Raw genomic sequence first — 124,581 nt, 5'->3', positions numbered from 1 at the left:
TGCCTCACTTTATTTTTTCACGACTTATGTCTATTTTTTGGTTTCACTTGTGGGGTTTTTACTAAACTATTATAGATTTTCATCTCAACATCTGATTTCTAAATTAAAAACCTATAAAAAGTGAGTTATATAGATTTCCGAAACGATATCTTGCTCTTCCATGGATGAACCCAGAGGAAAGATTTCCGAAACTGAGTAGGAAAAAGACGTTTGCTCCGGCCGATAAACAGAACATGATTGATGAATCTGCTACAAACTTTATTACATGAACACCATTAATCGGAAGAACAGCAAACGTGTTTAGATCTATCCCCAATAAGTCTATCACAACGCTAGACTGTCTTTGCCAGCTCAAACAAATTCGTATTATTCTGGTAAGACTTTACAGCTGTCAAAAATGCCTACTAAATCTACCACAGACTAGAATTCTACCAATACACTACGAAAACTATTGAGAAAAACAAACAAAGTATACCAAAAATATCTGTAAAGGATGAGGTCTGTCGCATAAATCTGTCGCAACAGGCCATTAGTCTACCATAAATATCTTTTGGGTCATATTGACTGTTGAAGGTGTACGTCAGATATTTTTGGTACACTTAGTTTTTGATACACATATACGTCCACGATAAGTGTACCAACACTACAACTAAGTGTACCATCTACGTTGACCGATAAGTGTACCAAGACTAGAACTAAGTGTACCAAAAATATCTGACGTACACCTTTAATTAGTCCACCTGTATAAATCTACCATCAAAGGATCGGTAGACTTAGTCCCAGTTTCCAATGTTTTTTTTTTACTAATGACATTACCCGTAATTATGTTTTTTTCTCAACACTAGTTTCAAAGGTAGTATGGGTACAAAGTTTATTCTAGTAATTACCAACAATTGTGTGTTACTTTTGTAATAAGGAAGCTTTTATGTAATATTCTAGTAACTCACCCTATAAGTAATAGTACTTGATTGTCAAAAAAAAGAAGTAATAATACTATAATGAAAGATAGTAGTAATATTAAAAAAAAATGTCAGTGTATTAATTTGTAAATATAATTTACAAAATAAATATTGACAGATAAACCAAATAAAATTAATAGTACCATACATGTTTGGTTAGAATGTCAAATAAATCACATAACTTTTTACATATAACAAAAAAAATCAATTTAGATTTCAAAAATAAATTAATTCAACTGGCAAATACCCAAATATCTTTCCCGGGCGTAGCCTGGAATTTCTCCTAGTCATATCTTAATATATCAAATTATAGATTAGGCCCGGATAGATATGTGGGGATAAGAAATATATTCTAGATATTGATTTTTTATTTTATTTGATACTTTTTTATATAAAACCTGATTTAGAGCTACATACTCTATCTTGCAATATAAATTAATTGTATGTTACATCATAACATAATTGGATTCTAATTCTTTGCAACTCAGGACTTATATCGTTCATATCAAAATAATATGTGAATTATATCAAATTTTTTATCTTACTTAGTATTAAAAATAATTAAACATTAATAAAACATAATTAGCATAGACAAAAACTAATATTATCTCATATTCGCAAACATAACATTTTCTTAAATATATTTCTTTCATATACGGTAATATGATTCTAATATTTTTACTTCATGTACAACTAATTCTGAATAAAACTATATTAACATTATCATAAATTAACCAAAAATCATATGAGCTCCTTATTTGTTCTCAAGTTTTGTTTATGCTATCCAGATAATTAAAAGGCAAAAAATTGAAATTAGAGGTAAATCTATTAATCCCAAGAAGTTAAAAGAATAATATATGGATAATAGGTAGAGAATTTCTGAAAAATTGATTTTCAGTATGCCTCTTTTCATAAATACCCCATTTAGATATCAATTTTAAAAATATCATTCATTAAATCTGAAAAGTTTATAATATTTTATAAGATTTAGAAGGTACTCCTTAATAATAACTACTACTTGGATATTTGATCCAAGTTTTTGTAGTGTTTTATAAAGTTTTACAAGGTATTTTAAAAGGTTTTATAAAGTTTTTAAAATGTATTTTTGTATGGTATTTACATGATATTTATAAAATATATATATATATATATATATATATATTTTTTTTTTAAATTCATTTCATACCTTTGTCTTCCCAAACGGGATATCGGTTACAAGAGCGATGTAGGGAAAAGGCACCTACATTACAACAGAAAAAGAGAATAGAAAAAAGAAAAAAAGAAAAAGAGAAGAGTACAACCAACCCTTACACCAGATGACATTAGTTTTGAAACACTCCAAACCAGGTGACTAGTTCCGTATCTCCAGGAAGACGTGGTGCCTGCCCCGGTCTCTTACTATTTCATACCTTTGTCTTCCGTATTTATAAAATATTTTACATGTATACAGATATTGCTTTTGATGCTTCAGGTGTTTCTGTAAACAAAACAGCAGAAGATTTTAGCTTTTTAGGAACCCACACTGCTTTGATTGTGATTGTTTAGTAAACAGCTTACTGGTTAAATACATTTTGTCTTCTTGCAGAAAGGTTCAAGTCTCTCAGGATCTTCACTTGCAAGAGTGTTGCTGTGTGCCAAAATTTGTTTCACCAACTCACCGACATGAAGTCTTTTTGTTACAAACTGCTGAAGGTAAGGTTTCAGCTCTTTAAAGAGAGTCAGTTTGAGTTGATGAGATATGCGACTTTCATGGTGTAGTGATTGAACAAATATGTCAAGCTTGTGCATATAATCTTGTGTTTCAGTGTTTCAAACATCTCATTCTCTAAAATAGAATATTCTCTATGTTTAGATTCGTAGTCAGGTTTGATTAGGCATGTGGTTGAATTCAGATCAGGGTTACGGTTTGGAGGGTTTTCCAAAGATGATTTTGGAGCTTTTGGTATTGACCTGTAGTTGGGTGTGATCGGCTTTGATTCTCTTTGTTTGATTTTTGAAAAACGGGGATCTTTCCGCCGGTAGGTTTTCAAAAATAAAGAAGCATTTTAATTTTCAAAAATATGCATTGTTGATTTTTTTTTTCAAAAAAATAATTAGTTATGTGGATGTTATGATTTTATTTTAGTTTTGTAACTTAAACTTTAATGTTTAGAAAACAAATTTTGAAAAGAAATTACAATATATAGATAAATTCACGGGACATTCTCAAAAATAACATTTTTCATGTCCCTTTTTAAAAATATCCCTCCATGTTAATAATTTTCAAAATTACCCCACAAAATAATCAAATTATTCTTTTTTTCAGTGACAGCAATAATGTATAGTTATCAAAATCGAATAAATTTCCCGTCAAAAATAAAAAAAAGTTTGGCGGGAAATCAAAACAAGAATGTACAGCCATTAAAACTACCAGTCTATTGCAATATAATTAAATTGTATATTACATCATAACATAATTGGATTCTAAATGTATCCAACTCAAGACTTGTGTCATTCATATCAAAATAACATGTGAATTATATCATACGTTTATCTTACTTAGTATTAAAAATAATAAACATTAATAATACATAACTAGCATAGAAAAAAAAACCAATATTATCTCATATTTGTAAACGTAACATTATCTTATATATATATATTTCTTTCATATACGGTAGTATGATATGTAATATTTTTACTTCATGTCCAACTCATTTTGAATAAAACTATACTAATATTATCATAAATTAACCAAAAATAGTATGAGCTTCTTATTTGCTCTCAAGTTTTCTTTATGCTATCCAGAAAATTTAAAAGGCAAAAAACTGAAATTAGAGGTAAATCTACCCAAGAAGTTAAAAGAATAATATATGTTCTCAAGTTTTCATATATCTACATAGAGATTGCAAAAAAAAAAAAAAATGGTTTATCGAATTTTGTTAAATTTTATATCGACAATACTTGACTTGAAATGGTCATGGAAGAAGTTTTGTTGGTAACAAGTTTATACCTTGACTTTGTTTACGAGTAAGATAAGCCAATGGAGCAAAAAAAAATATTTGTTTATCATTAAATCCAATATGGCATTGGCAAATTGGCTATAGACTTCTCAAAACTGTTTTACTTTGTCGCTAGCTAGTTTTAAACTCATGCTCCATAAAGTAGACTTCTAAAAAAGGAAATAGCTAATGGAGACTTTCTTGATTTGCGTCTTGTCATGTTAAATTATACAAAACTTGCATCGAACCACTATATCACATTGATTCTGTACTTTTGCATTAGGATATCAAAATGGCTTTAATTAAGGATCTCGGATATAACAGAACAAAAGTTTTCAAAATGGCTTCAGCATGATGGTGATACTAAATACAAATTAATTAATGCTCGTTTCAATAGTGTGTGTGATTTTTATTGTAAAAAAATATTTGTGTACGTATATATGGTGAGCAATATACAGCAAATTCTTATGATGAATTAATTTGAGAAAAAAAAAAAACGATCTAGTATCGGTGACAGTCCAGTACACGGCTTACGAAGCTCAGATTGTGTAAGGCAAAAATTATTAATTCATCATAAGAATTTGCTGTATATTGCAAGGCAAAAATTACGATACTAGATGAATTAATAATTTTTTTATAGTATCGTAGTATCGTACTATAAAAATTATTAATTCATCATAAGAATTTACGATACAACAATCGATCTAGTATCGTACAAGGCAAAAATTATTTGTGTACGTATATATGGTGAGCAATATACAGCAAATTCTTATGATGAATTAATTTGAGAAAAAAAAAAAAACGATCTAGTATCGGTGACAGTCCAGTACACGGCTTACACAATATAAAACCAAACCAAAACGATGGATCTCTAAACAATCGATCGTGCTAAAACACAATATATGGAGATGATGACTAAATTAATTATGATGAAAACTTATTAAGAACCAATGTGCCAAACCAGCTATATATGCTTGAATAAGCTTCACGTTCTCTACGTGGTTTAGAAAGATGTGAAATCCTTCAACCATAAACGGTTTGATTCCTTTGATTTCCACTCTTACGATCCTCTTTCTCTTGATATTGTAGTACAAAACGTAAGGCACACCATATACGCCGGAAGGCAACAACACAATTTCGTCTGTACCTATCATTCCAACAAAATGCAACTCACCGTGAACTACATTCTTCCACAAAGGAGGCAATTCATATATGCGCTTCGACCATTCATGTTTTACGAAGTCTTCAAGAATCAACAACTCAAAACTTGTACTTCTCTCCGTAACAAAACCGCCATACTCGTCTATCATCTGCACACCTAATTTTCCATTATAGTTTACCAAGGCTGTTGTATGAGACAGAGTAAAACTTTCCATGAATTTAAGAACGTTGAATTTCTCAGACCTAAAATCAAAAGAAACAACAGACATGGTACCCCCGGAAGAGTCTTTAACCTCAGCTCGATAATACAAAACACCATTGATGCATATCTCACTACGTGCTTCAGGAGGAAAATGGGATATGCAAGATTCGACAACATTCCATGTTAGCTTTCCAGTTCCTAGACTTAGAACTTGAAACTCCACGCATTTCTCATATTTCTGATACTTCTTTTCATGTTATTTCTTATATGCCATGGACGAGACCTTGTGTTGTTTCTTAACCGGATCATACCCTAAATAGCTCCGCCACCTAAAAGACAGGTCCCTCGTCTTTGCCGTCTTGGTTTCAGGTGTTGGAATAAGTTTGAAGAAAGCTTAGAGAGGAAACTAGTCCTAGTTCTATTATGTTTGTGATGTTAAAGAGATAAGGATCAAGTGTCTAGAGAGTTATTTAGATATGTGAGGATTCCTATTAGGACTAGGATTAGTAAAGTAGTATATAAGGATGTGTTGGGATGTAACACAACTTATAAGGTTTGAGAGAGAAAGAGAGATTGAGAGCTTGAGTTTTTGAGAGAGTTTTCTTAAGCTAATATAAAGGAGATATACTTTATAAATCTTGTGTTCTTAAGAGCAAACCTTTTTCTATATTTGGTATCAGAGCCTGATTCAATCAGCGAAAGGAATCATGGCCGAACTCGCACTACCACCACCACTCAAGGAAGGAGGAAGTTCTTCCTCTATTGTTTGTCCGATGCTTAACGCAAACAACTACACTGTATGGGCGATGAAGATGAAACTTGCACTAAAGGTTCACAAAGTCTGGGATGCTATAGAAGCAGAAAACGAACAAGTCAACGAGGATCAGAATAACATAGCCATGGCTTTGCTGTTTCAATCAATACCTGAGAGCTTAACTTTGCAAGTTGGAGAACATGGAACAGCAAAGAAAATTTGGGAAGCAATCCGAGCGAGAAACGTTGGAGCAGAACGGGTTAGAGAAGTGAGACTACAGACTCTAATGTCTGAGTTTGAACGCTTGAAGATGCAGGAATCAGAGAGTATCGATGACTTTGTTGGAAAACTTGCTGTTATTGGATTGAAGTCAGCTGCACTAGGGAAAACCATAGAAGAACCAAAGATTGTTAAGAAATTTCTTAACAGTCTTCCTCGCAGAAAATTCATACACATGGTTGCTTCCTTAGAACAAGTTTTGGATTTAAATACAGTGAGCTTTGAAGATGTTGTTGGTCGGCTAAAAACTTATGAAGAACGAATCAGTGTCGAAGAAGAATCCCAGGAAGAACAGAGCAAATTAATGTACGCAAACACAAATCAACAACCGAATCAAAATCAACAGTATAAGGACTACAGTGGGGATTTTGGACGATACAGAGGAAGAGGTAGAGGTGGTAGGTTTGGAAGCAGAGGACGAGGAAGAGGACGTTTTGGAGGAAAAGATATGTCACATGTTGTTTGTTTTAGATGTGATCAAACTGGTCATATGGCGTTTAATTGTCCTAATAGACTACTTAAGCTGCAAGAGACACAAGAAACAGACAACAAAGACACAAAGGATGCAGACGAACTTCTAATGCACGAGGTAGTCTACTTAAATGAAAAACGAGTTATACCTAGTAAGTTCGAGACTAGTAAAGATGGGGATAGCATCTGGTACCTTGATAATGGTGCCAGTAACCACATGACCGGAGATAGGAGATACTTTGAGAAGCTTGATCTATCTATTACAGGGAAAGTCCGTTTTGGAGATGATTCTCGAGTCGACATAAAAGGAAAAGGGACAATTATTTTCATAGATCAGAATGGGAAGCAAAGAGAGATGACTGATGTTTATTTCATTCCCGATTTAAAAAGCAACATAATCAGTCAAGCTACAGAGTCCGGCTGTGACATACGGTTAAGAGGGAAATATCTGACAATAAGAGATCAAGAAGGAAAGCTCCTTGTCAAAACAGAGAAGTCTAGGAACAGGCTTTACAAGGTTCAAATGGGGTTGCGAGATAATGCCTGCCTTTATCTCACAGAGATAAGTGAATCAGGTAAATGGCATGCGAGGATGGGACATGTGAATTATGCAACCTTAGGAGCAATGCTAGGAAAGGAACTAGTTCTCGGAGCGCCAAAATTGTCAGTAAAAAAGGAGATTTGTAGCTCATGTTTACTTGGAAAACAAACCAGACATGAGTTCCCTCAAGAAACTGTTTTTCGAGCTACAAAGAAGTTAGAGCTTTTACATGGAGACCTTTGTGGACCAATAACACCAAGCACAACAGCAGGAAATAGGTATGTCTTTGTGATCATTGATGACCTCTCTAGGTACATGTGGACTATGTTATTGAAAGAGAAAGGAGAAGCATTTGAGAAGTTTCAGAAATTCAAGGCAGTAGTAGAGAAAGAAGCTGGGGAAGTTATACAAGTTTTCAGAACAGACAGAGGTGGAGAGTTTGTATCTCAAGAATTTAATGCTTTTTGTGAAACTTCTGGCATTAAAAGGCATCTGACAGCACCATATACACCACAACAGAATGGTGTTGTTGAGAGAAGAAATAGAACTTTGATGGAAACGGCTAGAAGCATCTTGAAGCATATGCACATGCCAAATTATATGTGGGGAGAGGCTATTAGGCATTCGACATATCTCATTAACAGAGTAGCAACTCGAGCTTTGAAGGAGAAGACTCCGTATGAATGTTTTCGGGATAAAAAACCATCAGTTCAGCATATTCGGATATTTGGCTGCATTGGTTACGCAAAGGTGGAGAAACCAATTCTGAGAAAACTTGATGATAGAACTCGCATTCTTGTTCACTTAGGAACAGAACCAGGGTCTAAGGAGTATCGATTGTTAGATCCACAGTCAAAGAAAATCGTTGTCAGTCGTGATGTTGTGTTTGATGAAACAAAAGGGTGGCATTGGTCTCGACAAATTTCTGCAGAAAATAGTGATGAGGGTTTTAAGATTAACTATGGTGTTTTTGGAAATCATGGTCTTCAAGGAAGTGATGAGATGGTTGAGAGGGAACATATTCAGAGTGAGATAGAACCGGGTGATAGTCTGGATTCACAAGAGCAAGCTGTGAAGGTCGAGACACAACAAAACGTGGACACAAGTACAAACATGCCTGCAACTGCAGGTCAACCTGCAGTTTCCACAGAACCAGAGTTACGGAGATCTGAACGGGTGAGGATTAAACCAAAATATCTTCAAGACTTTGTGTTACTTGCTGAAGAAGAAGGAGAGTACCTGCTTTCGTGCATTAACAATGAGCCTGCTAATTTTTATCAAGCCAGCGAGTCCAAAGAATGGATAAAAGCTTGTGAAGAAGAAATAGGATCAATTGAAAAGCTTAGAACTTGGGATCTTGTTGATTTACCCATTGGAGCAAAGCCAATTGGTTTAAAATGGGTGTTCAAGCTTAAAAGAAATTCTGATGGGAGTATTAACAAATATAAAGCCAGGCTAGTAGCAAAAGGATATGTGCAAAAAATATGGGGTTGATTTTGAAGAAGTTTTTGCACAAGTTGCCAGGATTGAGAGCATAAGACTCCTAATTGATCTAGCAGCTTCACATGGCTGGGAGATTCATCATCTAGATGTAAAGACTGCTTTTCTTCATGGAGAACTCAAGGAAACAGTTTATGTTAGTTAACCAGAGGGATTTGAGAAAGCAGGTTGTGAAGGAAAAGTCTACAAGCTTAACAAAGCTTTGTATGGTTTAAGGCAGGCACCTAGAGCTTGGAATAACAAACTAAATCAAATCTTGGAGGAATTGCAGTTTGTGAAATGTTCAAAGGAACCTTCTGTGTACCGTAAGGATGCTGGTAAGGAGCTGTTGATTATTGGAGTCTATGTAGATGATTTGTTTGTCACTGGAACAAGCTTAACAGTGATTAACAAATTTAAGGAGGAGATGGCTGATAAATTTGAAATGAGTAATCTTGGGAAGCTATCATACTATCTGGGAATGCAAGTATGTCAGCACCAAGATGGGATAACCTTAAATCAGGCTCGATATGCTCACAAGATCCTTGAGGAAGCAGGAATGTCTAACTGTAATTCAGTCCTTATTCCGATGGAGACTGAGTTAAAATTGTCGAAAGCTGAGGATGAAGAAGAGATTGATGCAACTCTGTATCGGAAAAATGTAGGGTGCTTACGCTATTTATTACATACTAGACCGGATTTATGTTACTGTGTGGGGATATTGAGTAGATATATGCAAAGTCCAAGGCATTCACATGGTGTTGCAATGAAGCATTGTCTTAGATATTTAAAGGGAACTACACATTTTGGATTATCTTATGGGCGAATGAAGGTACCAAGATTGGTTGGTTACAGCGATAGCAGCCATAACATTGATCCAAATGACGGAAGAAGTACTTCAGGGCACATATTTTATCTTGGTAAGAGTCCTATCACATGGTGTTCACAGAAACAAGATGTGGTGACTCTGTCTTCTTGTGAAGCTGAGTTCATGACAGGGACTGAGGCAGCAAAACAAGCGATATGGTTACAGGATCTGTTGGTCAAGATTACTGGAGCTGCAGAAGAGAAAGTGACTATTCTAATTGATAATCAATCAGCAATAGCACTTACTAAGAACCCAGTTTTTCATGGGAAGAGTAAGCATATCCACAGACGCTATCACTTCATAAGAGAGCGAGTAGAGAGTGGTCAAATTGAGGTTCTACATATTCCGGGAACAGAGCAGAGAGCGGACATTCTGACAAAGGCATTGGACAAGAACAAGTTCAAAGTAATGAGGGATCTTTTGGGAGTGCAGGATTTATCAAAACAGAGCTTCAAACTTAAGGAGGAGATTGTTGGAATAAGTTTGAAGAAAGCTTAGAGAGGAAACTAGTCCTAGTTCTATTATGTTTGTGATGTTAAAGAGATAAGGATCAAGTGTCTAGAGAGTTATCTAGATATGTGAGGATTCCTATTAGGACTAGGATTAGTAAAGTAGTATATAAGGATGTGTTGGGATGTAACACAACTTATAAGGTTTGAGAGAGAAAGAGAGATTGAGAGCTTGAGTTTTTGAGAGAGTTTTCTTAAGCTAATATAAAGGAGATATACTTTATAAATCTTGTGTTCTTAAGAGCAAACCTTTTTCTATATCAGGTAACGTTAGAAATTCTCCTGTGCTAGGGTTATATATAACCGACACATCCAGTGGTGTTGCCCTTCCCTTTACGATCCGCTCGCCTCTAAGACAGACCATGCCGTGTACAGGACGACTGATGTCACATGGTCGGGCCTCCGGGGACATGTGTAAGAGGATAAGCTGCTATAGGAGACGAGTTGCCATCAGGGTTTTGAGGCTGATGTGAGGAGAAGAAGAGGAACCCATTGTTTTTGTAGTCTCAGCAGCACGCTAGCAAGATCTGCGGGCGAGCAGAAGATTTGGACAAGAACAACTCTGTGAAATCCGGATGGCTAAGTACGTAGGCCCAGTACTTTGATACGTAACGACATGTGGTTATAGACTTCACTGGCAACTTGGAGAATATTTCGATAAGGAGATCCATCGGGATCGGCTCGCCGCCTTCTTCATTGACTGAGGTCTTCAATCGCTTATTGCGTTTAGAAATTCCTAGACGATCCGAGACGTTCCGTGATCTCATGGTGAAGTAGTAAACCCTAGAATCAGACTTAAAACTTCAAAAAGGAAAAAAGAACTCAATTATACAGAGGAGAGGGAAAGGAAAAGAGGAAATCTCAATTATAGAGAAAAAAAAAAAAAAGGAAAATATTCAATCTCCCAAGATAGAACCGGACCGGTTATTTCACTTGGCCAAAGTGTTGTTGTTTGGTGATCAAGAAACAAACGAAGTACAATTGCTCTCAGAATAAGTTGTAAACGAATCTCTAAGAACGATATCTTTGCCTTAACATTAAGGGGCTACATTATTTATAGATTAATTCTTAACATGGAGTATTCTTTATAACTTAATAAGGAAAAACTAACAATTTCCTTTAATTAAAAGTTAATAAGACTTTTTCTATTTCTTTGACTTCCTCACGTGCCAACTTTCAATACTTAGCTAACTTGCTCTGCTTTTTTTTTACCCTTTGGCATTAGAATTCTCAAAACACTCTTTTCATTTTAATTGGCTCAGTCTCTGCTATTATAAACAGACCGTCTTGGAATTTGGCTTTAACTTTTAATTGGAGTGATAAAACGTTTAAGTCAAACGTATTTAAGTGACTTATTTCAACGTATCAACAAAATTAAATCACAGTCTACTTATATCTTGTGAATCGATCACAGTCCAGTCCAACGGCCTACGAAGCTCCCTATACATAAACCATTACATTCCCCATAAAAGATGACTGTCATGACCAATGATGTTCGTGGACAAGTCATTAACACTTTCTTCATCTTTAATTTAAAGTCTCTAAACCCAATTTATTATCTTCAACTGTAATCTGTCTTTTCTCTTCTATATAACCCATGCATGCATGGCATTCAATTTAAAACAGAACATCTCAACTTCGATCTCTTTTATAATCTCTTAGCAATCGTTCGTTCGTTCGTAATAAAAGAAGAAATGGCAATGAGGTTCTCATCAGTTACTAATCTCGTGCTTCTCTCTGCAGCTACGTTTCTTTTGGTCCACGCAAGTGCTCGCAATTTGCAGCAAACTCAGACTCTGCCTCTCGGAGGAGTCGCTGCTCCTACCAAAGCTGAGTCTCCTACCGTTGATGCCCCTCTCGACGATCAGAAGAACTTCATCTACGGTGCCGGAATCGGCGGTGCTGCCGGAGTTGGCGGATTCTTTGGCATGCCTGGTGGTGGCACTGGCACTGGCATGACATTGCCACTCCCGTCTGGGACGCCGCTTCTTGGTGGGGCTGGTGGTGCGTTTGGTGGTTTGGGCGGTGCAATGGGATTCCCTGGTGGACTTGGTGGTGGATCTAGTGGTGGTGGTGTTCCGAGCTTAAGCGGTGGTTCTCCTTAAGAGATACTATCAAGATGATTGTTTCCGATGTACTAGTTCCAAGATGTTCTGAAAGTAGTGTTTTGTTTCGTTGTGTTTGAATTAGGATCGTTGATGGCGTTTCTCTGTTTCTTCTCTGTCTTTTGGTTGTCTTTTTCATCATCAGTTTATGTTTTAATGCTGTGTTTGTGTTTCCTGTTCGTGATTTCTTCAATAATATTTGGTTTTGTTTGAATGTTTGTGGTATGTTTTATAGAACTTTGGCATCATTTAGAAATTGCAACTAAAGTGAGATATTACGCAGAACTTTAGTCAACGGCATCGATCCTTAATCTCTTTATTTTGTTTAATTTTCTTTTCTTAGCTAGAGTGGTGATACTTGATCTGCAAATCTTCAGCTAAACTGCACTTTTATGCATCCATATATATGGATCCTTTGTGGAGAGTCTTCACATTTGGGATGCACTCATAAGTAACCCCAAAGGCCCTCAGGTAGCGTTTGGGTTATTATTATTCAGCAGTACTGATTAGATCTCTCTTGCAGACACCTTTGTAGTAGTTCTACTTTTGTGACTAGTTCAAAGGTGTCTGCTTGTTAGAGAGATTTCACATCAAACCTCACAAGTACTTCGGAACTATCATATGCTACAAGCACGTTACACACAATGCACCAGTCATACTTCATGCATGTATTCTAGTTAATTCATAAAACTCCTTAACTTTAGTACATGACTGTAATAACAGATATAGCCAAATAGAGATTTTGATTGAAAACTTTGACATGTTTGTGTCAGGATCTTCCTTTCCTGGACTTACAAAACCTTCTGGATCTATTAAGTTTTCATACAAATATAAAACCAAAACGAAAACATAACTGTTTGAATTTACATTCTAGAACCTGAATCAGAATCAGATTGTTGGTTTCTTCACTTCAGAGTTTTGTGCAATGGGATCTATTTGCTCTGGAAAAAGTCTTTTAATAGTTTGCGTCCACACACGTTTCAAGCTTTCTCGATCAGCCGTGATCGCACTCAGTTTCTGATTCAACCGTTTACAGATCACAGGTAAAGCTCTTTGGTGGTCTTCTCTCACTATTTCAACCATATCTCTGTAGGAGCTAGAAATTTGCCACACTACGTAAGAGATATTGAATAAGAGATAACAACACAAACGTTAAGGGAAGAATGGAGGCGAGACCGAAATCTCTTTCCTTAACTCTTTGAAACCCCCGCAGTGCGACGGAATTAATGGTTACAAGAGTCCCAGGATACAACCATACACAACCGGGTTTGCTAATCACTCAAACACCGGCTCTATACGAACTTCACTTCTACGATACTTTCAAAACTTACTTTGTGAGAGACTGCTGGATGTTTTGTGCTTTTGTTGTGTGTGAGAACAAGCGACTTTGATCTCGTCAATTCACTTTCTTACAAGAGAAGAACTCATGAGTATATATAGAGGACTTGGATGACTTGGGTTTGAAATTGTTTCTCCACAACTTTACCAAGTCCATCGCAAATCTAGGAGGTGGGCGACGTGAAGAAGCGACGATCTCTCAAAGAAATCCAACTCTCCACAACTCTCCACTTGATCACGAAAACAAAGAGACCAAGTCTCACAGATCGTGAAACAGAGTTTTGACTCTATCCAATCTGACCCACTCCTCTTGGAGCTCCATCTTAAGCAAAACCAAACCATTAAGGCCTAATTTCTCATTCACACAATCTAATTCTATTAAGCCCACTAAGCTTAAATAAATTGAGGTCCAATAATCCCCACATGAATAGGAATTACACACTAAACATAGGAAGACTAAAAAAAACGTTTACTAACTAGACTTGATTAGACTAGACACAACTTAGACTAGACTAGACAGACGTTCGAGAGTATGCGAAAATGTTATTGTATCTGAAAGGTAGCATTTTTCAGCTTTGAACCCATCATTTTTAATATCTATCGGATTTACTTGGCCGGGAGGTGAACATTATGTCTTGAACCACCCAGATTTTAATGTAAACCTAGAAAACAGGTATCGCGCAACAACATCTTCTCGTAGAGATTTAGTTCTCTATTGTGTCTATTTTGGCCTTGGACTTTTCTGGGTTCATGAGTGAACTTGGAGAATATAGCCTTTCTTTCATTCTCCTAGAAACGGTCCCATTTCACACTCACTAGGTGAACTCCCATCAGTTTTGTTTTTAGAAGCATCCTGTATTACTCCCCGAATATCTCAAAACTATGGTATATCATTAAAAGCTAACGCTTAACCTCAACTCATACAGGTAACACTGTTTATTTTTATCTTTAGGAACTGGGTATAGACATAGTCTTACAGTGTTCAACTCTAACTCAACTTGATTTAGTTGTCCCTTTTGAACCTAGATCTTGGGATCTCCAATCACATAGGTTGGATTTCCACCAAGCTGAATTTATATTTCTAGGCTACCCATTCCTCTTGATAATCCAATGATTTAATGATTTAATCATTTATTCAGTGTCCAAAAAATAGCTAATTGCTATAATAGTGTACACATAATATTGACACTGAGTTTTCCTACTTAAGGATATCTCATCCACAAAGTTCAAAAAATTTCATAGCTTCTTGAGCTTTATCCAAAATAATGAACTTTCTAATAACTCTATGTGGTATCCATGTTGAGAATATTTTTTGTGGTAAGCAAAGCTTCCCCCCACATTTTATAGACTAACCCTTCAACAATTCATATTCACCCTTTACCACATAAATAAAAAATATTTTGTACAATCATTAAAGAGAGTTACAAAATTAATTCACATCAATTCATGTGAATTAAATATATATCTATATTTTCCATCTTCTCATGTTGGTGATGGCATTTTTGAGTCATGCTTTAACGTAAGACTCATGCAAATTTCACTTTAACTTACTTTGCATTTTTGAGTTTTAAAACATTCATGCAAAAGCCAAAAAACTTCACCAAATGAAAACTAAACTTAAATTTCCATTATTAAGAAAGGAGATACCAACTACAACTTATTCTTCCCTATCGAGACTACACTTATTCTTCTTCGAGGTGGAAAGCCTTGGTTACATCATTGTTGTAGACACCTTAAATAACCCATCACAAACAAACCCATCATTATTCATGCTACACCACGTCCACATTTTTCTCGATGCGGATTAGTGATTCAACTCGCAGTTTGACAATCAAGTCTTCGAGGGAAATAACATTTTTCTTATGAAATATATAATTTTTGAAATCCAACCAACTTGGAGGGAGTTTTTCAATGAGATGAATCTCACCTTTTGATTATCAATAAAATACTGAATTTTCTTACTTTTCTCTTTAAGTGTTCTTAAGAGAGTAAGCTTGTTCTCTGTTTTGTGTGTGAGATTCCACAAGGCTGAGTTCGTGTACTGTATCAGAGACCAATCACATCTCTGTGGTGTACTTCAATCCGCCAGCACTTCCCCCTTTACCGATTCCACACGAGAGAAGCGACCGCCATCGTGTCAGATCTCCATCATCGACCATCTTTCCTTCACAAGAGAGAAGCGACCGCCAGCTTGTGAAGCCACCAACTCTACCCCGGTATAAGACTCACCACCGAGTCTTGTATCATCATCGGTGCTGTTGCCACTTCCTCCGGTCGTTCCAGTCTCACTTCCGTCTTCATCCTCACCACCTGTGTCTTTGTCTCCCTCGTCTCCAACACGTGATTCTCGTTTTACATATCAATGTCGACCTCGTCAAGTGGATCACATCACTAATGGGCCCTTACCACCTAATCCGGCCCAGAACCAACATCAGGCCCAACAACACCTCACAACCACAGCTCAGCTCGACAACAACATTGTTTCTCCGGCCTTGACCTCATCATCTCCAACTACGAGATTGGGATCTCTGGACTCGACCCTTCACCGCTCTAACACCTTCATCTCAGGTATTGCCTTCAATCTCTCCTTCTTCCTCTTCTACATCAACAACTGAGCCTACTGCTCGCAAAGAAAATGAGATGCGACCTACATCTCAGCTGTTACCCGTTCCACAAGAGCCCACTGCTCCACGTTAAAATGAGTTGCATCCCACAACTCAGCCACAACCAAACATTAATCCCCTACCAAACCGAGCCTATCCAGTTCAACCACTGAACCAAACACAAAATATTGAACCACCGCAAAATAACCACAAAATGACAACCCGTGCCAAAAACAGAATCACTAAACCCAACCTCAAAGTCTCGCTTAATGTCATCGCCTCTCCTACATCTCCGAAGGAACCTACCAACATTACTCAAGCCTTGAAAGATTCCAATTGGAGTCCTGCTTGTTCTCGTGAGTATGATGCCTTGAATATCAATCACACTTGGGATTTAGTTCCTCCTAATGCGCAACAAATCATTGTTGGATGTAAGTGGGTGTTCACAACTAAGTTTCACGCCAACGGTGTCCTCGATCGTTACAAAGCACGCATGGTTGCAAAGGGTTTTCATCAACAGTATGGTAAGGACTATGCAGAAACATTTAGCCCGGTTATCAAATCTACGACCATCCGCCTAGTCATGGACATTGCTGTTAAGAAGTCATGGCAACTCAAACAACTAGACGTCAATAATGCATTCCTACAAGGGAAACTCACAGAAGAGGTCTACATGTCTCAACCTCCTGGTTTTGTAGACAAGGATCGGCCTCACCATGTTTGTCGTCTACGCAAACCTATCTATGGCTTAAAACAAGCTCCTCGGGCTTGGTATATGGCTTTAAAGCAACATCTACTCGATACTGGCTTCGCCAACTCACTTGCTGATGCATCTCTATTTATTCAAGGTTCTGGTTCCAACATCACTTATGTCCTTGTCTATGTTGATGACATAATTGTCACATGTAATAACTCCTCTGTTATCGCGGCTGTCCTTGCTTCCTTCGCTCATCGCTTCTCCATCAAAGACCCAACAGACTTGCATTACTTCCTCGGCATTGAAGTTTCACGAACATCTGCTGGTCTCCATCTCATGCAACGACGGTACATCATGGATCTCCTTACCAAGAACAATATGCACAATGCAAAACCGGTGGCCACTCCTTTACCAGCTTCTCCGAAGCTCACTCTGTCCACTGGTACCCCTCTCGTCGATGCCTTGCAATATCGGTCTGTTGTCGGTAGCCTCCAATACTTGTCATTCACACGTCCAGACATATCCTATGCTGTCAACCGTCTCTCCCAATTCATGCATCGCCCAACAAATGATCACTAGCAAGGAGTGAAACGAGTTCTTCGCTATCTTGCTGGGACACCTACACATGGTATTTACCTTCATGCTCACTCTCCTATCCTTCTCCATGGTTACTCCGATGCAGATTGGGCAGGTGATATAGATGACTATGTGTCCACCAATGGATATCTTATCTACAATGGCCGCAATCCTATCTCCTGGTCTTCAAAGAAGCAGAAGGGTGTGGCTCGTTCCTCAACAGAAGCTGAGTATAGGGCGGTGGCAAACACTGCTGCTGAGGTTCGTTGGCTGTGCTCTCTTCTTACTGACTTGCGGATTAAACTTCCTACGGCCCCGGTGATCTACTGTGACAACATTGGCGCAACCTACCTCTGTGCTAATCCTGTTTTCCATTCCCGTATGAAACATATCGCCATTGACTATCATTTTGTTCGAAACCAGATTCAACACAACCAGCTCCTTGTTTCGCATGTCTCCACTCATGATCAACTCGCTGACACTCTCACCAAGCCACTATCAAGAACACAGTTCCAGCGAGCATGTCTCAAGATTGGCGTCAACAAGCTTCCTTCATCTTGAGGGGGCGTATAAGAGTAAATAGTAGACCTATATAAGTATAGGGATCTCTTTGTAAATACATTTACCCTAGTCTCCTTCTCTATGTGTATATATATGATGTAGCTACTCTGTTTTAATCAATATACAAGATACATTCCTTATATTTACCTCCCTCGAAATCATATTTCACCAAAGCACACGTGTTGTTCAGTACCGTGTTTGAGACTGGCTTCTGAGACTGGCTTCTGTTCTTCCTCGAAGATATGCCTATAGCTAGGTGCAGAGCCGGTCCCAAGCACAAGCTGATGAAGCATGTGCTTGTGGCCGTAAAATAATATCTAGTTTTTCGGCCCTCCATTGCATAAAAGTTTCATTAGTGAAGTGGTAAAAGTTAACTGAAAACTAAACAAGGTCTTGTGTTCGAGCCTCAACAACTTTTTTAACAATTTTTTTTTCCTTTCCTTTGGTCCACTAAATACTCAGCCTTAACATGATGTTGGGCTTGTGGCCTCAATATATTGTGCGACGGCTCTGGCTAGGTGTCACTTGTTCTAAACGCTTTGACGTTCTTGTTTTCTTCAGAGGTCTCTCAATCGGACCGTCCACAAGGTTCTCATCTACTTCAACCCTAACATCACGATCGGCTCCAATCATATGATCTTCTTCTTTTGGGTTATGATCTTGATCTACCTTAACCGTAACATCAAGATGATTCACCTCGGCTTGAATCTTGGGATCACCATCTCTTATTTCACCTTCTTCAAAATCGGAATCATCATTGTCTTCTTTAACGCTGAAGGTAACAACTTGTTTGAAGCGTTGATGAAGATACTCGTCTTTCTTGAAAAAAAGTAGTAAGAGAAGTAACGAGTTCGGCTTCTCCGATTCTATTGAGCGTAAATTCTTCAATTAAGGAAGTGAACGTTCTCATTTCCCATGGATTCAGTCTCTCAGTGATGACCTTGAATAACTCATCCACGTACGACATTGCTTCTTCTCAAATCTCCTTGATCAACCTTTGGCTCAATCTTTCTTTAATTTTGTTTCTTTTGTTTCGTACGGAGCAAGTCTCAAGTCTCAAGTCTCAGTTCTCAAGTCTTCACAGGATTTTTTTTTAAAGAGAAAAAATAAATAATGATCGTACTAATTCGAAATTTTATTTGAAATGTTTTTTTACAACTATTTAAACTTTAGTTTTTAGCAAGAAAGAGAAACATCCACAAAATTATCATTACTAATTAACTCGTATAATTAAGTTAGAAAAACAAATAGCAAGTACATTTGAAATAATCTTTAGCATAAATAATCTTTGAAATAATATCCACTGACCGACGTTAATAATATTACATTTGATACACTAAGAAAAAACATTGTTATTGACCGTCTAAAAAAGCAAGTAGCAACTACTACACTTAATTTTTCACAAAAAATATTACATTTAAAAGAAAAGGTGAGGTTTTTATAAAGGTTAACAAAGTTAATACATGTTAGAATTCGTTTTTACAAAGCTAGCTATATATATATATATACTAGTTAGTTGCCCACGCAATTGCGTGGGCTATGTGTTTAGTAGAATCTGATTCTTAATTTCTTTAACAGAATTTTAAATTAGTTTATCATTTTTTAATCTTTATTGAAACTGTTAAATTTTCTCAGAACATATAAATTTATTAAGCAGTTATTTTTATCATGTTTGTAATATTGATATATTGTTATCAAATAAAATATTGGTTCTCTTTTTGTCATTGACTTGCTTCATAATTTTACTTGATTTAATTTTATTTTTTTAGTTCAGCCTAAAGTTTTTTTTAGTTCATCCTAATTTTTCTTTATATGATTGAGTAAATATAATATATATGAAATGAGTTAAACATTTCTATTTGTAGTTGAATAAAAAGTCAAATGAAAAGTAAACATCTATGAAAGTGGAAGAGTAGCCTAAACAACAACACACTATTAAAAAAAATACAATAATCATTTTAAGGTGAAAGAGTATGAAGCATTATATTGTTTCCATTAATAGCTTGAAAAAAATAACCATATTAAAAATGACATAAGCTGCATATGATTATTTTAAAATAAATAAAGATATATAATGTTATTAAATCTTATGATTCTTTTTTATATAGATAATTAACATTATGATTTGATAACCCATTCACATTGTATATTTAAAACAAACAAAAAGACATATAAATAATATATATATATATATATATATATATATATATATTGGTAGTAGACATCTATATCATCCAAGAGAGACAATTCATAAATAGCACTCACTAAATCAAACTCACAAATATTCTCCTTCGATTCCTTAAGATAAAAGTTTTATAGAGCTTGATCGATCACACACTCAAAAACGATTATTTGACAATATGGCACATATCATTATAGTATATGTGCAATATTAGAACATCTGATATATACTAATTGCCTACATTAAAATGATATATATATATATATATCATACATCACTAAAAATAATATTTTCATAGTCATTTATTTTGAACAACAATGACAAGACAAAATAGAAAAATACAGTATAAGAAAATATGGTACATGTCGGTAAAAATTATAAAACCTACTTTCCAAACTTATAAAATAACATAACAAAATAAATAAATAAAAAAAATTATAATGGCCTCACACATAAAAGTTCAAACTTAGAGAAATTGAACATTCAAAATTTATAAAAAAAAATCAAAACTTCAAAAAAAAAATGACACCATATGTTTGTCATTACTAACAAAACGGATATATATAGATATTTGGAAAGAATAAACTTTAGATGATTTAAAAAATGAAATACGTTAAGACATTAGTAAAATTTAATACAAAAATTATGTGAGATTTGAGATATGAAGATTAATGAGATGTGTGCAAAATTGTAGTTAAGAGCATATTATAAATTCATTATTTAATTGGGTAGTTAATGCATTAATATTTATATCAATTTATATTTATAAGGTGAAGGTGATTCATATCTCATTGTCATAGGAGTTACATAAACTATATGAGAGTTACAAAAATGCAATAAATACATATAACTTTTTTTTTGTATATTATATCTCTAAATTTACTTAATCATTTATTGCATTACTATCAATACTATGTAAGTTACAAAAATGTGTCAACATAAACAAAAATAAATAAATTTCAACTAAATGAAATTTAATGCCTTGTCACATGGATATTGTTACTAATATGAGAGTTACTAAATATGTTAGAATATGAAAGTGAAAAAATGGCCAAGGTTTACAAAAGTACATTTATCTGAATAAATAACTGAAATTTATCTTCTTTTTTTTCAACCAAACATTAATAAATTAGAAGAGAACTCTGAGGTTGGTTGCCCAAACCGGAGGGAAAGAGTTTATAAAAGAAATTTCTGAATCTAAGGTCCTTGAAGACCGGGCTAAACAGTCTGCTCTCACGTTAGACTCAAGAGGAATCCTGTCCAGAGTGAAGGAAGGGAAGGATGATCTGAGAATAGAAAAGTCCTCCAGTTACTAAAAATAAATCTATGACAGGAAATTCAGACTAATCAAATTTTAAATAATAAATATATATTTAGTTCTCTCTTTATCGCTAAACATTTATTCAATTCTTATTTTTTGTTAGTATATAATTAATAATAATAATAATGTTAGATTTTTAATTCTGTATATTTAAATATACTTTAGTTTATATTAAATTGTAATAAAACTGAAAATAATCTAATAATCATATCATGTAAATTATTTCAGTTAAAGTGAAGAAATACAAAAGCAAATTATTACTGGATAATATGTTATAGAGACAAAATAAAGAAAAATTGAACATCTTATAATGTTTATCTTCTAATTATTTGATCATCAAATTATTTTATACTTATAATTTTGCTTTAAATTATGTGACAGTAAAAAAATAATATGTTAAAAAATGTATATTATGTAAAGCCAATTGTATTTAATTTTTTAGATTCAAATATTTAAATAAAATAATAACACATGTTGAAAGAAGAGAATGCCAAATGGAAAATTCTTAGAGTTTGTTAAAAAAAACCTTACTTTAATATATAAGATTTACGGTGATGCATTTTAATTATTTGACATTTCGGGTATAAAATAGAGGACGATATATGGTTTTAAATTACAATGAAAATGAAGATGTATGCATGTGGGCTTCATGTATGAGTATGACCCATTTGTGGAATCTGATTTTTGCCTATTTGTAAAAATTGGTTATTGCAATAATGCAGTAAGCCAAAAAATGAGGGTTACAGTTTTTTCATGGACATGTGTCAACTCTAGAAGTACCACGTGTTAAGTTCTGAAAGCAAGTTTTAGAAGGGAACTCCATATTATTTCGGGAAAGAAGTCGATAAATTTGCTCGACTTACTTTCATACACAAAGACTTAAGGTGGCCCAGTAACCACTTATTACAAACATAGCCCATAGCCTATTAATTTTGTTTAGTATGGGGAAAAAGGGGAAGAAAAAGTTTGAATGTGTCAAATATACAGGTGCCACATGTCAATCAGTTGAAGCTTCTTTAGAAGTGCAAGCCTACTTTATTATATTAGATTACTTTTAAAGTGTTAAGATTGGTTTGGTTATACCATGCAAATATTAATATTGCAAAAAGAGCACCTCCAATGGAGGGTCCAAGTTAGCTGTGGGTGTTCGGATATCGGATCGGGGTTTGGGTCGGACAATTCGGATATCGGATAATTTGGATATGAATTCTAATATCTATACGGATTATTAGGCATAGACTTTCGGATGTCGGATCGGGTTCGGATCAGACAAGTCAGATATCGAATAATTTGGATATGGATTCTAATATTCATACACATAATTTATTAGACGTCGGATCAGATTTCGGGTAGGATATTCTTAAATCGGGTACAGGTTTCAGATATTTCATACCCGATAATTCTTTGGAAATCTGAATAATCTGAGACTTAGAAAATAAAACAAGCCAATTACATCTTCAAATGTTTAAAACCATGTCAATAACAACCAAAAAATGTGAAAACCAAGCCAATAGCATCCTAAAAAAAGTAAAAAACTATGACAAAAACATCCTAAAATTTTAAACCAAAGTAAATCATAATCCAAAAGATAAGTAGAAAGATGTCCAGAGAATTGAAAGTAGTTCAAATAATGAAAGATCAACGACCTCCTCAAGCTTCTTCTTAGTCCCATACTAACATTGTTTCACGTCCCTAATACAACGAAGAAACAAATTCTTAGTTAAAAACCACTTTAAGTATCGGCTTTTGATTTAACTTCTTCATGTCCCAAACATAAATCAAACATCAAATTTTAAACATATACCTTACATCCGAGTTATGGGTTTAGCCTACATAAGTCTTCTAGTTTAAGTCTTGACATTCAAACTCTGAAAAGAAAGAGAAATAGTAAGTGATAAGTGTTATCCATTAAAACTACTAAGAATGAATTAAGTCGGTTTGGCCATACATTTTTCAAGTTAATCAAGCAGTTCAATGTCAGCAAGCAATTGTGTATTCGTAACAACTGCTTTCTCACCTAAGTGATTCTCATTCTTCATCCATTGTTGCGTGCATATCAAAACTTCCACCATGTAATGCGTTAAACAAAATCTGTGTGGCTCTATGACCCTCCCACTAGTACTAAATGCACTTTCAGATGCAACTGATGACACCTGCATTGCAATAACATCCCTAGCTATTTATGACAAAACAGGATACCTAGCACTATTGAGCCTCCACCAAGACAATACATCCCACTCTGATCCAACAATAGTTCTAGGATTTTCAACTTTTTCCTTCAAGTATAAATCCAACTCATCCCTACCATCATCAACCCCAATCTCATCAACTAACTCCTTATACGCAAAGTCCATCCTCTCATACCCCATACTATCAGACATTAAATCAGTGGACTCACTTTGGCTAAGAGAAGTTGATGTCTGAATAGAAGACAGTGATGATTGACCACTTGGTACTTTCTTGATGCAGCGTGTCTTTATCTTTCCTTTTTTCTTTCTTAATAGTTGGGCTTTTGTTTTACGGTTCTCTTTGCTTGGGCTTTTGTTTTCCTTTTCGTGTTTTAGTCGGTTTAACTTAGGGTTTCTTTCTTTGTATAAGTAGCCTCTCACATCTTTTATTGAATTATAATCAGAGCTTAAAGCTTCTAAAACCCTACTTGTTTATCGGCTATTCTCTTGAATCAACGATCCACAAGTTCTGTCTCTTGTTCGGCTATTCTTGAATCAACGAACAACTAGACAAACCCCTTTTGTTTTGGTCATTCCTTTTCCCGGAATCAACGAACCTAAGGTCCTATTTGTTACGCTGCGCCAGTTTGGTATCAGAGCCAAAACACGGTCCACATCGAGCTCTCGCTAGTTCAGACACGGCCCCTGCATGCAACGCAAAGAAAACAGAAGGACAGGAAGAAGAATCATTTAAGGAGTGGGCTGAGCTTCGTCAAACCCTCGTGACGATGCAAGAAAACATTCAAGCAACGATTTTTCAGTCCTTTCAAGCGTTGGCGGAAACGGTTTTGCATAACCAGTTCCCTCGACAAGGCAACGATGAAGAGAAATCAGAGGATACTTTTGGAAACCCTTTTGCTCATGATCGCAAACCAAAAGCGAGATATCATGACGGAACAGGGGATTGAGACAGAGAAGATAGTAGGTGGGAGTCGGATTTCAAACTCGAATTACCTGAGTTTCATGGGAGCATTCGAGGTGATGAGCTGTTAGATTGGCTCACCGCTGTGGATGAAGTCATGGAGTTCAAACATGTTCCCGACGACAAGAAGGTTGCTTTGGTGGCCACTAAGTTCCGGGGACGAGCAGCGTCGTGGTGGACGCAACTAAAGGCGACACGGTTGCGTACGGGAAAAGCAAAGATTGAGTCGTGGTCCAAGCTGCAGAAGCACCTCAAAGACACGTTTCTTCTGCAAAACTATGAGCGTATAATGTATACGCGGCTACAAAATTTGCGCCAAGGAGTATGTACGGTTGACGAGCACGCTGACGAATTTTATTTGTTGATCACGAGGAATGAGCTTTTTGACAGTGAGATCCAGCTGGTATCTAGGTTCATTGGGGGGGCTGAAGCCTTAAATCCAGAATTCGCTGGCTCAGTTTGATCCTACTACCCTTGCGGAAGCACATCGGAGAGCTGTCGCTTTTGAGCAGCAGTTTAAGGTTAACACAGCATGGAATACGGCTAACCGTTCATGCAGTTTTGGCGGGGTCAACTCGGAGACTAACAAACAACACACGTTGGTATAGGACGGAGAAGTCACACCGGCAACGGGGGGTACAACAATGCCGAAGGCTCAGCTTCCTCGTCGTTCTACTCGGCCCAATGCCTTGCGTTGTTTCACTTGTGGGGAGCAGGGTCATCTCATGACGGCTTGTCCTCAAAAGAATCGGTGTGGGTTGTTACTAGATGATGTGGTGTGGGATGAACACGGTGGAGAAGAGGGTGATGACAACTTGGATTTGCAAGAAGATCGTAATGAAGGGGATACTAGGCTGATGTTAGTGGCGTGTGTGTGTTTAGCACCTGTTGTTTGTGAGGAACCATGGCTTGGCACAAATATTTTTCAGTCTACCTGCACAATAAAAGGCAAAGTCTGCAAGTTTGTAATCGATTCAGGTAGCAGTCGTAATGTCCTGTCGGAGGAGGCAGTGAGGAAGTTGGGGTTGCAACGAGAAGCTCATCCGTTACCTTACAAGCTTACTTGGCTTAACAAGGGAACGAACATTCGCATTTCTCACCGTGCCCTTATCTTGCTATCAATTGGCAAATTTTACATGTGACAAATTGTTTTGTGACATCGCTCCTATGGATGTTGGACATGTGATTTTGGGGCATCCTTGGCAATATGATCGTGAAGTGTCGCACAATGGGAAGACTAACGTCTATAGTTTTGTCTTTGACAACAAACGCATTGTGTTGTTACCAAACCCGGAGTCACCGTTGTTACCTTCAAGTTCGATGGGAAAAGAGGGTGTTGGTAAGGAGGTAGTAGTTTCACAAGGGGATCAGGTGCTGTTTTGCTCTTCCACCGCTTTTGAGGAGGAATTCAAGGAGACAGGTTTTGCGGTCGTATTACTCTCAACTAGCAGTTTCCCGAGCATGGTGCAGCCGTTAGCACCGTGGGTTGACGATTTGTAGCAACAATTTTCTGATGTTTTTTCGTCTGAGCTTCCTAAGGGGCTTCCTCCCCTTCGCGATATACAACATCAGATTGATTTTTCTCCTAGAGCAGCTCTTCCTAACAGGCCTCATTACCGTATGAGTCCGCAAGAACATGAGGAGTTACGAAGACAGGTGGAAGATCTCATTGCTAAAGGACATGTCCGCGAGAGTTTAAGCCCTTGTGCGGTGCCCGTTCTCCTTATTCCGAAGAAGGACGGTTCTTGGCGGATGTGCGTTGACAATCATGCCATCAACAAGATAACTATTCGTTATCGTTTTCCTATTCTGTGACTGGATGATTTGATGGATCAAATCGGGACGGCTACAATTTTCTCGAAGCTTGACTTAAAGAGTGGATACCATCAGATTTGTATTCGTCCTGGAGATGAGTGGAAAACGGCTTTTAAGACGCGAGAAGGGTTATTTGAATGGTTGGTGATGCCTTTTGGTCTCTCTAATGCTCCTAGTACTTTTATGTGGGTGATGAACCAGGCTTTGCATCCTTTTATTGGTAATTTTGTGGTTGTCTATTTTGACGACATATTGATTTTTAGTTCATCTGTTACGGCCCATCAAGACCATCTTCGCCAAGTCCTGATGATACTTCGCCGGGAATTTTTTTTTGTGGCACGACAAAAGTGTGAGCTTGGCGTCCAGAGTGTGTTGTTCCTTGGTTATGTGGTTTCCTCGCAGGGTCTTTCTATGGACATGAGTAAGGTTGAGGCAATTAAGTCTTGGCCTGTACCAAAGTCCGTCACAGAGGTGCGTAGCTTCCATGGATTGGCGTCGTTCTATCAACGTTTTGTGCCCCATTTTAGTTCCATCATGGCTCCTTTGACAGATTGTATGCGAGATAGCAAGTTTTTGTGGCCGACTGAGGCTCAAGACGCTTTTGATCTTGTGAAGCACAAGTTAACCTCCGCACCGATTTTGGTCCTTCCGGACTTTGAGCTACCTTTTGAACTCCATTGTGACACCTCCAAGCTCGGTATTGGTGCAGTGCTTAGCCAGCAGACTCATCCAATGGATTATTTTAGTGAAAATTTATCAGGAGCTCGTAGTCGCTATAGTACTTATGACGTTGAGTTTAATGTCGTGATACAAGCAATTAAGCATTAGCGCCATTATCTTATGCATCGAGAGTTTGTTCTGCTCACAGACCATGATGCTCTCAAGCACCTTGAGAGTCAAGTTAAGGTCTCTGCTCGACATGCTTCGTGGATTGCTTATTTGCAACAGTTTACGTTCTCCATACGTCACAAGGTGGGGAAGCTGAATCGTGTTGCCGATGCTTTAAGTCGCCGTCACTCTTTGTTGACGACAATGCATGTGGCTGTTCCAGGGTTTCCTTCGTTTTCAGAACTTTATGCGACAGACCCTTTCTTTAGTTCCATCTTAGCAGAGGTTACAAGCGGTTCACGTACGGACTTTACTCTCACGGATGGGTTCCTTTTTCGCGGGATACAGCTTTGTGTTCCGGATTGCAGTTTACGACTTAAAAGGATTGAGGAGTAACATTCGGAGGGACATGTGGGCCGTGATCGGACGCTGCAGTTGGTATCTGCTTCTTATTACTGGCCGTCGTTGCGACAAGATGTGGAGAGATATGTAGAACGTTGTTGTGCGTGTCAATTGGCAAAAGGTACCGCTTCTAATACAGGCTTATATCTCCCGCTTCCTATTCCTACTCAACCTTGGACAGATGTGAGTATGGATTTCATCCTTGGGTTACCTCGTACTCAGAGGGGCAATGATTCTATCTTCGTCGTTGTTGATCGTTTTTCGAAGATGGCTCATTTTGTGCCTTGTAAGAAGACAACGGATGCGGTGCGGGTTGCACAACTTTTTTTTCATGAGGTATATCGTTTTTACAGGCTTCCTACGTCTATAATGTCTGATTGGGACACGCGATTCTTAAGCCATTTTTGGAGGTCGTTGTGGAAGATGTTACATACTAGCCTGGACATGAGTACCGCTTATCACCCACAAACGGATGATCAAACAGAGGTTACTAATCGTGCTTTGGGGAATATGTTATGGAGTCTCCTTGGTGATAATCTTCGAACGTGGGAATCTCGTTTGTGTCAGGCAGAATTTGCGCATAATCATGCGATTAACCGGAGTTCTGGTTTCAGTCCTTTTGAGGTTGTTTATAGTTTGCTGCCACAAGGTCCATTGAAGTTTTCTGCGGTGCCTGATCTGCGTCGCCTTCATGGCCGTGCTGTGGACTTTGTTGACGAGTTGAAAGAGACGCATCAACAATCTCGTGCTAAGCTTGAGCTGTCTGCTCAACAGTACAAAGACAAGGGGGATGCTAAACGTCGCGAGTTAGTCTTCCAGCCAGGAGATAAGGTATGGGTGGTTATGACTAGGGACCGGATGCCTGCTCATGAGTACAACAAGCTTCGTTCGCGGAAGGTTGGCCCTATTGAGGTTTTGGAGCGCATCAATGACAATGCTTATCGTTTACAGCTGCCATCGCATATGCAGACTTCCAACGTATTCAACGTTAAGTTCTTGTCCAAGTTTCAGGGTGATAATGAGGATCCAGATTCAGAGACGAATCTTTTCAAACCCGGAGGGACCTGATGCAGCGTGTCTTTATCATTCCATTTTCTTTCTTAATAGTTGGGCTTTTGTTTACGGTTCTCTTTGCTTGGGCTTTACGTTTGTTTTTCTTTTCGTGTTTTAGTCGGTTTAACTTAGGGTTTCTTGCTTTGTATAAGTAGCCTCTCAACCTTATTGAGGAGGACATCTTTTATTGAATTATAATCAGACCTTAAAGCTTCTATAACCCTACTTGTTTATCGGCTATTCTCTTGAATCAACGATCCACAAGTTCTGTCTCTTGTTCGGCTATTCTTGAATCAACGAACAACTAGACAAACCCCTTTTGTTTCGGTCATTCCTTTTCCCGGAATCAACGAACCTAAGGTCATATTTGTTATGCCGCACCATTTCTGGAGACGATTGTTATACTCTTTAAACAAAGATGTCAAAAAGGTTGTGACTGATTCACTCATCTCCTTAGAATCGGTTGTATCTTTCCCATAAAGCTTGTCAAAGCACATCTTAGCAAATTGCATTTTTTGTGTGGATCAAACACACTTGCAACAATCAGAAAAACATTGATGTTTCTCATTCCATCCCAGAACTTATCAAACTTCAGCAACATAGCATCGACTTTTGATTTCAAGTCACTATCAATACTATTGCTTAGTGACATCAAATTCCTCTCTGTAGTCACTATCTCTCCATAACACTTATAAGAAGCAACTGAAGTTGAAGCAGACATAACCAAAGTAGAATTGTAGAAAATGATTAGAAATCTAACTAACCTTTCTACGGCATTCCAAACAGCTCTTGTAGGCGGCCCAATCTTTTTTTTTTCCCATTCTCAACCTCATTAAAGTAGTCATTGTACATCTTGTCTTCTGCCTCCATTCTATCAAATGCCACTCTAAAATTAATAGCTCTTGACAACATTAAGTATGTAGAATTCCACCTTTTTTATGTCCAACGGTAAACTCCCTCTAGTCATCTTCCCTGACACAACTTTTTGTTCAAATGCATCACATCTTGAAGTAGAAGACCTCACATACTGAACTGCATTGCGTATGGCTGTCACATTTTCACTTAATTCATGCAACCCGTCTCTAACAATCAAATTGAGTATGTGCGCACAACACCTCATATGCATACACTCTCCATTTAAAACAAATGCTTCATTGTTCCTTAAGCTGAATGCCTCCTGAAATTTTTTCCAAGCAGAAGTATTTGCAGTTGCATTGTCAACTGTCACAGTTAAAATCTTCTCTATGCCCCACTCAGCCAAACAGTCAAGAAGAACCCATGATATTGTTGCTCTTTTGTGATCTGTAATATACTTGAACCCAATAATTAGCTTCCTCAGTCGCCAAGAAACATCAATAAAGTGTACAGTTATTACCATGTAACTAGCACATGTAGCTTTAGCAACCCATATGTCAGTTGTCAACGACACTCTTGGCTTACTAGCAACAATCCAAGTTTTCATAGATGCTTTCATCTCCACATACATTCTAACAATGTCCTTTGTAGTTATTCTTCTGGAATGTGGTTTGTAGAGGTTGACTTTGTTGCATAAATGTTTCCAACCGATGCTTTCAATGAAAGCAAGTGGCAACTCTGACAGCACAATCATCTCATTCGAAGCCTCCTTGAAAACTTCTTCTGTAACTTTTCCACTCTGAAGTTGTCCTTGATTGTTAATCACAGTTTGTGATTATTTCTGCTTCCATACTTGAAAATGCTTGCAACTCTCCATATGAGCCTTCAAGTGAGAAATCCCTAACTTTGAATCACAACTGTAAGACTTGTGGCAGTAATTGCACTTACATCGCTTAACATTGTCATCAAATCTCGTGAAATGTCCCCAAACAGTAGATCTTGTACTCAGTTTTCTCTTTGGTTAGTCCGGTTGTGAAGTAACTCCACCATCTGCTGGAGCATCTTTCCTTTTGTTTCCACTCTCAGGTATCAAATTTGGGTCATCTTTCTCCTTGTCAATGTTGTCTGGAAACGGTGAGAAATCCATCTAAAAAAAAAAGAATGCAAGTTAATACCCCAAATTTTGTTTCTATCTAAACTTGAAAAACAACCTTATACGGATCATAAGTTTTGTTTCTATCTAGAGAAGAGAACTATAATACTCAGAATCGGGATCAAGCAAACCATTAGCTAATCTAATTTCGGAGTAAAGAATCAAGCAAATCAAAACACAAAATCAAGCAACAAAAATACAGATTTCACTACAACTTGAATTCGTCTCAAGGAAGAATAAGAATTATAGAATAACTAAGGAAGAATATGAATCACAGACCTACCCGAGATCGATTTTTTGATGCCTCTGATGGAGGAGATTGGGGCGATGAGAATTGTATTAGGGATTCCAGATTGAAAAAAGGGTTTTGCCTTTATATGTAGAGAATCGCGAGAGATAAGGGAACAAGATCATGGATACCGCCATACCGGTGTATGGATCGCGAGAGATAAGGGAAGTGGAGGTTGATGTATTTTGGCGGATCGAGAGAGATAAGGCAAGTTCAGATGTGTTTTGGTGTTCGTCGAATATTGGTTATTATCCGATCCGGTCCGATGTCCGATGGGTTAATAAATCAATAACCATTCGGTTATTGTCTTCGGTTCGGTGCATATCCGTATCCAAATTTTTCAGATCGAATACGGTTCGGATATTCGGGTACGGATATAACGTCCAGACCTAGTCCAAATGGTGGGTCCAAAGTTAAATGGTTCAATATTTGGATTTTTTCAGAAATGTTTAAACACACATATGTGTCATCAATTGATTGGTGGAAATATTGTATTAGAAGGAAAAAAAATTGTCCGCGAAAGTTGTCTCTCTCTCTCTCTCTCTCTCTCACGAACGGCAGCGAGTTTGAAAGCAAGCGGAGCCACTGAGGAGAGAAAAAGAAACCCCTGTTGCTCTCGATCCGCCGTGGTCATCATCTCCACCGGCGCGGGTGACAATTGGGGACTCAGTTTCAGCAAATGGGTGACTCTGATTGAGCAAATCGGCAACAAATCGAAGAGTTTTCTTCAGCAAATCGGCGTTGTTTCTCATGGTACGACTTGCTACGAATTCTTGTTTATTTGGCTAAAGAAATTAGGTTTTTATGATTTATAGAAAATTAGGATGATGTAATTGACTCTTATGCATAAAATTAGTACTGTGATTAGAAACGATTAGAAAAGACACTGTGATTTGTGATTTGTGATATTGTCCCTTGTTGCAATATTCCCCTACTCGGTAAATAAAATCTGCTGAAGCTATTTCCTTTTTTAGTGTTTTCATGTTGGTTTTGTGGTTTCTCTGATTCACTTGAATAAGGAACAGAACATGAAGATGAGTATATGATCAGTGAAAAAGAGCTTCTCGTGAACAGGTATAGATTGCTCCAGCTCTATACATAAACAGATTATTCAATTGTTTTTGGTCAAGAGAATTGATAACAACTCTTGAAAATTGCATTCGGAAATCTACGTAGTCGTTTTTGTCACCAAGTTTAGCACAAACTCCACACTTAAACACAAGCCAAAACCAAACCACAAAAAAAAGCCAAAGCCAAAACCAAAACCAAATTAATCTATTTAAAAATTACATTGAAGAACTCTGAATCAGATTGCTGTCTCCTTCACTTGAGCTAGATTTGTGTGCAACAGAATCTATTTGCGTTGGAGAAAGTCTTTTAAAAGTTTCCTCCCAGCCACGTATCCAGCTTTCTCGAGCAACCGTGAGCGCACGCAGTTTCTGATTCAACCGTATCAAGATCACAGGTAAAGCTCTTTGGTGATCTTCTCTCACTATCTCAAACATGTCTCCATCATATAACACTTCAATGCATCTGTAAAACTTCACACCAAGATCGTCCACTCTCATCTCTCCCCTCATAACTCTCTTCGCACTGTCCACTGCACATCTCAAAGCACTCATCAACATATCCGCCTCGTACATCTGATCTTCGCATTTAATCATCTCTTCTTCGACTCCGGTTAGCACCTTACCTCCCTCGAAATCATATCTCTTCACAACATATGTGTTGTTCAGAACCGGGTCTGAGACCGGTGACCGTAGCTCCTCGGGGATAAGCCTATAGTTAGGTGTCACTCGTCGTTCAGGATTAGACCTTTTCCTTTTCTTCAGAGGGAGGTTCAAATCCTTTGGAGACAAGATTCTTTTCTTATTCTTTCTCTCCAAGTTGGTCTCATCCACCCCTCGTTCTTGCGGACCAATCTTTGGATCACCACCAAGATAGTCTTGTTCGTGTCGGGTCTCTCCAACTCCAACTTTTTGTTTTCCTTTGTCACCGTAGGCAAGTCGCATGAAGCGTTGGTAGAGACTCTTGTGTTGCTCTATCAACTGTAGAAGATACCTAACGAATTTGTCATACCCGAATCTTTGGGAGTGGAAGCCTTTACACAAGGAAGTGTAGAGTCTCATCTCCGACGAGCTTAGTCTCTCCTCGATGGCCTTCAACAAGTCATTCAACTTCTCTTTCACTTCTGAGTGGACTTCCATCTTCTCTTTAGGGTTAGTACTAAAGTTCCTTAAACACACGTAGTTCGATATCGTTTGTTACAACAAAGAATAACTCTCTTTATTGAATGTTTAGAAGATCTCTCAAAACTAAACAACTCACAAACTCTCTTTGTGTTTCGATATCGTTTGTTACAACCCAACAAACGTATTTATAGGGAGCTCAACTTAGCTTTCCTATTCCTATTTTGATAATGGAAAACTACTCTTTTCCTAATCCTATTTTGAGATGGACACTTTATTAGGCTCCAACTCCGAACATATATATTCCAAACCTAGATGGCATGTTTTTTGGTTTGCATGAATCTAGATAACTGTAACTGTATGTTGCTTCTTGTTCCTTTTAGTGACTAATAATGAAATTTACTTCCTCCCTCAGATGTTTCCAAGTGATGTATACATAGGAGAGACATCATCGAGGCTGCTGATTCTTTCAGGTTTGTGCACTAGCTTTTCTATGTTATCCTGAAATTTCTATTACTTGCCAACCTCGAATTGCATGGGTACTTACTTAACTTATCAGACTATTAAGGAATCAGAGATGATAAGATGATATCTTCCTATTCATTCTTGTTGGCAAGAGCATTCAATTTGAAAATATTTGTTTTGAAAAGATTACTCAGCCTCTGGTTTTAGTGTTCCCAGTTGTATGCACCTTTGCAGCCTACCTAGTTCATGCAACCGCATAGCAAGACAACCCTCAGATGACTGTTCCCTATCATCTAGGTTTTGTGATTCGGTATATCATTTTTGGCTCTGTAGCCCTTTGGCCGCATCTGAAACCGCTTTCTTCTGGCTAACATAGCTACCTAGGAAACCGTAAGATATGCATCTGCATCTGCATACAACCTCTGTAATTTCATTTTTCAATAAGTTGAGTTAATGTCTAAGCGAGAAAGGTATTCTCGTATACTGACACACATCAGCGTCAGAAAGTTGCTTGTTTTAATCTCAAGGAGTGTGCCATAACATATCTTAAAACTGCAGGCAGGAAAGGTTATACTCTGCAGCGCTAGACACAAGATCTTCAGTTCAGTGGCTTGTCGCCAAAGTGCAAGATAGAATTATTTCAACCATTTTGAGAAAATATATTGTGAAGAGTTCAAAAACAGTCAGGTGAGCCTTTCTTTTCAGTAGCTTAAGAGCTGAATCTTTTTCCTCGCATATCATTGAGTTGTTTGACCAAGCCAAATGACTACATGTTCTATGATTATATGGCAGGCATACGTTCGAATACTACGATAAATATGAAACAGTTGTGGCTCATATAGGTAGAGGTATTGATGCATTTATAAAGGTCTCTCATGGTTGGCCGCTGCTGAATACCCCCATTAAAGCTTGCATCTCGCAAGAATTCTGACAATCAGTCAAAAGGGAATTTCTCTGAGCCTTATCTGCAAACTTGAGGTAAGACTATGTTAATCCAAACTCAACAGTTTCTTCTTGATTTGGTAGAATTGAGGATAGGATTTTAGTTCCTTTTCTATGGTCATCGATGTAAGTCACATGTACTTTCCCAGATCGAAAATTGAAGATATAATAACATGATTAAGCAACTGGCCTAGACAAAATACAATTTGCAACATTGTAGATAAAGATAAGTGTTTTTGGTTTTGCTAAGCCCCTTTAGCTATGACCACTAGTATGTTTTGCAGATTATTGAAAAGAAGGTTTGGACTTTGGACGATAGAAATACTTGGTTTGGAGATAAAAGCAACAAAAAGACAAGCAGTTGAAAGAATTAGCAGCGGAAAGAAACTTCTGGTTACAATAGAATTTATATGACAACATAATCTTATTATCCGCCATTGTTTACATGAAACCAATAACATAGTGATTTTATGAATTCATGAAATCACAATAACATAGTGATTTTACTCCTTTTGGATAAAGACATATAATAATTATGGAAAAAATTACCAAAAAGATCCGCATATGCAATTTATCTATTCAATCAGCCAAAGAGGAAATTATTAACGAGACCAAATGCTTAAGCGAAACAGAGTTGCCAAATCGTTAGAGAAAATAAAAGTCTTACATAGGAATAACAAAAAAATCTAAAAGAAGACCGGAGGAAGAAACTAAAGGTTGAGGTTTAATTAAAAACAATAACCGAGGTAGTTTTCTTTCACTCTACTCGTCATCTTCGTCGTCTTGAATGTCATCAAACTCAGAATCATTCCCAGCTGCAGCACTCTCTGAATCACTCAACACATACGTCATTTTCACAAGTTTATAAACCAAAACCAAATGTCAGCGATTGAAATTGCATTCTGAAATCTACTTTACATAGTCGTTTTTGTCACCAAGTTTAGCACAAACTCCACACAGTTAAACACAAGCCAAAATCAAACCACAAAAAGCCAAAACCAAATTAATCTGTTTAAAAATTACATTGAAGAACCCTGAATCAGTTTCCTTCACTTCACTTGAGATTTGTGTGCAACGGAATCTATTTGCGTTGGAGAAAGTCTTTTAAAAGTTTTCTTCCAGCCACGTTTCCAGCGTTCTCGAGCAACCGTAAGCTCACGCAGTTTCTGATTCAACCGTATCAAGATCACAGGTAAAGCTCCTTGGTGATCTTCTCTCACTATCTCAAACATGTCTCCATCATATAACACTTCAATGCATCTGTAAAACTTCACACCAAGATCTTCCACTCTCATCTCTCCCCTCATAACTCTCTCCGCATTGTCCACTGCACTTCTCAAAGCACTCATCAACATATCCGCCTCGTACATCTCATCTTCGCATTTAATCATCTCTTCTTCGACTCCGGTTAGCACCTTACCTCCCTCGAAATCGTATCTCTTCACAACATACGTGTTGTTCAGAACCGGGTCTGAGACCGGTGACCGTAGCTCCTCGGGGATAAGCCTATAGTTAGGTGTCACTCGTCGTTCAGGATTAGACCTTTTCCTTTTCTTCAGAGGGAGGTTCAAATCCTTTGGAGACAAGATTCTTTTCTTATTCTTTCTCTCCAAGTTGGTCTCATCCACCCCTCGTTCTTCCGGGATCTCATCTACTTTAACCCTAAACTCAGGACATGTTCCAATCTTTGGATCACTAAGTGTGTCTTCACCGTGTCGGGTCTCTCCAACTTCATCTTCTTGTTCTTCTTTGTCAGTACCGTTGGCAAATCGTATGAAGCGATGATAAAGACTCTTCTTTTCCTTGATCAACACTAGAAGATACGTAACGAATTTGTCATAGCCGAATCTATGGGACTGAAAGCCTTTACACAAGGAAGTGTAGAGTCTCATCTCCGACGAACTTAGTCTCTCCTCGATGGCCTTCAATAACTCACTCAACTTCTCTTTCACTTCTGAGTGGACTTCCATCTTCCTCTCCTTATCGATCTTACCTAAGCCATGATTTGTAACATCTTCTTTAGGGTTATCATATGGTTTAACCCTAATCCGTGGACCGGTTCTTGGGTTTTCTTTCGGCTTCTCAACAATCTTTGCATCACGAAGATTGTCTTTTAGCCTAGAGACGAGACTATTAAATTCGGTCTTTCCGATTATACCGAACCTAAAGTCTTGAGTCGAGGATCTAAACTTTGTCTGTTCCCATGGATTCAGTGTCTCAGTCATCTTGAGCAGCGCATCAACTTCTTCCATCGTCTCAATGGCTTGCGTTCCGGAATTATCCATTGTACGCTTGTTTGTTTACAGAGAGAAAAAAAAAAAAAAAAAAAAGTAAAAGAAGAAGCTTTCGTTTTTGACAGAGAGAAAATTTAAAAAAAAAAAAACTCTTTGAGAATTAGGGTAAAACACAACACGGTTCAGGGTGATATTATATAGAATCTGATTTCCATATTTCCATAATTATAATTTCAATAGAATTAGATTATTTCCTTTTTGTTTTTGAAGTGTATCTTCTCTTCATTAAATGAATGATACACGTTCTCTTTATTAATCTAACCGTTGGGAATTTTCCACTAATTGTAGTTTTCCTTTTCCGTGTAGAAATTAACCAAGAAAACACCAAATTGCTCTCTCGATCGTTGTCTCACATTCATCAGCGACGCTACTGTCTTTGCAGGCTACATAGTACAATACTCTCTCTAGATTGTTTGTTTAAGCGTTTGGTTTCTCATCAAATCATTCTCCTTGGATTGGTTAATAAGTGGGATTGTTCTTGTATGATATGGCAAACTTAATTTTTGGTAATTTTTTTTGTTTTGATGAGCCAGACCAGAGGAACTTAGAAATAATAATGACCCCTTTAGCTTTAAAAGAAGGGAATTTGGAGATAATTTCTTTAGTTAATTATATATACAAGGGGGCGTAGAGGAAAAAGATAAAACATGCTGAGTTGCTGACATTCGAAGGAGACTTGGACCAGCAGAAGTTATAAAACAAATAAAAGGATTTTACTTTTTTTTTTTTAATGTAGAGTAATAAAAAAAAAAAAAATTGATCTTCCATATACATGAACCAGCAAGCTCCCTCTCATTAGATGTCATGCGATGGACCGTGGCAGAAAATGCCAAAGTACTACAACAAAGAGTTACTGACGACAAAACATTAAAGGAGATCGAAACGAAAGAAAAACCGCACAAACTCTCCAGGAAACGCTAAGTTGTTGTGAAGTCGAGGTTGGTTCTTGATTGGTACACTCTTTCTGGGAGGGATTCATTGGAATGGAGTTCACTGGTTTGCTGCAGCATCGAACCTGAAGGTAGTGAAAAACCTCAAATGAAGAAGACAGGGTAAGGATGTAAAAATCGGTAAGCACGTTGAAATTTACCTTTTACGTGAAGAATCCAGATCTTCTTATGACTCCAGAATCATCATTTTTCTCCTCAATCTGATTTTCAAGTTCAAACATGTGAAAAAAGGGTGGGTGTATAGAAGAAACTAAGCAGATATGTGCTAGAACTCTTCTAATCTTTTCCTATTAAAAACCTCTGCACAATATAAAAACAACATTTTGCATTAGCGTGCTTGGAGAAGTAGTTTAGAGCTTTCTACCACATTAGGTTCTAATTAATCAGGCCAAGCAAGATGGAAACATTTGTTGAGAGATATTTCTATGTTCACACAAACTTCTTCTCCTAGAAAACAAAACCGCACCTTAATCTTGTCATCATCATTCGCACCCCATATTTCCACTGAGCTGGCTAGATGGTGGATTCTCTGTTGACTTCTCCACATCCTGAAATAAGAATCACACAACTCCCAAAACAAAGCATCCATGTTACTCTCACTTTTGGGAGGATTCATTGGACTGGAGTTCTTCACAGGTTTGTTGCATAAGTATTTTCTCAATAGCATCCATGAAGCCTGACAAGTTTTGCCGGGTCTGTAAATCCAACGAATTCGCTAGTTCCTGACGAGTATAACAAGAGACAAACTGTTTAACCTTAGCAGAACCAAAAGCACTTACATCTACAATGTTGCAAACTGTATTCAGTCTTAGGCCAATGGCTTAATCATTTTCATGATACTACTATCTTAAATGTTTGATTATTGAGAGATTAAATAAGACTGACAACAATGACCAAATCAAGAAGAAATTGTTGAGTTTGGAGAAACATAGTCTTACCTCAACTTTGCATATAAGGCTCAGAGAAATTCCCTCTGACTGATTGTCTGAGTTCTTGAGAGATGCAAGCTTCAATGGGGTATTCAGCATTGGCCAACCATCAGAGACCTTTAAAAATGCATCAATACCTCCAGCTATATGAGCCACAATTGTTTCATCTTTGCCTACAATAGGATCATAGGACATGATCAGATAACTCAAATGACATGAGTTAACTACGAAAAAAAAAATTCAGCTCTTAAACTGCTGAACGGGAAGGCTAACCTGATTGTTTTCGAACTTGTCACAATATATTTTCTCAAAATGGTTGAAATAATTCAATCTTACACTTTGGCGACAACCCACTGGACTGAAGATCTTGTGTCTAGCAACCTTACCTGCCTGCAGTTTTAAGATATGTTATGACACACTCCTTAAGATTAAACAAAATGTAACTTTGGTAATTGAGATACAGTTTCAGATTGATAAGTAATACAAATTTCAGGACATAAAGAAGCTAGAGCACAGACCTGAAAGAATCAGCAGCCTTGATGATGTCTCTCCTATGTATATATCATTGGAAACATCTGAGAGAGAAAGTAGATTTCAATTTTATTCACAAAAAGGAACAGGAATCAACAAACAGATACATTTATCTAGATCCATGCAAAACTAAAACATAACTGTCAGCAGTGAAAGAATGGAGAGTCTTGTTACCTCCAATTAAAAACATGTGAAAAAGGGGAAACTATAATTGAAAGGACAGTATGCTCGGGAAAAGTAGTTTAATACACTCTGCCACATTGGCTCTAATCGATCAGGCAAATCAAGAGTTGAAAAAACTGAAAGATAATGAAATTTTGTTGAGAAATATATACATGTTTCACACACATTTGGAATATTGAAATCTTGAAACTAAGGCTACATTTGGAGATCTAATAATATACAGTGCCTATAATAATTGACCACAACACTATCTAATACTCATATAATCCGTGCCACATTGTTTGATGTCAAGTGTCAAAAAGAGTCTTCACAGTTTCAACGAATATGATTCCAATTAGAGAATGGCTTGGGAGCTACCTTTGGAACAGGTTTCTTGACGGTCCCTGGTACTCCAAAAACATTCCAAAACATGAGAGTCTCGTCTGGTGCTGGTGCTGCTGAAGCCACGGTACACCCATCCGGACTCTGTGCCATATAAAGAACTCTTGATGTATGACCAGTGAGTTGAGCCATTTTCACCAAGGATGGGTACTTCCAAAGTGTAAGCTGATTCTGTGTATACCCATGTGAGCTAAGCAGTTCTCTTTCGTTTTTGCTCCATAACAGTGAACAAACTTGAGAGCCGGTGTCAACTGAGTTCAAGCAAGCCCCAGTGAGTGTATTCCAGAACTTAATCGTCTGATCTCTGCCACCACCACCAGTTGCAAGCAAACTCGATTGGAAAGGGCACCACGCAAGAGCTTTCACAGAAGCTCTATGTTGCTGAAACCTATGCAGCCATTGCCTCCTAGTTGAGTTGGAGGAAAGATCCCATACGTGTACCACACTGTCGTTACCACCACTTGCTAGTTGGCGTCCTGATGCTGACCACTTGAGACCACAAACCTCTTCAGTGTGACCCACGTAAGTAGCCACAATGGGTGATCTGATCCGCACATCATTGTTGATGACCCGTCCGTCCATTCCTCCAGTTGTTAGAATGTGATTGTTCCATGCCAATGAACCCACTCTTGACTGGTGACCACGTTTCAAAGTTCTTATCAGTCTACCATCAGAAGAATCCCACAGCTGCACCTCAGAGTTGTGAAGACCAACTGCAAGAGATTTACCATCTTGCGTCCAGTTAACGCATGTGACAGGTCCCTCCTCTTCATCAACGGTCACAAGCTCATATGTAAGATCAGTGGATGCATTGCGCAAGTAAACAGTGTGTCCCAAAGCCACGGCTAGAACATTAGCACTGCTCCAGTCCAACAAGTTAAGGTAGAAGTCATCGGCAATGTCAGGTAGGTCCAAGGTTTTCTCACAAGTCTGAGGAATGTATCTACGAGGCTTTACGGGTTGGTGAGGATCAGAAGAAGAAACAGAGTGAATACTACTAGTAGAAAGCAGAGCTTGAGGTTGAGGTTTGTTTCTGAAAGCGAGGATCCGGGTTCGATTCATATTCAAGATCTGACCTAATCCTTGTATGTAGGCTTTTCTGGATGGTGAAGTTACCTCATCCTGAACTTTTCTTCCTCCTTCGGTAAGAGCGTAATGAGCGTAGTCAAAGTCCATGGCAGACCTATTCGGTATAAACCGATCATAATTGTCCTTGGATCGCTTCCTGGGAAGGAAGTGCTCTTTAGTTGGACACGAACCTTTCATCATCATTACCAAACAAACAAACACACTCAGAAAAGAAACGAAACGAAACGAAACGAAACGAATCTAATCAAATAAAGACAGAAGCGAGAGAAGAGTTTCGTGTTGGAGGGAGAGCGCAATTTGTTGACGATCGAGACTCGAGAGAGAGAGAGCTAATGATGGAGATCGCAATTTAGGGTTTTATTTCTTTTTTGTTAACTGTGTGATTAATTATATAGATACACTGATATATAATAATACTACTACACGGAAAAAGGAAAACGTGGAAAAAAATCCCAAACGGTTAGATTAATAAACTAAAATCCACCAAATCTTTTAAAATCCTTTGTCAAATAAATACTCCAAGTAAGCATCTGTGAGAAGATTCATATAAATTTTGTTTGTCTAACTATAACTAAATCATCACTCAAGTCTTAATCCCTCAAGAAACAACAACAGTTACCAAATTACTTGAAAAAGAAAGCTGTAAAAAAGGGGTTCAAAGCAAACCTGAATCTTCAACAATCTCATTCAACTTCGTCTACATAAAAAAAATTGTGAAATTTTAGCCATCTAATCGAGATACTTAATTAGACCATAAAAATCCCAAATTTTATCGCAATTACTTGAAAACTGAAGAACAAAATCTTGGACCAGAGTCACGAAATCGGATTCTCCAATTACGGTGAACGAACTCGAGCTCATTCATGCGGCTTAGAGAAAACAAACACACAAAATAGATGAACAAGCAAGCACAAGGACTCATGAGAGAGACGAGAGAGAGAAAAAAAATTCAAAAAAAAACCTGCGAAATCGCTTGCGGATCGAGAGATCCTTCGTGGGTATCTTCTCCCATTGAAGAAAGCTTCAGCCTTGGCCCTTGGGGATGAAATTTTTCGTGCTACTGTTTCCAACTTCCAAGTGAAGAGTGTGTAGCGGTGAAGAGACAGAGACAGAGACAGAAGAAGAAAGAGAAACATATAACTTTGTAAAACCACCCCTATATTTATACTTTTGCTCTACATTAAACCCCCTAAATTATTTTTTGAGTCAATTAGACCCTAAGCAAAATATGTATCTAAATTTATTAAAAAAATCATCTATATTAACATTTTTGAAGTACATTTTGTGTTATGCCCTTTTAGTTTTACTTATTTAAATTTTTATTTACAACATTAACTCCTCAAAAATTTCCAAAAATAGTACCACCACAGATTTTGTTTCCTAAATCTATATTAACATTTTTGAAGTATATTTGATGTTTCACCCTTGAAGTTATATGTATTTAAAAACTTATTTACAAATTTAATCCCTAAAAACTTTCCAAAAATAACATCATTTCAGATTTTGTTTCCTAAATATTTTACTTTTTATTCCAACTAAAAATAAAAAACAGCAATCAATATTATATAGAGACATAAACTATGATATATTTTCCATTTTATTTTCTAAACCTGTTAGTTTTGATTCTTAACGCAAGAAGAGAACTTCGATTCCTAATTATTTAAATATTATAATTAATATATATATAAATTTAATAAAATTTAAAATATTATGAATATGTAAATTTAAAATATTATGAATATGTAAAATTACTATATAATATGGTTGTAAAAAGTACGTGTTAGAATTAATAAAATATTATTAAATATGTGATAACACGGATTAAATCCTCATTTTATTATTTGCCAACACTATAAATATTATAATATCTGACATATAAAATCAATTTGTTTTATCTAAGATTGTGTAAAATAATTAATTCATTAGAAAAATGTGACTTAATCACAACATATAAATGACTTATTATGTATTTAATCACATCATATAAATGACTTATTATGTATTTAGATCCCTTATATATTTGTTATAATAATTAAAAATCGAAATAGAATCTCAAACACTAAACAAAACAAACTAAATATAATAAACAAATAGTCATATAGTATATTACAGGTTAAAAAATTAATATAAACATTTAGTCGCACAAGCGGCCAGAAATTATGTTATTTCTCTATTTATAAAACATCCAATATTTAACAAATAAATAGAATATAAAATATAAATAATAATAAAACTATATGCACGCGGTATACCGCGGGTTAAAATCTAGTAAACTTTTAAAACGAAAAACTTTGTGGATATTCAGAAGCAGGAGCGGCGATGATTCCCTTCCAAAAAGCCACCTAACCCTAGATGAATTCACAATGATCGGTTGGTTTAAAACCAAAATCAGAGACAGCGTCGAGGAGTTTAGAAGATTGAAACTTGAGGAAAATTCAACCATTTCCGATTCATCTCCTCTCTCAATTCAACGGATTCCGACTTGAGAAAAAAAACACCGATTTTGGAATCGGTTCGTGAAATGAAAGAGAGGGGAAGAGAGGAAAAAAAGCTTACGTCGATGTTTTTTTTTTTCTTTTGTTAAATTCACGAACCAATCAGAGACAGACGCATGTGAGATAAGAATCGATACTAAAAATGCTTAATTAAGAATCGATTTTAACTTTATTATGTATTATGATTTATTTTTATTTTTAAGCAATCCTAAAAAGCCATTAAATACCACTGTTGTACATGCTCTTAGACCGGAGGACTCTATACAATTTTAACTTTGTAATAACTAATAAGGTTGGTTTGTTCTGTTCTGTTTAAAGATGCTCACAAGAATATAGAAGATTTTTAGCTTTTGAACTAGTACTTGAATTTTATTTATTTATATATGGATGATCAGATTAATTTTTGGTTATAAATAATTAATCAGCTTCCTAAACTAATATTTATATATATATTTTAAGTCTTGATGTCTGTCTATGCAACAAAGAAAAAAAAAAGGAAAAATTAAAGATAAGAGAGGAAGGTACAGTAAAACCTCTATAAATTAATAATATTGGGACCAAGATATTTTATTAATTTATAGTGATATTAATTTATCTATAAATTATTAATTATTAATTTACATTATAAGATAATAATTATTAATTTATAGATATATTTTTAACTGTTTAAATTTTTTAAAATTATGAATTGAGACAATTTTAGCAAAATAAGAGATTTTTGAATGTTGTAAATTTTATGGTTTAGGAATTGAACTTTTAATATTTAGAAAACATTTTTGACAATTAATTACAAATACTATAGACAAATTGACTTTTATATACACATGACATACATAAATCCAAATTTATGAATAGTATCAATTTTCCTATTTTAATAGTCTGTCAAATTATCAAATTGTAAATGATGCATAAATAAAAATTGAAAACTTTAAAATTTAACTATTTTTATGACATGTTATAGAATATTTTAGAGATATATAGTTATAGGTTGAAAATACAACATTACAATTGTTCTATAGAATTGAGCTTTAGGAGAAACATACATTATTATATCACTATATATATATATATGTGTAAATTTACATGATTATTAATTTATGATATTATTGGGACCATATTTTATATGGGGATTTCAAAAAAATTATTATCTTATTATCTTATCGAATTTTGTTAATTTTTACAGTGACTCGACTTGGGACCTACAAAATTTATTAATTTATAGTGTTTATTAATTTATAGAGTATTAATTTATAGAGGTTTTACTGTATAAGGCAACTTAATTTTATTTTTGTATAATTTGGTGCGTCTTTAGGTTTAGTTCTCCTATTAACTCTATGACTTGCTGAGAGATATATATATTTGTTATATTTCTCAGCTTTTGCTTTCAAATAGGGCTAGGCATTCGGGTTACCCGTTTGGGTTTGGGTATTACCCGTTCGGGTTCGGGTTAATGGGTAATGGAAAATAGAACTCATTCGGGTATTTTACTATGTTTGGGTTCGGTTCGGTTCGGGTAATACTGGGTTCGGGTCGGTTTGGGTTACAATTTTCAGAACCCAATTAGTACCCGAACTACCGGGTACCCGAAAAAATATAATTAAAATTAATAAAATTTAAATAAATTTAGTTAAAGTTTGACTTATGTGACAATATATTTTAGATATTTTGATTATTTTTGATATTTAGGTATAAAACTAAATGAAATATTCAAAATTATAATCATAACTTTAGGGTAATTGCATTATATTAATGATAAATATTATAAATATGTTTATATGTTCAGGTTTATTGGGTACCCAAACGGGTATCGGATATTACCCGATCCTAACCCGAACCCACGGGTATTAGAAAATAGAACCCAATAGAGTTTTATAGGCAAACCCGAACCCAATCCGAACCCGGTTTTTATGCCCAGGCCTCCTTTCAAACCCAATCCTGATCTCTAGTTTCTCTCGTTTTTGAAAGCTTTTTTGTTAATCAGGAGGAGATTCTTCAGAATTCAACAAGATATGGCAGAGTTTAGAACCATGACTCAAAACTATACTCACGGTATAATTGGAAAGACCGAATTCAATAGTCTTCTTTTGCGTGGGCTAAGAGAAAAATATCTTCGTGATCGGATGATTGATGAGAAGAAGACGAAAGAAGAAAACCCTAATCATAATGATCCAAAGGTTAGTACTGCTGCCGGTCCACGGATTAGGGTTAAACTATATAGTACCAACCCTAAAGAGAAGATGGAAGTCCATTCAGAATCAGAAGTGAAAGAGAAGTTGAATGACTTATTGAAGGCCATCGAGGAGAGACTAAGTTCTTCGGAGATGAGACTCTACACTTCCTTGTGTAAAGGCTTCCACTCCCAAAGATTCGGGTATGACAAATTCGTTACGTATCTTCTACAGTTGATAGAGCAACACAAGACTCTCTACCAACGCTTCATGCGACTTGCCTACTGTGACAAAGGAAAACAAAAAGTTGGAGTTGAAGAGACCCGACACGATCAAGACTGTCTTGGTGGTGATCCAAAGATTGGCCCGCAAGAGCGAGGGTGGGATGAGACCAACTTGGAGAGAAAGAATGAGAAAAGAATCTTGTCTCCAAAGGATTTGAACCTCCCTCTGAAGAAAAGGAAAAGGTCTAATCCTCAACGACGAGTGACACCTAACTATAGCCTTATCCCCGAGGAGCTACGGTCACCGGTCTCAGACCCGGTTCTGAACAACACGTGTGTTGTGAAGAGATATGATTTCGAGGGAGGTAAGGTGTTAACCGGAGTCGAAGAAGAGATGATTAAATGCGAAGATCAGATGTACGAGGCGGATATGTTGATGAGTGCTTTGAGATGTGCAGTGGACAGTGCGGAGAGAGTTATGAGGGGAGAGATGAGAGTGGAAGATCTTGGTGTGAAGTTTTACAGATGCCTTGAAGTGTTATATGATGGAGACATGTTTGAGATAGTGAGAGAAGATCACCAAAGAGCTTTACCTGTGATCTTGAAACGGTTGAATCAGAAACTGCGAGAGCTCACGCTTGCTCGAGAAAGCTGGAAACGTGGCTGGAAGAAAACTTTTAAAAGACTTTCTCCAACGCAAATAGATTCTGATGCACCAAAATCTGAAGTGAAGGAAACAACAATCTGATCCAGGGTTCTTCAATGTAATTTTTAAACAGATTATTTTGGTTTTGGTTTTGATTTGGCTTGTGTTTAATTGTGGAATGTGGACTTTGTGCTAAACAGCCTAAACTTGGTAACAAAAACAACTATGTGAAAATAGATTTCAGAATGGAATTTCAATCGGTTACATTTGGTTTTGCTTTAGCTAGTTGCGTATAACAGTCCTTAATTAGGCTAAAGTACTTAGTGTGTATTTGTTGTGATTTTCCTAAGAGTGAGCAAAAACAACCTTCTCTAAAACAACAGAACCAAACCGAAATTAAGTGATTCGTTTTGGTGTGGTTAAAGTTAAATATCTTTTGCAATATTAATATTTGCATGATATAATAAATCTTAACACTTTACAAGTATATTTTGCTTTTGTTAAAACGAATTGCAACATGTACATATTAACTTTGTTAACCTTTAAAAAGACCTTACCTTTTCTTCTAAATGTGACATTTTAGTATATAACACACACTTAACTTGCTATTTGTTTTTAAAAAAAAACTTAATTACATGAGTTAAGTTAAGTAGTACAGTATTGATAATTTTGTGGATGTTTTTTTTTTTCCTAAATTTTCAATCTCCATGGGATATCTAACTAATTAGACCCTTGCTATAAAACTAAAGTTTAAATAGTTGTAAAAACCATTTCAAATAAAAAATCGAATTATTACGATCACTATTTATTATTCTCTTTAAAAAAATAAGAAACCCCGCTTGTCGAGAACGGATTCATGTTTAACCAAGTCTTCAAGAATCCACAACTCAAAACTTGTACTTGTTTCCGAAACAATTTATATTTCACATTATATATTACTATACTAAATAAAAAATAAAATAATTATTAAAAATTAGTTTTCAATTAATCCTCTTATAAGCTCCAAGCTCCCATTTCTCTCATATGCATTAGATCCACCTTTACCGTCCAACTAGCGGCTATGGAATTTTGAAATATGGATAGAGAGTAATATTTTGAAACCCCAAACCGGACCGGCCGGTTAAATCGGTTTAACTGCGAACTAGAAGGTATCATGGTCCGGATTATACTTAAAACCTGAACACTTAGATATTTTATTAATAAAAGAAGATTGACTAATAAGAAAAAGAGAAAAATGGATAAACATTTCTCAAACAGTTTCTAAAATACCTAAACAAGAAACATTTTTTTATTTCTCTTTCCTCAATAATGTAATTCTAATATTTTTTATTTTTAATTAAAAGAAATCTTTCCACAAATCACCACTGGAAATGCTCTTAGAAAGTCGGATAAAACCTTAAAAACCTGCCTAAAATCCGCTAAACCATGGTTGAACCGGCTGTCAAACCCAACATATAATTATCAAACTTGAACGAGTAAATAGAGTGAAATAATATGGGGACCAGCTATATAAAGAAGAGAGTGTGGGACTCAATTGAAATTGTGGTTTTCTCTTTCAGTCCTTTCTCATTTCGAAAATTGAAATTGTCTCTTCTCTTCACTGCGCTTTCAACTTCATTACTACACACACTCTCTTCACTTGGAACAACAATAGCGCCAAAATTCATCATCAAGAAATTTTTCTTAATTTTATTTCGAAAAGAAAAAAACGGATTCTCCAACAAATTTTGTTTAATTAAAAATAAAATAATTATTTATTAAACAATTAAACTAATTTAAGGCCAGCCCAGTAATATTAACGTAAGCCTTAGTCCCGTGAAGAATATCCAACCCGATTCTGAATCGTTTATAGAGCAATAATCAAATGGATAGTGATTCAAGTCAAAAATACTGTACTATAGTATAAATTAAAAGTAATGACATTCTTTTAAAGATGAGGATTTATTTTATAGATGTATTTCAAATATACTATTATAGATTCAAAGTAATGACATTCTTTTGAAAATGAGAATTTATTTCATAAATGTATTTCAAAAATACTAATATAAATTAAAAGTAAGGACTTTCTTTTGAAAATGAGTATTTATTTCATAAATGTATTTCAAAAATACTAGTATAGATTAAAAGTAAGGACTTTCTTTTGAAAATGAGTATTTATTTCATAAATGTATTTCAAAATACTAGTAAAGATTAAGTAACGACATTCTTTGTAATTCTTTTGAAAATGAATATTTATTTTATAAATGCCGTTCAAAAAATAATAATATAGATTAAAAGTAATGAAATTCTCTTGAAAATGATGATTCATTTCATAATGTACTTTAAAGATACTAGTATAGATTAAAAGTAATGACTCTCTTTTGAAAATGATTTATTTCATAAATGTATTTTAAAAGTACTAATAAAGATTAAGTAATAACATTCTTTGTAATTCCTTTGAAAATAAAAATTTATTTCATAAATATCCTTCAAAAAATAGTAAAATACTAATAGAGATTGAAAGTAATGAAATTCTTTTGAAAATGATTAATTATTTCATAGATGTATTTCAAAAATACTAGTACAGATTAAAATTAATGACATTGGTTTGAAAATGAGAATTTATTTCATAAATGTACTTCAAAATACTATTATTTATTGAAAGTAATGAAATTCTTTTGAAAATGAGGATTTATTCCATAAATGTACTTCAAAAATACTAGTATGGATTAAAATTAATGATATTCTTTTGAAAATGAGGATTTATTTCATAAGTGTACTTCAAAAATACTAGTATAAATTAAAAATAATGACATTCTTTTAAAAATGAGGATTTATTTCATATATGTGATTCAAAATACTAGTACAAATTAAAAGTAAAAGTAATGACATTCTTTTGAAAATGAGGATTTATTTAATAAATGTGATTCAAAATACTAGTATAGATAAAAAGTAATAACTTTCTTTTGAAAATGAGTATTTATTTCATACATGTACTTCAGAAATACTAGAATATATATTAAAAATAATGACATTCTTTTGAAAATGAGGATTTATTTCATAAATGTACTTCAAAAATACTAGTATAGATTAAAATTAATGACTTTCTTTTGAAAATGAGGATTTATTTCATAAATGTACTTCAGAAATACTAATATATATTTAAAACAATGACATTCTTTTGAAAATGAGGATTTATTACATAAATGTACTTCAAAAATACTAGTATAGAACTATAGATTAAAAGTAATGACTTTCTTTTGAAAATTAGAATTTATTTCATAAATGTACTTCAAAATTCTAGTATATATTAAAAGTAATGACATCTTTTGAAACTGAGGATTTATTTTATAAATGTACTTCAAAAATACTATTACATATTAAAATTAATGATATTCTTTTGAAAATGAGAAATTATTTCATTAATGTACTTCAAAAATACTAGTATAGATTAAAATTAATGACATTTTTTTTGGAAATGAAGATTTATTTCATAAATGTGATTCAAAATGTACTAGTGTAGATTAAAAGTAATGATATTTCTTTTGAAAATGAGTAATTATTTCATAAATGTACTTCATAGATTAAAAGTAATGACCTTGTTTTGAAAATGAGTATTTAATTCATTAATGAATCGCTTGCGCTGCGGAAGTATCGATAGCTCGAGAGAGTAATAAACGTTGAATTCAAAAATCAACGAAACTAGAGAATTTTAGGTTGTAAAAGCAAAAGCTAGAAAGAAGTAAGTATATATATAGTTTAAGCAAGACTTAACAGGACTACTAATTAGCAAATTGGATTAGAAAAAGGAAGCTATAAAACAAAACCTAAAAGATGTAACCAAAGTATACAAATAAAAGTAAATTATCGCCTTCTACCTTTCTCTCTTTCTTTATATATAAACTAGATTAGGAACGCCCAATGTGCGGGTTTAGAGTTTTTAAAATAAAATAAAATTTAACAAAAAATAGAAATTAAATATTTTTAGTAAGTAAAAAATATCTATAAAAGTAAAAAGATACACTGAGGTATCAAATGTGATATTTGGTGTAAAAGGTGTGACTTTGTAGTTGAGACTATTAATCACATTTTCTTTGAACAAACTGGTAGTGTTGCGTTGGTAAGGAGCAAACCTTGTTGTTGGGGGCCAAGTGTCTAAGACGGAGCCCTTCCCCCCTGCATTCAGAGCTAGAAGCGTTGTTGTAGGCCAACCTAAAATTTCCCAAAATTTCTCCTTTTTAACGATATGAAGAAAACCATAGCAGAGAATGCCAAGATCGTGAAAGATGTCGTCATTTGCGGCTCAGTTCCTGAGAAGACTGGAAAGACCTACCAGCATCACCTTGCCACGATCGCTGTCAATGCATCCAGAGGGAAGAGAAGAAGAAGAAGAAGGCGGATTGTCTTGCCCATGTTTCGTGTTCTCTTATCTCTGAAGTTTCTTTTGTAAATTCCTTCCCTCCGCCTTGGGCAACTAACCGAGGAATTTCCTTTTAATTTATTGTTTGGTTGAAAAAAAATGTAAATAGATACATTTTTAGTTAAAGAAATAGTTGTAGATGAGTTCAAAGTTATTAAAATTAACTTTAACAAATAATATATATTTATTTCTTTTCGTAAGTAAAAACAATGTATAAAAGTAAAGAGATAAACTTTTAGTTATAGAAAATAATTGTTTTTTTTTTTTGCTATAATACACTAATGTATATCTATTTACAAATTTACTATCTACATTACCATTAAAAGTGTATTTGTACACACAAATATATTTTACTGTTAAAATATACTTTTTAGTCTTTACTACTACCAACAAATTGTCTTTACAAACACATTAAATATAATCTATTACATATCTCTTCACTTTAACATTTTTTATAGTTACAAAATTGCATTCGTTAATCTTACATAATCCTAACTTATATATTACAATATAATAGCATTCTTCTTGAATAAATTATTTGATTGGTGAAAAAAATACGAGACGATCTATTTTTTTTTTAACTTCAACAATCTCTTTCTTTATGAAAAGGTGAGTATTTATATTTTTTTAGAAACAGTAATTAATTGTATAACTAATTAGATAAAATAATATAATTTCTTTATAGTTTTAGATAAAATTAGGTTTTTTTTTTCTATTTTACTTTTATATTTCTGGTAAGTTTTGAATTTTTACATTTTTATTTTTAAAAAATTTTAAATATTTGGAATTGACATGTGTCAACATCTGAATGATATAATTGACACGTGTCACGATTTTGTTAATAAGTAACTTTAACATCAAACTTTATATAATAAGATATGTTAATCAGCTAAGTATAAGTCGATTACTTGTTTTCAAAAATAATATATATATATATATATAATTGTGTAATAATTCAATTGGTTATAAGAAAAATTCAACTATTTAAACTGAAAAAATAAATTAAATTAAACGCAAATTGAATTTTGGGCACTAGTTGATCTGAGACACTTTATTATAAAAATTCGTAAGTCCAACCATGTTAGAAAAATTTGCTTATAACAAACAATAATTTGTTCTGGAGTATTGAAATCTTTCATATACAGTATGTATATAAATCAAATTAAAGTACTTGAAAAGCTAAATCTCTAAACAGAACATCTCTAAAGACTTAAACAGAACAAACCAACCGGTCCAATACTTGACCATCATAAATTGAACCGGAATTGTAGTTAGCTCCATTTCTGAGGGTCTAATTGACTAAAAATATAATTTTTGGGTTGAATGTCGAATAAAAGTATAAATCTAGGGGTGATTTTACAAGGTTATGTTTTCTCTTTAACCTTTCCCATTTGAAAATTGAAATCTGTCTTCTCTGCTTTTCAACTTCACCGCTACAACACTCTCTTCACTTGGAACAGTAAGCGCCAAAATTCATCATCAAGGTTGAAGCTTTCTTCAATGGAAGAAGATACCCACGACGGATCTCTCGATCTCCAAGCGATTCGCAGGTTTTTTTTTCTTCCTCGTCTCTCTCGAGTCCTTGGTTTTTGTGTTTGCTTGTTCATCTATTTTGTTTTGTTCTCTCTCAGCCGCGTGAAAGAGCTCGAGTTCATTCACCGGAACTGCAGAGGCGAACCTGGAGAATCCGATTCCGAGACTCTGGTCCAAGATTTTGTTCTTCAGTTTCAAGTAATTGCGATAAATTTAGGATTTTTGTGGTCTAATTAAATTTGGGATAGATGGCTAAATTTTTCACATGTTTATGGGATTTGTGTAGAAGAACGTGAATGAGATTGTTGAAGATTACAGCGATGTTGAAGATTCAGGTTTGCTATTTGCTTTGAACCCTTTCTTTGTGAGAATTTAGTAACTGGTGGTTTAATTTAGTAAATGTTAGAAAGATTTTATATGAATCTCACAGAGGCTTACTTGGAGTATTTGAGAAAGGAGCTTCATTCTGTGGAGGCTGAAAGTGCCAAAGTTTCTGAAGAGATTGAACGTCTTTCTAGGTCTCATGCTGAAGGTATTATGTTAGTTTTCTTCCACTTATTTCATGTTGAAGAAGCATGGTATCTATGTCCTACTTTATTTATTTTTACAATATGAGTTTTTCTTTTATGAGTTTGTTAGATTCTAGTAGGCTGGAAAGGGATCTTGAAGGTCTTTTATTGTCTCTGGATTCTATGTCATCACAGGTTACTGTCTTGAATACATTGTTCATTATAATTCCTCAGTGAGAGTTATGTTATTCTTATTTTTGAGGGTTATGTGATTCTCATTTTAGGATCCACCATCTAACAGCTCAATGGAAGTATGTGAAGTGAATGATGATGACAAGTTTAAGGTGCGGTATTTTATTGGTTTTTTTAGGAGAAGAAGCTTGTGTGTGTAGAACATGTATATATCTCAACAAAATTTCATCTTTTCACAATATTATCTTTCAGTTATTTCAACTCTTGATTTGCCTGATCGATTAGAGCTAATGTGGTAGAGTGTACTAAACTACTTTTCCCGAGCACGTTGAGGCAAAAAGATCCTATCTTCTTTGTTTATATACACTCACATGTTTTTTTCAGATCTTTGAACTCGAAAATCAGATGGAGGAGAAAAAAATGATTCTTAAATCATTGGAAGATCTGGATTCTATACGTAAAAGGTGATTTAAATGTTCTTTCAGATTTACACCCTTACCCTGTCTTCATTAGAGTTCTTCACTTCTTCTACCTTCAGGTTTGATGCTGCAGAACAAGTTGAAGACGCATTGACAGGCTTGAAGGTGCTCGAGTTTGATGGAAACTTTATTAGGCTCCAACTCCGAACATATATTCCAGAACTAGACGGCTTGCCTGGACAGCACAAATTTGAACACACTACTGAGCCATCTGAATTGATCCATGAATTGATAATATACCTGAAGGATAAAACTACAGAGATTTCAAAACTGGAGGTAACGACACTCTCCGTTCTTTCACTGCTGACTGTTATGTTTTAGTTTTGCATGGATCTAGATAAATGTATCTGTTTGTTGATTCCTGTGAATAAAATTGAAATCTACTTTCTCTCTCAGATGTTTCCAAATGATATATACATAGGAGACATCATCAAGGCTGCTGATTCTTTCAGGTCTGTGCTCTAGCTTCTTTATGTCCTGAAATTTGTATTACTTACCAATCTGAAACTGTATCTCAATTACCAAAGTTACATTTTGTTTAATCTTAAGGAGTGTGTCATAACATATCTTAAAACTGCAGGCAGGTAAGGTTACACTCTGCAGTGCTAGACACAAGATCTTCGGTCCAGTGGGTTGTCGCCAAAGTGCAAGATAGAATTATTTCAACCACTTTGAGAAAATATATTGTGACGAGTTCGAAAAGAATCAGGTGAGCCTTCCCTTTCAGCTTAAGAGCTGAATATTTCTTTCGTAGCTAAATCATGTCATTGAGTTGTCTGAGCAAGCCAATTGACTGCATGTTCTATGATCCTATGGCAGGCGCACCTTCGAATACTACGACAAAGATGAAACAATAGTGGCTCATATAGCTGGAGGTATTGATGCATTTTTAAAGGTCTCTGATGGTTGGCCAATGCTGAATACCCCATTGAAGCTTGCATCTCTCAAGAGCTCGGACAATCAGTCAAAGGGAATTTCTCTGAGCCTTATCTGCAAAGTTGAGGTAAGACAATGTTTCTCCAAACTCACAACACTTTCTTCTTCCATCATAAACAAAGGTCCTTTCTGTTGGTAAAAATAAGGATGGGGTGTTATTAGTTCCTTCTCCTGGTCGTTGCTGTCAGTCTGATTTAACCTCTCAAAATCGAACCTCTCAGATAGTAATAGCATGATTAAGCCCTTGGCCTAAGACCAAATACAGTTTGCAACATCGTAGATGTAAGTTCTTTTGGTTAGCTATACTTAACAATTTGTCTCTTGCTCTACTCATCAGGAACTAGCGAATTCGTTGGATTTACAGACTCGGCAAAACCTATCAGGCTTCATGGATGCTATTGAGAAAATACTTGTGCAACAAACCCGTGAAGAACTCCAGTCCAATGAATCCTCCCAAAAGTGAAAGTACCAAGAAGAGCAACCTACCTTATTGTTGTCTTGCTTTGTGTTATCTGCAACTTTTGGAATTGTAAAAATTCTTATCTGTTAGTTACAATGTTACATGCAAACCTCCCATCTATCATAAACTTCCTCAGCGTATTCTGAACTCTTACGTATTCGATTCACGTGTATTGAAAGTACGCGATCAAATATGTAAGTTTGACATATATGAGGACCAAAGATGCAAATATAGCGAAGTAAGTTAATGTTAGTTTAGATAAAAAAGATTCGACCTTTTTCTTCTTCTTCTTCTTCTTCTTCTTCTTCCTTCGTCGTCTTAGATTTCTCAGAAACCCTAAAACTGCAAATTCAACCTTCGATTTCACCATTCTGCTGCTATTTTTAGTTATTCGGTAATGGAATCTTAGGCTCTGCTTCTTTTCGATTGTAATTCCCGAATTAGGGATTTAGCTCTCATCTGAGATTGAAGAACAAAAAAGTTGGTACTTTTTGGTTTTGATGGCTTCAGATCGTGGTTCAGCCGCTGCTGCTGGTAAGCCCTTTTGGATGAAACATGCGGAAGATGCGAAAATCAAAGACGAAGGTGAGAAAGACGCTGCGGCAAAAGCAGCCTTTGAAGCTACATTCAGAGGTGTAGACCAAACCACGCATTTGATTGAAGCTGTTGCACCGTCTTCCGTGGTACATCAGGAATCTGATAGTGATTCGGATGATGATGAATCTGATTACTTGTCGAGGAAACCAATTGGTCCTGTGGATCCTAGCAAGTCCACAGCTTCGGGTGCTGGGGTTGGTGGTGGAACGGCTTGTGTGCCTTGTACATTTGTTGTTGTCACAAAGGATTCAGATGGAAGGAAGGTTCCTAATGGTGGAGCTTTGATTAGAGTTAGAGTGTCTCCTGGTGTTGGTGTTGGTGGTACTGATCAACAAGGAGTGGTTAAAGATGTTGGAGATGGGAGTTATGCTGTTACTTATGTTGTGCCTAAGAGAGGAAACTATATGGTTAATATTGAATGCAATGGGAGTGCCATCATGGGAAGTCCCTTTCCTGTCTTCTTTAGCCAAGGTAAAAATCAATACGATCACAAGACTCTTTATGTATATAGAAACTTTGTTTGATTGGTAAAGGTCTTGACTTTATGGAATTCTGAAACAGGGTCTTCTTCGACTGGACTGATGGGTTCTGCTCCAGCTTCATATTCGAATCTTATAAATCAAACCATGCCAAACATGCCGAATTACACAGGTTCTGTTTCGGGTGCTTTCCCGGGGTTGTTGGGAATGGTTCCAGGCATTTCCTCTGGTCCTTCAGGTGGTGCTATTTTGCCTGGAGTTGGAGCTTCGCTTGGGGAAGTCTGTCGGGAATATCTTAATGGTAGATGTGTGAACACTACTATGTGCAAGTTAAACCATCCTCCTCAGAATTTGCTGATGACTGCTATAGCTGCAACGACAAGTATGGGTAACCTAAGTCAGGTGCCTATGGCTCCTTCTGCTGCAGCGATGGCTGCTGCGCAGGCCATTGTTGCCGCACAAGCCCTTCAAGCTCATGCTTCTCAGATGCAAGCACAGGCTCAATCAAACAAGGGATCTTTAGGTATTGTGCCTTTCAATGCTAGTCTCTCCATATTTATCTTTCGATGTCAAGTTGAATCTCCAGTAGATATTTATCTAGTTTTCTTTTATTTTGTGATACACATGAGTTAAAGTAGCTTCTGATTTAGGTTCTCCAGAAAGAGGAGAGAAGGGGGATTCATTGAAGAAATTTCTCCAAGTTAGCAACCTAAGTCCATCGCTTACAACTGAACAACTTAGGCAGCTATTTAGCTTCTGTGGCACAGTAGTTGACTGTAGTATAACTGATTCAAAGAACCTTGCCTACATAGAATACTCAAATTCGGAAGAAGCAACAGCTGCTTTGGCATTAAACAATACGGAAGTCTTTGGTAGACCATTGAATGTTGAGATTGCAAAATCACTTCCTCAGAAACCATCTTCAAATAATTCTTCGTCCTCACTACCAATGATGATGCAACAGGCCGTCGCGATGCAGCAGATGCAATTTCAACAGGCTATACTAATGCAACAAGCCGTGGCCACTCAGCAGGCAGCAAATAGAGCTGCCACCATGAAGTCTGCCACCGAGCTTGCAGCAGCTAGAGCTGCAGAGATAAGTAGGAAACTGAGACCTGATGGAGTTGGAAATGATGAAAAAGAAGCTCATCATAAGTCTAGGTGGGCTTCTAATACAAATTTTATAGATGTTTCTCTCGAATACAAAATTTGAAACCTGAACTGATAGTCACCTCTCTTGTGCAGGTCGCCATCTAACTCTCCTGCGAGGTCGAGATCAAAGTCAAAATCACCAATTAGTTACAGGCGAAGGCGGAGATCTCCGTCCTATTCACCACCGTTTCGTCGTCCAAGAAGTCATAGATCGAGATCACCATTAAGGTATCACCGGCGATCAACTTATGAGGGGAGAAGGCGGCCATATAGAGATTCTAGGGATATTTCTGAAAGTAGGAGATACGGTAGATCAGATGAACACCATTCTTCCAGTTTAAGGAGAAGTAGGAGTGTAAGTCCCAAAAAGAGAAAATCTGGAAAAGAAGATTCAGAGCTGTCAAGACATGGGCGCGATAGCTCATCACGTAGAGATAAGAAATCATCTCGTGCTGTTTCACGATCACCGAGGCGACGTAAGGAAGAAAACAAACTAAAACGTAGAACACGTTCAAGATCTAGATCGGCGGAAGATTCTGCAGAGATGAAGGATGAGGCTAGAGATGAGGAACTGAAACATCACAAAAAGCGGTCGAGGTCAAGATCTCGTGAAGGTAGGAGTAAAACCAGAGACGCATCTCGAAATTCTGATGAAACCAAACAGAAACACAGAGGGAGGACTAGGTCCAGATCATTGGAAAATGACAATGGTTCTCATGAGAATGTTGATGTTGCTCAAGACGATGATGATCTGAATCTCCGCCCCAGTAGGCGCAGGTCAAAATCTTTAGATGAGAACTATGATATGAAAGAGAGGAGGGGAAGGTCCAGGTCCAGGTCCAGGTCTAGATCATTGGAAACGAAAAACAGGTCTGTTGGGAAAAGTAAGCTGGATGAAGACAGAAACACAGGATCACGTCGAAGGAGGTCCAGGTCGAAATCAGTGGAAGATAAGCGAAGTTATAACAAGGAGAGTCGGAGCAGGGACAAAAAGTCCAAGCGTCGGAGTGGAAGACGGTCGAGGTCACCATCAACTGAGGGTAAGAAAGGGAGAGATATTAGGTCATCCCCAGGATATTCTGATGAAAAAAAATCAAGACGTAAGCGCCACTCCAGGTCAAGATCAATAGAGAAAAAGAACAGTTCAAGAGAAAAAAGGTCAAAACGTCATGAAAGATTGCGGTCCTCATCTCCTGTTAGTTCAGAAGAAGGTCATAAGATCAAGAAAAGACACTCTGGATCAAAATCTGTGAATGAGAAACCCCACTCAGATGATGAGAAAGTTGACGATGGAGATGCAAATTCAGGTATGTTTATCATAAAACGAAATAGTTGTATTTTTTTTAATGGAGAAGCATTGTATCCATATTCTCATCATGAGTGTTCTTTAACGAACTCGACAGATTCTAGTCCGCTGGAAAGGAACAGTGAAGGTCTTCTATCGACACTGGATTCGATGTCATCTCAGGTTACTGGATTGAATAGATTACTATTGCCTTGTAATTCCTGAGTAAATGTCTTTTTGCTGGAATAGAAAAAGCTTTGTTTTGAGAGTTGTGTGATTCTTATTATAGGATGTGGAGAAGTCAAAAGAGAATCAACCATCTAGCAGCTCAGTGGAAATATGGAATGCGAATGATGATGAGAAGATTAAGGTGCGATTTTATTTTCTAGGAGAAGAAGTTTGTGTGAATGAACATATAAATATATCTCAACAAAAGTTTCATCTTGCTAAGGCAAAACATGAGTAATTTCCGTAGTGGTTACAGAGTTAACACATATATTGCACCCTGATACTTTCTCTTGCATGTCACTGGTTGTCTTCTTGTTGCTTTATATTGTACAGAGATTTGTTCATTTCCTGTTAGAAAAAGATTGGAGCTATACCACATATCTGCTTAGTTTCTTCTATACACCCTTTTTCACACGTTTGAACTTTAAAATCAGATGGAGGAGAAAAGGATGATTCTGGAATCATAGGAAGAAGATCTGAAGTCTTTACGTACGTAAAAGGTAATTTCAACGTGCTTGCCGATTTTAAATACTTACCCTGTCTCCATTTGAGTTTTTGACTTCCGACTTACTACCTTCAGGTTCAATGCTGCAGCAAACCCGTGAACTCCATTCCAGTGAATCCCTCCCAGAAGTACCAAGAACCATCCACAACTTAACGTTTCCTGGAGAGTTTCTGCGGTTTTTCTATTCGTTTAGATCTCCTTAATGTTGTTCTTGGTTTGTCGTCAGCAACTCTTTGTTGTATTACTTTGGCATTTTTTTGCCACGGTCCGTCGATGGAGCTTTGCTGCTTATGAAAGAACCAAAAAAATTAATACTTTGACATAGAAATCCCAAACTTTTTTGTCCCTTAACTAACTTCTACTGTCCCAAGTCACCTTTAATTGTCAACATGTTTATCCGCAATGTGTAAATTTTTTTCCTCTACACACCTTTTGTAAGTTGTATGTAAAGAAAATAATCTCCAAATTCTGCTATTGCTCCTAAAGAATGACCAAATTTGGATATGTACCACCAACCCGCTTATTTATGCTAAAACAAACAGATTCATATGCAATATCTACTTAACCAACCAAAGAGAATGATTTGATAAGACCAAACGCTTAAACAATCTAGAGTTGAGGCAAACGTTAGAGAGATACATGTCTTTCATGTTTCATTACAGAATAATACCAAATCTAAAGAAGACGAGAGAGAGAGAAACTTAAAAAAAGTTTGAAACTGAATCATATCAAGAACCGAGTTAGTTCTCTCACTCTAATCACTCATCATCTTCGTCGTCTTCAATGTCATCAAACTCAGAATCATTCGCAGATTCACTCTCTGAATCGCTCAACACATACGTCATTTTCCTCCTATTAGCTCTCTGAGGCCTCGATTTCGCAGCAACATCTTCAGATTTCTCCGACGATGAGTTTCCAGCCACATTCTCGCTGCTCTCCTCTTCCTTGTTAGCCAACCTGCTCATCACTGAACTACTCTTCTTGTTAAACGGAGACGATCTCATCTTCCTCACTTTCTTCTCCGGAGACACACCAATCGCCGCAACCTCTGTTGAAGCAACCGCCTGCTTCCCTCTTTTCCTCGGAGCTGCTGGTGGTTTTGCGGCTTTACTTGCCGCCGGTTTTCTTCCTCCTTTCTTTGCTGGTGCAGCTACCTCAACTACCACGTCATCATCATCATCGTCCACGTCAATTGCTTTCGATGTTTCAGTTGCTTCTGTTGATAAAACCACAAGAAAGACAAGACTTAACTTTAGCACCCAAATTACATACAATAGCTTGTGTTAGATCAATGCTTCTTTGTCAAAAATGTGTATCAGCTTACTGCTTGAATCCGCAGCTGCTGAGCCAAAATTGTATTGAGCAAGCCGTTGTGCTAGATCCAACATTTCATCCTCCTGAACCTCCTGCAAAACAAAAACCGAACAGCTCAAGTGTTTTCAGATTCTACTGTCATTCAATTCAACCTATCAATTAACTATAAGCAATAATCACCTTTGCAGCTGGGGCCTTCTTTTTGGCTCCTCCTTGTCTACCTTTTGGCTTCACCACTTCTGCTACGTTGTTATCTTATAGAATCAAAAAAAAAGTTTCCAATGTATATTAGATCCAACCAAGAAAACAAAACGCAATGAAAACGCTGGAGTACGAGGAGACTAACCAGTGTCCATTGCTGAATAGGAAGCCTCTGTTGTTTCGGATTCACTGGCTTTCTTTGTCGTCTTCTTTGCTACCGGTTTCTTTGGCGCCTGTTTTTTAGCCTTTACTGGTGCTCCAGAACTGGCCCTGATTTTTTCCAGTGCTACCTTTCTCTCTATTTCGGCTTTAGCATCGGCCTTATCAAGTTTCTGCAATATGAGGAACAAGATATATCAGTGACAAATTAAATATTAAGCGTTATATAAGGGATAGCTTTGTGAGTCCTTACATCTAGTTCCTTGTCAAGAGAATCCAGGTCTCTGAGCCAGAGGGATTCTGGTGTGTGTTTTTTCAAGTCCTCAACTGTTTCAATCATTTTATCTCTGTCTGACAATAACTCCTGGACTTTCTCTATAGTCAACGATCCTATAGCCATTGCCAATAGGTAGTCATACTCTGAGCCGGGTATATAAGTGTCTGCGGAATCTGCAGGATCCACTGAGCTTTCTTCAGATTCTTCAGCTGCATCAACTGCTCCAGCAACTGCAGCTTCTACAGGCATTAACTTCTTAGGAAACGGTGTAAACCCTCTCTGTCTCAAGTCCTCAACAAGATCAGCTTTCTTTCTATTATTCACTATGATTTCTCCACTGACAACTCCAAGAATGAACTTCACTTTGTTTTCTAGTTTCAGCAGCTCAAGTTCCAGATTCTTCAGCATAGTATCCTGTATACATCAGAAGACAGTTAAGACAGTTTATGTTAGAACATTACCATGATGACTAAAACCTCTAAAGGACTGAATCGTAGTTCGTTTTCAAACCTTTCTCTTCTCATAGTATTCATGCCTGAGGTCAAAGAACTCTTCAAGGACTGCAACATAGGATGTAACATTAGTATGTCTTATAGAGGAGAAAAAAAAACAGAATGAAGACAAGTTGGATATCTTCTTACTTTGTTCTGGAGACGCATATTTCTTTATAACACCTTTTTTATCAAAGAGATGCATATTACTTGTAGAGATTGTAGTGGTGAGTTTGAATTTCTTAAGAAAGCCCTCTTGCCGAGCCTCCAGCATGTTCTCTTCACTCAATTTAAGGTCAAAACTCACAGATGAAGCGTCACTGTATGACCTGACGTCCTGCAGAAAAAAAGAACGACTCAGAAAGCGGCATAAAAAAATACTAGTTTAGTTTCTAATTAAAGCATGCATTCTACCTGGAGAAAGGGGGCACCATTATCTGTCTTTAATGAGTGCAAGAATTGTTTATAATCATCAGTCCACCTTCTGATGGGCAGCTCCGTAATGCTAATAGTTGTGTCATCAACTTCCTCATATAGACCAGTGATTGTGTAGGTACAACCACCTTCCTTGGACGCAGTTTTCTCAATAGTTCCTTTAAACCCTCTATACCAAGGATCCATAGGAACCACACTTTCACCATTGAGTCGACGCCTTATGTTAGCAACAATCTCTCTAGGGTTGTAGTTCGGTATGAACGTGCTCCACCCAGTTCCAATGCCTTCAGAGCCATTGACAAGTACGGTTGGAATTATGGGCATGTACCTAACCAGCATTAACATATTAAGTTAACTAGTCTGAAAAGAGAAAAAAAAAAACAAACAATTAAGGAGGGGAAAGAATTACCAAGTTGGCTCTATCTTTTGCCCATCTTCGTTCAAGTAATCAAGTAGGACATCATCATCCTTGGGAAACAAGATCCTTGTTACAGGAGAGAGTTCAGTGAAAATGTATCTTGCACTAGCTGCATCTTTTCCACCCTACAATTAGGTACACTATGATGAGCACAAGCATAGATTAATGAGAACAGTTGGTCTATTAGCTATACTTACCGAAGCTCGTGTACCAAATTGGCCATTTGGTTTAAGTAAGTTGATATTGTTGCTGCCCAAGTAATCCTGTGCCATGCCTATGATAGTGCTGGAAAGACTCTGCTCGCCATGATGATAAGCTGAATTCTCCGATACATAACCAACGAATTGGGCAACCTTAATTTCTTTAATTAAGTTTTTCTTGAATGCACAGAAAAGTATCTTTCTCTGACCGGGCTTAAGCCCATCAACCATTGAGGGAATTGACCGTTGAAGATCCGCCATGGAGAACAAGATCAGTTCTTTGTTCACGAAGTCACTGTATGTAACTTTCGGTTCTCTCTGATCAAGATGAGTGCCAGGCTGAATGGAATAGAGGAAATCAGAATAGGCAGATGTAATAAGCAGAAAACAGATATTTTAAAAGATAACTCAAATCCTCCATACCACATAGTTCGAAAGCCAATTTTTTCGGGCTTCAATCTTCTTTTTACTGAAAGCAAGTTCAATGGCTTCTCCATCTTGTTCATCCTCCCAAACAAAATCCTTTTTGTGAAGACTAAGATTACGAAAGTACTCTTTCCCCTCCACATTATCACTTGTACCCAACCCCTGGAAAGATATATGGACAATTAGTATGCAGTGAACTTGAGCACTTACAAAAAGTTCGTCTCGAAATAGTTATAACAGAAAGAAAACCTTGTAGTATTTGATAGTCCATCCGGTTGCATTACCCCGCAGACTTTCTTTCCAGTCTTCGTACTCAGGCATTGAGAAAAATGACAAAACTTTTTTAGTCTTCTTGTGCTTAGCCTGAGTATGATATGTTCAGGGCAGTTGTTAGCATTCTTTTATCTACTATATCAAGCGCTATAAAAATTTATGAAAGAAGGATAAAGTCTTTCTACTTACCTTCACAATGGGTGTTATAAACTCAACTATGAATGATGGAATTTTGAGTAACGACGGCCAGAAAGAGTGGATAAAATTGATTAGGAGGCCCTTTATATGGGAACCATCATGATCCTGAACAAGGTGGAGAGAGAGAGAGATTTCGTCAAGAAAACATATATATATATATAGAATACAGCACTGAGCGTAAAGATAAGAAGTAGACTGTAAACATACTTGATCAGTCATGATCATCATATGGCCATATCTCAATGAGTTAACATTCTCGTACTTCATATGTTGCTTTAGCCCAAGAATTTTTTTTAAGTTCTCAATTTCCTTATTGTTTGTAATCTGAGTGGTGCTGGCTTCCCTAACATTCAATAGCTTTCCTCGAAGCGGAAACACACCATAATAGTCTTGACCCACTTCAGACCTACCCGCCATCTGACCATAACGAGTATTAGGAATGTTGTGATAAAATATGAAAGGTGGCAGAAACTATAGATCAGAACCACTTACAGCTAGACTTTTGGCTGAATCACCTTCAGTCAAAATCAACGTACAGTTTTTAGAGTTCTTCCCTCCAGCTTCGTTTGCATCCTCTAACTTCTCAACTACAACCCTCCCTGTTTTGGCTCCATCACTTTTCTTTAGGTCTTTGCTCTGCTTGAAATCGGCCCATGAAAGCAGATTCTCCACTACGCCAGATTTTTCCACTAAAACAAACATTACATAACAAAAAAAGGATTCATCACTCTTCTAAAAATCAGTTACATCACTTACCCAAAAAAGACAGATCAAGCACACCATACCTTTCTTCAGAAGATCTTTTGAAAGCTCACATTTGGATCCGAAACTGCTCTGTCGAAGAGTCAGAGTTTCTTTTGTTTGGGAATCAAAAGCAGGATTGTCAATCAGTGCATTGACAAACACCCACAGATGGTTCTTCACATTATGGGACTTAACGTTAGCGGTTTTACTCTTTTTGTTTACAATACCCACAATATAGTTTGTGATCTGACTCGTCACATAATCAACATGAGTACCACCCTTGATCGTTGCTATAGAGTTGACGAAGCTGACCTGATAGCAGCAGAAAACGTTGTTAAGGCTTTACTCAATTCTTCATATGAAAAAAAGGTAATACTAATACACAGCAAAATTTATACACACCTGCTGAAACTGTCCATCACTTAAGCTAACACAAATTTCCCATCTGTCATTAACTTTCTCAGTCATCCTAATCACAGAAAACACCAAAGATCAAAGATACATTCCAAGAAACACAATTGTTATAACTGAGCAATAGCAAATCACGGGAACAAACCTTGGGAGAGGCTCAGTCCTTGATTTGTTAGCCGCATTTAGGTACAAATCCACATAGTCAGTGAATGACTTGACTGGTATTCGTTTGCCATTCAGCTCAACTTTGACAGACTTCCCCAAACATCCAGCAATATCAAACACTCGCTTACTCATTAAAGCAACCACATCGCTCTCCAACTCAGTCATGTTAAACTTCGTCAAATCTGGTTTGAATGTAACCTTCGTCCAGTTCTCACTCTTCTTGCACTTGGTTATAACTGGTTCTGACTTCTTCCCCATGTTGTTCTCAAAGACCTAAATCATAAACTCAACAAATCAATTACGCCAGAGATATGAAACAACAACCAGTAAAACTTCAGTTCCTAAACGAATCAACAACACAGAAGCAAGAAACGAATCAATACCTGCTTATACTTCTTGAGTCTCTTCCCGTCAGCAGTCTCTATGACGAACTCAGTAGAGAAGATATTAGTAAGCTTAGCACCATAACCGTTCCTTCCACCAGTGGTCTTCTTCACATTATCATCGTAGTTACTACTCGTCAACAAATGACCAAAGATCATCTCAGGCACATAGATACCTTCTTCCTGATGAATCTCCACAGGAACTCCGTCTCCAGTGTTACAAACACTAATCAGATTCTCCTCAACATCGATCACAACTTGCACAGAATCCATCGACGGATCTCTCTGTTTGTTATCAGCGGCGTTCACGAGAATCTCATCAAAGATCTTATACAATCCAGGAACGTAGGTAACGGGACGATGAACCATCTCTTCGTTCTCATACACCCAAAGCGATTGGGTGTGTTTCTCAATCGATCCGATGTAGGTATCAGGACGGAGAAGGATGTGTTCCAGCTGAGATTTCTTCTGATACATTTCCTCGATCGTCTTCCCGGCGGCGGCGGCGGCTCGAGGTTTCGCGACATTTGCGTTGCTGCTGGATTCAAGCGGGAGCTTGGTAGCCATGGTAGCGAGTTTCTGAGGGAGAAACTTGAGAGTAGATCCTCAGATCTAGAAGCGGAAGAGAGGCGATTGAAGAGAAAACAGATCTAGAAATTAGGGTTTTCGCGAAAGTAGAGAGGAGAGTGTTGTGTATCGTTTTTGTTTTTTTGAAATTGGGAATTTGAGTGAGAGATATAATGAATTGAAGAGAGAGATAGAGAGAGAGAGATAGAGAGAGAGAGAGAGAGAGAGAGAGAGAGAGAGAGAGAGAGAGAGAATTGCAACGGTTGGGTGTTTGACCGAATCAAAATTCGAAATTTGAATTTGGGATAGGAGCGGGAGAAAGATATTTTTTCAGAATTTTGATGTTCGTGTATTGGGGGGAGAGATCTGACGGCTGGAGTTAACCTAAGCCTATCTGACGGCTAGATTTAACCTAAGACCATGTGCAATGGCGTGCACTTGAGCCGTCTCTCGTTTTTTTTTTGTTTTAAAATAAATCAAAAATGCTTAATTCAGAAGAAACGTCTCTTAATTTGGGACGTTTTTTCGTCCGTCTACTTGAACACGTGGAAGGTGGTGATTGGGAGAAGACTTTTGATATCCTCAGGCTTTGCGTTTCGTCTCTGAAACTGATCAAGCTCCTCTTGTGGGAAAACTTCAGATTGCAGAGATGGAGAGATCTTGTGCCACCAGCGAACGAGTTAGCCGCCGTTGCATTGGGTAACGATTGACCCACGGTGCAGAGAGCCCAATTTTCCAACCCTGTTCTGATTAAATCGATTCTAGGTCGACTAGACGGCAGAGCTAGTCTCGCCGGTCAAAAAGTTCGAATCGGAGGGTGGGTTAAAACCGGAAGAGAGCAAGGGAAAGGGGCTTTTGCTTTCCTTGCGGTGAACGATGGATCTTGTCCAGCGAATCTTCAGGTTATGGTTGATTCGTCTCTTTATGATCTCTCTAAGTTGGTAGCGACGGGAACTTGTGTTACTGTTGATGGAGTTTTGAAGCTTCCTCCGGTGGTTGATGATTCAGCTTAGCGTTGAGAAGGTGATTGATGGAGGATAAGTATCGCTTCCTTAGACTAAGTTGACTCTCGAGTTTCTCAGAGATATGCTTGCCTCTGTGTGTGTGTGTAGATGGGTAGATTCCCTGATAGTTTTTCCCCCTTTCCTCTTGGCTTGTTTGTTTTATAGGTGTTTTCTTTGTATTGTACAGGTAACTGCTTATCATCATGCTTCACCACGTACCTGTTTAAGAAAGCTTGATCGGTACATGCCAAAACAGAAGCCATTGGAGGGAGTTCACTTCCAAGTGATCCTTTAGACATGAGAGCTTTCACAACGTTGCACCTAGGTACAATCCTTTTCTCCATGCTGTAACCAAGTACCTGAGGGAACAAAGTCATGTCCTTTAGTGGCCAATTCATCTTCTTTACCACAAACTCAGTCTTCTTCTTCACCATCTCTGCAGAATAACCAATGCACTGAGGAAAGCACTTGACCATCATCACATACTCATCTCTGCTGAATCCTAAGCCTATAAATGTTTCCAAGGAGTTCAATATCTGCTGCTCTGAAGCACGTAAGCATAGTGGATTCTTCTTGAACACTAACAAGACCTCATCTTCGCACAGACCACACTTCTTTAAGGTATCAAATGTCTGAAATATCCTATTCTCTGAGTATCCAAGAAAGGCAGGACACTTCTTGAAAAGTTGCCATATATCGCTAACAGTTAAGCCAAACCTTTTATAGACATTGAAGTGTTCTTCTAGTCTTTTCTCGCTCAATCCGTAAACAATGCATAAAGCTTCCACAAACTTTGGGATGGTGGGATCAAAACCCATCCCAACAACCTTCTTGAGTGATTCTTCAAACTTTTCTTTTCCACAGCAGACATGGTGATTAGAGATGAGCAATGAGAATAACAACCTTTGAGGCACTTGCAAGTTCTGCTCAACCAACATTACTTGAGTTGCATTCATGCTTAATCAGTTAATATGTTACTTGAGTTGCAGTCATCCTTAGGCAACAAGTGCAAAAAACAGAATTTGAATTTGGGGGACCAAAAACCATGGGACACCAATGCTCCTACTAGAAATAAGAAACTTTCAAAGTAATAATATTAAATTTGGGGGACCAAAAACCATGGGACACCAATGCCCATGGTCTAAGCCTCTCAATGTCACTTTTCATTTGAGATCTTTCTTATTGGGTCTGATTGGTAACGTAGTCAAAGCTGTACAGAAAAGCTGTAAGCTGAAGCTGTAAGCTGTTATGGAATAGTGCAAAGCTGTAAGGAAAAGCTGTACGTAAAAGCTGTACAAAAAGATGAGAGTAAAGTTTTTAATAGAGTTTTTGGTAAAGTTTTTGTGATTGGTAAAAAATCAAAGCGGTACCACTTGTAATACTTTGTGTGTGTTTACGGACCGACGTACTATTTCCCCCTCGGAACTATCATATCTTGCCAGTTCTCCCCATCGATCTTTGATATCTTACCAGTTCTCCTTCGGACTTATATATTCGGTCTATATCCCCCCGAATCCATACTTCTATGCTTGATTCCCCATTGAACTTTAACTTATCCGTCTATTTTTCCATTGTTTTGGTTTTAATGGTTTACTGTTCAAACAAACCCAACAATCAGACCTTATTAACCAAATGAAACCAAATTAAATCAAATTAAACCAAATTAAACCGAATTACAACCCGATTACAAAATTAAACCTAACTAACCCTAAAAATCAAAAAATCCCCAAATCGATTTTTTCCCCTTCTATGAGATCTATGAGATCTGACCGCAGTCGGCGATCATCACGGGCAGTGAACAGGCGCGGATAGAATCTCCGACCTCCTTCCCAATGCTCTTGATCACATCCAATCCATCAACAACTTGGCCAAACACGACGTGCGCCGTATCAAGGTAGCCAAACGTACTGTCCATGCAAATCATGAACTGAGATTCGTTGGTGTCCATACCACGGTTAGCCATGGCGAGGGTACCTGGACTTGTTAGCCTATTGATGAAGTTCTCATCCTCGAAAAATCTTTCCTCATAGATTGATTCCCCTCCGGTTCCGTCACCAGCAGTGATATCTCCTCCACAGAACATTTGATCGGGGATCAGATTGTGGATGATTGATCCCTTGTAGTGGAGTGGCTTACCAAGCTTCCCCATGCCTTTCTCCCCAGTACAGAGGGCTCGGAAGTTCTCCGCCGTTCGAGGGGTCGTGTGGGCGAATAACTCCATCACGATCCGACCAAACGGTTTGCCGGCCACGGTCATATCAAAGAATACTCTAGGGTTAGCCATTTTCAAAGATGGGTCAGGGGTTTCTACGTTGAGGGGCTCATCCTTAACTTGTTCAAGGCCACCACCAGCGGGAGGATGAACATTAACGTTTAATCCTCCACCACCGTCACTAGACTGAGGATGAACCTGAGATACATTAACGTTTATTCCGCTACCCTCTCCACCAGCCAGTGGTACGTTTCCGGCAACTGGTTTAACGTTAATTGTAAACCCACCACCAGCCGGAACGTGAATTGTAAAAGTCATTTCCATCTCCGACTCCGGATATATGGATCTCAGAGAAATTAGAGAGAGATGAATTGCGCTTGTGAATAAAAGAGGTGTGTATCTAATCTATAGAGAGATTCATCGTCGAATTTAGGTTTATAAATTATTAAAAACCTCAGATCATAGGATTATTCCGGATTACACCAGACCGGATATTTTTAGATTTGTAGAATATGCTGGTGATATAACAATTTTGGTGCTCTATCTTTTTTTGGGACATATACTACATTTATTTGAAAACTACACCTTTTTAATTGAACAATGAAAATGGACAAAATATCCTTTTATCTATTAAGCATTATTTAAATAACTTAATTAAAACTCGTAATTAATTTATTTAATAACTAAAAAATATAGTTACTGTATTTAAAGTAATAATTATCTAAAATTTCGAAGAAATACAAATATTAAAAATAATATTTTCTATTTTTAAGATTTAAAAATAAATATTAGAAATATTAAATATTCTAAATATTAAAAATCATTTTGTCCAATACATAAGATACATTTTAATTACTTGAAACATTTAGTACAGATTTCAAATTTCTTAGTAAGTGAAGTGAGGTATGTATTCAAATTAATCCATTTTTTTGTGGTTATGTGGCATGCTCATTATTATTCTAAAATTTCTTTTGTTTTAACTATCTTTTTGGTCAAACACTTCTATTTGAATACCCCTTATTATTCTTATTTTATTAAGACCAATTGCAAACACACATAACATATTTTTAGTTTAATATGTAAAAGTTAGTATCAATTAGTTCAACTTTTTTTTCTACCGAATTTAATAATCTCTAACACTAGTTTTCTTCTATCTTCTCTAATCTTTGCTGATTTTTCTTCTTTACTCATATATGTATAAGTTCTCATGTTTGTTAACATTTTTTTATTGAAATTTTATAAATAAAATTAAGTTTTTGTCAGTTTTTAAAGCAAAAACAAAATTTGGGCATTAATTTCTGATTTTCTTTAAGCATCAAATATTCTAAGACCGGCACTGATCATAGTCACAGAAAACAGACTGATACATTTATTGATAATCCACCACCGGGTAGAAAATCGATGGTAAAACTACCGGCCACCAATGGTGGGATTTCTCCGCCGTTAATTTAGAAACATGGAAAGGTTTTTTATTTTTCTGAGCAAGAAAAAAAAAATATCAAAACTAAATATTTCTCATTTTATCTCTTAACTCATTTTTATTAGGCTTTTGACTAGACCCAATATTAAAATAACTAGGATGGATCTTTCTAGAATTTTGATGATAGCATGGTACAGGAAAAAATATATAACATATGCTGTTAAATGTAAGTAAACAGATCATATTGAACAAAAAAAGAAAAATTGTAAGTTTATTTATAAATAAAAAAAAAACTGCTAGTAAATATGTCATTTTTTATTTTACTTTGTTTCTTTAGATTGTTTGACATTTCTATGTATCTTTTACACAATTACTTGTAAATAACATTTTGGTATAGCTTATGATAAAATTCAAATTTTTGTCTAAAGTGATCAATTTAGTAGCATCTTCGACCAAAGTTGATATATTTGTAAAGTGTTTGTATTTGTTATATATAGCAAAAATAACTTTTCGTATAAATATATACTAGGTAGTAACCCGTGCTATAGCACGGGCCAAAATGTTTATTATGACTTGAAATTATTAATACAATTCATTAAATACAGTCCGCAGTGGTGCGGTTTAAAGATAATAGAAAGAAAACCGCTGCCTTCCAACTGCGGACCATTTTTATGTACAAATAAACTTGGTCTTTTCAGGCCTGCTGGCAGGCCTGTTTTTGGGACGGTCTAAACCGCTGACGGATTTGGCGGCCCTGACCGCAGTCACCATTCAGACCCTAAGATTGACATAGACACCTTTCCGTTCTTATATAATTAAATCTGGCCTCTAGCCTCCACTCGAAGGTATCTAATAAACAACTTTCTTCATTTTCCTGTAGTAGCAGTAGTATATGTAGTCTTAATATTATGTTATTATAAATGTATAAATATTTTTTTTAAATTGTAAATTTTTAAGCTTGGAAAATTAGATTAAACCAAATTTATAACAAATATAACGAATGTGCCTATTTTACTGAATAAATAATAAAATATAATAGTAGGATTTCAAAGATAAAACGTATGTGTGAATCACATTAAGTAAACGAAACTAAATATGTCTATAAGAATGATAAAAAGTATTTTGTGGATTACATAAAAAAATAAGGATTTAGAAATTTATTATAATGTGAAATTAAATAGGAAACCCTGCAAAAAAAAATATATATATATATATATATGATCAAATAATTAAATGGAAGAAAAAATCAATTTAATTGAAAAAATGGAAACAAAGTAAAAACAGAGTCTTACGAAGTTATGCATTTTTGTGGATCAAATATTTTGGAAAACCTCTTTGAAAACGACATTCCTTGTTTTCTTTTCGGGTTTTCCTTTTGGGTCAGTAATGAGGATTTTCAATCCTGATTTACTGCTTACGCGGGATATGGCTACATATAGCTTGCCATGAGAGAAAACAGGTCTGGGCAAGTATAAACCAACATTTGAGAGAGACTGACCTTGACTTTTGTTGATAGTCATTGCAAAAGCAACGTTAATCGGGAATTGTCTACGTCTCATTTTGAAAGGCAAACGGGTATCTGATGGTATTAATACCATCCTTGGTAAAAGAACAATTTTACCGACTCTCGTACCTGTGATGATTCTTGCTTGTATAACATGATCTGCCATTTGTGTAATCTGTAGTCTTGTTCCATTCATTAGACCTCCATGAGCATCAATATTGCGTAACAACATGACTGGACAACCAATTTTCAAACGAAGAGCATGGTTTGGCACTCCTGAAATCCTAACTGAGTTTAGGAAATCAGGGCTATATGCAGGATTGTCTTTATTCCTTGTATCTTGTGGATCAATACTATCTGAACTTAAGTAAACCCTTTCCTCACCTGTAACAAAATCAACAATAGAAACAAAACTATGAATAATTGAATAGACCAAATCAAGAAGTCTCATATAGTATATAATATATATACAATTTGTTGATTAAACTTTTACTAACCTTCTAAAATGGATATCATGTGGTCGTTTATAGTGTTGACATCATCATTTGTAGGACACAAAATAGCTCTGCTTTGAAAATAGCTAGAATCCTTGGGAGTATGTAACGAATTACCATACACTGCATTAACGATCGATTCAATTGGAGAGTTTACTTCTGTGATAAGCAATTCTTCTGGGATGTCAATATCAACTACTCCATCATTTGGCTCATTAAGTCTTCCTTCTCCAACATCAAGAATCCATTTCGAAAACTCTTCAATCTCCCTGGCTTCATTTGGAGTTATCTTTTGCAGCAACCTCATATTTCTTGTTAGCCTTAACACTTTACACTGATTCCAAAGGTAAGATGAGTTAAGCGATGAGTTAACAATTTGTTCTCGACCAGCACTGACAATAACAGGAAGTATCTGACGGAAATCACCACCAAAAATAATGACCTTTCCCCCAAAAGGTTTATCTTCTGGATCACGCATTATATCTTTCAAACTTCTATCTAAAGTCTCAAAGCAGTACTTACTCATCATTGGAGCTTCGTCCCAAATTATCAACTTGGCTTCTTGGACTAATTCACCTAGATCAGAAGACTTTGACATTCTGCACATAGATGTATCATGAACTTCAAGAGGAATGCCAAACCTTGAATGAGCTGTTCTGCCACCTTCTAATAAAAGAGAGGCTATACCGCTAGAAGCAGTATTTAAAACGATTTCTCCCCTTATCCTTACAGCTGCAGATAAAACTTTCCAAAAGAATGTTTTACCAGTTCCACCAAAACCATATAAGAAAAATACTCCACCTTTATCTTTGAAAACAGAGTCTATGATCTCATCATATATCTTCTTCTGCTCTTCAGTAAGCATATTTAACCACTCCAGATGATTCTTTTTTAAATCAGCTTGATTGATGAATCTATGCTCATCAGCTATTAACTGGTTTAAGACAGGAATATTATCATTCTGTAGCTGGGGCAGAGTCTTAAAAAACTCAAGTGAAGAACCATTTCTTTTCAACTGTTTGTTTATCTCTTGTAAACAAAATATTTTCCTTTCTTCATCACTCAATGTAAGCTCTGTAAAATGTAGATTAGTTAATTTTTATACTACATCTTTAATAATTATTTAAAAAATGTATATTAAACAGATAGTAAAAGTAATGAACCTGGTCATTTTAGTTCTTCTCTTTTACGCCTTAATATGTCATCAGATAACATAGTCCAAGTTTCTTCCCACACAATATGAGGAGCACTTAGCACGGCGGAGAGAAGCATCCTCACAAACATTTTACGAACGTACTTTGCAGAACACATGAAGTGTGCTTCTTTAATACCTTCAATATATTCTTTGTCATCATCTAACAGACCAAGAGCATAACATGCTTCACGATACGATTTGTGTATGACACCATTCACAGTTTTAATGTGATCAAAACTGGTAGGACCTCTGACTGAATTGAGAAGAATCCTCAGATGATATGCATCGTCTATCGTCGGAGGAACGTAGTTAATTCTCCCTATAGCAAATGCTCTTGTTTTCCTTCTGTAAAAAACTTTCTCCTTCCCATCCCATATAAACTTGCTTGGTATTTCTTCATATAATAACTTCCTAGCTTCTTCATCACGTTTATTAAGTTCAAATAAAGCAAGAAACTGAGATTCATCAAGAGAGTCACGATCCATGACATCCTGTGCAGACTCACCGTCCCGAAAATAAATAGGATGTTTGCCTTCCTCATGGAAAGTGAGTGGGACAACAGCGGTTTGCCTATAGTGTATTGGGTAAGCTAAAATCCTCCACATAGCCTCACACGCAGATACATATCTTCAAAAAATTGAAAGAAGCTGATTTACAATGAATTATATAGTCACAAATTGAAGGAATGTACTAAATTTTTTTACCTGCCATCGAAGTAATCTTGTATTTCATCTTTTGATGCTGGGGTATTCTCATTTTGAAGATTCTTCTGACCTTCTTCAGTTCCTTTTTTTTTATGAGGTTCAACAATGACACCAACTCGATCATTACTTTTGTGAACATACTTAAATAAGTACTTCACTGAACCTGTTTGGTTGCACCACTCCACATTTATATGAGCATGATATTTTACCAACAAAAACCGATTGTAAGGGACAACATATCGGTTATCACATTTGAAACCATTCTTCTCGATAAAACGCTCATCATTTCTTCTTCTATAAACCGGGTAACCTTCCTTGTCAATGCTGGTGGTTTTAACATGTGGTTTTGGGAAAAATTTTGAACAGCTACCTTCTTCCATGCAAGGAGATGAGGGGTAAGCAGCACCACATGGACCATGAATCATACATTCTGATATTATATTGTAGAGTTCTGGATCTGTTTCCTTGTCTGGAATTTCAGCACAAATCAACTTGTCAATTTCGTCTGCAGTAGGAAACTTGCATTTTGGATCCATCCATACTATAATATGAGCATGCGAAAGACCCCTTTTTTAAAACTCTACTGTTTACATAGCTGCAGCACAATAATATGTCTTGTTATATATTAATATGTAATGATTTTAAAGATAGTGTAAATGTTTAATTAAAAATGAAAAAGGGTAAAGAATTTAAACCTGAAACTGTTTTCCCAAAAATATGTTTTCTTGTGATGTCATCCATTAGATTCTCAAGCTTGATCTTGAATATTTTGCAAATGGTGTCTGGTCTATCTTCAGCCTTTAGCTTCCTCTCATTCACAAATCTTACAATTTCAGGCCACTTAGGATTGCATGTGAATGTAATAAAGAGGTCTGGAAACCCAAACTTCTTACATGTAGCCATTGCATCAAGGTAGCTCTGCCTCATATACCTTGGTCCTCCAGTAAAAGAAGCAGGTAGCGTGAAAGAGTCTCCATAATTGTTTAAATTGTCGTCTCCAGCTTCTGCTGCTTTCCTCAAATCTTCCTTGTATGTCCTTCGAAGTTTCTTTTGGTTTTTTTTTTAAATACCTTAGCCTATTTGTTTCGATCATGGTATAGGCATCAACAATAAACTGTTGTAGTAAACGCTTTGATCTTAGAAGGGTGTGCTTCTCAATTTTTCTTTCTTGAAGCCTATAAGAAAACCACTGCCTCATACTTACATCCTTCTGACTTTTTTTATTTGAACTCTTTTTCTTTGACTGTTTCTTTGATATCCTTCCTCTTGTTATCTTTGTCTTCTTAATACAAAGTCTGTAGCCATCTTCTCCTCTTGGAAACAACAAAGGATACTGTAAGGCTAGATATGCGACATGGCATTCATGAATTCTTAGTAATTTACCACTTCTTTTTTGGAGGACGATATCTCTTTTATCCATATTCGCATCAATATCTCCTGGAATCAGTGCAGCAACTTCAGAGGCCGTAGGGATGTTGTATTCCCTACCATCGGTTTTGCGACTTGAGATAATCCTCATATGGAAGTTTGATTCTTCTTTCTCCATATCAAACCTATCTCTAGCCATTCTAAAAGCTCTTACATGAATATTAACTTCGTCCAACAATTTGATTAAGCTTTCCACAAGATCTGGCCTGAATTTTTTCTTCCCATCAACTTTGACTTGACGTCCTTCTTTGCTGCATTTTTTAAAAAATATCTCATCAGCAACTTTTGGACCAGTAAATTATAAGATATACAATTGTCCATTAAAGAAAAAAAAAACAATGGTTTTATTACCTCATAACATTCATTCTATTTTGGACTTCATTTTGAGTGTCAACAATATAAAGTTGTTGAAACTTTGCATAATCACCAGCCTTTGGTTTTAAAGAACCCATCAAATGATAGTTTTCACCTTGCAAAGCAAACATGGATGGGCCACGGCCTTTTTTAACAGAACGATCTACCTTTCCACCCAAAGATGTAAAAGAGAAAACCATGTTATAAGGTCTACTATTCTCCTGGAAGTGACGTGACAAATCATCTTCATTGGTTAGTAGATTCCATAACATTTCTGGAGACTCTTTTAGCATAGGTAGAACAATTTGTCCTTGCATACAACATCCAGTATAGACTGGATTATTAGTTCTTACTGTCCTTCGCAACCTCTCTCCATACCAAAAAATTGCACCACAATGAGGACAACTATATTCAGGATCACCATCATCTGCATATCCTGCAAATATTTAATGTATCATCGACAATTTTCAAATTTTTATTGTTTATAAATATTCTTAAAATGATATATATAAAAGAATATCTGCCCATAAATTAATAGTCTTCTTTGTAGTAATAGTTGTTGTTCCAAAAACTTTTTTAAAACTTTCCTCAAACATCGTAAGCATATCATAACGTCGTTTAGCATCATTAGCAGCTGAAAGTTGTGGTGTAATTTGATCAACAACATCTTCATCATCATCAGCATATTCAGATGATGATGAATCATCTTCTCCTTGACTACTACAATAAAACACCTGATCATCATATTCTTCTTCAATATCTGCAAAACATGGATTGATTATTTTATTTTCGTAAATAAATGTCTAACAATAGATAATATAGACTTTTATTATTGGATGAAGAAATTATACCGCTATCTGAGTCAACCTGCTCATTTTCATTGTCTTCATCTTCCTCTAAATTTGTCATTTTAGAAATGCTTGAAAACTTTCTTCTAAATATGTTGTTTTTTGATGCTTGAGTGGACACTCGATCTGTGTATAGATGGAGAGTTAATAAAAATTGAAAAAACTTGGTAGTAGCTAAAATAAAGGGTTACACATATTACAAATAACCTCTAGTTATAGTGCTATCTGGACTGATCTCTTCCTCAACTGAGTGTCTATTATTCCTTTCGGGTATATTAGTAAGCATGGAAAGTGTGGGATTGTACCGACTTCCACTTGAATGATTACTCTGATAGTTATTTGGCACCAGTTTGTCTATAAGGTATAAGGTTTGAAATAATTAGCTTTCTATATAATATAAAAATAAAAATAATTATAAAAATATGTTAGATTAATAGACCTGATGGAGTTGATGATATTCGTCCCATTTTTGCTATAGAGTCAACTATGGGAGTGGTAGATGAGTGAATCCTTGTGTTGCAAGTTTGTTTTGAAATCCATTTTTCCAAATTGGGCTTACTTCCTGAAGGAAAAATTTAATTGACACGAGTATTCAAAACATAGTGATCATAGAAATAAGAAGATGAGTAATAATTTAAATCTTAGAATTGAATTTAAGATTTTTTAAAATTACCATTAAAAATATTACTGCGACTCTCTTTGTTACATAGGCCTTCATTTGAAAAGCCGGAAGATGGTGTCCTATAATCTACACCAAAATAACAAAATTAAAAATATGCTTGGATTTAGTTTGTGAAGTTAATATAGTTTAAATATTGAATAAATAAAAATGTAAATATGAAATTGAGATGAACAATACCAGAAGGTGTGTTACTTGTACTTGGAGAGAAAAGTACTTGAGAAGATGGCCGATTTGTAATATCATTTAGAACTCTACCAAAAACAGAATTAATATTGACTACGGATTGAGGCTTCTGTGATACTGTAACTGGACTTTGTGGTTGATTTTCTGAAGACACTTTCCGATTTTTTGGGTCGCCTTCTTTAACTTGAATACGATTTGATTCATCATTTTTCCTCTTCTTCATTGTAAAGAAATAAGCAAACAAAACAACACTGAATGATTTCTTTTTCAGTAATATTTTCGTAGGACTAATGAGAGAACGCTTAATGAGGGATACTAATTATGTGACAGTATATGTTAAGCGAATGAACTCTTTACGTCATATTTAGCCATAACTAAATATATGTTTAGCCATAACTACTGGAGAAGATTTACGAAATCTTTTAAGGATCATATAAAGAAATTATTTGACAATTTTTATGTTAAGACTTACCCGTTTTCTTTAAAATGTAAGTTTAAATATATAAACATATATTAAATTGTAATTCAAATAAAGAAATTATATTAGGGTTGAAAAACGATAATAAAGGCGGAATTAACGGTTCAGAATTACAAAAACTTAAATACTAATTAAAAGGAAACCAAAAGATTTGATAAAATTTGGTAACAAACAATGTGGCTGTTACACTGATTAATTAGAATCACTTGATTCTTCTTCTCCGTGATAATCTTCATCATCTGATGTATCATGAAAAGCGAGACTGCAGAAAAATAGGAAAATATGTTAAAAAATATATATTGTAAAGAGATACTGCAAGTAATATATGAATATTAGGACTTACAGAGCAGGATCAGTCGTGAATGGTCTGACTTCGTTTCCAAGTATAAGATGAGAACATCTAAATTGAGACATTAAACATACGTTACCTGAAAAATTAAATTGTAATGATTTATAAAAACAATTTTACCTTATATTCGTTATTTTAAAACTGAAACTAAGATTTGTTTATACCGTCAAAGGAAGCGCTTCTCCAAAACATAAGCAGACACATGATGTCTTCGTTACCATATGAAGGACAGGAAGTAATTTGTTCCCATTTATAATTAAATTCCAAAGTTGTATCACCTACGGCAAGACATTTAATCTCTTCTCCACTTCACACAAAAAAGTGATTAGCTTCAATACGAAGTTCTTAATAATATTATCTAAATAGCAATGATCTCATCATGTTTGTAAATCTTTATTTAGTTTAATTTACTTACTTGATGTCCTTCACTGTAAAGTGAAAAAATTCTTTATAACCATTGTAACCTGCTTCACGATCTAGAAAGTTAACTTTAAGACGTGGTGCGACTCGTACCACCAACCCGCAAAAATCTACCATAAATTATAAAAAGCAAAAAATTAAAATCATAACTAAATATAATGAGTAAAATCCTAATATTAAAATTATTATTCTTAGAATTAATTTTAAGAATAAGATATTTACCAACGCAACAGTTTTTCTCATTCTTTGTAGCATTCTCAAGCGTTATTGCATCTGTTAGATGAAGAAAGTTGCCTGGACATCTGGGAGGTATTGGGGTGATTCGAGTTTGATTTGTGATCAATAAGAGGAAAGGATTGTTACAGTTCCTGAAAGATTGCTGATTTTCCATAACTTCGAACTTATAAAGAAGAAACCATTCTCCTTCTTCCAACACATGTACGAAATGATCAAAGTAATCACGAAATGGGATTTTACCTTCAATTCGTTTTCCCTGTTGTCTCATTTTTTCACATAAGAGAAATATTTGATTAGCGGCAATGATATGGAAAGTTAATTGAAAACATGCATAACAAAAAGATATCAAAGTATATTTGAAACATGCATAACAAAAAGATATCAAAGTGTTTTTATCGAAAATACAAAGATGAATTAAAATACCTTCTCATCAACGACAATCAAAAACTTAAAGTTTGATCCTCCAAATATGAGATGAGGTGTCCTGCAACGGATTAACTTGACAGCAACACTAACCCGATTAGATGTCAGATCCAATTCTTCTATATATGCTACCATATTTTTAAATGGAAATTTTTGTGTTTTAAAGAAGGAAGAAGATGAAAGATGAGACGTTAAAAGAGTAGAAAGGATCTATATAGCTAATGTCATTCAGTATTTATAATGAAATAGCTCTTAAAGGTTGAAAAACGTAAAGAAACCGAATGCTACTTTTTTTTTAAATTACATCTAAAATATCTTGTGTGTACATTTACTACAATAATAAAATTTATGTTTGATGGGAGTGATATCATAAAGTGTAGTCATTTTTTTATTGGAATGTCAAATTTTTAAAGAATCAAAGCAAAGACTTTGAAAGGCTGATATTTTCATTTTTTGGACTGATAAAGCTCCATGCATTGGTTCACTTTCTACTAAAATTATCCTAAATTTATTAAAAAATTGACTACTATTTTGTTTTGGGTTAAAGTTATATTGAAATTTTAGCATCGATTCCTTAGCAATTAACACAAAAAATGATTATAGTCTAGGCTTAAAATTAAACCAAAAGAATATGTCCACAATGCATCGACGAAATTATAAAACTCAATGTTTTGGCGTTGTTAAATAAATCCCTACTATTAAAATGACATATATTATGTATATGTGTATAAACAAATTCATAAGATATGTCATTGTTATCTATGACCATATTATTTTATCTAATTAGAAAATAAAAGGAGATATTATTATAGTATATATATAAAATTGATCATAATAAAATAATAAGATTAAAACTTAAAACAACCGAGTTTTTAAAATAACATGACATGGAAAGATGGTAATTTATTACATAAGAAAAGTCCTGAGAGTTTGAAAAAAAAAAGAACAGCACGATGAGACAAAATGTCTCTTATTTGACAGAGAAAATAAAGCCAAACTACAAAACAACGATCAGGAAAGTCGACGACTTCATCATATGCTCCCTTGAAGCTCTCCCTTAATAGATAAAGTCATCATCACTGTCGAGGTTAAAGGAGATCCTGAAAAATATCATAATAATATATCATGAAAATGATATATTGTAATAATCAATAAATGAGATATGAAAGTATGTATGTAAACAACAAATTATGTATTTTAAAGGTTACCTGTTTCTGAAATCAGTTACTTCAGTATATGGAGGATCAAAGCAAATAGTAGACACTCCAGGAACACTCAAAAGTTCGATGTCTTGACCTATTGTGAAAAATTCAAATTTTTAAAATTAATGATTACATAACAGCTCGTTCTATATAATAAAAGTCATTAGATTGTACCTCCATGAGCAAACTTTGCCCTCCAGAAACGTAGGACGCCTATGATAGGACTCGTATAAGAAGGACTCCAATAACGTTGAAAGTAGTCGGCATGTTCATCATAAGCAGTACAGTGAATGACTTCATGACTACAGGAAAAAAAAGTTAGAATTAGTTGTATCTAGTAAATATGGAAAAAGATAATTAAAAAAATGGTTTTGATAGTTGGTTTGGTTCCGAATTGCATGAGATAATTATTTCTTGTTGTCCTTATTACTTTTGGTCTTTAAGGTCGAAACGCAAAAGTCGGGCCCTTTCCTCATATTGAACAGCTCTTGGATCATCGACATAGATCAATGGTTGGACATTGATTACACGTCCCATGATATCTATAAAAAATACGAATGTTTATATTAAATATCATAAATTTAAAATTATAGTAAGATAAACACATAAATAATTAGATTCAAAAAAATACCTAAGCAGCGATTAGTTATGGCATGATAACTATCATATAGTCTATCAAAAGACACATAATCAATGAAATGATTGTTAGAACGTGGTTCAGTATCTTCCACAATGGTATCTTCCCTAAACACGATCCGATAGTAACCTTCAGTAATACGGATAGGTCTGCTGCAGTTTATGACGTCAAAAGCAGAAAAAACTTTCCATGCATCTTCTTGGATGTCAGACTTGAAAATTTCAAAAAGACCTTTCGGTATAGTTACTACCATTTTGGTCCCCTGAAAATTGAGAAGAAAAAAAACAAAGTCATATATATATATTTTTAATTAGATTCAAAATCAATGATAAAAAGTTGCAAAACTTACGAAGACATCACATACAACCAACTCGAGAGAGTCTTCCCCATCATCTGTTTTACGCCACATCCTAAGGATCTTCACACAGACGTTCCACTTGAGATCATTGGACGGATATATGGTGGTTAATCTGCTAAAATTAGCCATATTCGTGAAGAGAAGATATTGTGGTGAAATAAGAAGTGGTTTAGGTTAATGAAAAAGTGACTTCACATATGGTTTGTATTTATAGATAAAATTTATTCTTTTAGATTTTTTTTCATTTATTTTTAAATTCAATGAGTTGTCAAATCTGCATGTTTTTGTGTTAAAAAAATAGTAAAAACCAAGTGTTTATATTCAGAGTTTTTACATATATTCATTGTACATATCGCCATTTTTGAAAACATATGGAAAGTTAAGATTTTGTATTAATAGTTGGTTGACCAGATTAAGATGAATCAACTAATTCGGTATAAATAGTATATTTATTTGATTGATATATATATTGTATAGGAAGATAATATTTGAATTTAGTAATTACGGTACAAAAGATCTTACACTTTGTGGTTACTACCTAAAATATTATGTTAGGTATAATTATTTACTATATTCTTGATATTTTTAAGTTGTAGCAGATTCCCTAAGATATAGTTGTAATCATATCTATTACAGATTGTATAATTATATTACTTGATAATATACAGAATTATTTTATTATAAAGTGTAGATTCGGTTTAAAAATAATAGTCTAGTTACAGATAAGGACAAATGAACAATCTGAAACTGAACTAAATTGATAGGATTTGGTTCTACATAATAAAAAATGAGATATATTAGGATATCTAAACTGAACATAGATTGACTTGTCGAATCAATTTTATTAAAGTTATAAAGCAGGAAAAAAACAAATTAATAGATTTGAGAGGTGTGAAATGTCACGTAACAAACTGAAGCTCTCTTTTTCTATATGATACAGTTTTTGGTGCTAAATTTTGCATGTGATGGTATCTATTTAAAAATTTGTGATGTGTGAAACTGTTTGTGCATGCATGAGAAAAGTTTTGACATGACAATTGAATACGAATTTATATGTTGATGTGTTCATATATGTGTTATTCAAATAGAGATCACATCTTACAATTGTTTCACATGCAAAAATGTGTACTCATATTTAGAATAAAAGATATAGTATAATTTAGTTCTTTCAGCTTTATTCAATAAACTAATCATTAAAAAAGTATGAGAAGTTAAGATTTTATAACAACCATGTTACAAAAACTGAAAGTTAGAGAATGTATAAGTATAAAAAATATAAGCAAAATCACATAACAAATATAAAAAGTATTAAAGTGGATAGATAAGAAACAAAGGAATAATAAGAAATTAAATTGAAACCAAGCAGAATATTAAAAAACAATAACACCAATAGTCTCACAAAAAACTCATGAAAATGAAAACCATAACCAAAACCAAAGTAGAAATTTAAAAGTCTCAAAGTGGATAGATAGTAAAACTCAAAAGAAAATTAACTGAACAAACTGTTAAGTTCCTTAGAAACACCAGCAGCAGTAGCATCTTCCACTTTTTGTCCAGAGCAATGTTTTTTTGAGGTAGATGATTGGTCATCTCCTTCGACCATGTTTGATGAACCTCTTTTTGATGATGGAGTGGAAGATGTTGAAGCATCCACATCTGATGGTTCACTCCCATCAGTAATCATTAAAGAACCCTATAAGTATAGTAAACATTAAATATACGAATTCAAAACCTTATATAAATCTTCACCATACAATTATATAAACTATTAAAACATTAATACCTGACCACCAGACAACATTGAAGACGGATTTATATAAGTGTCTGAAGGGAGAATCTCAAAATCAGAATTCAATCCTTTGGAGCACAAAGCAGCGACATTGTAAATGGTGGAGCTCCCTCTAATATTTTTCAACTCGATAGAAAGGAGAAACTCAAATGTTTTCCCTTCTAATGATAAAACCTCCAGAGGAATAGCTTCAGGATCCTCCAGCTATTGTTTATAATGCAATGGTTTAACAAAGTCAAAATTATCGAATAGAAAATTGTTTTGAAATATAATGCGGCTAAGATGAATGATATGATACAAAAATATAATACGGAAAAGATGAATAATTACCAAATCGTATCTATTGTTAAGGAGTTCTGAGGATTGCATTCCAACCATATCAGCAGCGAAGCTATCAAACACCATACATTTAGATTCTCCAGTTTTGTCTTTGATTTTAAGATAAATCCAGAACCTAAAAATAAATTTTAAAATTTTTAAGGTTTTGATTATCATAGAAGTATATAAGGAACTACTTTATTAACGTTTAATCAAATACGTATAAGTAACTTACTTGGTTGTGACGTTTTTTACAAACTGACAGCAAACCTCACAATAGAACTTTGGTGCTGGTTTATGATTCTCATCTTCCATCTTAATGCCTTGCTCGACGATGGTCTTTTTGTTGCATTTCTTACACGCAATGTAGGCCCAACAGTAGTCTCTATCGACTTCAATTACTGTACAGGTAGTGCGACACATCCCAACCTATAAAGTTTAATTTCTATGTATTTATTACCTAAATTTATAATAAAACAATGGATAATAGATATTTTTAGAGAAAAATACCTCAAATGCATGCAAGACTTCTTCGATAGTTTTAATAGGGTATTCTTCTAATTCTTCCTTTTTAGGTTTTGCCCAAAACACTTTCTTTTGCAATGAATCCATGATCGTCAGTTGCAAGCCATCATTGGAAAGACTATTATTCGAGTTATCACGTTATTATATGTGTTGATAAAAAGAACAGTCTATATTATCGGCAACAAATATATAAACTCACAGTTTTCTTAGATCTTCAGCTTCAGTAATTTCTGGATTGATTATAACTTGAGAACAGTCCCAGTGATTTTGAACACTCCAAGCATCTATATTAATTGTTATTCAAACTAATTTTATAAAAAAATTTAAGAAAGTTAATATGTAGTATAATGAGAAAAAACTTACCATTGTACTGATTAACTTTAGCAAACCTTAGTAAGCAGAAAACAATACCATCGGTAGACTCGTGGCAAGCTTTACTAAACGTGTGAGCGCAGGTACCATAGATTTCTGATTTTCTTTAAGCATCAAATATTCTAAGACCGGCACTGATCATAGTCACAGAAAACAGACTGATACATTTATTGATAATCCACCACCGGGTAGAAAATCGATGGTAAAACTACCGGCCACCAATGGTGGAATTTCTCCGCCGTTAATTTAGAAACATGGAAAAGTTTTTTATTTTTCCGAGCAAGAAAAAATCAAAACTAAATATTTCTCATTTTATCTCTTAACTCATTTTTATTAGGCTTTTGACTAGACCCAATATTAAAATAACTAGGATGGATCTTTCTAGAATTTTGATGATAGCATGGGACAGGAAAAAATATATAACATATGCTGTTAAATGTAAGTAAACAGATCATATTGAACAAAAAAAGAAAAATTGTAAGTTTATTTATAAATAAAATAAAAACTGCTAGTAAATATGTCATTTTTTATTTTACTTTGTTTCTTTAGATTGTTTGACATTTCTATGTTAGTATCTTTTACACAATTACTTGTAAATAACATTTTGGTATAGCTTATGATAAAATTCAAATTTTTGTCTAAAGTGATCAATTTAGTAGCATCTTCGACCAAAGTTGATATATTTGTAAAGTGTTCGTATTTGTTATATATAGCAAAAATAACTTTTCGTATAAATATATATAATAGTTATGGACACTTCACGTCCAATTACTACTCTTCTAAGCTAGATAGTGATGATGAGTCTATGTCACTAAAGCTGAAGTTAGTTTTTATTAACTCATCCTATTAGCTTTTAATCTTTTGATTATCTTGTAGTATAAAACTCTTATTTTGTTTAACTTAACCATTTTTATATTGCCCAAGGTTGTCCAAAAAAAACCATTTCTTTCTCGATTAAATGATTCAAATCGTGAGTAAGTTTACCATTTGATCATGATCTCCTATAATTAATATTATGTTTCCATCTCTATAACCTTGTCTTGATTCGTTGTCTTCAATTTTGTTGTAATACTTTGGAACTTTTCTGCCACGGTCAATAATGAAGCTTTGGTTGTTTCTTGCATACGAACCAAAATTTTGTTACGAGATGAAAAAAAAAAGTAGCAAATTTTATCGCCCTATGACTTCTTCTGATCCTACCCTTTAGCTTAATGTCAACATCTTTACCACATTATCATCTCCATATCTAAATATACTATTTCTTATCATAAAGTACATAATATTTTGCATTATCCTGATACATGCATCTCCTCTTTTTCCACAACCACTTGTGCATATACACCTAAAAAGAACTAATCTTTTAATATTTTCTTATTTAATACCAACAACACTATTGGTTCCTCTGCCCAGACTCATGGAGGAAAACATCAGAGAGATGTTCTCACCACCCATTCTTCCTCTTGAAATGGTGGAAGAGATTCTCTTAAGACTACCCGTGAAGTCATTGACGCGATTCAAATGCGTTTGCAGCTCATGGAGATCTTTGATCTCAGAGACTCTGTTTGCTTTGAAACACGCTTCAATCTTGGAGGCATCGAAGGCAACCACTTCCAAGAAGAGTCCTTACGGAGTCATCACAACGTCTCGGTATCATCTCAAGTCGTGCTGCGTCAACTCTTTATACAATGAGTCAACGGTCGATGTTTCGGAGCATGATGGTGAGCTATTAGGCAGAGATTACTATCAAGTCGTGGGGACTTGTCATGGATTGGTTTGTTTCCATGTAGATTACGACAAAAGCCTCTACTTGTGGAACCCGACCACCAAGCTTCAACAAAGATTGTCTGGTTCGGATCTTGAAACGAGCGAGGATGAGTTTGTTGTCACGTATGGGTTTGGCTATGATGAATCTGAGGATGACTATAAAGTGGTTGCATTGTTGCAACAAAGACAACAAGTGAAGATAGAGGCAAAGATCTACTCGACGAGAGAAAAGCTCTGGAGAAGAAGCAACAACGCTTGTCTCCCATCTGGAGTTGTTGTTGCTGACAAATCAAGATCCGGAATCTACATCAAAGGGACTCTAAACTGGGCAGCCACTCACTCGTCATCATGGACCATTATATCATATGACATGTCACGTGATGAGTTAAAGGAGCTTCCCGGACCAGTTAGTTGCAGCAAAGGATGTTTTACATTGACGCTTGGAGATTTGAGAGGATGTCTTTCGATGGTGTGTTATTGCAAAGGAGCTAACGCAGATGTTTTGGTGATGAAGGAGTTTGGAGAAGGAGCATCTTGGTCTAAACTCTTGAGCATTCCTGGTTTGACTGACTTTGTTCGACCGCTATGGATCTCAGACGGTTTAGTGGTTTTATTAGAGTTTAGATCTGGTTTAGCTCTCTATGACTGTGCTAATGGAAGGTTTCATTACCCAGTTGCACATAGCTTAAGTGGTTGTCGCGACGCCAAAGTTTATGTCAAGACAATGGTTTCTCCAAATGTTCTTTAACATTCAAGATTTGGTTCATTTTTAAATGCACATCATTATTGTACCTCTACTTAAAAAAAAAAATCTTGTTTTTTTTTTAATTCTCTTTAGTTGTAAATTACATTGTCATGTGGGAAACCAAAAAAAAAAGAATATATTTCCTAACAAAGTATTCCCAAAATACATTGATCCTTATGCTTTTAAGTCTTTCGTTGCTCTCACGAATACGTACAATGGGGGAATCTTGGAACGTTAGAGTCAGGAGGGTATTTTATCTGAGGTGGAGCTCCGAGCGGATCCTGAGTTGGTGAAGACAGGAGTGTCTCTAGGCATAGAGACAGATCTACGACCACTACTTCCACTGTTTCCCATGTCTTTCGTCTTGTGAAGCAGAAATGTTCCTGACAAAATCGTTACAAAACCACACAACTCTGTTGCAATCTTTAATCCACTCTGAGATGCCCAATCCTGTAGTAAATCAAACACACAACAGAGAAAACTATTTGAGAAACTGTCTTTATTTACTTGAGAGAGAAGAAAAAGGAATTATAAGAGATTGTTTTTGACCTTGAACATGATCATACTAGCTATGATGGTGAACGTTGTGAACATAACGTAGTAAACCGGTGAAATAACCGCGGTGTTGAATGTATCCAGTGCCTGATAGCCAAAATTACAAAGAGAAAAGTTCATAAAAAATGAATGATATCGAATTGAAGTTACGAGTTTTATTTTGCTTACCTTGTTCAAGTAGTTGATTTGTAAAAGGCAACAAAACGCAACTACTAAAATGAAAATCCAAGTGTTGAAGTATTTGAACTGATTCGTCCCTGAAAATGTCAGCTTTATCGCAATGGCCACCGCTTTAACACTCATAACCTATGAAGAAACACAAGAGAGCTTGAGGAAAATTCCAATGAAAACGTACTTAACAAAGAGAGAAAGAGAGAGCTCAACAAAAAAAAACGTACAGTAAGAGAACCCATCAAGGAACAGATTCCAACATATACTATCATATGAGTCTTTCCGTAGCGCGGTTCATAGTAGAAGATCAGTATAGCCACCACAATCACAATCACAGCAGAATACACAAGGAAACCTAATGGAACAGAGCTTGCATCAGAATCAGTCTTACTAAAACATCGAACTTCCGTACCAATAGCTTGTGGTAATTAATTATATGAACATATATATAATTAAACCTGGTTCAATAGCAAGCTGCCATATTTGCTTGACTGATTCAATCTTCTGCTCATGTGGAGCGTGTAAGACTATAGTTGTAGATCCAACAACACAGAGAACGCAACCGAGTATCCCAAACATATGCAATTTCTCTTGCAAAATAAAATGCGCTAGCACTGCGCTGCATAAAACATATATAGGTTCTTGTTTTCAGGAAAACCATATACTCTATAGAATATATATAATCTAATACTGATGCAGGTTTCAACAATTAAGAATACCTGAATATAATACTTAAAGCTCCCAAAGGTGTTACCAGAATAGCCGGTGCAAATGCATAGGCTGCAAAATTAGCTACTTCCCCAAAAATCACTAAATCAAGAGGCCAAAACAGGTTTAGTCATTTGCATCTCGAACTTTAAAACAATTTAACAGAATCTAGAGTTTTAAGACTTACTTGTTATCATTCCAGCCCACCACCATGGTTCTTTTAAATATCCATACCCTCCTTCACCTGATTGAAGATATAATAACCAAGAACAGATTTTAGATTGAAGTGTTAATTTCAAGAACTTGGGATATGTAAAAGATCAGCTCTCTCACCTGCCCTGGCTCCGCTTGCACCAGCCTTTTTGAGACCTTTTTTCTTGACGATGAAGCTAGAACCAATGAAAATACTTGAAGACACTGCTAGAATGACTCCAGTTATGTTATCAGGTGACATCTGATCCATCTTAGCTAATATATATTATATATAAATAAGATGAATCAGCCTGAAAGATTTATGAAACTCCAAAGAAGATTTTTTTGAGGAGAAAGATTCCAAATTTTTTTCAAAGAGATTCTTGCATCTGGACACACAAAAAAAAATAAAAACAGAATAAGAACATCAAAAGTGAGTTTTAAAATCTGACTTTCATAAACTATAAAGAAAATAAAAAGCAAAGAAAGCCACATACAAATTGCAAATGATCATGACTGACTACTTTTAATAATTAGCTCATCAACAAAAAATACAATAATTAATTTCAGAAAGAAATATATATATTAAAATTTCCAACAGATGGTAGAACAGGCAAATATAGGAAACTGAAGAGAGAATTTAGAATCATATCGAAATCAAAATAAGAAAAAGATCAACTAATGATGATAGCTAACACAAATCTTGAAACTCCAAACGACAAAAAAAACAAGAAGAAGAAGAAGAAGAAAGAGACAAAATACTTTTCACTTCAAAAGTAGAATCTACGGTCCTTGAAGTTTTGAAAATTTTGGATTAAGACTTGTTCTTCTGATTTTTGTCAGAAATTTTTTTAACGTATGAAACCTCAAAACCCTCTCATATACGTTACCTTTTTAACAAAACATTAACTATTAATTCTCATAAAATCACTAAAATATCGTCAGTAAATTAAATAACAAATAACAAAGAAAGTTGAAGAACACGCCAAAAGACTAAATCCAATTTTGCTTCTAACAAATCATCAAAATTACAAAGAACTCAAACGAAAAAATTCGAGATAGTGATCGCACAAACTAAAGAAAAAAGATAAATTCAAAAGTAGGCAAATAATATCACGAGCAAGAACGTGCTTTATTTAGAATATTCGAATGGTACCTTTAACTCTGCCACGTTCTCTTCTGCCCCCAAAGAAAAAAAAAAACAACCAAAAAGAAACACAAAATTAAGAAGAAGAATCTAAGAAGGCCATAGACGAACGATCGATAGTTGTTTTTGTTTTTTCTGTTGAAACAAATTTCTTAAAAAAATTAAATTAGGGTTTTGGTTGTTTTGTGTTGCTGTGAAGAATCTGAGAGAGAAAAAAAAATGAATAAGAGAATCCAGGAGGATATATAGGGTGTAACATAAACAGCTCAGAAATTAGAAAATTGCCAATTCATATTATTCTCTTTGCTTTATATATATATATATATATATATATATATATAAACATAATACTAATTAACAATTTACATGCACGCCACCTTCTTTAATTTATTTTTCCATATATAAAATTCAATTTTTTTATCTTTATTTTTGTAAAATTGCTTTTATTTCTCTCTTACAATTCAAATTTTATGGTATCTTAGAAACAAATATCTTGATAAAGATTTTGTTTGATCCTTTTTTATTTTATAATATTCTTACATTTGTTGTGGAGGATATGGAAGTAAATCAATAATTATCTTTAGATCAATATTAAATTTGGGATTTTGCACGCTAGTAACATGTTTAAAATACAACAAATAAACCATCTAAATAGTATTTAATTAATATTTAATATAATTCAAAATGGTTATTTTTAGATATTAATAAACTCAAAATTATAATCATCTATAGGGATATGTAAACATATCATTTCCCCTACCAATAAATAAATGTAAGCATATCATTTCTAAATACACAATAATAGTTATTATACATATTTGGAATATACCTTTGATATTCTTTGAAAATTCTTGTCAAAAAAATGATTGCATTTTGGGTGTGCTCATGCTGAATTTCATATTCATAGGCTGATAAAACATTTAGGAGGATGTAGGATCATGAAATAGAAACCAATGGTACTTATTTCACTATCAATACACACATCATAGCAATAAAACTAAGAGTAAATTATATTCTTCCTGTTTCATTTTAAATGATGTTGGCCCTGTTCTTTTTCAAGTTACTGGATGAGCTACTGCGACAGAAAAATAAACAAGGAAAGTCGTCACTATTATGAAAAAGCATCACTGCCATTGTGAATAAGAGTCTTTGTACTGTTGAAATGAAATGCCGCAACGGTCGCTAGAAAATTCAGCGATTTTTCTTTGCCACACTTTTTTCACTCTAATAAACACATATGCGTTGTTGTTTTAATAAACGGCGTTGTCGTTGACGTTATTACTGTCGTTTTAGCGTGTCGCAGTAGCTGATCCAGCAACACGAAAAAAACAGAGCCGTTTTAATTTTAATATATATATATATATAATTTCATTTAATTTATCTCTTTTATATACTATTAAATAAAATAAACTCAATCAATAAGAAAACATAATGTCAAATATGATTGGTAAAGAAAATTTTTACACATTTAGTACTTGCATAGAAAAATAAAAACAACATCACTTAAACTGAAAATAGAAAAAGTTTTAAAATAATACCACAAAATAAAACAATGTTCGAAACAAAACAAACAATTTTTTTTTTCATTCACCGTTAGCTACTAACACCGTGATCAACCCACACATGTTCATTTCACATTTCACCTTCTCAATCTCATCATCCGGTAACGTCACCGTCACAACCCTCTCTTCCTCCTCCACACCCCCCGGCATTACCACCACCGCTCCACCGTCACCTATCCCCTGAACATTACAATAAACCGATTCCGGTGACTTCCCCATAACTTTCGCCTCGTAAAAATCAACTCCGCTCAGATCCACGAACGTCAAATTCGCTCCGTAAACAATAAAATCTGAAACATCATCAACAGTCTCATCGATCCCAAACCTCTCGTCGTTCGTTTCACGGATCGATTTCACAATCTCCTCCAAACTCGCCTCCGCCACCGAGAAATCGACGTGAACGGAACTTATCATCTGACCGTTTCTCACCGCTCTAGGTTTTAACCCGTTCGGATCCGATTTAATAACTGTAATCGTAACCGGAGCTGATTCTCCTCTCGTTTTGGCTATACATTTCCATATGATTCCACTGAGAATGTCGAATTCGTTTTCTCCGGTCGCCGGAAAATGTGATTTAATCTCGTTAACCGTTAAATTGAAGGAGAATGTTGTCATTTTTCTGTTACTTGGAGCGACCCAGAGATCCCCAACCGGGTCAACCGGTTTGATTGAATCCGGTTTTTTGTCCGTTGAGTTCGGGTTTTGAAACACTCTTTCTAACTCAGAGGTTTTGGGGCAGTGGATCTTCTCACCAACAGAAGCCCGAGCCCATAAGTTGAAGACATGAGAAAGCGATAAGGGATCTCCCATGATATGTGCCCAGCTCAAGCCTAAAGCTAATCCACCGCAGCTAAACCGGGTCATCTGTACCGAATTAAACCGATATTCTTTTTTTAATGTGTGGACTTTTAATTTGTTCATTACGTAAATTAGTAGAGATATATACGTACGCACCTGAATATAAATCAAAGGAGAGAATGCCATTTCTGGTCCAACAGGTTGATGGTAAACCAAAGACTCATCAACGGACCGGTCCGGTACACGGAGCCACTCGTCCACTGTGAGATCACAATGACTTTCCACGAGACGTGTGCCGCAGTCGTTGCACTTTATGTACGGGCGTCCCGACTCGTCCCGCCTTAACCTGCCAGTGATCCATGAGATCTGATCGAAGACCGGAAACAAGGGGGCTTTGACGTTCATCACGGTCAAGTCACGTGCTGTCTCGGCAGAGTAAATGTAAACCACCTTTAAGTAGTGGAGCTTCATGGCGAGGTCTAAACCGGTGAGCTCGTGAGTGGTACCGGTCTCTGTTGGCCGGGACGAACTCACGGTCGATAACCGGAAGCCATGAACCGGACCCCTTCCCTCTTCTTGAACTCGACCCATGTCTATATAACTATATATACGAGACGAAAGATGTAAGTATGTGTATCTTGGCAAATATATCTCTGACTGATCTCCCGGTCTACTCTATATATATATAGAAATAATCAAATATTTTTAAGGTTTTATTTTTTCAAAATTGTTTTAATGTTTCTGCTATACGTGTCGCTCTCTGTTTCACTTATTATACAGATTGTGACTATAATCTACTCACGTTGTTATATGCATGCAAGTGTTATAATAGGTGTTTGCATCACGAGTTGGTGAACATGACCCCATTCTTAATTGTTGTATAAGTATTTGTTGTATAGCAGAGAGAAGGCTATACACAACCAAAATGGCATTGTTGTCGTATAAGTATTCGTTGGCAAACCATATATTGTTGTATTTATTTATTAATCTGTCTATAATACATATACTCAGACCTGTAAATATGTATAAGAATTGTATTTGGGTAGAGATAATGAAATGCGAAAACTGTGCTAAATGTTAATTAGCTCTTTAAATATGATAAATATATATATATATACTGTTTTAAATTATAGGATATGATCGTATCATGTGATATATATATATGTACTAACAACTTAGAAAAGAGATTGAACCAATATAGCTTAAATATGAGCAGCTGTTACTGGTAATCAACTGAGTTTTCTTATAATAATATTCATTCGATTGTACTTGATAGTTAACCAATGATTGAAAGTACCTATAGGTTTAGATATGCGCGCGCGTAGCACGTTGGAAATAAAAAGTTGGATATGCATGGGGCCTTGTACTCGTCCTGCTATCCGCTCCATTAAATATTTTTTGAACTGGAAAAGTTATTTGTGAAATTCATTTGATCTTTTGGTCTACCTAAATATAAGTGTTTTGGTTGCGAAAATTTGGTAAAATATAATTCGTCACGGCGAAGCGTAGATACGCATCTTTCGTTGAGTGACTTCCCAAATGCGGAACATTAGCAAGTTAGCTCTTTCCAACGTCACACCAAACAACACTCATGAGTCATCTTGAACAACAGAACAAGGAAATTATAATTTCTAGACAACCGTACCACAAGATCTAGACAATATATAATGAAAAATAAGAGACATAACGTATACAATTAGAGCTGAGATCTAACCTTCAGTCTAATGATAAATGGTTGCCGTTTTGTTTTTCTACAGATCGACTTGTCTTTTAAATTAATTGAAGAAAAAAAACGTACTGTGTGATGCGAGGCTGTCGAACTTTGTATCTTTATATTGTGGGGGGCGTCGAGGCCTACGTACATTTATTTTGAGAAATACGATTTTTAGAAGTGGTTGCGACTGCAAATGTATATGGCATGCATGATGGTGAGAGTGTATATAGTCGCTTTAAAAAAAAATGAAAACATTATTAAGATATAATCATTGCCCATTGGTCTACTAAAACTTGAGACTATACTTCATAAAAGAGAAATATCTTATAATATGAGAAGGTTTTTTCTAAATTTCTCTGCCAATGCGACACTTGGCGCTCTAAATTTGTGACACATGTGACATGTCTTTATTACTAATTTAAAATTAAATATTTTTTAATCTGTTTCATTTTTTTATCTTATATGGTGTATAGTTTGCTTAAAAGTTTTTTTTCACATTGTTACAAAAATATATTTCTACCAACTTTTAGTTTTAACATATAAGATATTTCCTAATGAAAGCATATACCATATAACCTAAAAATAAAACTACTAAACAAACCAATAAAAAAGAGTTCTTATACTTTGAAGTAAAACCTAAAACCAAATACCAAATATATTCTAATATATTTTTAAAAATTACACTGTATTCAATAATCACATTTATTGTATTAAAGACAGAAAAAAATAAATGTGTATTTAATATTTTATAAGTTACTGGTTGACTGTTTGTAAAACTTATATACTAAAAGAAAATAAAAATAATATAATGGTATCAGAATATAATTGCTTAATCACCCCATGAGATATCAGAAAGCAATAGTTTCATATAATATGAGAAGGTTTTTTCTAAATTTCTCTGCCAATGCGACACTTGGCGCTCTAAATTTATGACACATGTGACATGTCTTTATTACTAATTTTAAATTAAATATTTTTTAATCTGTTTCATTTTTATTTTATTTTATATGGTGTATAGTTTGCTTAAAAATTTTTTTTCACATTGTTACAAAAATATATTTCTACCATCTTTTAGTTTTAACATATAAGATATTTCCTAATGAAAGCATATACCATATAACCTAAAAATAAAACTACTAAACAAACCAATAAAAAAGAGTTCTTATACTTTGAAGTAAAAACTAAAACAAAATACCAAATATATTCTAATATATTTTTAAAAATTACATTGTATTCAATAATCACATTTATTGTATTAAAGACAAACTCAGAAAAAAAAAATGTATATTTAATATTTTATAAGTTACTGGTTGACTGTTTGTAAAACTTATGTACTAAAAGAAAATAAAAATAATATAATGGTATCAGAATATAATTGCTTAATCACCCCATGAGATATCAGAAAACAATAGTTTCCAAAAATAATTTAAAGGTATTTATTTTTTAATTATAAAATAGAGATAATATATAGTATCTAAAAAAAATTGACACACTTTTCTTTTCATGAATTTTATTCATAATTAGTATAAGATATTTCTTAAAGTTTTATGACATGAGCCATATTTTAATATGCATTATTCCAAGAAAAATTATATTAAGGGTGATTACGAGATTAGAGAGTAAACACTGGAGCATATGGTAAATCGGGAATACACTTATTAATTATTCAAAATAATCATTGGTGATTCCTCTGTGTAAAACATATTGTCTAGATTCATAATCTCATTAGTATAATACAAAATCCATGTTTCCAAAGTTTAGTTTATTGATTGGTTGGAGAGTTCATTTTTTTATAACTAAAAGAACACATTTTCAGCATTCATATAGAGTTTCTATTCACAAGAAATTTGTTAGGAGGCTAATTGAAGTAAATCAAACTGTACCAACATATTGAGGAGTCAAAAGAAAATAAAATATTAAGATTGAGTTAAAGAATATATAAAGTTGTAAAATCACTTGCACTTGCAAAAAGATCAATATTTATCAATTATTTTACTTTACGATTGAGACTAAAACTTAATTTTTATTTATTTATTTTAATGGTTACTGACTTCATAATAATTTTCTGGTTATAGAAATCTAGCAAATCATCATATAAGTCTTGATCGAATCCATATATTAAAGCTTTGGAAAAGATGTAAAAGATGAGATTTATCTGGTAATAGCAAACTATTTTCGTTTTATCTGGTCTCTACACAAACCTCATTTGTGCTAAGAGTATCTCCAATATATATAATTCTTTCAAATGTATTACTCTATTTTGACTCAAAACTAGAGTTAGTGTAGAAAAAATAAAATTGAATATAGAGTAATCCTAGCATTTACTCTAATTTAGAGTAAGATATATAGTAATGTTGGAGTCAATATTACTCTATAATAGAGTATTGACTTTAAAATAGAATGTGATTGGAGATGCTTTAAGAACCTAACAATTTATCACAAAACAATAAAATCTAAAACAAAAGAACTTTGAGGGTTTTAATTATTCTAATCAAAAATATTTCTGATATATATGTTTTGTTTATTTTATTTGCGTTAAAACATTAAAAACCATATATATAAAGGAACACATGTTAAACATTTTAAAAATAAACTTTTCATAAAAAATCATTTCAAAACTAGATTTCTAAATTTGATATATATTATAATTAATTAAAAAATTAAATATATCTCGCGCATCGCGCGAGCCTATTTCTAGTATCACATACGTTAAAGTTTAAACCATCCGAATTCTAGATCTCCGATCAGATACTAGTGTTGTTCAGTGTCAATATCACCATTGGTCTCTTCATTCAAAAAAAAAACAATATATATAAGATATAACCATTGGTCTTGCCGTCTTGTTCGGAAAAAGCAAATAAAAGAAGATACAACAAGCCAGGCAAGTGTACCTACGAACAACAACAAAACAATTAAAAATAGTAACTTTATGTCTTAAATATTTACTACAATTCCACCTAGCTAAGATCCATATGGTTTATTTTTTAAAAGTTATCAAACTGGCAGAGTAAATGTGATTCAATGATATGTTTATAAATACTATATACTGTATGTTAGATGGTTACGTGCCTTATTCATCAATTAAGAGGTCACCACTCAGCACTCATCATCTGTAATGCTTTAACGTTGTGGGGTTTCCATGAGTCTAAATGACAAAATCAAGAATCATAAAGTTGATTAGTTCCGTACACTTTAATTCGTTCCAGCTTATAGATTGATGTGAATATTGATCGTCAGGAAATATTTGTATATGTATGTGAGCTGTGTGACTTAGCTACTTCTTTGTAGTATTAGTTTGGTCGCAGTATTTTTTGACAATTCAAACTGCAATGAATGATGCAATGCAACCACTTTTCACGTACGATATAGGTTTGTATGTTGGGAATCACTGGAGCTTATAGTCGAACGAACATCTATAAATAATAAAATATGTCTGGTAATATGTAAGTTTTATTTTGATCCCGTGGCGGTCGGTAGCAGAGCCGGCCGGCCCGAGAATTTGGTGGTTCGAGCAAAGAAAACAAAAAATTGACCCACTAAAATATTAAATTATCCAAATCATTTTTTTTTACTTCAATAATTTTTATTTTAAGGATCGAAATGAAACCTTACATCCGAAACAACTTCAAACTGCGTTGTTACAAGCAAAAAAACTACTTCCTTCTCTACCTAAATATGGCTCCTAAAATTAACTACATCAAAGAGTTCAAGTTTGTTATGTTCGCTTGTATGAACGAGATGATTTGAGGAGCTCTTGAGTCTTGAGAAAAGACATAATTGACAAATTAGTAAATATAGGATTTCTACATTTGTTTTGACATTTTACAAAAGCTTCCCACTTAAAAAGCTAAAAAAAAATCAAAACTGAAATTATTTCAGAGGTTAACTTGCTGAAAACGTATATGCAGCTGTTGTTCTATCGAAGTAATTGGTAAAACTGGACCAACGTAATTTATATGAATGTCTAATTGCCTACAATTAATAAAGAAGCTTATAAATAGGAAGAAGTTGATCTCAAGTAAGTATACCCTTATAAAATATGTCACTCCACTATCTATAACTACTAGTAATTGTTTACTTAACCAAATCTACTTACATAAGTAGGTTTAGTGATTACATTAGCCTTTTTAGCCCTTTTAAGATAGATATAAGAAAAATCCTAACACAGAATGTCGAAATCAACACAATTTTCCAATATATACCCGAGAAAAGTCTAACATACGGTATCTTTCAGTTCTTTTTGACATCTTGTTATATCCAACGGCTTTTTGGACCTTATAATGGGCTTTTAGTCCATGTATAATGAAGCAGGCTCATGTGACCTTAAGTCACTAAACAGATAAAACAAGTCGACGTGGCAACAAAGGTCGAAAAAGTTAGAGAGAAGCAGGGGAGGCTTGATTCTATACATCAGATACAATATAGTTCCAATAGACTACCGCTTTTTTTTTAGTGCGTTGACTCTCTTTGCTCAAATTTATTGGATAAAACACTGTAGTACAGACTCTTAAAATACACCTACTCACAGCTGATTAATTTGGACGAAACAAAAGATTTTTTTTTTTTGTAGGAAAAAAAAAAGAGAGAGTTTCTGAGCTCTGTATAAAATCCCTTAAACCCTACTCTTTGTCTTCACCCTCTCACTGCCTCTCTTTTTCCCACTTGACTACTCACTCTCACTTCTCTAAAACCCTAATTTCGTCATTTCCCTTCTCCGAGGTTTGTTTCATCTCTTTTAATGTCTTTCATAGCTTCAGAAATGGCTTTGATTTTGATGATCTTTTGTAGATTCTTTTGTGGTCTGATTGAAATGGAATTTGATTTAGTTATGGCTTTTCTTGATTTAGTTTTTTTTTCTTTCTGGGGTTTGGTATGTTTTCTTGTTTGCAGATATCAAGAAATGGCTTTTTGCAACAAACTTAGTGGTATTTTGAGACAAGGTGTTTCTCACAGCTCAAATGTTCCAGTGACATCTATGCTTGGTTCTCTCCGTTACATGTCCACTAAGCTTTTTGTTGGTGGTAATGTATTTTTATATATCTTCTAACCCTGCTGTATCTTAATTTGATTTGGCTTTTTTTCACTAAATTTGAATGTTTTGGTTTGCTTTCAGGTCTCTCATGGGGAACTGATGACGGCTCCTTGAAGCAGGCTTTTTCTAACTTTGGTGAAGTCACAGAAGGTAAGCCTTATGTTCTGTTCCCAAATAGAATGTGTTTTCATTTGGAATGATTATTAAAATGGCTATGTTAGTAAGTATGTAATGCTGGTTGATGAACGTTTTGTGATATTGTTTGGCTTTTGTAGTTTGTTTAGGGACCTATTTGTCTTGTTTGTTGTGCTTTTTGTTTATTATTTGTTACAAATGTTGTGTCTTTGGGTTGTGTTGCAGCTACGGTGATTTCAGACAGAGAGACAGGGAGGTCGAGGGGTTTTGGATTTGTCAGCTTCACCAGTGAAGATTCTGCAAACACTGCCGTATCAGAAATGGATGGAAAGGTTAGAGAGGATTGCTATTTGCTAATGCATAATGTTGATTGTTCTGTCTAAAAAATCTTTTGTCTCTTATATGGATTTTGGTATGATCAGTAGCTGAATACATAGTGTTGACTGTTCTATCTAAAAAAGTCTAGTCTCATATTTTAGGTTTGGGTATGATCAGGAGATGAATACATAGTGTTGATTGTTATGTCTAAAAATTCTTGTCTGTTACTAGTTTCGTAGAGGTGTTGGGTATGATCAGGAACTGTATCCATTGTGTCTAAAAAGTCTTGTCTGTTATTAGTTTCTTAGGGGTGTTGGGTGTGATCAGGAGCTGCATCCATTGTGTTGATTGTTCTGTGTAAAAGTCTTATCTCTTACTAATTTTTTTGGGGTGTGTTCAGGAGCTGAATGGCAGGAACATCCGTGTGAACCTTGCAAACGAAAGACCGAGTGCCCCGAGATCATCATTCGGTGGTGGTGGTGGTTACGGTGGTGGAGGTGGAGGTGGCGGTGGCTACTAAAAGAAACAAGCCAGAAGATTTGAGAGAGAGAGAGAGAGAGAGAGAGAGAGAGAGAGAGAGAGAGAGAGAGAGAGAGGAGCCTCTGAAGTATGAACTATCAGTAGTTAGTTAGTTTGTTTCCCTCTTTGTTTTAACTGCAAACAACCTTAACTGGTTTTGTTAAACTTATTTCAAGCCCCTGTTTTGGTTGTGTCTTTACAATGAATACCGTATTGCTGCTCCCATCTTCTGCAAATCTATTTTGCATCGAGTTGATTCGATGTTTTTACATTTTTCCTTTTATCTACTCTTAACCATTTGTGGTCTACTTTGTTCCACTTCTAGATTTGAGCGCGTAATATATCTTTTCTATTAATGATTTCTTATAACATTAATTTTGAAACTTTGATGTTTCCATTTTGGTAATATAGAGAGAGAAAAGAAAAAAAGAAAAAAAAACTTGGTATAAAATATTTATGATCATATCAATCAAAATTAATAATGTTGCATATCTGATCTAATCCATGGTTGTTGACACACTCTATATGAATCCCTCATTGTACAACCCTGCATTTCCAAAATGGTTGGTTGACCTTTGATGGCAAAACGTTTGGTCGGACGGACCGTGTTGGAGTTTTTCAACAACACGAACCAGCGAACAGCGGAGAACTTCCGCTCTTTCTGTATCGGCAAGAGACGCCCCAATATGGGTAATAGTTGTGTAGAACTTGTTGTTGTTCGATCACCAAAATCAACTTCACTTTGTTGCATTTTGAGCCAATGGAGGTGGAACTTGAAGTCATCATCATCGTAGTGACGGCCCATTCTACACTTTTAACTTTATGCCTTGTTGATTGCATTCTTTTTTTTTTTTTTTGTTTCCTTGTTCTGCCATTTGTGTTTACACCCAGATTTGAGGTGTAATATCAAGATTTTGTGAAATTACATGAGTCGATGACATAAACTTACATATGTCTTCTGTAATCGTGTGACCCAAAATGCATCAAATTCTTGAATGTATAATTGTACCCATAGAAACTCCTTTAATAAATATATGCTATTGCCAATTTTTTCAAAGCATCATGCATCTTCAAAAGCGAATATCTAAATAATTACCAAAAGCTTTATATTATCAAATTCATCATTCCGAAAAATAAAAAGCTAAAATTCTCATAGACAACAAAAACATAAAAAAGAAAGAGAATAAAGATGATTATAACTTGAGATAAGATTACAAAAGAAAGAAAAGCCAATGGTCCTCTCTTCCTTTATGGTTTTTATTTCGGATTTTAGTTAGTACATTTTCTGATTTCATCAAAACAAAATCCACTTAGAACATTACTTTCAATGTAGTTCAGTTCTGGTCTGGTCTTGGCATGAAATAGCAATTAGATAAAAAGAAAAGAAAAAACATTAAAAAGTAAAAGAAAAAGGCAAAAAGGCGAACGTATAAAGGAGAATAAAATTTATGATTACAGTTGTTCTAATAATAATGGATCACAGGTTTCATTCCTTGATTATAAAAACTCCAACGGCTAAGATCTGCTCTTGAACACTTTTTTTTTCTTTCCAGCAAGATCGATCATATAAATCATTTATTACAAATAACAATATCCCACATATATATATATATATATATATATTTTCAATTCTAAATCCCCCTTTTCCTTCTTGCTATATATCTTTCTCTATTATAAAACATACAGCTGTAACAATTTAATTCCCCACACTATGATCCCCCTAAAAAAAGGACCACCACAAAAAAAAAAAACATTTTATGATTTTTTTGTTTTGCAATTTTTCTAAAATACGGAAAAATACAGAAACCTGTCCCTGTAAATGATTTTTTTTTTTTTTTTGTTGGTTTTGTAAAAAAAAAAAAAAAAAAAACAAGCATGTGATTGATGAGAGAGAGAGACGACGACGGTAGAAGAAGAAAAATAATTTAAGCGGAATCTTCGGCGTGAGAGTTTTCCTTTTTTACCCTCGGCTGTATCCCGTAATAACCAACGTACCACTTGACGAACTTCCTCAGCCCCGCCGCTAGATCCGTCGTCGGTTTGTACCCGAAGTCTTTGTACGCTAAGCTCACGTTAGCATGCGTGTAAGGCACGTCACCGTTTCTCGGCATTTTGATCAGATGTTTCTTTGCTTTCGTACCTAAAAGCCCTTCCAAGATCGAGACCAGTCTCCCTACCGGAACAGGAGACGTGTTTCCGAGGTTGTATACACGTAGCTGAGCTTGTCCTCTCTTCTTTCCTCCGCTTCCTGTGCTTTTCTCCGCCGTGTCCAACGCACCGACACATCCTTTAACGATGTCGTCTATGTATGTGAAGTCACGCGCCACTTCTTGATTGTCCTGTGTTCTGTAAATGTCTATTGATTTGCCGTGGAGGATGTCTTTGGTGAAGAAGAAGTAAGCCATGTCTGGTCTTCCCCATGGACCGTAGACTGTGAAGAACCTGAGTCCGGTTAAGGAGAGACCGTAGATATGGTTGTAAGTATGTGCGATCTCTTCACCAGCTTTCTTGGTTGCGGCGTAAAGACTCGCTGGTTGGTCTGTTCTGTGTTCTTCTGAGAATGGGTTCTCAGTGTTGAGACCGTAAACAGAACTAGACGAAGCCCAAACGATCGCTGGCTGAGGATTAGCTGCTTTAGCCACTTCGAGGAGGTTTACGAATCCAGCGATGTTGGATGCGATGTAAGACTGAGGGTTCTTCATGGCGTAGCGTACTCCGGCTTGAGCGGCTAAGTGGAGGACGTGAGTGAATGGGACGACATCGAAGAGTTTACGTAAGAGTGGTCCATCGTTGAGATCACCTTCGACTATGAACACTTGTTGCTTCTCCAAGAGCGCTTGTCTTGCTCTTTTGAGTGCTGGGTCGTAGTAATCGTTGAAATTGTCGAACCCCAAGACTCCATCGCCACGTTTTCGTAGATATAGTGAGCAGTGGGATCCGACGAAGCCGGCAGCTCCAGTGACTAGAACAGAGAGACCGCGTGGTCTTTTGGCTGTTGAGGATTGTCTAACGCGCTTTTCCCACGCGGCTCCACCGATAGAGGAAGAGGAGGAAGAGGAAGAGGAGGAGAAGAGTCCGGTGGATAAGAAGCTACGACGGTGGAGGTGATGAGCTGCGGCGGCGCGGCTGTCGGAGAGTGGAGGGTAGTTGATGGCGAAGAGGAGGACGAGGACGAGAGCTACAAGGAGCGTAGCTCGGAAAAGAACTTTAGAAGACGCGTTGAGAACTTTGGTGCTGTGAATCTTGCGGAGGTAGCTATTGTACCTCTCCAGCTTCACCGTCTTGCTTGTATCCGCCGTCGCCGACATAGGCATTTTCGACTTCTTGATATAACAACAACTCACTTGGTTTTATTTATATGTGTGGTGGATCTTTCTCCACTGTTCTACATAAAAGGGGCTCGAAGATGTTTAAAGATTTGAGAAAATTTTGTGGAATTTTTTGGAGGAGGGTTTGAGAGAGATTTCGAGCCCTGAAAAACAAGTGAAGAAGCGATCTGATGATTATAAAGAAGAAGAAGAAGAAGAGAAACAATTTGCTGGTCGGAAGCCACTTTTTTTTTTCCTAATAAAGGTATATAATAAAAATAAATAAATCAACTCGTTATTTCTAAAATATAATAATGAGAAAAAGTAGTACTATTATATTGTAATAGTGATATTGGAGTTGTCGGTATTTTTACATGAGTGTCTGTGATTTTACCCGAAATATAACAAGGATCACCAAATTAGGCCAATGCCACGCATTGGAAGAGTTAGATTGTTCTCCATTGGAGACTTCTCTACAAGAGTTTACTTTTTGATATCCTTTTAAAAAAAAGTCTTGTTGAGTTATTTACTTATTTTATAGGGGTCAAGATCTGTTTATTAACTATGAAGTTTGTTTTCATTACTACTAGATGATATCAAGTTTGTCGTGTTCTTTATCTTTATGGAGATATGTTTTTCTGATTTTTTTTTTTTTTTTTTAATTTACAAGTTGTACCCAATCAAATTATCATTTATTATTGGTTTCTTTTTCATGACTTTAAATTTGAAGATAAACAGTTAAAGTATAATTTTCATAATAATTTGTTATTAATAAACCACAAAGAAAAGTAAATGAAAATAGTACTAGAATTTACTAGACATCTAGATAATTTATGTTAATAAATGCTATAGTATGATGTTAAATTCTAACCAACGTACACTATGAATGAATTGAAGAAATTTTTGGTGTTCTTTATAACAAGGGAGAGTAGTAGTAACTCTTGCAATTCTGACATACATAGTAATGCTTAATTTCTAATTGACAACATGCATGATTCATGTCATGGCAACCGAAATCTCAAGTGCTAGAGTAAATTAAACTATTAATTGACTAAGGTATGTCAAGGTTTTAGCCTTTTCGGGAGGTGTCGGTTTCCATGCCATTGCATACTTCAATCAAACTTCCATGCAAGTTATGCTACGGATATCAATTGATGCTCTAAATCCCCTTTTGAGAAGATTCTAAAGAAACGGGAGAAAGATATGGTCGGCCAAAAATCTAATATGAAAGACATCTAATTAGATAGTACTTATGATAGTAGTATGGAAAGAAACCGTAGCTAGGTGCCAGAAATTGTACCTAGTCCGACAAATGAAAAGGTTGAAATTACCATATCTTCTCTAACTATTACCAATTCATAAACATCCTTTAAACTATTCGGACGTGTTTAAGAAGACATTGACATTGTTATATTAAATGTGGACGATTAGCAAAGTCTGAATTTTTAGCTTGTTAAAACTAGGTGTAAAATACAACTGAAAATAATAATAAAGATGCTGAGCTAATTTTTTTTTTTTTATGATGCCGAAAGTGTGAAATACTGAAATATATATAGATTGAACGGTTAAATGATTCTTTAGATAAATACTTGTTCTAAAGAAGATATAAGTCAACCTCTTGTTAATTGCTGACGATCAAATATTACAGATTCTCTTATATAAAAGTAAAAAATATTGTCATGCATGGCGATAAATGAGACGAACGAGTGGCTGATGGTAACAAAGAACATGTATTAAAGCCAAAATTGTCTCATCCACTATATGAAACATATATGCGCGACACATGTACCAAACACACATCGGATGTGCCAAGAGACCGCCAAACGAATTCATTTACGCGTATGAGATTGTATGCAATGATTTGAGTACGGATCGTGTCCAAGTATCTCTATAGAAGTACTATAAATTTCCGAATTTACTCATTCGTTTGTTTTTAATCATCCACTACGCTTTCCTTTAAAAGTATCAAAATTTATAGGTTTCATTTTAACAACATGATCCCGTAACTGTTAAAGTAACTAATAAAAAAAACTTTAAAATTTTTGGTCAGAAGTTTTTTACTAAAAGATAGTAAATGTTTTCCATAATGTACGACCAAAACCCATCATGATCTTATAAAAATCTAGTTGAGCTTTTGACCACATGCGGTATGAATCGACACTTAATCACTAGTCTAACCTTTTTTTAGCGCATCTTTCGTCCGGTCAATTGAACTTATATATAGTCATAATGTAATGTGACAACAAGTACTTCCGTTTAGATATATAACCACCTTTAGAATTGCGGCCTAGTGTTTATTTTAGGTGATGCATAAGCAAACATAGATGACATGGAAAATATTTGGATGTCTAATACTGATGAGCTAAATAAATTTCCATGTAAGGCGATAAAAATTCTCATGATCAAAAACATGCCATCTCCTCAAATCAAGGCCGAACAATGATTCTAGTCAACAAAAGAACAAGTTGAGGGTTTTTTTTTTTTTTCTTTTCTAAAGAGCAAGTTGGTTTGTAGCGATTAGCCTAGTCAGATTATAGATGGATTATGAGCGTACTTAAAAAATAATTGATTGAAAATTGAGGATCTTAATCTTCACAAGACAAGAGATCAAAAACAAGTTGTGGTTGAGACATTGACGAAATCTGATACGATGTAATGCCTATGTCTGTCAAAATATTGAGTCAGTCTCGTATATTGTTATTCATTTCTAAACTACGTAAAAAAATAGAATATGAAATTTTGGCCAAATAATTGAAGCATTAAGAAAATTAAAGACTTGCACAAAAAAAAATAAAAAATTATAGACATCTTTTTATGTTATTTTAAATGTGTGGTTAATTGGACTAACCAGTAAGAGATATCAAATGCACTAATTAATTGGATTTTTAATATGCAACTAGAATTTGTTGTTGTAGATTTTGTTTCTTATCTATTGTATCGGTAGGTTTATTTAATTGTTCACTATGGATTTATTTGCGACTAACAAACTCATAGATATCAAATTTTCCAAATTTATATTTTCTTTCTTAATCCTAGTAAAACATGAACTGGCCTTAATGGTTTTAATTATTAAAATATTAGTGACTGTGCTATGACTTAACAGTAAAGTGTGCATACTTTAATATGCGTTCCAGAATAATATAAGTAAACCTTAGTTGTCAAAGTATATAAAACCAAACGAGTCAAATAATTAAGGAATTATTTTTACACATTGGTTAAGCAAGAAGAAGACAACGCCACTTCTGTTTGTCTTGTGGTGCGTGGAAATGACAGGAGAGCCCCATGTGACCTCTCTCCACATGTTCATATATGTGTGAACATATGGACTAATTTTATTTGCTGACTTATTTTTCTCCCCACTCTAATTCTATATTGTGAAAATGGGGTTTCAAAAATCAATTAAAGAACAGTACAGGTACAAAATAAATGAAACCTTTTTATGACCAAAAAAAAAAAAAAACTATAGAATAGTGAAGTAGCCGACTTGTCTACGCGTTTTATGAAGATTGATTCTCTTCTAAGCAAATTCCAAATTTTATAATGAAGCTGCAAATTCAATATTAGAGATCTGATCGGATCACACCATTTAGTTGTCGCAATAACATGAATGAACGGTCGATGGATTAAAAAGAACTATATATATACTTGCATAATTATCAAATGCAGATATGCATTTCATTTCATTTCCAGCAAAGGCTAAGCTGACTTCAATTAGCATAAACCAACTATAAAATTCGATAATTTGGGGGGAAATAAACATGGAAGGAACGTTCGGAAAATAGACAAAATATGCCAATAAGTTAAACAGCATGTAATCTAAAGGTAAAAAGACAAATTAAGATTCATCTTTACATTTCCGCTTTATGTCTAATTACTACAAAATACATTAGAGCCAAAACTAACCTTTTCTTTTTAACCCAATATTCTACTGCAAGACTTAATAAAATACATCTGTATTTTAGACGGTACAAGGACTTAGTGGTTTGCGAAAATGATAAAATAATTTTCCATTGAACCTTTTTGCATGTGATTTTCTTAGGAAAATAACAGGAAAAGTGATCAAGAGCGTGTGGAGAAGTCACAAGTTGGAGAAAACGTTAGGTCGAATTTCAAATCAGAAGAAAAATTTGGGGTTGTAAAGTTAATAGGGAGAGAAACATGTGGTTTCTTAATGGTAATCATTGTTTTAAAATGTCTGATTACGAAACTTCTTTATACATATTACTTTCTTATTTTCGTTCAATATTTTCTGTTTGTTATTAATTTCCTTAATTATGAGACGTATAGTGTATGTCTGTTGATAAATTAGATAGCAAGTCTTTGCAAGTAGTAATATAGGTTGTTTTTTTTTTTGTCGAGGAGTCAGAATTGTAAGCTGTCAATTAAAAAAAATTATGTGGGGATATATATATGTATATCTCTCTGAGATTCTAAGTTTTTGTTTTTTTTTTTGAAAAATTCTAAGTAAAGATTATTTAAACAAATAATTGACTTCATTTTGCATTGGTTTCTAAAGGAATCCAAAACCTCGTTTCGTTGCCTTCGTAGAAGATTCACCATGCATGTTCTCCATTTATTGCAGAAGCTCGTGCTTAATATTTTTAATAATTATTTCAGACGACAGTCTTAACGATAAAGTATTTTTTATCACTTTAGCTAGTTATCATTAATAAGTAGATTGATGATGTTAGAAGATCGGTTTGTATTTTGTAACAATTAGTATGTGCACCGACAAAACGTACCAGAATTATATATTCTCCACGATTAACTTATAAATCTACTTAATTTCAAGTTAATCTATTATCGAAGCTGTATTTGTCCATGGGATGTTTCTTAGACAAACGTAAGATATAAATTTTGCTTTTAAGAGATCTTCAACAAAATCATGAAAGATTGGCCCAGACGAATGGTTTTGTGACTGGGCAAGACAAATATTCGCTAAGTGTTGGGTTAATTGCATACTACAGTTGATGAAAACGTTTGTCTTTTTTGTCACTATCTTTACAATATGAGATGGATGATTGGATAGTTATAAAAAATAACTGGTTCAGGAAAACTGAGCTAGGCTCTCAGAGTTATATTCTTTTGCCTATGTAAGTTACTACGACGTATTTTTTTTTGCAACTAATAATTTCCAAATTATAATTTGTTCGACAGATGACACATAGTCAGAGTCAGCTAGGCTTATTTAAGCTAAGCTAACTTGGGAACATTCGGCGGTGAGAAGAGGTTATATTTTTGTTGGCAGCAAACTAATCTCTTTTTTTTTTTTTCGTCTTAAGTGTCGGTGAGTCCAAGCCATATTTGAGAAAATTAAGATTGAAAATTCGTTACTTAATAATAATCTGAAAGCGATTTGGCAAAAAGCTTTGGAGTCTCTACCTATATTTGTCCCTTTCTCAAAGGCTTTTTTAGTTGAAAACGGAACTCTTTGTCGGTACGGTTATACCGTGTAAATGATTTGGATCGTTGTTTATATTAGTAAGAAATGATATATGTAATTTTCTAATATTCTGCATATATTTCATGTATAACTTGTCTTTATCAAAAAGCTAAGGTTTATCACTTGTTTCTATACACTAAAGACAAAATAATGAGCAAGTTGTGAGATTTAAATCCGTATATATATTTTTTTAAATTTAATGTTAAATTATATTCAAAGAAAAAATAAACGTTTTATAATGCTAAGCAAAGCTTTTCTTTAAAACATTTCACCAAAACATATAGAATTTATATTATGAGCTTAATAGGATCTTGTCGCAAACCACATCTGTATTGTGGTATCTTCTTCATTCCCGATTGTACACAGCCTGTTTCGGACATTTTTGTCGATGAGTTTGACCAGCTTCTCCTCCGGCGAGAGTTGATTGCCATGACGTCGATCATTCCTCTCTCTCCACAATGAATACAGAATGTTCTAGAATGTGTAGCTAATGATGATACGTGACTTCTTATCAAGCTCATTGCCACCAATTAAAGCAACAATAACTCGCCAGTCTGCAGTATACTTGTGCAGAAGCAAACCTCTAGTGAGCTTCTCCCATACCGTCTGTGCATAAGAACATTGGAAAAAGTGGTGGTCGATAGTTTCCATAGGGTTGTTGCAGAAAATGCAACTCGTATTGACATTTTGGTTCCAATTTTGCATCCTGTCTCCAGTAGAGAGCCTATTCTTCATCGCCAACCACGTTATAAACGCATGCTTCGGAGTGCAAGAGGGAAACCAAACTGCTCTGTAGTGAGCCATTTTGGGGTGAGCAGCCCGAATGAGGGACCAAGTTTCTCTAGTCGTGAAAGTTTTGCGATACACATTGTTCCGACCCTTCCACAGGGGAACATCCCGTTCTACAGTTCTGCGCATTTTGTGATTCAGTATCTCCTCCTCCACTTGATTGAGAACAGGTAGTCTGTGTCGTCGTCGTCGCGACATGACCATGACCTCTGCCATAGTGCTCTCAATAGGTACACCTAGTGTTATTGTCCCTCGATCTCCAAGTTGATCATGTAAACATCCTAGTGAGCTCTAGTTGTCGAACCAGAAAGAAGTTGATTCTCCATTTTTAACTTCCACCTTATGAAACTGTGCCGCAGTGGTCCTATATTTCAAGATCTTATTCCATATCCAAGAGCATGTGGTAGAGACAGATTTTTCTGCCCACAACGAGCCACTTCGGAGAAGATATCTGTTGACCCAATCCACCCATAAAGAATCTTTCGCAGACAGAATTCTCCAGAGCAATTTCAACATACTAACTTTATTTGCTTCTTCTATCGAGCGCAGGCCTAGTCCTCCCTCTTCATTAGGTAAACAGACCTTATTCCACCCCACTTTTGCTTTTTTGGAGTTTAGAGCAGGGCCAGACCACAAAAAAGCAGAGCATAACTTGTCTATTTCCTTAATACAAGCTTTTGGAAGTCTGAAAACAGAGATCCAAAAGTTGGTTAAACTGAAGATCACCGACCTTAGTAGCTGTAATCTGCCGGCAAAAGAGAGCGACCGAGCTGTCCAGGAGCTTATTTGGGAGCGTATCCTTTCCAAGAGAGGGAGATAATCCACTGCAGACATGAAATTAGATAGTAGAGGCAGACCAAGATAACGAACTGGTAACACCCCCGATGCGAATGGAAACTGTTGGAGAATCTCCGCTTGTATATCCGGAGCTATACCGGCCATAAACAATGTGGATTTTTCCAGACTGATTTGCAATCCTGAGTGACAAGCGAAATCATCAAAGACCTCCAACACTCCTTCGACTGAACTCTTATTTCCAGTAGTAAAAACCATCAAATCATCGGCAAAACAGAGATGAGTGAGATTGAGCCTTTGACATTTCGGGTGATAATCAAACTGCTTGTTCTTAGCCGCTTTGTCGATCTTTCGAGATAACACATTCATGCAGATAACAAACAAGTAAGGGCTTAAAGAGCATCCTTGTCGCAAGCCTCGTTTGCTGCCAAAATAACCCGCAAGTTCTCCATTAACCTGAACAGAGAAAGATGCAGAGGAGATACACGTTTGGACCCAGAGAACCAATTGATCAGGGAAGTCAAGAGCTCTTAAAGTATTCAGTAGGAACCCCCACTGCACTGAGTCAAAAGCTTTTGATATATCAATTTTCATGGCACAACGAGGGGAGACGGTATCGTGATCATAGTCTTTGACAAGCTCGGTAGCGAGAAGTACGTTCTCCATCAACAGTCGGTCCTTGACGAAGGCCGATTGGTTTGGAGAGATGAATTTGGGAAGGATTACTTTGAGTCGAGTAGCAAGGATCTTGGAGATAACCTTGTACAAGACATTGCAGCATGATATTTGTCTATAATCTTTCATTGTCTTTGCTTCAGTCTTCTTTTGTATAAGAGCTAAAATAGTAGAGTTCACCCCTTTTGGAAGAAACCCTGTCCTGAAGAAAGATTAAACTGCTACAACGAAATCATCTCCCACAATGGACCAAGACTCCTTGAAAAACTCTACAGTGAAGCCATCAGGGCCTGGTGATTTGTTTGTGCGCATCGCAAACAATACCTTTTTAATTTCCTCCTTGGTGAACTCTCTAGTGAGCATAGATTTATCATTAGGATCACATTTAAAACTCAGGAGGTCCGACAGCTCCTCAGTTGACCAGTCGACATGGTTAGCAGGGGATGAAGTTAGAAATTCCCGAAAGTGTCTCACTGGTTCCTCTTTGATATGTTCCTGATCTGTAACTATCCTTCCATCACCACACTGAATCTCCTTTATGTTATTTCTCATCTCCCTGATCTTAGCAGATGCATAGAAGGCCTTATTGTTTTGATCACCAACCTTAAGCCAATGTAACTTGGCTTTTTGTTGAAGATACCTTTCTTCGATATCAGTCAATCTTCGCCACTTTGCATATGCATCCGCCTCTTCCTGTATCGCCAGAGGGGATGGAGAGGTCATAGTCCGCGCCTGCAAAGTGCAGAGAGTGTTATATGCCTCCTTGGTGCGGATAGTAATATTTGCAACCCGTTTTTTCTCCATACTCCGAAGATGTGGCTTAAGTCCTTTTAATGATTTTGAAAATCGATGCATCGCAGAGGTGGAATGGAAGAGAGGGGGGACTCTCGCCATCGTTCTGCCAATTGAGGAAGGAACTCTGTTTGTTGTGCGACTGCATTAATGAATTTAAACGGCTTCTTCACCCTCGGCACAACCGCAGAGAGATAAAACCTGCACCGTAAGTGGTCTTAGCAACCCCTGGCTCGAAGACAGAATATGACTGACCATATTTCTGAATCCAAACCTGATTAATCAACACTCGGTCGAGCTTCTTACAAATAACCCCCTCCTAACGTTTGTTGCACCAAGTAAAACGTTGACCCTGATAGCCCATATCAACTAGTTCACAGTCATTAACAAGATCCTGAAAATTCCTCATGCCAACTGGTACAAAGGGTGTAACATCATATAGGGAGTGATTCTCATTATCCAAAATTTCATTGAAATCCCCACATACAAGCCAAGCTTTACCACGAAAGAGTGGAGATGAATTATGATGTCGTAAATCACTCTAAAGTTCCTTACGTTCTGCAACCAAATTTGACGCGTAAACAAAAGTGACAAAGAAAGCCTCCTTCCCTTTAACACATACTGAGACCGTAATAAGTTGTGAGGTCTTAAAAACTGGTGTAACACACACGTTATTCTTCCAAACCAACCAGATTCTTCCCAGTCGATGTTCTTCATAATTAGACATAAATGACAAATTAGCAAACACTGATTCTATAACACGACCTGCTCTGCGTTCCTTAACCTTCGTTTCAATCAAACAACCAAAATCAAAATTTCCATGAGCCATCCACTCTCGTACCACACGGTGCTTCTCCTTCCTATTGAAGCCTCTGACATTCCAGAAAAATCCGGACATCAGAGATTTCTTGAAGTTGTACGTGTTGACAGATTACTAGGAGGAATCCTAGCATTCTGTGTACTTGTTTGCGAGATAAATTTATGCCCATCCTTCGAAGCGCGTGGAAGAGAGGGTCGTAGTGTCACCTCCTTTTGCGTGGCTGTCTCTGTCCCTCCCTGAGCCGTCGTAAACACTGGAGCTTCAGTATCCTCTGTATCCTCAACTCCAGGCTGTTGAGAAGAAGGAGAACTCTGTTCCAAATCGGTTATAGCATCTTCTCCTTCCTCCCCTTTGCCACTAAGACATGAGAAAGAGTTTGAAAGCTTCGACGTGTCCACATGACTCATATCTAACCGTTTACTTGGACTGCGTATCCCCTTTGTGGGTGTGCACCAATCCTCCTCTTTTTCCTCTGCATTAACAACAGGGGAAGTAACCGCTGCATCAACACCATTCACAGCTTGTACAATAACCGGAGCAACTGCCTCCTGGTTCTAGACCGTATTCCCTGCAGTTTCTGTAACACCCTCTTCTTTCTTGCCCTTAGACAGACAATCCGAATTTGTGTGTCCCCATTTTGAACAGTCAATGCACCATGGGGGCAACCATGGGTAGACAAATTCCACAACAGTATCACCTCCCTTCTCAGATTTAAAGGACATATGTTTAGGCAAGTTTTTTGTTAAATCCACCTCCACAAAAACCTTAGCCTCCTCGAACGACTTAAACGCCTCTGTATCAGGGTGTAACTTTTTTGGTACACCGAGTGAACTTGTAATAGCACTTAATACCTTCCAAGAAAAGTACTTTGCAGGTACATTTTTAACTATGACCCAAAGGGGAACATGAGTTAATTCTTCTTGTGTAGTATCAACTATGGGACTCCATTTAGTAAGAACCACTGGAACTCCACATAGATTCCACATGCCCCGTCTTAACACCCGTTCACGAGTACGTACATCCCTAATCTGAAACCGCACTGTATAGTGATCCACCACAAACACCTCAATCTTAATGGATTTATCCCCCAATGTCCAAATTTTGTTCACTAGGGCATGAATCCCACCTACAAAAGGAGCCTTTGCTAAAAACTTCCCAATGAGAAAATCTTCCCATAAAGGTTGAGCTTCCTCAAAAACCTTGTTTGGTATTCTAACTGTGGGCATACCCTCTACATCCTCTACCACCAAATCCATCTTCTCCATCCCCGCCGGTTCCTTAACCATAGATACCCATGAACGCTTTTTTTGGAGCATTCAACACCTTACTCCCAACCACTGTCTCTGTAATCCCCGTCGCAGAGACCTTCCCTTCCGTTCCCTCGACAATCGACTTCTCCGGACTTGTCCCACCTCCCTCACTCTGTACCCTCACATCCCCCGACTCTGAAAGACCTTCCCTAACCAACAGCACCTCCCCCTCCTCGCTTTCTACCGTCATATTTGAACCACCCAAACCCGTATATTTATGCAATTTTTGACAAGTTATAAGAATATTTAATTATAAGTAATTAACCAATATCACATGAAATAAGTTATTTTAGTAAATTAGTTTTGTTGTATGTTATTTTGGTACTAAATGTTCAAATATACAGTATTTGGCTACTATAGTTTCTTTCTCTCCCAAGCGATGAAATTGCAAACAAATTACAAATTCAACAAAAGTCAATGAATCCAAAAGATCAGCATGCTTTTTGAAACCTTTAGACATATGTAATATACATAAAAAAAGAGATTTCACTCCCAGGCACACTCCCCGAGGAACTTGAGGAAGCCTTTTAACCGGATCTCAACAACCATGTCTCCTCTAATGAAACAAGTTCCCCACTTGTAACCGCTGGTCCATAACAGAAGTTTTGAATTTCAAACATGTTTTGCAGATCTGAGAACACCAGTAAGCGAAGACTAGGCTTGATTCTCCAGTAATCTAAGCTGCATTTACTGCTTTTCTTTCATCGCATTAACTCCAGAGCACAAAGGAACCGAAACCTTTTTAAAAGCCTCCTCTTCAAACCAAATTTCCTCTTGTTTCCCGCCCCATAACCCACCGTCAGGCTGTGAAGCATATCTTTCAAGCAGAACTCTCACCATGTCCAACCGCATACCATATCATATGAAAGGAAAAGAAGTTCAGAGAGGTTTCTCGCCCCCACCCCGTAAGAGAATAAGAGCGCCAGAGCTAGACACCTCGGATCTAATCCAGGAGAACTCCCTCACCCTCATTGGCCGCCTCACAAACCCTTCTATCCAGCGTATGTGGGCTCTTTTCCCTTTCCTGCTAAACCGCTGGAACCTACATGGCAAAGCGTCAGGTGCAGATCTAGGCCAAGGAATCTTCCAATTCACCTTTGAAACTGAGGAAGATATACTACAAGTTCTAACAAACCGACCTTATCACTTTGACCATCCTCCAGCGCTGGAAACCTGTAATCTCTCCATCGTTTCCATCCCAGATCCCTTTCTGGCTAGAGATCCAAGGCTTGCCAAAGCACTACTGGAAAAAGGAAATGGTTTTCCCCACAGGTGAAGCCCTAGGGGAAATACTAGACTGGGACATCACCTCATCCTCTATACTCATCCAAATCCTCCTTAACGGCCTGGAACCCCTTACAAAGGAGACAATCATCGAATTTGCAGAGGGAAGTGAAGCCCTAATTACCTTGGACTACAAAAATCTCAAAAACCACTGTTTCCACTGCCATCGCCTTACTCACGATAAATCAGTCTGCCCTGGTCTAGCGGAGCATCGAAAAGAAGTAAACCAAACTTCAAAAAACGAGTTACCTCTGAACTCGCAATAGTCAATCTCTAGAAACTAGTATACTCCTCAGGACAACTTCTTGCCACCCCAGGAGACTGGCCAGCTGTCTGGAATTTCCTCTCAAAACCGTCTTAACCACCCCTCAAGGAGCAGGGACCCTGAAGGCAGAAGATACAATCACAGAGGGAACCTATCCTCCAGACAAACAACTCACGCGTCGAGGGAAAGAAGCGAGAGATCCTTTAGGACAAGATCATCTGATCACGAGGAAAGATTCCACAGGTCTTGTAATCCCCGCCCTTTTCAACCTGCAGCCCGAAACCTTCAATGGAGAGAAAAAGCAAAATCAACCTCAGTTCTAAATGAGGAAACATCTGTCTCATCTAGGACTAGAAGACCTCCCCTAGAAAGAAACAGAGTAAGTCCGGAACCTCTTACCTCTACCCTAATCAGGAACCAGGAACCTGGAGAACCAAACCTGAACTCTGCACTGCAACTACCAGGTGTAGGACACCAAACAAAGGAGCAGATACTAGAGGATCTCCAAGAAGTTACGGTGCAGTATATCTCGTGTCCTGACCCGGTGGAAAGTGCTGCGAGAAGAGCACGAGTCCTGCAGAGTGATTCGTAGAATATGATAGAGGAGACTGCAAACTACATTCTAGCTTCAAACCAGAAAGCAAAGTCCCTGTTATCTCCACCCTCTACTGAATCCCCTATGATCTTAAACCCAAGCTCCACCACCTCAGCTGCACCTGTTTCACATCAGAAGAACCCGGGTGAGTCCAGCAGACGAGGTCGAGGCCGTCCCCCAAGTCAAAAACAAACGGGGAAAACAAGTCAACCACTCCGTGGTGTTAAGTCCCAAAAAAGGATCTTTACCCAAGGATCACCTCGCAAGTCCCCTAGTCATAATGTCACATCTTCAAAGACAGGTACAGCCAAAACAATCAAGAAGAAAACCACCGGCCAATCATCTGGAACCTCAAAGGAAAGATCCCAACCATCAGGGACCCAACCGCAGCAGCCACCCCTCCCCCATAGTCCCCCTCGCATCTCCCTGATTCCTGCCAGTAAGAAGAAGAAGGCGGATTTTCAGAAACCGCCAACCCCTCTTCCTTAAGAGTGGTGAGCTGGAACTGTTGTGGGCTGAGGAACCCCATAACAGTCCAAAGAATCCGGGAAATTAGAAAAAAGATCTTCCCGGATGTACTATTCCTGATGGAAACTATAAACTCACCGACTCAGTGCTCCAAACTCTGCAATGGCTTGACTACCCCCACCATCTTCTAGTTCCCCCTGATTCTCCTTCTGCGGGTGGTCTCGCATTCTTCTGGAATTCGAGTGTTGAGTTAGAAATCATCAAAGCTAGTAATCACTTTATAGATACAAGGATTAAAGCTAAGGGACGCGAGTTTTTCTCTACTTTCCTGTATGGAGAACCAGATCAAACTAAGCGTCATCATGCGTGGAACCAACTCCAAGACTATGCTCTGAATAGAATAGGACCCTGGTTCATCACTGGAGATTTCAATGAGATCATTGGAAATGATGAAAAGTCTGGAGGCCCCGTAAGAGCTAAGAGCTCCTTTACAAACCTACGATCCTTTATGTTGGCATGTGACTTATACGACCTGAAACATTCGGGAAACTTCCTCTCATGGAGGGGTCAGAGACATTCGCACCTGGTCAGATGTCGTCTTGACAGAGCAATGGCTAACAGTGACTGGATATTAGCTTACCCTTCAGGGAGAAGTGAATACCTGCAATTTGAAGGATCCGACCACAGAACCTTAGTATCCTCCTTTGATCCTGTCAAACGCCACTATAAGAGTCTATTCCGGTATGACAGGAGACTCAGAGATAACCCAGAAATTTACCCTATAGTCTCTGAAGCTTGGAACCGTGAGCCTGAATCCTCCGTTGATCATAGACTTCACTTAGCTCGTCTAGCTATAATCCAATGGAGTAAGGTACAACACCAAAACAGCAAACAAGAAATCTTATCTCTCCAAGATCAGCAGGAGGAAGTGATGTGTGACGATAATGCCTGCCAGATCACCATTGAATCTGTCAACCAAAAACTGATGTTAGCTTACAAAAGAGAAGAAGAATACTGGAAACAATGAAGCAGGCAATTGTGGCTCACCTTAGGAGACAAAAACTCTGGTTATTTCCATGCAGCTACAAAAAACAGAAAAGCTTTAAACAATATCTCTGTTTTGGAAACAAATTTGGGAATCAAGGTCTATGAAGAAAGAGAAATTGTGAAGACAATCTCTGAATATTACCAGGAAATCTTCACCTCGCAGGATGGAGAAAGGACTGCAGTGGTAAAAGAAGCCATATCTCAGTGTGTCACCGCTGAAATGAATGAGAGACTGATATCCATGCCTACTCCCCTTGAAATCAAACAAGCTTGCTTCTCTATCCATCCTGACAAAGCACCAGGCCCCGATGGTTTCTCCGCAAGTTTCTTTCAAACAAACTGGGCCTCAGTTGGAGATGCGATCATTGCAGAGATCCAAACTTTCTTTATCACTGGCGTCCTCCCAAAAAAAATCAACCATACCCATGTCAGACTCATTCCAAAAACAACTGTAGCCTAAAAAGTTGCTGACTACAAACCAATAGCTTTATGCTCAGTCTACTACAAGATTATTGCAAAGCTATTAGCAAAAAAGCTCCAACCAGTTTTACATAGCTGTATATCAGAAAATCAATCAGCATTCATACCTCAAAGAGCTATAGCGGATAACGTCCTCATCACTCATGAAGCACTCCATTATCTGAAGACCTCGGGAGCACAAAAGCAATGCTTCATGGCTATGAAAACAGGCATGAGCAAAGCATACGACAAGTTAGAGTGGGACTTCATAAAAGCTACTATGGTACAAATGGGTTTTCACAATACCTGGATAAACTGGATCATGCAATGCATCTCCACTGTGTCATACTCCTTCCTAATCAATGATCAAGCAAAAGGGTTTGTACAACCACAACGTGGAATCAGACAAGGGGACCATCTATCCCCCTATATCTTCATCATCTGCAGCGAGGTACTTTCGAGGTTATGTTTAAAAGCTCAAACCCAAGGAAACTTACTAGGACTGCGAGTGGCAAAAGGAAGCCCCAGAGTGAACCATTTGCTTTTCGCGGATGACACTATGTTTTTCATTCGCTCTGACCCTACTAGTGTCCAGACACTCCGACGAATTCTGCAAAAGTATGAGTCAGCCTCAGGTCAGAAGATAAATCAATCAAAATCCTCTATTACCTTTTCTGCAAAAAGGATTCTGGAAATAGACAAGGAAGGAGGACAGGGCAAGTACCTTGTTCTCCCGGAGCTTTTTGGTAGAAAAAAGAAAGACCTCTTCTCAGCCATAGTGGACCGTATCAAATAGAAAGCCCTTAGCTGGTCTTCCCGCTTCCTCTCCACCGCTGGAAAACTCATAATGCTCAAATCAGTGCTGACAGCCATGCCTACTTATATAATGTCGTGTTTCCATCTCCCTGCATCATTATGTAAAAGGATACAGTCAGCTTTAACCAGGTTCTGGTGGGATTCAAAAATAGAGAAGAAGAAAATGGCGTGGGTTGTATGGAAAAAACTGACAAAACCAACAAAGACAGGAGGTTTAGGCCTCCGGGATATCAAACTGTTCAATAGGTCTCTCTTAGCAAAACTAAGCTGGCGGATCCTCACTAGACCACATACCCTTCTGGCAAGAGTGTTACTAGGCAAATATTGTACCTCCTTACCTTTCATGGAATCCCTGACCCCAAATGCAGCCTCTCATGGCTGGAAAAGCATATGTATTGGCCGGGATCTCCTAAAGTCAAACCTTGGTGCCCTGATTGGCTCGGGAAAGGATACTCCTCTCTGGAGAACCCCCTGGCTATCCCTCTCCACACCAACAGGCCCGATGGGACCCCCAACTGAAGCTACGCAACACTTTACAGTGGCAGACCTCATTATTCCTCGCACAAACAAGTGGAACATAGAGGCAATCAGAAACATCCTCCCAATGTATGAGGATTTGATCCTCCTCCTAAAACCGAGTGCAAAAGGAGTAAAGATACCTGGGCTTGGCTTCCCACAAAGGATGGTCTATACAGCGCAAAGTCTGGCTACTTCGAAGCTTCAAAGCAGAAATCGCTGGAGGATAAAGAAGACCATGCTCTTCATCCGGAACTAAATTCTTTCAACTGGCAAAGTAACATCTGGAATCTCACCACGTCCCCAAAAACGAAACTCCTTCTCTGGAAAACTATCCAAGGAGCCCTCCCAGTTGGTATGAACCTGCAACACAAGAGGATAACAGAGTCAGCCGCTTGTCCTCGATGTGGAGAAGAGGAATCAATTTTCCACCTATTTTTTTCTTGCTCATATGCAAGAAGTGTCTGGTCCACCGCACCTTTCCACCGTCAACCTCCCCTGGAATCAATCACCTCTATGGCTCAGGGTATTGAAAAAACAATTAAACTTGTATGCTTACCCCCGACAGGTATCGGAATTTGCCCTCTGGCTCCGTGGATCATCTGGTCTCTTTGGACTTCCCGCAATCAGTTTGTTTTTAACAAGAAGCACCTACCGGCAGAGGAAACTTTACATATCGCCGTGACTAGAGCGAAAGAATGGCAACAGGAACAGAACCCTCAGACAGTCTCAACCCGAAACACCTCTACCCCAAATTTGCCCTTGGAGCCCCCTGGTACTTTTCGATGCTTTACTGATGCTTCTTGGAAAGAAGGGAAAGCAGGCTTCGGAGTTCGGATGGATAATCAAAACTTCTGAAGATCAAGTAAGGATACGAGGATCCTCCTCCTCAACTCACATTCCCTCACTGCTGGTGGCTGAAGCGATAGCAACTCTAACAGCAGTTCGAGTTGCCATCGAATCGAACATCAGCTCCGTTTCGTTCGCTTCTGACTCGCAATCGCTGGTCCAAGCTTTGAATCAGAAGATCCAGATCAAGGATCTTCACGGGACTCTCCACGATGTCCTCTCTCTCACTAAAAATTTCGATTTCGTGTCGTTTCAGTTTATCCCCAAAAACAAAAACACTCAGACAGACTTTTTAGCTAAACGGGCCTTGGGCTGTATTTGTACTGAACACTAATTTAGTAATGGATCAATATCTTTGTTAAAAAAGAAAAAAAAAAAAAAAAAGACATATGTAATATACTCACCGAATATTAAACTTTATCAATCCATTTTTTCACACCAACTTGGTTTATTCAATTCATTTTAATCATAAAAATTTACAATGGCAAAATTCGAATATGCAATATGTGTCCCAACTCCATAAAACAGCTCGTCCTTGCATTGATTAGGAACAAAAAAAGAAAAAGAAAAAAAGAAAATATAACGGAATACAAGTTTCATTAAAGAGTATAAACTTTACAGCTTCTAATGCACATATACGATAGAGCTTACGTAGCAGTAAATGGTATCGCTTTTGTCAGGAAGAAGAAGCTGTAAAGTTTTGGAATTTCAGTGTTCCAATCATAGTTTCAAAAGAAAATTATTAAAGTTAAACATATCCAATAATTTGACATCCCTTTACAAGTTAAAAATTAGTAACATATTTCTCTTTTATTACTTAGCTGCGGGCCAAAAGCCAAAAGGTATATCAGCCTTAAAATATTCTCATATGATAATTGATTATTCAGTCGTCATAATAGTATAATAGTACTAATCTACAGCGAGAAAAGCTTTAGGTTCCACAAATAGAGACTAAACTATGGACGCGGTGCCGCACCACACTTTTGGCTCTGATTGGTGACACTAATAACGATCGTTTGCAAACGAACCGCTGCTATGATCACCAATCACCATCTCGTTTGGAGATAGCGGTTGCCTATCTTGTTTGGAGATCATGGTTGGAAAAGGTGATTGCACCTTATTTTCGGTGGTTGCAGACACCAAACTGAGGCTCTGACTGGTAACATGACTTAACATTGAGTTAAGTTGAGTTATGGTCTTAACTCAAAGTTTATTTAAAAATGTTACCAATCAAGAAAAAAAATAATTTTTTTGAAGTTGAGTTTGAATAATCATGTGTTATGGTTGATGTACAAATTTGAGGTATATCCTTTGTAAAATGGCTAACTCAAAAGATTATTCAACATCATGGAAATTTCCATGTGTTAGAGTTGAGTTATCAGTTTAAAATTATTCAAACTATTATTTAAAAAAAAATTATTTGTTATTTGTTTCTATTTTTATGCTAAACACCCGTAAACAACTTTGGTCAAAGATTTTTCAAAAAATTTCTTAATTTCTAGTTTTCATTAGACTCTTTAAAAAAAAAAAAAGTTGTTCCTACTATTATTCCTCGTTGAAACGTACATGGAAATTTAAGTTGTATATATAGATGCCTAAAGCTTATTGTCAAATAAGCACACTTTGAAGAAACAGTAGTATGGTTTTCTTTCTTCTACTCTTTTTATCCATCGAGTTTATTATATATGTTTAAAAATACTAGTGCATATTACTAATTTATTTTATTTGTTTTTGATGAAGATGTCTAATGAAGGTGGTGCAGCTGGTGGCGAGGATGTTGGTGGGAGTGGAAGTATCCGCCGTAAGAAGGTAATGAATATGTCACATGCGCAGTTTAAAAATGTTGGATGTTTAGTATTTAATTTTTACTGTATATTATAGAAACAAATTGTATGGGATGATGAGTATATCAAAATATTCTTGGAGCTTCTTGATGTTGAATTAGCCAGAATTAGATACAAGCAGAAGCTACCAAAAGAAATCGGCCGAGTGCAGATTTGTGAAAAGTTTTTGGAACAAACTAAGATAAATCTTCCGTGGGATTCTTTCAAGAGCAAATACGATGCTTTGAGAAATAAGTGGAATGCTTATAAGATGCTTTGAGAAATAAGTGGAGTCTTGCAATCAATTCAAGGTTTGACAAGGTGGACAGATTTTTGGTGGGCGTGTATCAAAGTACTAAAGGAGGATCTCTTTGCCCGAGAAATGATGGTCTCTAGTGAAAATGATCATGATAAGATCATATTCTTGGAGGGTTATACGGGATATGATCGTAACGGAGATTTCATTGGAGATCGTCTCAATAATTTGCAAAGTTGCAAAGGAGGTCCTCCAAGTGTCAACCTGGATTTGAACATCCATAACACAAACATGGAGACTCACGAAGAATTCAATGCTCCATCTCATACAGAGCTCATGTCATTATTCAAAGAGATAGGGTATGAAGGTGGAACCAAGAAAACGGGTTGTGATGGAGAATCGAGTCAGACGAAGACTTTTAATCTAGAAGATTAAAAATCTTTTAATAATATTCCTTTTCCTTTTTCTAATGCATTTTAGGTTAAGGTTTTTTTTTGTTTTTTTTTTGGGTTCAATGCTAATAAATTAGTTCTATTTTACTTTATGTTACATGGTTTATGATTAATAAAATAATTAAGTTCTAATCCTAGTTTTCTTTTATTCTCATCTATTTATAGGTCATACGATTAAACGAGCTGTATTCTCGGGGTTTAGAAAATCTTACAGAAGACGAGTTGCTAGAGTTGTACGACCTAGAAGATGATGAGTATATGGATACAATAATGCAACCTTTGATGGAGTATTACAATCGTTATTTTTCTAAACAACCAATGGCGGAAGAACGAGGATTAGGTTGGCAAAACCTTGAAAGGCAGATTCGTAACAAGCCGGTAAATTGTATGAACATGTTAAGGATGCATCCTGAAGCATTCAAGAACCTGTGCACAATGCTGGAGCAACGTTACAACTTACGGAGTACCGATAATATCAGTATTGATGAGATGGTGGCAATATTTCTGGTTACATGCGGTCAGAATGCATCTCAACGCTTTGTTGGGATGACTTTTGGTCGTTCCCAAGAGACTGCTTATTGAAAGTTCCATGAGGTATTGGACGCTGTAGAGAGACTTCCATGTGAGTATTTAAAAACTCCAACAACAACATCACTCCAGCACTATCCTCGTAAGTTACAAGAAGATTCAAGATATTGGCCTTTCTTTAGTGGATTTGTTGGAGCACTTGATGGAACGCATGTCAAAGTAATGGTTGGAGGTAGTGATGCAGTTGGGTATTTTGATAGAAATGGAAAGAAAAGTCTAAACATAATGGCCATATGCGATTTAAACATGATCTTCAAGTATGCATGGCTAGGCGCAGCTGGATCCACACATGATTCATTGGTGTTGCAGTATGCAATAGATGGAGATCCTTTATTCCCGAGACCTCCTATAAGTAAGTATTATCTCGTCGATTCTGGATATGCAAACAAGCGGGGATTTCTAGCTCCATATAGAGGAAGCAGCAGAGAAAACATCAGATATCATCTTTCAGAATTTGATGCAGGTGCTCCGAGGAACAAAAAAGAATTATATAATAGGTGGCATGCATCACTTCGTTCTGTGATAGAACGAACATTCGGAGTATGGAAAAAAAAATGGACGATTCTTGACAATTTGCCTCGTTATGATGTCAAGACTCAGAACAGAATTGTGCATGCTACTATGGTTCTTCACAATTTTATTAGGCTTCATAGAATTCCAGATGCTGATTTTGAAGACGAAAATGTCACTGCTCGAGATAG

At 36.0% G+C, this 124,581-nt stretch overlaps 15 protein-coding genes, 1 long non-coding RNA gene and 4 pseudogenes across 58 annotated transcripts; 8 read left to right on the top strand and 12 right to left on the bottom strand.

Moving 5' to 3' along the window:
* Nucleotides 1–1,912: 1,912 nt before the first annotated feature.
* LOC109129109 (putative F-box protein At3g23960) lies at nucleotides 1,913–10,971 on the bottom strand (annotated as a pseudogene).
* An 857-nt stretch (nucleotides 10,972–11,828) lies between these two features.
* Nucleotides 11,829–12,523, top strand: LOC104746914 (uncharacterized). Its single transcript, XM_010468464.3, has one exon. The coding sequence runs from the start codon at nucleotides 11,899–11,901 to the stop codon at nucleotides 12,307–12,309; it is 411 nt and encodes a 136-aa protein (XP_010466766.1). The 5' UTR covers nucleotides 11,829–11,898; the 3' UTR covers nucleotides 12,310–12,523.
* Nucleotides 12,524–29,280: 16,757 nt separating this feature from the next.
* LOC147926678 (zinc finger BED domain-containing protein RICESLEEPER 2-like) lies at nucleotides 29,281–30,321 on the bottom strand (annotated as a pseudogene).
* Nucleotides 30,322–31,604: 1,283 nt separating this feature from the next.
* Nucleotides 31,605–35,283, top strand: LOC147926677 (uncharacterized). 8 transcript variants are annotated; one of them, XR_015582564.1, is made up of 6 exons: nucleotides 31,605–31,885; nucleotides 32,158–32,206; nucleotides 33,737–33,794; nucleotides 34,345–34,473; nucleotides 34,579–34,764; nucleotides 35,001–35,283. It is a non-coding gene; the product is annotated as an uncharacterized LOC147926677 (long non-coding RNA). The 8 variants fall into 8 exon arrangements; XR_015582567.1 differs by having other exon boundaries at nucleotides 31,610–31,885; nucleotides 35,013–35,283; XR_015582565.1 differs by having other exon boundaries at nucleotides 31,610–31,885; nucleotides 32,152–32,206.
* A 207-nt stretch (nucleotides 35,284–35,490) lies between these two features.
* LOC104748514 (uncharacterized) lies at nucleotides 35,491–37,013 on the bottom strand. Its single transcript, XM_087487154.1, has 2 exons — nucleotides 35,888–37,013; nucleotides 35,491–35,555 (listed from the first exon to the last, which is right to left on the bottom strand). Exons 1-2 carry the CDS (start codon nucleotides 37,011–37,013, stop codon nucleotides 35,491–35,493), a joined length of 1,191 nt encoding a protein of 396 aa, XP_087343280.1.
* Nucleotides 37,014–37,713: 700 nt separating this feature from the next.
* LOC104746912 (cell division cycle 20.1, cofactor of APC complex-like) lies at nucleotides 37,714–42,219 on the bottom strand. 15 transcript variants are annotated; one of them, XR_015582556.1, is made up of 10 exons: nucleotides 42,047–42,219; nucleotides 41,868–41,954; nucleotides 41,752–41,782; nucleotides 39,973–41,255; nucleotides 39,420–39,476; nucleotides 39,175–39,291; nucleotides 38,911–39,074; nucleotides 38,439–38,694; nucleotides 38,113–38,272; nucleotides 37,714–38,037 (listed from the first exon to the last, which is right to left on the bottom strand). XR_015582556.1 is itself a non-coding variant. In XM_010468460.3 (4 exons), the coding sequence occupies exon 4, from the start codon at nucleotides 41,170–41,172 to the stop codon at nucleotides 39,931–39,933; it is 1,242 nt and encodes a 413-aa protein (XP_010466762.1). In that variant the 5' UTR covers nucleotides 41,173–41,255; nucleotides 41,752–41,782; nucleotides 41,868–41,954; nucleotides 42,047–42,219; the 3' UTR covers nucleotides 39,721–39,930. The 15 variants fall into 15 exon arrangements, 4 of the variants coding, with proteins under 4 accessions (XP_010466762.1, XP_010466763.1, XP_010466765.1 ...); XR_015582555.1 differs by having other exon boundaries at nucleotides 38,113–38,172; XR_015582558.1 differs by having other exon boundaries at nucleotides 39,973–41,221; nucleotides 42,047–42,192.
* Nucleotides 42,220–45,532: 3,313 nt separating this feature from the next.
* On the top strand, nucleotides 45,533–46,720 carry LOC104748513 (paired amphipathic helix protein Sin3-like 3). The gene has a single exon (XM_087487153.1). The coding sequence runs from the start codon at nucleotides 45,590–45,592 to the stop codon at nucleotides 46,718–46,720; it is 1,131 nt and encodes a 376-aa protein (XP_087343279.1). The 5' UTR covers nucleotides 45,533–45,589.
* Nucleotides 46,721–52,396: 5,676 nt separating this feature from the next.
* On the top strand, nucleotides 52,397–55,266 carry LOC104746911 (uncharacterized). Of its 2 annotated transcripts, none has more exons than XM_010468458.3 (12): nucleotides 52,397–52,567; nucleotides 52,649–52,748; nucleotides 52,837–52,885; nucleotides 52,981–53,082; nucleotides 53,190–53,254; nucleotides 53,344–53,403; nucleotides 53,636–53,715; nucleotides 53,790–54,006; nucleotides 54,127–54,182; nucleotides 54,311–54,439; nucleotides 54,550–54,733; nucleotides 55,004–55,266. In XM_010468458.3, exons 1-12 carry the CDS (start codon nucleotides 52,518–52,520, stop codon nucleotides 55,127–55,129), a joined length of 1,218 nt encoding a protein of 405 aa, XP_010466760.2. In that variant the 5' UTR covers nucleotides 52,397–52,517; the 3' UTR covers nucleotides 55,130–55,266. The 2 variants fall into 2 exon arrangements, with proteins under 2 accessions (XP_010466760.2, XP_010466761.2); XM_010468459.3 differs by having other exon boundaries at nucleotides 52,416–52,567; nucleotides 52,840–52,885.
* A 92-nt stretch (nucleotides 55,267–55,358) lies between these two features.
* On the top strand, nucleotides 55,359–59,723 carry LOC104746910 (uncharacterized). Of its 14 annotated transcripts, none has more exons than XM_087489095.1 (9): nucleotides 55,359–55,520; nucleotides 55,637–56,194; nucleotides 56,285–56,725; nucleotides 56,853–57,363; nucleotides 57,448–58,661; nucleotides 58,758–58,822; nucleotides 58,929–59,009; nucleotides 59,302–59,367; nucleotides 59,448–59,723. In XM_087489095.1, exons 2-8 carry the CDS (start codon nucleotides 55,675–55,677, stop codon nucleotides 59,332–59,334), a joined length of 2,865 nt encoding a protein of 954 aa, XP_087345221.1. In that variant the 5' UTR covers nucleotides 55,359–55,520; nucleotides 55,637–55,674; the 3' UTR covers nucleotides 59,335–59,367; nucleotides 59,448–59,723. The 14 variants fall into 14 exon arrangements, with proteins under 14 accessions (XP_087345221.1, XP_087345219.1, XP_010466758.2 ...); XM_087489098.1 differs by having other exon boundaries at nucleotides 55,399–55,520; nucleotides 56,862–57,363; nucleotides 59,462–59,723; XM_087489097.1 differs by having other exon boundaries at nucleotides 55,399–55,520; nucleotides 56,862–57,363.
* Nucleotides 59,724–59,933: 210 nt separating this feature from the next.
* On the bottom strand, nucleotides 59,934–66,341 carry LOC104748512 (DNA topoisomerase 2-like). Its single transcript, XM_087489089.1, has 19 exons — nucleotides 65,468–66,341; nucleotides 65,065–65,357; nucleotides 64,911–64,977; nucleotides 64,550–64,820; nucleotides 64,257–64,453; nucleotides 63,972–64,181; nucleotides 63,756–63,869; nucleotides 63,543–63,656; nucleotides 63,291–63,455; nucleotides 62,865–63,206; nucleotides 62,659–62,792; nucleotides 62,229–62,577; nucleotides 61,965–62,151; nucleotides 61,834–61,883; nucleotides 61,300–61,737; nucleotides 61,033–61,219; nucleotides 60,867–60,940; nucleotides 60,697–60,778; nucleotides 59,934–60,588 (listed from the first exon to the last, which is right to left on the bottom strand). Exons 1-19 carry the CDS (start codon nucleotides 66,032–66,034, stop codon nucleotides 60,131–60,133), a joined length of 4,299 nt encoding a protein of 1,432 aa, XP_087345215.1. The 5' UTR covers nucleotides 66,035–66,341; the 3' UTR covers nucleotides 59,934–60,130.
* Nucleotides 66,342–66,985: 644 nt separating this feature from the next.
* On the bottom strand, nucleotides 66,986–67,976 carry LOC109129108 (uncharacterized). The gene has a single exon (XM_087487152.1). The coding sequence runs from the start codon at nucleotides 67,974–67,976 to the stop codon at nucleotides 67,113–67,115; it is 864 nt and encodes a 287-aa protein (XP_087343278.1). The 3' UTR covers nucleotides 66,986–67,112.
* Nucleotides 67,977–68,584: 608 nt separating this feature from the next.
* Nucleotides 68,585–69,697, bottom strand: LOC147926676 (peptidyl-prolyl cis-trans isomerase-like). Its single transcript, XM_087489109.1, has one exon. It carries the CDS (start codon nucleotides 69,572–69,574, stop codon nucleotides 68,795–68,797), a length of 780 nt encoding a protein of 259 aa, XP_087345235.1. The 5' UTR covers nucleotides 69,575–69,697; the 3' UTR covers nucleotides 68,585–68,794.
* Nucleotides 69,698–71,983: 2,286 nt separating this feature from the next.
* LOC104748509 (uncharacterized) lies at nucleotides 71,984–76,666 on the bottom strand. Its single transcript, XM_087489090.1, has 7 exons — nucleotides 76,347–76,666; nucleotides 75,263–76,246; nucleotides 74,568–75,162; nucleotides 73,861–74,490; nucleotides 73,470–73,721; nucleotides 72,672–73,334; nucleotides 71,984–72,558 (listed from the first exon to the last, which is right to left on the bottom strand). The coding sequence occupies exons 5-7, from the start codon at nucleotides 73,531–73,533 to the stop codon at nucleotides 71,984–71,986; spliced, it is 1,302 nt and encodes a 433-aa protein (XP_087345216.1). The 5' UTR covers nucleotides 73,534–73,721; nucleotides 73,861–74,490; nucleotides 74,568–75,162; nucleotides 75,263–76,246; nucleotides 76,347–76,666.
* Nucleotides 76,667–83,655: 6,989 nt separating this feature from the next.
* Nucleotides 83,656–84,885, bottom strand: LOC147926675 (uncharacterized). The gene is made up of 5 exons (XM_087487151.1): nucleotides 84,784–84,885; nucleotides 84,509–84,702; nucleotides 84,286–84,409; nucleotides 83,950–84,159; nucleotides 83,656–83,859 (listed from the first exon to the last, which is right to left on the bottom strand). The coding sequence occupies exons 1-5, from the start codon at nucleotides 84,883–84,885 to the stop codon at nucleotides 83,656–83,658; spliced, it is 834 nt and encodes a 277-aa protein (XP_087343277.1).
* Nucleotides 84,886–86,549: 1,664 nt separating this feature from the next.
* On the top strand, nucleotides 86,550–87,842 carry LOC104746905 (F-box/kelch-repeat protein At3g23880). The gene has a single exon (XM_010468450.3). The coding sequence runs from the start codon at nucleotides 86,585–86,587 to the stop codon at nucleotides 87,680–87,682; it is 1,098 nt and encodes a 365-aa protein (XP_010466752.1). The 5' UTR covers nucleotides 86,550–86,584; the 3' UTR covers nucleotides 87,683–87,842.
* LOC104746904 (putative magnesium transporter NIPA1) lies at nucleotides 87,733–90,750 on the bottom strand. 7 transcript variants are annotated; one of them, XM_010468447.3, is made up of 9 exons: nucleotides 90,462–90,750; nucleotides 89,447–89,694; nucleotides 89,301–89,357; nucleotides 89,125–89,215; nucleotides 88,864–89,024; nucleotides 88,633–88,760; nucleotides 88,403–88,540; nucleotides 88,229–88,321; nucleotides 87,733–88,129 (listed from the first exon to the last, which is right to left on the bottom strand). In XM_010468447.3, exons 2-9 carry the CDS (start codon nucleotides 89,574–89,576, stop codon nucleotides 87,920–87,922), a joined length of 1,008 nt encoding a protein of 335 aa, XP_010466749.1. In that variant the 5' UTR covers nucleotides 89,577–89,694; nucleotides 90,462–90,750; the 3' UTR covers nucleotides 87,733–87,919. The 7 variants fall into 7 exon arrangements, with proteins under 7 accessions (XP_010466749.1, XP_087345234.1, XP_087345230.1 ...); XM_087489108.1 differs by having other exon boundaries at nucleotides 88,864–89,019; nucleotides 90,462–90,742; XM_087489104.1 differs by lacking the exon at nucleotides 90,462–90,750 and adding an exon at nucleotides 89,803–90,350.
* Nucleotides 90,751–91,871: 1,121 nt separating this feature from the next.
* Nucleotides 91,872–93,599, bottom strand: LOC147926674 (protein ECERIFERUM 26-like). The gene is made up of 2 exons (XM_087489103.1): nucleotides 92,969–93,599; nucleotides 91,872–92,878 (listed from the first exon to the last, which is right to left on the bottom strand). Exons 1-2 carry the CDS (start codon nucleotides 93,401–93,403, stop codon nucleotides 92,036–92,038), a joined length of 1,278 nt encoding a protein of 425 aa, XP_087345229.1. The 5' UTR covers nucleotides 93,404–93,599; the 3' UTR covers nucleotides 91,872–92,035.
* Nucleotides 93,600–99,065: 5,466 nt separating this feature from the next.
* LOC147926673 (glycine-rich RNA-binding protein 4, mitochondrial-like) lies at nucleotides 99,066–100,801 on the top strand. Its single transcript, XM_087489110.1, has 5 exons — nucleotides 99,066–99,245; nucleotides 99,417–99,547; nucleotides 99,640–99,708; nucleotides 99,919–100,025; nucleotides 100,412–100,801. The coding sequence occupies exons 2-5, from the start codon at nucleotides 99,427–99,429 to the stop codon at nucleotides 100,529–100,531; spliced, it is 417 nt and encodes a 138-aa protein (XP_087345236.1). The 5' UTR covers nucleotides 99,066–99,245; nucleotides 99,417–99,426; the 3' UTR covers nucleotides 100,532–100,801.
* Nucleotides 100,802–101,739: 938 nt separating this feature from the next.
* Nucleotides 101,740–104,415, bottom strand: LOC104748507 (UDP-glucuronate 4-epimerase 6 pseudogene; annotated as a pseudogene). The gene has a single exon (XR_015582553.1). The product of XR_015582553.1 is annotated as a UDP-glucuronate 4-epimerase 6 pseudogene (transcript).
* An 11,303-nt stretch (nucleotides 104,416–115,718) lies between these two features.
* LOC147926672 (uncharacterized) lies at nucleotides 115,719–122,864 on the top strand (annotated as a pseudogene).
* Nucleotides 122,865–124,581: the final 1,717 nt, after the last annotated feature.

This window comes from Camelina sativa, chromosome 15, assembly GCF_030686135.1.
Source record: "Camelina sativa cultivar CO46 ecotype springtype chromosome 15, ASM3068613v1".
Taxonomy (NCBI): Eukaryota; Viridiplantae; Streptophyta; class Magnoliopsida; order Brassicales; family Brassicaceae; genus Camelina; species Camelina sativa.
This window is presented reverse-complemented; position numbering and strand designations above follow the sequence as displayed.

Bases quoted from the DNA above. Each gene is read 5' to 3' on its own strand.
- LOC104746914 (XM_010468464.3), top strand. From the start codon at position 11,899: ATGGCAATGAGGTTCTCATCAGTTACTAATCTCGTGCTTCTCTCTGCA.
- LOC104748514 (XM_087487154.1), bottom strand. From the start codon at position 37,013: ATGGATAATTCCGGAACGCAAGCCATTGAGACGATGGAAGAAGTTGAT. The intron at 35,556-35,887 runs GTGAGCTTACGG...TGAGTGATTCAG, and splicing joins ACGGTTGAATCAGAAACTGC to AGAGTGCTGCAGCTGGGAAT.
- LOC104746912 (XM_010468460.3), bottom strand. From the start codon at position 41,172: ATGGACTTTGACTACGCTCATTACGCTCTTACCGAAGGAGGAAGAAAA.
- LOC104748513 (XM_087487153.1), top strand. From the start codon at position 45,590: ATGGCAGAGTTTAGAACCATGACTCAAAACTATACTCACGGTATAATT.
- LOC104746911 (XM_010468458.3), top strand. From the start codon at position 52,518: ATGGAAGAAGATACCCACGACGGATCTCTCGATCTCCAAGCGATTCGC. The intron at 53,083-53,189 runs GTATTATGTTAG...TGAGTTTGTTAG, and splicing joins TTCTAGGTCTCATGCTGAAG to ATTCTAGTAGGCTGGAAAGG. The intron at 53,255-53,343 runs GTTACTGTCTTG...TTCTCATTTTAG, and splicing joins TGGATTCTATGTCATCACAG to GATCCACCATCTAACAGCTC.
- LOC104746910 (XM_010468454.2), top strand. From the start codon at position 55,627: ATGGCTTCAGATCGTGGTTCAGCCGCTGCTGCTGGTAAGCCCTTTTGG. The intron at 58,662-58,757 runs GTATGTTTATCA...CGAACTCGACAG, and splicing joins CGATGGAGATGCAAATTCAG to ATTCTAGTCCGCTGGAAAGG. The intron at 58,823-58,928 runs GTTACTGGATTG...TTCTTATTATAG, and splicing joins TGGATTCGATGTCATCTCAG to GATGTGGAGAAGTCAAAAGA.
- LOC104748512 (XM_087489089.1), bottom strand. From the start codon at position 66,034: ATGGCTACCAAGCTCCCGCTTGAATCCAGCAGCAACGCAAATGTCGCG. The intron at 63,657-63,755 runs GTAAGTAGAAAG...TATCATACTCAG, and splicing joins TTATAACACCCATTGTGAAG to GCTAAGCACAAGAAGACTAA. The intron at 62,152-62,228 runs GTAGAATGCATG...TTTTTTCTGCAG, and splicing joins ATGGTGCCCCCTTTCTCCAG to GACGTCAGGTCATACAGTGA.
- LOC109129108 (XM_087487152.1), bottom strand. From the start codon at position 67,976: ATGTTGGTTGAGCAGAACTTGCAAGTGCCTCAAAGGTTGTTATTCTCA.
- LOC147926676 (XM_087489109.1), bottom strand. From the start codon at position 69,574: ATGGAAATGACTTTTACAATTCACGTTCCGGCTGGTGGTGGGTTTACA.
- LOC104748509 (XM_087489090.1), bottom strand. From the start codon at position 73,533: ATGCTTACTGAAGAGCAGAAGAAGATATATGATGAGATCATAGACTCT. The intron at 73,335-73,469 runs GTGGAGTATTTT...CTCTTTTATTAG, and splicing joins CTCTGTTTTCAAAGATAAAG to AAGGTGGCAGAACAGCTCAT. The intron at 72,559-72,671 runs GTTAGTAAAAGT...ATTTTGTTACAG, and splicing joins CATGATATCCATTTTAGAAG to GTGAGGAAAGGGTTTACTTA.
- LOC147926675 (XM_087487151.1), bottom strand. From the start codon at position 84,885: ATGGATTCATTGCAAAAGAAAGTGTTTTGGGCAAAACCTAAAAAGGAA. The intron at 84,160-84,285 runs GTAATTATTCAT...TATAAACAATAG, and splicing joins TTAACAATAGATACGATTTG to CTGGAGGATCCTGAAGCTAT. The intron at 83,860-83,949 runs GTATTAATGTTT...CTATACTTATAG, and splicing joins CAATGTTGTCTGGTGGTCAG to GGTTCTTTAATGATTACTGA.
- LOC104746905 (XM_010468450.3), top strand. From the start codon at position 86,585: ATGGAGGAAAACATCAGAGAGATGTTCTCACCACCCATTCTTCCTCTT.
- LOC104746904 (XM_010468447.3), bottom strand. From the start codon at position 89,576: ATGGATCAGATGTCACCTGATAACATAACTGGAGTCATTCTAGCAGTG. The intron at 89,025-89,124 runs GTATTCTTAATT...TGTTTTATGCAG, and splicing joins GCTTTAAGTATTATATTCAG to CGCAGTGCTAGCGCATTTTA. The intron at 88,322-88,402 runs GTAAGCAAAATA...TTTGGCTATCAG, and splicing joins AAATCAACTACTTGAACAAG to GCACTGGATACATTCAACAC.
- LOC147926674 (XM_087489103.1), bottom strand. From the start codon at position 93,403: ATGGGTCGAGTTCAAGAAGAGGGAAGGGGTCCGGTTCATGGCTTCCGG. The intron at 92,879-92,968 runs GTGCGTACGTAT...AATTCGGTACAG, and splicing joins CTCCTTTGATTTATATTCAG to ATGACCCGGTTTAGCTGCGG.
- LOC147926673 (XM_087489110.1), top strand. From the start codon at position 99,427: ATGGCTTTTTGCAACAAACTTAGTGGTATTTTGAGACAAGGTGTTTCT. The intron at 99,709-99,918 runs GTAAGCCTTATG...GTTGTGTTGCAG, and splicing joins CTTTGGTGAAGTCACAGAAG to CTACGGTGATTTCAGACAGA. The intron at 100,026-100,411 runs GTTAGAGAGGAT...GGGTGTGTTCAG, and splicing joins TATCAGAAATGGATGGAAAG to GAGCTGAATGGCAGGAACAT.